A 144,179-nucleotide genomic window follows, 5' to 3' on the forward strand; every position below is an offset into this window, starting at 1 on the left:
AAACCAATGAGCAATTTAAACAGGTTCAGCAGAATATTAGCTAAAAGTATGGGTGATTAAATGATATAAGTGAGAAAAAAAAACAAATGTAAACAAAACAAGCAGCCTTGGCTTTGTCTTCCAACTCACACCACCAAGGCTGGACCCCACCTCAGTTCTGAGTCACTACAAATTGGACCTGGATTAGTCAGCTCCTACTGTTTGGATTTATTCTTAAAAGTAAAAGATGCCATGTCCTTCACTCTAGAAATTTATAAAGAGCCCTGAATAGGCAAAGACAGGTTAGAAAGAACAAAGTGGGAGATACCATGCTCCCAAATTTGAAAACAGTATGGTAGTGACATAAAAACACACATACAGATCAATGGAATAAAGTAAAGAGCCCAGAAATAAACCTTCACTTACATGGTCAATTAATTTATGACAAAGGAAGCAAGTTTATGCAATGGGGTAAAGACAATCTCTCCAATAAGTGTTGGGAAACTGAACATATAGACATGCAAGAAAATGTAATTTGACCACTTTATTACACAAAAATAAACTCAAAATGGATTAAAGACTTAAATGTAAGACCTGAAGCCATAGAACTCCTGAAAGGAAATATAGGCAGTAAATGCTTTGACATTGGCTTTAGCAATGTCTTTTTGGATATGTCTCCTCAGACAAGGGCAACAAAATGAACAAATGGGACTACATCAAACTAAAAAGTTTTTGCACAGCAAAGGAAACTATCAGAAAAACAAAAAGACAGCCAACTGAATAGGAGAAGATATTTGCAAACAATATATCCATTAAAGGTGAATATCCAAAATATACAAGAAATTCATACAACTTCATAATGAAAATAACAAACAATGCAATATGAAAAATTATGGTTGATGGACATATGAAAAGACACTCAAGGTCACTAATTATCAGAGAAATGCAAATAAAACCACAATTAAATATCACCTTACACCTGTCAGCATGACTACCATCAAAAAATCAACAGACAGAAAGAATTGGTGAGAATACAGAGAAAATGGAACACTGGTACACCATTGGCGGGACTGGAATTTGGTGCAGCCACTGTGGAAAACAGTGTAGATTCCTCAAAAAACTAAAAATAAATCTACTAAATGATCCAAAAATTCCACTTCTGGGTATTTACTCCCTCTCCCCCCCAAAAAAACACTAATTCAAAAAGATATATGCACCTGTAGCTCATTGCAGCATTATTCACAAAAGCTAAGACATGGAAGCAACCTCAGGATCCATGGATTGATGAGTGGATAAAGAAGATATGGTACATATTTACAATGGAACATTACTCAGCTCTAAAAAAGAATAAAATCTTACCACTTGCAACAAAATGGATGGACCTAGAGAGTATTATGCTAAGTGAAATGTTAGAGAAAAACAAATATCATACCTCACTTATGTGTGGAATTTTTTAAAAAATAAAACAAAACAAAAACATACCTACAGCTATGAAGAACAAGCTGATGGTCATTGGGGCTGACTGATGGGTGAAAAAATAAGTTAAAAAATGATTTAAAAAGAAAACAAAACAAAAAAAGAAATTCCACAGCTGAATGCGCCAGATGGGTGTTAGAGCCTGGGACCCAACACTCCTCTGGAAAGTCACAGCTTCAGTTCAAAGGACCCTGAAAAAAAGGGACTCTGTTATCCAGCCTGTGGTCAAGCACACAGTTTCCCCTTCACTAAGCTTAACTTGCTAAGTAATATCAAATTTATACATTATAAAACACAATAGGGTCCTGACCAGGTAGCTCACTTGGCTTGAGCATTGTCCTCATATACCAAGGTTGCAGGTTTGAACCCAGATAAGGGCACATACAAAACCACAAAAAGCAACGAATGAATGGTGAAAAACACATACATCAGTGAAAAACACAAATCAATGCTTCTTTCTCTCAATATCTCTACCCGCCTTCCTCTCTCTAAAATCAATAAATAAAAATTTAAAAAACACAATAGGAAATCACTGTCAGAGCACATATGTCTTTAAAAAAAAAAAAAGGAGTTGTCCAAGTGTGAACATCTCTTGCCACATTTTGGGTTTTTTCTAAATAGTCATTCATTAATTGCTTATTTTATAGTATTCACCAGAGTAAATAGTAGCAGGTAGCTAATGTCTAAGAAAAATGTATGGAGAGGAAATTGTCATTGAAAATTTTCTCCACTAGTTTATTTTTTTTAAAGGTTTTATTTATTTATTTGTAGAGAGGGGAAGGAAGGGAGAAAGAGAAACATCAATGTGTGTGATTGCCTCTCGTACACCCCACAACCAGGGACCCAGGCCACAACCCAGGAGTGTGACCTAGACTGGGGATTGAACTGGCAACCCCCTGATTCTCAGGCCCGCACCCAATCCACTGAACCACACCAGCCAGGCACTACTAGTTTAATTTTAATGTGTTATCCTCACACAAATCCACCCTGCACCCACCCCTCCCCCACTGGAATTCTGAGGATCAGGGTTTGAGACCTAAAATCTCATAAGTCTTTTTTAGCCTTGTGATTCCTACAAGATCCTAGAGGATGAGGATTATGCAATATTCATCTCCATACCCCATCTTCAGCCCCTCAATCAAATCAAGTATTTGTTGAATTGGACAAACCAACTGCCCAAGACCAATAGAAGGCTTCAAAACCTCCAAGGGATCCACTAGGGGGCAGAAATCCCTTAAAAATAGACATTCTCAAAGTCACCAAGTCTGCCCAAAAACCTCTGAAGGTTAAATGAATGTTATTTCCAATACCTTCTACCCAATCTTGAACAGTAATAGAAAAACAATCTCAAAACTATTCATCTCAATTGGCTATTTAAAAGCAAAAGACTGGTGAATGATTATAATGCATTGTGAAAACTTCAGAAGGAAATGAGAATGTTTTGTGGACCATTTGGGTCTTTGGCAGGGGGGGCAGTTTTAAAGTTATTAGTTATTTAAATCAGTATTTTTTTTAATTATTGATTTTAGAGAGGAAGGGAAAAACATTGATTTGTTGTTCCACTTATTTATGCACTCATTGGTTGATCCTTGTGTGTGCCTTGAACCCCCAAACTTGATGTATGGGGACAACACTCTAACCAACTGAACTACCCGGCCAGGCCAAAATCAATACTTCCTAATGGAAACAACTTAACCAAAAATCTGTCATAGAATTTTGAGACTCATTAAAACAAAGTTTAATGAGCAAAAAAATAACCCTATTCTGAACAAGCTGCACTTTTTTTTTAGCTAAAATGATTACTAAAGTTTATTAAAAGTAAAATAACAAGTATAATTTATTATACACTTACTCTACTCCTAGCACTATACTAACTGCTAGTGGTTCAGTGCTTAAGAACTCTTACTTACCAAAACATGCAACTAAACAAAAAATCACCACCACCCATAAAACAACCTAAATTTGAATTATTGTGAATTATTCTCTAAATGAACACTGAAGCCTCATTTTCTTGTTTTCTTTCTGGAAATGCCTCAAGAAGGCTTTTTCCTTGCCCTTCAACCTAAATTCATAGGATAGTCTTCTCTGTGAGTCAAGCAAAGAGCTATTTATCCATCTGTTTATTCATTTACTCACTCACTCACTCATTCATTCAAACACCCACTTAACAATCACTGCACTGTGTGCCAGACACTGTGAGGGATATGAAGGATACACAGACCCAGCTGGCTTAGGCCAGGCTTCTGTGTGAGTATTTTCATTCTAATATTGGTCATAATTGCAAAGCTATCATTTATTGTGAAGTTGGATCTCTAGACACCCTGCTCTCTGACTCTATTCATAAAGCATTTGTCTATTGGGAAGAACCCCCACTTAATCGTGAGAGTTTTTAGCTGGGTCAAAAGAGCCCACCCTGATGCCCCACCAGGAAGAATGATTGTCCAAGGAGCAGGGGCAGCCTCCCAGGCCAACACAAGTGCTTGGCAGAAAACTGTTTGGCCTGCAGAGTGTTTTCATTGTTGTTTGTTGTTGTTGTTGTTTGTTTTGCTAACTTGAACAAATCTTTAAAACCTGGTAAAGTTCACATAAAAAATCTGTATTTCCAGCTTCTCTAAAAAATCAAAGCTCTGGCCACACTATCCGCGTTCCTACACAGGGACCTTAGAGAGAGCCATGTCATTTATGTGCCCAAGTCCCCTTTCCACGCTCATTAAGATCCTGCCTGTCCTTCTAAGTGACTGACTCTGAGACCCTTGGCTAGAGATGTCCAAGACCTTTTGCAGGGAGCAGCCCTCTGGCTGACAACCTGTTAGGTAACTTGTCCCTGGTCCCACAGACAGAGAATGGCAGGGCCTGGACACTAACCCAGCCGTCCTAACTCCACCTGAGCTCGAGTTGAGTAACTGAAGAGTTTAACAAAGAGACTGTTTAAGAAGGTGGGGGCGGCTCCCAAGCACAGCAGGAGAGCTGTCCCCACCCTTCCCCACCACCCTTGGCTGAGCAAGTGGAAAGAGTGTCATTGTTCCCGAGAGGGTAGGGTGCAGTGAGGGCCAGCCAGCACAGCGGTGGGTGGCCGTTGGCAGAGGGGCACAGCCACTCTGCAAAATCCCCAAGGAGGAGAAGCCCAGCATCAACCCTCTCCCTTCCCCCATGACTCAGACTCCACCAGAGGCAGATGCAAGGGAGACCACTGATGCAGAACCTTCACGCCAGCCCCTCCTGACAGAAAGCAGAGTGAAAGCAGGTGAGGAGTGGGCCCCACTTTTGCCCCAGGACAAAGGGAAGAACCAGCACACCTTAATTAAGCCCACCCACACCTTAATTAGGCTCCACCACAGGGCTCTCTGACTCAGGCACCAAACCAAAAACAAAAACAAAAAAAATCAGAAATAAAACAAAAAACCATCACATTGCCAACAAAGACAATGAGGAAAAAGACTAACAAAAACAGTAATGGCCCAGACACTTTGTCCACATTACCTCTAATCCTGACAACAATCCTGTAAGGGCAGGGAAGGGGGTGGGGGCTGGGGTAAGGAGTGAGGGAAGAGAAAGAGGATTCCCTGTTTGTACCGGAAGACACTGAAGCACAGAAACTGAGGGACTTGCCGAATAATACCTACTTTATAAATTGTGGAGGCAAGACTCAAACCCATGTCAGTGGCTCTAAAATTATCCTAGAGTTATAGAAAATATTCATCAGTTGTTCCAGAAAGAGTTAATACAGCAGGCCTGAGACTGCTAGCTCTTAGAAAGCCCCCTGGCCAGCTGCCTTGATGAAGTTCACAGAGCCAACAGCTTTATACAGAGGCCCTGGTTAACCTCAGGCCTGGAGGAGAGCTCACTGGGCTCCCTCTTGCTTCCCAATGCACATGTGGCCTTGCTCACATCAAGGAGACTTTTGTTTCTACTCAAATTCACTGTGACAGATGCTTGTGGTGGCCTGTTCTTTTCTCTTATCACTGGTCACTCACTGGCATCAAACTGCCAGCACCTGCAGTCCTTTGGTTCAGATGATTCTCTGCTACTGACACCACTTTTTCTGCCCCAGTAGCCAAGCTGGAAGTGCAGAGGAATTGAAAGCTCTCAGGAATGTCCCGACTGGCCCCTCGCATTGGGGGGATCCCTCTGAATGCAGTTACTCCTGCACACCACCCCAGCACCATGGCCTCCGTGATAGCTACCTCCCTGTCCTGCCTCACTCCCCACTCCCCAACTGAGGCTTCCTTCTGAGTGAACAAGTTATATGCGAATCCTTGTCTCACGATCTCCTTCTGGGTTAACCCAGCAGAAGTGAGCCTCCATCAGCACTAGCCCACTCTGATTTTACTTACTCCAGAGTTCGGGAATATGAGGTTTGAATGGATGCCCTGTGCTCGTGAGCGCGTGCACACATAAGCACAGGCATTTCCCACTTCCCTCTGAACCAACCATCCCAAAGGCTTCCATATCCCTCAGCCACTTAGCTGGGCTTTACTGCCCCTCCACAAATAGCCCAGAAGTCCAATAAGTCAAAAGGAAATGAGAACAATGGGGAAATAGCGATAGAAAAGCCCATGGAGCTTGGTAGGTAGTCATTAAATATCTGTTAATCAGAGAAGCAGGCAGCCTCTGCGCCATTGCCCCCCACCCCCAGCCGTCTGCTGCGTTATCTTTCTGGGCACCAAAGATGACTCCCCCACCCCTACTCTCTCTATGCATAATGATCCAGAACTGTTGGTTTTCTCTAACTATTCTTCTGCATCTTCAGGAGAGTGTGCCAGGGAACACACTCTTGAAACAAACAGCCTGCTTGTTTCTAAGTACAGCTCCATTTAGCAAGCACAGCTGTCGCTCCTCCTGGTGGCCTGCTGGCTCATTAAGGGCAGCTGGTCTCACCCCTGCCACCTGCCCAATGGGAAAATTTAACTCACTGAAACTCCCTCCCAATTCAGGGATCATCTCAGGGGTCGCCCTGAGAGTTAGCGTCTCTTTCATGAACAAGTGACAGGGAACTCACTGCAACACGAGGTAGCCCATCCTATTGTTGGAAGGCTGTCGTCAGTAATATTTTTTTAATAGACATTTATTAAACACTTACTATCTTCCAGGCACTATTAATAGTCCTTTAGCTGTGTGAACTCAATTAATCCCCACATCAGCCCCAGGAAATAGCTGCTGTTATCATCCCCAGCACAGAGAAGTGGAGTAGCTTGCCCAAGATCACAGATCTGACACATGGGAGAACAAGTTTTCAAATAAAAGCAGTCTTGCTCCAGAGCCTCCTCGTATTGCCCTTTTCTTATTTAAGGCAGAAACCTCCTGCCACATAACTTAGTCTTCTTAGGTCCGTATTCTTGTGACATTGTGAAGAAAGCCAAGGACCCTCCCCTTGTCACTGAGCGAACAGGGGCCACCCATGTGGCACCTTGGTGAATGACCCAACAATTAATGCAGGGAGGAACAGGTCTTTATTTACAATATTCCAACCTTGGAGAGGCTCAGCACACTTAGGCTCGGAGCCCTTGTTCCCCATGAGACCCAGCACTTCTCCTGTTCCCCAGAAGTCTATAAGCCAAAAGCAAACCCAGGAGTTCCCCATTTCTTTTCTTAAGCTGACTACACAAACAGTCTAACAGCAGATCTCTCCCCTTCAGGGTCTGGGGTATATTGTCATCAGCCTCCACGTAATAGCCCAGAAATACATGTGCCGAGGAGCACTGGATCATAGCAAAATCCAGGAAAGGCACGAGTCTCAAGGGTCCACATAAAGCCTGGTTTTGCACGGCAGCAGATCAGCGTCTCCGGAGTGAGCTAGAGCAGGCACGATCCGAGCAGCGAGCCTGCTTTCTTACGACACCAGGCTGCTTGGTCAGATCCTGCCTACACACATAGTTCTCTCCCTCTCACATGGCTGCTACATCATCCCTGGCTCATGGCTCTTCTCCCTTCCCAGCAGCACGGCCAAATCTCCTCACGGCTGCCCTCCCCAGTCAGGGCAAGAGTGACTCAGTGATTCACCGGGCACCCACCTCCCTTGACTAGTCACAAGGTAGGATACACCCTTCAAGTCATGTACAAACCGTCTGAGCCTTTTGCAGCTTTTGCCCAGGGCAATAGCACAGCTTCCCTTCAGGGAAGACATTGCCATTGTTATGGAAAGTATCTTAAGCCATATCATCTGCTTCTCCCCTTCCCCCAACCCTGAGCTGTGGGGGAACACGCTCTGTACCCCATTTCACCCTTACCAATGTGCGCATGGACACGAAATTTTGCACATCGTTTCGGGGAGTCAGCCGACTCCAGCAGGTGACACCCAGGTTAAGAGCGCTGCCACCGCACCAACACAGGATACGTGGCTTTTGCATCTGTTCAGCGATCCCTTCTATATCCTCATGTTTCTCCAGGCTAACTTTTTACAGTTCCACATGAAAGGATGTTCAGCGTCACTAGTTACCCAAGAAAAAGAAAATTAAACAATAATGAGATTCAAACAATAATGAGTGCTATTTTGTACTTTTGAAGCTAGCAACCACAAAGACTCAAAAATCGCGTGCTGGAAGGGTTGTACTCATTTGTTGCTACTGACATTGGACCTGTATTCACTGACTTTAGAAAGAAGTTTGGCAGCACATAGGAAAAGAGTGATGAAAGTACCCACAGGCTTTTGACCTGATAATTCCATTCCCAGATTCCAAGTCAATGGATAGATGGAAATAAAAGCCATATGTGGAAAGATAGTATGGCAAACTTACCTCTAAGGGGAAAAAGGAAAAAACTTAAAGCCCAACAAAACAATTGGGAAATTAAAAGTAAATATAGTCATTAAGATAATGGAACATATCAAACAAAGGAAAATGTTATAATAATATTCAGAGAAAAAAGTGGAACAGAGAAAGCAACATCAGGACTGTTGCTAATTAAGGGGCGATAAAGTAGGAATGCCCAGGGAGCTTGAATTTGCTTTTTAGTGCAAGTGACCAAACAATCAGAATAAAAACAACTGAGAGGGGGGAGAGAAAGTCCATTAAGGGATCAGAGGAACACTTAAAAGGAAAAAAAAACCCATAAATAATTCCCCCCATGAAATATGAGAAGATATGTGCTATGGTCTGAATACTTGTACTTCTCCTCCAATTCCTATGTTGAAATTCTAACCACCACCCCCAAATGTGAGGTGGTCTTAGAACATGGAGTCCTGAGAAGTACTTCAGTTTTGAGAGTGGAGCCCTCATCAAAGAATAAAAATGGCTCCAGGGAGAGCCCCTGCCTCTCCTGCTGAGCCCGGACACAGACAGAAGGCACTGGCTGTGAACCAAGAGGAGTGGCCTCACCAGAAGGCACCTACGCAGGCGCCTTGATAAAAGCCACCCAGTCTATGGTATTTTGTTACAGAAGCCAGGAGAGTCTAAGACAATATGCACCTGGGAAACAAGAACAGAATGTTATATTTAAGGAGGGAAAGGAACCATCAGAAAGCAGAAAAGAGCTTATGGAGTTAGAATTATGATAGCTAACATAATAAATTCGCCAGGAACTCTGGAAGATAGAGGACCCAGACCAGTACAGGAAACAAACTAGACAGAAAATGGGAGGCCAAAAAATGACCAGCTAGAAGGCTTAATGTCTACCTGATAGGAATCCAGAAAAAGAGGTCCCAGACAATTCCCAGGGCAGAGTCTAACTGCCCGACCCACACTTGTGTAGGGAGGGGTGGGTGTGGCTCCTTTGGGATCTATAGGGCAAGGACACTACCTCCAACGTGACCACACCTAGGAGCGTGGCCCCCAATAGGGAAAGCAGCAGGTGCTTTAGGAAGTGAGGGTTAGATGAGGAACAGCCCAAAACCACAAATACTAATATACAGGAATACCCGTGACTCCTAATAAACAAACATTCTTCTCTACCTACGGATAGAACAAACACCTTCAATGTAAAATCTTGCCCTCTAGACCTTTTGTGCATCCTCATAGGGAAGATCTCTTAGGCACGTCCTACATGGCAATTGCTTCACATGGGTTATCTCCTTAAACCCTTACAACAACGCAAAAAATAAAATACTCATACTATCCCGATTTTACAAATGAGGAACCTACTGCCCAGAGAGGTTAAGAAGCAAGTTCACTCAGCTAATGAGGAGGAAAGCCAGGATTTGCACAAGTCCATCTGCCTGTGGAGCTTGCCTCCAACCAGTACATGCACCACAGGACTTCACATGCTTCTCCCTGGGGGCTTCCCAGGGCTCCCGGAGACCCAGGGGCCCCACCAGACCCAGCACCCAATCGGGCAGGAGCACGTAGCTCGGCACCTCGCCTCAGAGCCCCTGCCATCCCCGGTCACACACAGGAGGGCCTCCGCATCCCTGTCATAGTTTCTTGTAATGGACATATAAAATTATATTAATTTCAGGTGTAATCATGATTCAATATTTGTATATACTGTGAAACAACCACCATAAGAAGTCTAGTTTCCATCTGTCACTATATATAGTTTACAAGGGTTTTCATGGTGAGAAATTTTAAGAGTTATTACTCACTTAACAACTTTCAAACATGCGATACAGTGCTATAAACTATAGTCACCACACTGTACATCACGTCCCATGACCTACAGCATGGAAGTTTGTATCTTTTGACCCCCTTCACCGATTTTGTCTAACCCTACCCTCGCTAAGCCCCCACCTCTGGCAACCACCAGTCTCGCCCCTCCTCCTCTTCTCACCTGGCACTCGGGGCTGCCCGCAGGTTTGCTCAGGCTGTGGAGGAGGAACCCGCTCTTCCCCAGCTGAGAAGCCATACAAAGCGGAAGCTCAGGTAGTTTTGAGAGCACTATACAACGGATGCTTCATGGGCAGCAGCAAAACACAGGACGCCGGTGCGCCTCCACAATGAGAGCAGGTATATTGAGTTGGCCAAAAAATCCTTACTTTTCTTCCATACTATGGCTGTAGTACCGCTTAGTTGCCTTCATTCGAAACAATTTTGTTAGATTGTATTGTGACAGCTGTCGTATCAGTCTGCATTTTTAAAAACTTATCAAAATTGGTGAATTTTTGTGCAGCCATTTTAATATTGAAGAAGGAAGAAAATGCAACATTTTCAGTGTATTATGCTTTATTATTTCAAGAAAGGTAAAAATGCAACTGAAACGCAAAAACGAAATCTGCAGAGTGTGGAGAAGGTGCCATAACTGGTCAAACATGTCAAAAGTGTCTGTGAAGTTTCTTGTACTATTGACATTTTGGCAAATAATTCTTTGCTGTGGGGCTCTGTTAGGCATTGGAAGATGTTTAGCAGCACCCCTGGCCTCTACCCACTAGCAGCCAATAGCAGGAGATAGTCGACATACTCAAAATATCCAAATCAATGAAGATATTGGTGAAAATGAAAAATGTGTTTTTTATGTTATAGGAAAAATTTAACAGACTTTTTGACCAACCCAATACAAAGAGTGCCTGGGCTGCTGGGAGGTTCCGTGGCCTCAGGCTGAGGCTGGGCCCCGCCCTGACGTGCCCTCCTCTGTCTTTTCTGTCTCTTTCTCCCTTACTCCTTTTTTTAAAAAAATACTGACCTGGACAGAGAAGTTTTCAGCACTTATCAAACATTCATTCTTAATTCCATTGAATGCGAGATCTCTATAAAAGTCCTTGAAGTGGGTCCCAATTTCAGGTCCCAAATTCAGATGCTCAGAAAACAAACTTTTTCTGTCACAGAATTTCATTTGTTTTGATCCCTGTGCCACTGACAGCAGAAACATAATCTCAGTTTGGAATTTGCTCACCCCCTGAATGGTCCCCCAAACTTTGAGGGATGGGGTCTTCAATGTCTCCTTGTTGCCCATTTATCTGGAGGGCGTCACCATTGTCACTTACTTTGTGTCCTGCACAACCTCGGCGCACCATCCAAAAATTTGCTGTTGCTACTGTAACAAATTACCACAAACTTAGCTGCTTAAGACAACACAAATAAATTAGCTCCCGGTTTCTGTAGGTCATAAGTCCAACACGGGTTGCGCAGAACTAAAATCAGGGATTGTCCCAGCAGGGCTTCTATTGTCTTCCAAAAGCATTCAGGCTTTTCGTCCAATTCAGCTCAGTTCTTTGCAGCTCAGGGGCTGAGGTCCCCATTCCCTTGCTGGCTATCAGCCCAGGTTACCCTTTGCTGCTGGAGCTGTGTCTCTGAGCCTTGCACACAAAAGGGCCTCTCAGCACCAGCAACGAGGCAGCAAATCCTTTCCACACTTGGAAGACCTCTGGCTGCTCCTGCCGCTGCACCTCTGAGGGGCTCTTCTGCCTCCCTCTTCTGCTGGTTCCATTGGGCCCACCAGGATAGCCAGGCCGCTGTCCCTATTTTAGGTCAGCTGATTAGCAACCTTAATTCCACCTGCAAAGTTGCTGCCCAGCCATGCTAAATTGGTGTTTCACTGAATAACCGAGGGATGGGAGAATGATGCAGGGAAGGAAAGGGATTTTGAAATTCAGCCTGTCACATAGACCCTGCTATGTACACTCCCCCAAGGGGTGCAGCGCAGCTGCCCCGCACACCCAGTGAGGCATCAATCACCTTCAAGGTCATGGTCCTCTTAAGGGAGAAGCTCGGCTGCCACTACTGTGGCTGTCTCCAAGGAGCTCGCTCTGCTCTGGATCACAGCTGGATGAGAACCACTGGAGGCCCAAGGGTCACCTCTGCCTGAACACACAACACAAACCGTTTCCTCCTGGGGTCTCCTGGGCTCTTTCCCGTTGCAGAGCACAGTATATTTGCCCCTCTCACCCTAGGAACCAGCATTTCTGTGCTGCCTTGGCTTTTCCTTCTTCCTCCCTTCCCCCACCCCAGAGGAATCTTTTTTGTGTCCATAGGAAATCACTGTCTGATCAAGCCCCACAAGTCCCAAATACTTCGGCTCGATCCAGAGTCCTGTCCACTGGCTGTGGAGGGCAGAGATACTAGGCTTTCAGAGGCTGAGGCCAGGTCTGCTTTCCTCTCTGTCACATTCCTCACCTGAGGCAAAGGGCCTAGGAGTCAGCTGCTCTAAGGTTCAAGGGTGGGTATGGGAGGCAAAAGTGGGGAAATATTTCTAACATGTTTTCCTGCCACTCTCCTGACCTGGACTAGTCTTTAAAATGCCCTTGCTGTTTAATCTATCACTGGCTCCTGTCCTTGGTGACTAAGCTAGAGCTGGCATCTCCCTGCCCCAGGCTGTGCCCTCAAGGGCCGGACCCGGAGGGGCTGTGGGCAGCTTTGAAGCCTGCACCCAACCTCTGAGCCTCTTCTGTTCACTCTTCCAAGCCTAGTTCAGAGGTCATCTCTCTGTGTGGCTTCTCTTTCCCTTCACTCCCTACCAAGTCTGGCACTCTGTTATGGCAGCCCTAGAAAACTAATACAATGTTAAATTTCTATCCACATCGTATGTATTTTTAAACATTAATTTTTAATGCAGATATTTTACACAGACTACAACAGTTCAGCCTGTTTTAACATTTCTGCATTTTTAATGTATTGGAAACGACCACCACCCCTCAGAAAATGGCCGGGGTGTCTCTGTACCTGTGAGCAGCCGCAATGAAAGGCCTTGGCCATGAGAAAACCCAGCGGCCCAACTGGCAGCCCTCCGGAGAGCCGGAGCGACGGAGCCCGGACACAGCCTTTGGATCGGCCCGAGCGCCAGCTGGCACCATTAGACAAAGAAGGCTCTGAGTGTTCTCATTAGGCTGGCAGCATCCCAGCTTCCCTCCTCCCAACCCCCATAAAACCATCTGGAAAATGAAAATAATACCTTCTGCATCCTACCAAGCTCCAGGGACCGTGTGAGGAGCAGGGAGAGATTACCAACTAAGCCCCCCACATTCCTAGAGGAGGTTGCCCTGGAATAGGCTATTGTTGGGCCTCATTTGCCCGACACAGCAGAAGCAAGACATTGATCAATTAGGGCTCTCCGCAGCTGCCCTGACCCCGCCTCAGAAGCTACTTCTGCTTCTAGCCCACCTGATGGAAGGTGAACTGCCCACAATGTTCCACTGCAGCCTGAGGTTGAACCACCTGAGAGGAGAGTTAGCAGAGCTACGCAGACTCAGTGAGCCCGAGTCACCTGGGGTTTTGTCAGCATGCAGATTCTCATTCAGCCCATCGGGGACAAGGTCCTGGGCTTCTGTGTTCCCCCCAGCAATGCAAATATTACTGGTCAGGGTGGAAAGGCGCTAGACATACAGCAGGAGGGAACTTGGTCTCAAATGTGCTCTGACAGAAACCTGGACTCTCAAGCAAGCAGCTTGATGGTTGTTTGTAAGGAAGTGTGATGCTCTTCCTGGGGGCTCAGATGGGGATGCAGGTCCCCCGGGCTCTGTCCGGCCGGCCACATTTCCTCACATTTCAAAGCGGGCACAGAGCCCCAGAGTCAAGGCATGGGGTTAGCAGACTTCCAGTCCAGCACCAGCAATTAACCTTGATGTTACGGCTCTGGGAATCCAGAGGGGTGCACAGCTTAGTTTCGGAGTGTCCCTGAAAAACAACGCAGCCTCTGTCCAGATGGGCTTCTTTGCACCTTCCCTCTCTCCAGCCCTGGCTGGGCAGACCCCAGGGAATATTCATTCTGGTAATTGCACTTTTCCTGGCAGGGCTTTCAGGCTCATGAAATTCATTTCTTGCCAAAGGCAGAGGATCAGCAGGCAACAGAGAGCACCGCTAATCAGGTGCAATCACTTCTTAATGACATCCTTCCCCACCCCCTAGTTATCAAAGTCATGCAACTCACTTTAGAAAATGAAGAAAATATTGAAAAGTATAAAGAAGGAAATGATCCTGCAATTCTACAACTTAGAAATAATCTTTTTTTTAACATTTTGAAGAATATTCTTCCGATCTCTTTTGTGCTGAGTGCAATTGGTATACAGTTCCACACTGGGCTCCCCAAATTCTTTGAAAGTATGATTTTCAGTAGCTGCATAATAGCTTTCTCAAACCGACTTTGAGCAGTACTGGTTCCTTTTTATTCTTCTAGAATTTGACAAATAGTAGATGCTCAACAGAAGTTTGTTGAATAAAATGAAAATGTCCTAAGTTTACTGTTTCATTCATAGAAGACTACATTTTTGCTGTTGCACATTTACTTCTTTTAAGGTGTCAGTATGCTGAAATTTGATAAACATGATTTCAATCCCAGTTGAAGCTCTGAAGGTTTGGCCAGGGTATAACAAAAGCGTCAACAGAGGTCAGGTACAGTGACTCTCCGCAAGCAAGGCCATCTGGAATTCCTCAATGGCTCTTTAAAACTTTCAGTGGGATCCCTGTCCCTGCTGACAAATGGGGAAAATTCTTCTTAAAAAAAGGAAATTCTTGATTAGGGTGCTTAACAGGATGGTCACAATATTCATTCAACATCGGAAGGGATACAAGACATCAATTCCACACAAATGCAGTAGGACTCATCAGTCTGGCCTCACCTGGGAAATACTGGCGCTGGGGGGCCAGGGTGTGGGGCAGAGCCCCCACTTTATTGCAGCAGCACAGTGTCAGGCCCCTTGCCTTTGGCCCCCTGGGCACTTGGGCTGTGTCTCTCCTTGGACAAGGCAAATTCAATTCCATCGTCTTTATGAACTTTAAAGTCAGGCTTTCTTGTCAGTTAGGGCCAGAGATTTTCCATTCCCTCTTGTACCGAGGATATTTTCTCTGGGCCTTTCATCTATAACATTGATAGTTTCTGGGAAAGGTATAGAAATGAATTATCCAGCCCTGTGTATCCCTCCTCTAACTGGACGGAGGGTGAACAGGCCCAGTCAGCCCAGGTCACTAGAAATGTCATAGGAGACTCCAGTCCATTTTCCCCGTTTCTGTCTCTGGGATGAGCATGCCTATCTCCACGCCCTGTGGGTGAGGCAGGAAGTACAAGAGAGTACTCACCTGCTTTCTCCAATACAGTTGGGGAGAAGCTCAGCAACAGAACTCGGAAACTGGTGGCTTACCTCCAGGAGGATGTCATACACTCCTCTGGTGGCCCTGAAGTAGCCAGAGCTCAGTTGGCACCCCATCCCAGCTATTGACTCACTCATTAACAAGCATGGCAGAGCCAGGCTTCCTCTGGCCTGGCGTGGGGTACCATCTACTAGAGCAGTGATTTTCAACCTTTTTCATCTCGTGGCACACATAAGCTAATTAAAAAAATTCTGCAGCACACCAAAAAATATATTTTTTTGCTGATCTGACAAATTAGGTATGGTTTTGATTTATTTACACCCGACAGCTATTGTTTTGTTGGCTGTTGTCATTTTTTAAAATTTGACAATCTAAGTGAGGGAAAAGAGGGCAGTGCCCCTGAGTAGTCAGGTATTGCAGGTTTTAAAACTTCTCGTGAGCCCTGACTGGCATGGCTCAGTTGGTTGAACATCATCCTTCAAAGTGAAAGGTCACCAATTCGATTCCTGGTCAGAGAACATATCTGGGTATGGGCATGGTCCTTGGTTGTAGCATGTGCGAGAGGCAACCGATGTCTCTGTCACACATCGATGTTTCTCTTCTTCTCTTTCTCCTTCCCTTCCCCTCTCTCTCTAAAAATAAATAAATAAATACATTTAAAAAATCTTTTTAAAAATAAAAGTTCTTGCGGCACACCGGTTGAAAATTGCTGCACTAGAGAACTCGGGTTCATGGAGACCATTACTCATTCCCCTGACTCTGGCTCTGGCCACCTGAACCAGTGGAGCCCTTAACTACAACGGCTAAGCATGAGCGTGAGTACTAAGTGGGAAGGTGACATAGGGAACTGCTCAAGCTAAGACTCAGGTGTAAGACAGAGCTTGTTTCCAGACCACTTCCACTCCAAGGGCTGGCGCTGCCGCACATTTGGAGTGTCAGGCAAACATCCAGGTCCTTGACTCAGCCAGGAAATATTTCAAGGACAAATTGGAGTGAGAATACAGCAAGTTCTATTAGAGGAGAGAAAAAGATAGAGGCCAGGGTGCAGGCGCCACTGTGAAAGAAGTGAAAATAACGTGTCTGAGTGAACATGGGCCACATCAAGAGTGAGGTGGGTTTGTGGTCGGTTACTTCTTGGGATTTTATGTTTTTCCAAAGTGTGGAGATCAGCTCTCAGCAGTGGCCTGAAGCCTCCCTCAGCTAGACCCTTGAGGGTCGGGTACTCCACCCTTCTGGGTCTCTCGATAAATGTCTTGAGACCCTTGACAGGTTGTTGGGGAATTCCCAGTGGACCTCTCCTGGGTATTCCACTTCTACAGATGTGTCTGTTCAGGTCACATGTGCAGATGTCTTGAACACGCCACCCTGCCAGGCATGACTTCAGTCATTTCCTTCTTGAACCAAAGTAGCATGACTGACTGGCAGCTATCTTGGCTGACATGAGTGACTTTGTTTTAGATACTTTGTCCTATCGTGACCAGACCAACGCCATTTTATTGGTCCTGCTCTCCTCCACACAAGGGTTGGGGTGTTTTCTCCAAGCTTTGTGACACCAAATTCTGACTCTGCCATCTAGTTAGGAGGGGGCCTTGTTGTTGTGACTTCCAAGACCACTGAGGGGCTTCCCTGCCATTAATGGCTTCCCTTTCATCACGCTCAGAGGCGGAGGCTCTGGTGAGAGGACGTGGGCTCCTACTTCCTCATCCCACTTGTCAGGATTTCTCTCTGTCTTCCTTTTGTCCTGCCTCAACTTGAATTCCAGTTCTCTGTCACTTACTGGCTGTACAACCACAGGTGGGGAATCACCTCTGAGCCTCAGTTTCCTCAGTTGTAGAATAGGCTAGTAATACTAGCACAGTAGAACCTTGGCTCTCGAACTTAATTAGTTCTAGAAGGGCTGTTCGAGAACTGACTTGTTCAAGATGGGAGATGTTTGAGAACCGAGATTTGACCGTACCTACCTCAGAGAGCTGGTGGGAGGTTTAACTGAGGCAATGCAAGTAAAGCACTGAGCCTGGTACCTAGCACATATTAGGCGCTCGGCAATGTTAGCAATGATGAAGATGATGATGATGTAAGACTGACACAAACAAGAGAAAGGAAAAGTTACTCACTGATAATTGCACAGGACCAACTTATCCCCCTTCTTTAACCAGGCAAATTTAAGGTTTTTAAAATCTGACAGTAAAGGAGGTAGATACAGGTATCGTTATGAACTACGAAATATACAAAGGGACAATGGCCAGCTTTTACATAAAAATAGAACTTTGATCCACAGCCTGTAGAAACAAGTCCAGCAAGCCAAATAAGAACCTTCATAACAATCAACCCAAAATGCCTCTACTTCCAATTTAGGACTAACTGGATAAAGTTAAATATACATTCTAACCAATAATGTGGAATGCTCCACTACTATTTAACTCACCTATAGCTTCCCTGTGCCACCAACATCCAATCAGAACATAACTGAAGTCTTCCCTTTTTCCTACTATAAAGCTTTTCCACACCTCTGCCTGACTTTGAGTCTGCCAAGTGCAAGGGATGGTGGCTGATGCCAGGCTTTACAGAAAGCCCTGGATGGCCTTTATTGTTCTCATTTAGTCTTCATTTCCTTCCACCATACACATTTTTCAAAGAGGAAGAAACGATGGTTTAAGTTCATTATTGTGAAAATTCAGTTGAATACACTGAAAAGCCAAAATGGTGGAGGTGGGGAGAGAACTGAAAATCCGAGTTAATCTTGACCACCAAGTAGAATTGGGACAGAAAAACTAACTAGGCAGAGGTCCAGTTTGGATTATAAAAAGTTAGTTCATCAGCAAGATCAGTACTTACTATAAAATCAGAAGCAAATGAAGAGTCAATTAAGCACAAAAGTTTTGCTATAACAATATGCAATGCGATCCAAAATGTATTAAATATGAAGTTTCCTGCCAAGGAGAAATACAATCTTCCCTACTGGCAAAACTCAGAATTTCATGACATCAGCCAGATAACCACAAAAGAATGCATCTTGTAACACAGGCTGTCTCTAAGCTATCATGAGACTATGCTCTCCCCAGCCAACTAACAAACATTCACCATTTACTGATTTAACAACACATTCCATTTCATAGCCACACTTTTTTTAAGCAGACAGGTTGAATAGAGATACACCTAAAATACAAGCTCAGCTGTATTTGAGATATACCTAAAATAAAGGCTCAGTTGGAAGCAAAGCAAAATATCACTGGTTCAATTCCAGATCAGGGCACATGGCTAGGTTTCAGGTTCAATTCCCAGTCCAGGCCAGTCTGGGCAGGAGGCAACCAATTGATGCCTCTCTTACATGGATGTTTCTCACTCTCTCTTTTTCCCTCCCTCCCTCTCTCTGTAAAAATTTTTAAAAAATTAAAATAAAATAAAACACAAGCTCGCCAATGTATATTATTTTCCTTTGGTGTTGTGAGGTGTATCTTTCTAAAATACTGTTTTATAATTCTACCCTTCCTACATGAAAAACAACAAGTTAGTTGTCCATTGAATTTTTGTCCAAGTGAAATTTATAAATTTTAATCTAGCTACAAAATAAATATATACTCATTATAGAAATTTTCAAAGAATGAAGTTAAAATAATCATAATTCCAACATCCAAAAACAGTCACTTCTGTATGTTAGGACACATTGACAACGTATGTGACAGGGGAAAAATGCCTACTGTTAGAATTTTTAAAAATTTCAATTCCCATTATGGTAGAGTATTTTATTGTTCAAAATACTTGCTGCCTCCCCCTGAGGGAGGGTGACACTTCCCTGCCTCACTGCGTCAGCCTTGGGTAAGTGATTATGACAAACTCCTTGCGGGTACGTGTCTTCACCCCATTAACCTCAAGATTGTCCATGACATTTGCTATAATCAACACAATGATAACAGAAGAAGAAGCTTGAGGAGTCACCATATGGTTCTGCCATAATAACAGTATAGGAGACAAAAGTAATTTTCCTTCATCCTTCTAAGCTCTAGGCTGGGACCTGTCTAACAAAAAAGATTGAAAAGAGAAAAACAGAACAAAAATGTATTGACATGCTATGGGGGAGGAAAAATAATTTTCCTCTACTGTGATAGGCAGTTAAGCATGAAAGATGGGCCAGATACAGAAGGTCAACAGAGTGGAAATGCCCAGGTGCCTAGAATGGGCAAAACTGAGGAAGCAAAGACCTTGCCCCCCGGGTAGCCTTTCCTTCTCGGGCATATTGCTGGTCACGTGGTTTGGATTTTCTGACCTTTCATATCACTGATCATGTAGTTTAGACCTCTTGACCTTTTCTCCTTGGAGATCAGCTTTGTGTTTCAGCTTTGGGCCCAGAAAAGCAGCCAAACCAGACAAGTGACACCAAGGCTGCCTCAGGACCAGCTGCATTGACTAACAACACCCTTGTCTGGCACTAACCAATTAGTGGAGACAAAGATCCTGAGAGGACACACCTGGAATGCTGATGAATATTCTGTTCAAACCCTCCCCTGAAAACTTCCCTAAGATTCTCACCTGCAAGAGAGAGAGAAAACCTGAAGGACAAAGGACCCATGCACACTCTGCCTCTGGGGGACGTGCCCATGCCTCTGCTTTCCCCCTCTTCACCCTCACAGGCATGCATCTCCTAAACTCTAAGGGACCCCATGACACTTGCAACCAGGGGAGCAGCAGGCAGTGGCAGCTCATCCCAAGCTAACCCCCTGAACCTGTCTTGAAGGCCCCCCTTTTCTCTGATTTCCCAGTGAGCTAAAGCAGCCCAGCCCAGACTCTCCTGTTGTCTCTTCTCTGCTAAGCCCTTCCTTGCTTCTCTGCCCTGCAGCCAATAAATTCTTTCTTTACGGCACTTGACCCCTTGACTGAAATTCTTCCCTTAAAAAGACAAAAACCGAGGACTCGTCATCTTTCCAGTAGCACTACCTTTCTGAGTTCTTAGCTGAGACTCCTATAATAAAAGACTTTAACAAAAGAAAAACAAACAGCCCTGGCTGGTGTGGCTCAGTGGATTGAGCAATGGCCTTCGAACTGAAAGATCACTGGTTCGATTCCCAATCAGGGTACATGCCTGAGTTGTGGGCCAGGTTCCCAGTAGGGGGTGTGTGAGAAGCAACCAACTGATGTTTCTCTCCCTCTCTCTATCCCTTCACTTCTCTCTAAAAAATAAATTAAAAATGCAAACAAAAAGAAAGCAAACAAAAGTTTATCAACACGTGTACTTCATGTGTACATGGGAGATACCCAGGGAAAAAGAGTAACTCTTAGGAGTGGTTTAGGACTCAGGCTTATATCATCTTTAGCTAAAGACAAAAGTTGTGGGAAGGTCAGTTATGGGGAGGTAACCAGGGAAACTGAGGTAAACAAGAATAAGCTTTGTTATGCATATTTGAGGCAGTGCCTTCTCCATTGATAAGGGTTTAAAGCTGTCTCCAGCGATTAACTTTTGTCCTTCCCATAGAGAGGAGGGGCCACCTCTGTAAACTTATGTTCTTTTTGCTTTTAGACAAAATAGAGGAAAAGCAGAGAGCTTTTTTTGTAGCTGCTTCTTTTCAATTGCCTTCGGATCAGAATAATCCAGCTGTCAAAGTGGCCTATATTGTAACACTTTATCAGCACCACCATGGCTCCCAGAGTGAAGAAAACTCAGAGCAAAGCTACAGACAGACAATAGACATGTGACATGAGCAAGAACTGAATTTTATCACTGTAAGCCACCGAGGCTTCTGCAGTTGCTTGTAACATAGTGTAAAAATAACTTAGCTTACACTGACTAATACATCCAAGTGTCAACTGAATGTCCCTTATGTCTGAAGAACACTTTTAGGCCCTGAAATAAGTTGATTTTCAACTTATATTTTACATATGTAACTTTTATATTTTCAAACATAGTTTCTAAGACTTTAAATGTGTTATTTTGTTTACAAATTGAATAAATCTTATGTTAATAATTTATTCAATTTTGCTATTTTGATTGCCTACTTGGCTTATAAATTTGATAGACTATACCCAAATATTTATCAAATTTTTAAAATTAAATTTTGTAAATTTTACCATATGATCTTGTTACCAAACCGGGGCCTGGCCCTGAGCGGGTCTGCCTAGGGCCAGCTGTAGTGTGTGGGTTCTTGACTTCGAGTAGGAAAGAGTTCACAACACGAGTTCAGGCGACTATGAGAATACCTTTATTAAAGCTGGGGACAGTAAAGCCAGGAAGGGCTTAGCATAGAAGAAGCAACAGGAGAGCCTCAGCTGGGCTGCCTTAGCTCACTGGGAAGTCAGAGAAAAGGGGCCTCGGGGACAGGTCCAGGGGATTAGCCTGGGAGGAGCTGCCAGCTGCCCATTGCCTTGCAGGGGTGTCCTACCTGCAGCCTACCGGCCGCATGCAGTGAAGGGTGGCTATGAATGAGGCCCAACACAAAATCGCAAATTTACTTAAAACATTATGAGATTTTTGTGTGTGTGATTATGTATCGCAATGTATCTAATGGGTGGCCCAGAGACACCAAACAGTTGGACACCCCTGCTTAGAGATTAGGAGATGCGTGCCTGTGACGGAAAAAGTGGAGGGAAGAAGGAAAGGGAGAGCACGTGCACTGGATCCTTTCTCTTGAGGCTTCTCTCTCTCCCTTGCCGGCGGGAATCTTAGGGAGGTCTCAGGGGCCAGCTTCAGCAGACGATCCATCAGTTCTCCAGCGGTGCTCTTTCAGGGCCGGGATCTCCGTCGACTGGTCAGTGGCAGCGCAGGGGGTCTAGTGATTGCAGTTGGTTCCGGCTTCGCCCACCCGGTTTTGCTGCCTCTCTGGACCTGGAGCTGAAGCACGACTGGGGCCTAGATGTTCTCTCCAGGGAGGAAAGGCCAGGGGAGAAGACGTCACCCTGGGGTGAGGTTCTTGATTTCCCAGTTTCGCCTCCTGCCAGGCCTTGCGCCGCCCGGTGCCCATCTGCACCTGGCTGTAAATTGCTCAGCCACAGCGTCCAGCTGCCTCTCTCAGTTTCCCTATTCCATTTGCCAGGGAATCTTCCCAGCTTCTCACCATCCTGTCTCAATCTCACTTACTAGTATAATTTAACGAACAAAATAAACTAACAAGCAAAACTGAAACATGGAAATAGAGGCATAGAAACATGGAACAGGCTGACAGCTGTGAGAGAGGAGAGGGAAGTGGGTACCGGTTGAAAGAAGGCGAAGGGATTCGTCATAGAACACATATGCATGACTCAGGAGTTACAGAGACCCGTGAACGGTGCTCTGGGACTGCCATGGGGTTCAACTGCCTATCGCCGACAAGCATGACTCCCAAGGCCCAAGTTCGGTGAAAAAGGAAAGGGGTTGTTCATTTAAAGGTTATATGGGTTTAGAATACTGGCAGAAGTCTGCCCTTAAGTCCTACTCCCTTTAAAAATACCCCAAAACACATAGTCCTGCCTCCGTCTGCCAAACCAGGCCAGTTTCAAAATACACCGCTGAGAGGAACTGTCTTTCAGAAAAGCAGAATTCTGCAGCTCAGCACGCCCGACCACAGCTCAGCTCCAAGCACCCCTCGTGAGGCTGGGTGGCTAGGCGCGTCCCCACAGCACCAGCAGCTTGGCCACTGTCCTTTCCAGGCAGACTTCCAGCAGACCTCCCGACCTTGCGCCCGCCCTTGACCTTCGGCCCGCTCTAATTTAAATACTCAGCTTGGAACTTCCTGTGTGACCTCACCTTCCTATGATGCATTAGTGTCCACCTTTTTTGTCTGCTCCCCTGTGTCTTGGGCCCTCTTCCAGCTGCCATCTTTAGTCAGGGCAAACGTTCCCAGTGACGCACAGGCATTCAACGGTGAAGGCACCCGCCCCGCTGGCTACGGCACAGGTCACTGCGCAGTCTCACAGTCCTGTATACAATTCTGCAGCTTCCGACATCTTCCTTTCAGAAAGGCATGGCTACTAACTCGCCTTTGCTATGCAGTATCTTAAATGCAGTACCATCTACTGTCCTTGCCCCCAATCCTTTAGGCAGGATTGTGAGGGTGTTCTCCTGTTATCGGGGGACCCATGCTCCGTACCCCTTTTTACAGGGACATGGACAAACGGTGTGGGGGTTAACTGCGGGAAAGAGGGGTGCCTGAGTGAAGGTGGGCAAAGGGGGAAAGTTGAGACAACTGTAATAGCATAAACAATAAAATATTTTTTAAAATAACACATTTTGGAAATTTTAAAATGCAATCTAATTTTAATACATTTTATTTTCTCAAACCCTTCAAACACCTAACAAAGGACCCACATTTCTGTAGACAAAGTCTTTCTAAACAGTTAAAACACACTAAATCTAAAGTTTAAGCTTATAAATTTAATACATTATAACTTCAAACATTTAAACATTGATTTCAAATTTAATTACCTTATCTTCTGAATTTTTATTATATTAATCAGTCTCTTCACTCACCTTAAAAGGCAGAGCCACACACAAGTAATACTGTAACGATTACAAACCTTATTTCTAAATGAAAATTCATTACTAGACATAGCTTGTCATCAAAGGGTCTTTGAAAGTATTCTTATTTTCTGGCAATAACAAGATATTCCAGACCCTCACACTTCCTGCCTCAAAATAGGCAACATGCTTCTCTCCAGGGAGCACTCGGCCCCTCCTCGGTTTTCTGCCTGGAATGTGAATCAGATGGGTCTGCAAGAGCAGCTCCTGGAGGCCACAGAAGAAAAGCCAATAATTCACAGTAAACTTCGGTTCACATCCTTGAGACGTGAACAAAATCCCAGGTGTTTAAGTTACTGAGGTCCAGTCTCTGTTACTCAAATGCAATTCCTTACCAACATAAATCATTATCCAAATAGAAAAGCCAATAGAAAGCTCTACATAAGGAATTATTGACCTAAAGGGCATGGGTGGCTGGCGGGTAGGGAGTAGGGGGTGGTAAAGAAAGGAGAGGGGAAAGGGCTAGAGAGTGTGGTGGGATTTGGCAACCTCTGTGAAAACAATTGCATTTAAGTATTTTAAGAAGTTTACTTTTCTCTCTCATGTAAAAATGAGAATTAGAAAGAGCAATAACGTCTATAGCAGAGGTCCCAATGTTTTTGGCACCAGGGGCTGGTTTTGTGGAAGACAATTTTTCCATGCACCAGGATTCGGGGGGCGCTTTCAGGATGATTCAAGCACATTACATTCAAGTTCACTTCCTGCTGTGCGGCCCAGTCCCCAACCAGTCTGGACCAGTATGGTCCACAGCCCAGAGGTTGGGGACCCTTATCTACAGGATCATTGTGAGAATTATGCCAGATACACATCAAGTGCTCAATAAACGTTAATTACCATTGCTTAAGCTCGGGCCTGGGAAATGGAGTATGACTGGGGACTGGAACACCTTCAGAAATTCATTCTCTCTCTCTGCCCACCTTCTCTCTTTCACAGCTGCTCTACACAACAGCTTTAATCCTGTATCTTCCTGCAAATTGGCATTTCCCGCTTCCATACCTAAAATAGTCACTAACATCTTTTAAGTTTCCCAACTCCTTGGTTCAAGACAACAGCCAGTCTAAAGCTGTACTTTCAGACCCAAGTCTAAAGCTCCAGAGGTTGAATGCCCCACTTAGATGGAAAAGTCCACTCCTGGCTCAATTACTGTAGCTATGATGATTTTGGGGAAAGAACATAGCTGCTCCTGCTCTAACCATAGCAATTCCCAAAAGATGGAGGGGAAGGCACGGCGTCCATGCTGCTCTCCAGACCAAACGTAGGTGAACACTTGGGTACCTCTTCTCCAAGTGGGCAAGTGTGCGTGTTTTCTGACCAGGACCCTCACCTTGACCAAGCTTTAGTCTGGCTCCTCGGGGTACTCAACCAGGCCTTGACCTTGGCCTTTCCATGCCTATCCTGTCTTTACTGTTAGGGTGGCCAGTGATGAGGGCTGTGAAAGAATTCGCAGAGAAGAAAGTGTCAAGTTTTTATTCACTCTCCAAGAAAGGTGAGGGGCATGGTGTGGCAAGATAAACCAGCCCTGAGGGGTAGGGCCTTTGCGCTTTTATTGGATTATAGTTGGATTAGAAAAGGGTGGGGCGGCTGCTGTTGTGCGGAGTCTGGGCTGCTGGGAGCGTTGTAACACAAGGCTGCAGTTTGTTCCAACTTCTGCCTGTGGCCGTAGGAGGAGGTTAGTTCTGTTCTTGCTTTCCAGTCATTTCCAGTCCTGGGGACAAAAGCTCAGAAGAGTAAGATGGCAGTCATGTTCAACAAGCTCATAGGCCTGCTTGGCAAATGGTGCTAGCTTTTTCTTTTCACTTACCATGCACCTCCATAGCCCAGTCTTAGCGAGACTTTCCCCACACCTTCCACCCTTGAAGTCTGGTCAAGTTCTTCATCCCTCACCTTTGCAGTAAAAATTCTTGGCCTACCTTTAGCAAGACTCCCCTTACCCTGGTGTCTCCTCTGTTAATTTTCCACCCATTGGACCCTCTCTCTCTGCTCATTAGCTATAAACCCCCACTTGCCCTTGTATTCCAAGTTGAACCTGATCTCTCTGCCCCATTACAAAAGTCTTGAATAAAGTCTTACCATTATATAAGCTGTCTGAATAACAGTTCATATACGCAGGATTTGGATCACACCATAGTTTTCTAAGCTATTTAACAATACATCTGAAATATTCAATGAAGTATTTTTCAACACTTTTATTAACTACTTATCATTGCTAAGATGCCACAAGTAAAATGTGACTTTAGAGGTTAAAATAATTTGGGTATATTGGATTAAATTTTTTAAAAAATGTGACCTTGGGGGTCAAGATAAAGCCCCTTAAGATCTCAGAAAATTTTAAGGAAATGCTGTTCAAATACTCTTAGTTAGAAAAAAATGTTTCTAAGAATCTTCTTAAAAGTTTCCAAAAGTGTGCCTCCTAATCATCTCAGCTGGACAAAGGAGCTTGGGCAAAAACCAGGGTACTATCACATTCCGATCTGCAGTCCAAAGTAAGGGGGCAGTATCTGAAAAAGACTGGTGGAATGGTTATTATCTAACACAGCAAAGATTCACAGAAAACACAATGTTTTTAGAACTGAACTAACAAAAACACAATCAGCTCTCACTAAAATGGACAGTTCAAAATGAAGTCACTGGGCTGCCAACCATTTATGGCTGAGAAGCAGGCTGAACAAACTATTCAGCTGCAAATCAGGTCTTTTAATATGGAATAAGTTAGGATGACCTAGAAGGTGGAGCTAAGAACCAAGTCAGGTCCAGTCCCGGATGGCTGACGTTTCCAGGGACGGTGCCTTGGGTGTGGTTCTGTGGGTGCAGACTTGAAACGGACTAAAAAGACAAGTGACCTGTCTCTCATGATCTTAAGTGTGATGTGAACAGAAACAGAATAACTACAATAACTACTTTCAAAATGTGGGGATGACTGTATGTAGAAATCAGTTAAAGATGATTAAGATTTATTTATAATTTAGTTAACAGTGTCAGGTGCTCCCAATAGGTCAAATAAGATGAGGACAATGGATTCCGCAATATGGAGATTACCACTGACCCTGAAAAGCAGTTCGACAAAAGGGATGTATAAAAAGCCTTATTGCAGCTTAATTCAAGAGTGAATGGAAAAACGATGGCAATAGTAGAACATGGTTTGGATCGTCCTGAATTCCCATGTAAAAAGAAAGCAACTAGATAGCACAACCGAAAACCCATGGACAACATTTACAACAAAAAATGGTGACCCCTACAGCACACCTGGGAGAAAGGAAACATTAAAACCCAACAGTATCTACCTGGGAAGAAATACTGGGGGGCGGGGGGCGGGGGGCGGGGATGGAGCAAATGACAAATTCATAGAGACAGAAAGCACAATGGTAATTTCTGGGAGCTGGTGGGAGAGGAAAATGAGGGACTGCTGATTAACGGGTACAGAGTCTCAGTTCTCAAAGACAGAAACAGTTCTGGACACTGGCTGCACAAGGTGAATATACTTAATAATACAGACTAACTTAAAAACAGTTAAGATGATAAATTCTGGCTATCAGATACACAAAAACATTCAGGAAATTAATCTCATAAAAGTGATTATTAGAAGTACCAAGATTAAATTCTGAAAAGGTATTTTAATAAATATAGGAAAATTATTCACTACTACTAAGGAAAATTTCAAAGATCTATATACATGAAAGATAGACCTACTGTTGTTATGATGTCAATTTACAAACTGATCTTTACAAACCGATCTAAGGACTCAATGCTATTGCAATCAAGGGAATTGACAAATTAATTCTAAACTTGAAAGGGAAATGCAGAAGACCTAGAATACCCAAATACTGATTGAAAAAGAGCCACATTGGAAAGCTCAGATTACCTTCTTGAAAAAAAAAAAAACCTATTTTTAAACAGAGGAGAAAGGAGGGAGAGAGGGAGAGAAGCATCAACATCTGGTTGCCTCTCCTGTGCTCCCCACCACAGGGCCTGGCCCACCACCCAGGCATGGGAATCAAACCTGCAACCCTTTGATTGGCAGGCCAGTGCTCAGTCCACTCAGCAACAAGAGCCAGGGCTGCATAGTCTTCTTTAAAGACTTACTCTAACCTTGGCTGGTGTTTGTTGCTCAGTGGATTGAATACCACCTGTGTGTCAAAGTGTTGCCACTCCGATTCCCAGGAGGGGCACGTGCCTCGGTTGCGGGTCAGGTCCCCAACTAGTGGCGTTGAGAGCAACAGGTACACGAGTCTCTCCCACATCGATGTTTTTCTCCCTTTCTTCCTCCCTTCCCTCCTCTCTATAAATAAATAAAAATCTTCAAAAAACTCTTTAAATATAAAAAAGGACTTACTCTAATTCTCATATTTAAGACAGCTTGTCATTAGCATAAGAATATTAAAAAGGAAGGAGGACACAGGGACTTTCAGCCAGAGAGAAGCTTGGGTTTTCATGTTTGTATTTTTGTTCTCGGGAATCACAAGAAAACTCTAAGAAGCTTAAGAGAGAGTGGATTAACATTTGAAGGCAACATGTTGGAAAACACTACCTGGAGGACTTTAATTACAAATGCATCCGACAGAAAGAAGAAGAAAAACAACGCGGTTTTCATTTTAAAATTTTATTACAGTACAGAGTTAACAAGTTTTTAGCGTTCTACATAGGAAAAGACTGGTCAACTCGGACACTTCATAGATTAATTAGCATTCAAAAAACAAATATAAATCCACAGTTGCTTCTGTGACTACAGGGGGGAAAAAAGCTACTTAAAAAGTTACCAAAACTCTAACCATATCTGAGACTATTAAAAACTTCAAACAGTAGATTTTTACCACACATATTACATTTTCAAAATTCTAATATTGCAAAACATAACCACAAAATTTGGCTACAGTTGTTTCAGGAAAGTTTAAAAAATTAACAAAGTTATGGCTATAAAATTTTTGTAGACTTTTTTGTAAAGTAAAAAAACCCTTAAATCTTTAATTAAGGAAAACAAAACAATCCTCTTAAATTTCTTATAAATAGCTCTCAAGACATATATTACACATCTGCTACCAGCTTTCTTTATCTGAGAGAATTTTCCAGGATCCTTCATGCCAACGGATTACCTTTAAGAATTCTTTCATCATTTTACTCACATAAATATGATTAAACTCCTACAGAAGTGAATTTAGACATATGCATTCTTAATTTACCCTTCCCCAATTAAGTTTTTGCTGAAAGGATTTTATTTTTAAAAAAACAAACAAAAAAAAAACCCCTTTGGTAAAAATCACATATCTCCAATGAATACCTCTGCAAATGATTTCCTAAGAAAGTGAGAAAGATCTTGAGAATGTTTAGCCTTAGTTTGGAAGATCTGTGTAATAAATAGCTTTCTAGCCCTGTGAAGTAGGTCTAACATTATTGAGTCCATCTCTGCCTGAAATGCAACACTATATTAAAATGTTTGAGTCTTTACAATTATATTAAAGATGGCAGGGAACACTGTGGCCTTAAGAACAAAGCCTGAGGGAGTTAAGTGCTACCTGCAAAGTAAGAAGAGTGTCCTACGGAGAATTCCGTGAACCAAGTAGCTACTGTACTTTCCCTGGTTAAAGAAGGCCCAGTGTTCTCTCTGGGCACACAGGGTCTCGGCCCAGGGTCGCACCCCTCTTAGTTGTCAGATAACCCCTTTCCTTTCAAAGGAGGGTAGAACACAAATGCACACCAAAATGAGAGGCTATTTAGAAAGGCAGTCAACGGAGGAAAAAACCCAGGCATCTTAAATACAGGCTCTGCAATTCCCTTTTTTGCAGATAAATGAAGCACCAAATGGTAGTAAACTTCTGGCCAAGATTAAGCACATAATTTTAAGAGGCAGAGGGTGACAGCTGGGGTGGGTGGAATGAGCATGACACAGAGGTTTTCCATAATGAAGGGACCTCTGAAGAGCCAGAAATAAACAATTCGGTGTGGGAGACCCCGGCTGGCCATTCCTGACGAGCACCAGACCCCAAGTCCCAGGGACGCTACCCTCTCACCGCCCACAGGAACGCAGTTCATTACACTGCAGAAGAGCTCCAAATACTTCTGGCGACCAGTGCTTTCAAGCTATTTCCCAAGAAACTGAGGACAAAAGCAAAACCAACAAAGCAAGATCCAATAAGGACAAAGTACAGTGTCAGAGGCTTTGATAGCGAAGTCTCTGGTCTCCGGTCAGGTGACGCCTCTAGGTGTACAGCAACACTCCCAAAACACACCCCTTCCCCCACTTAGTCTTTTTACTTATGGAAATGAAAGGGGAATTTGTTTTCCCCACATCAGACAAACAGCAGAGGAAACATACACACAGAGTTTTAAAAATTTTTTCAGCTTTCATCACTAAAGGAATCTGACCAGCAGCCTCTAGGAATGCATTTTTTTTTTAAAAATCATGTACAAAATGTTGTAGTATGCTGAAGTCCATTATTTAAAAAAAAAAGCATTTACCGAATGAACAGCATCATTATAGCAACTCAAAGCAATTGGCACAATTTTTCCAGTTTCTTAAATCACAATAGCACAAAAATGTAGGTTCTTTAAATCTACATTTGAATGTTGACTCATCACCTGAGTATTGTTTATTACAATTGATAATCACTACAGTCAACTTATTTATATGCCCAGTTCTCAGAATATGTCAACTTATTTATATGCCCAGTTCTCAGAATATCTCTTTTGATCATTCAGATAAACTTGCATGAGAATAAAAACCAGGTGACTATAACTAGTCTTCCTGTGTTAGACCAAATTTTAGACAGGAACTTCAGGCCACAACCACGTCTTAAGCATCTGGAAACGGTGGGTTGGCTGGGCAGGCTAAGGAAGGAAGCTCCCAGGGCCGTGCCGCAGCAACGTCCTTTCTTTTACGTTTCCCTGAGCTTCTTTCTGCAGGGAAAGGGGGTCAGCAAAGACCAGCCAAAGAACACATGGTCTTGTCAGCTTGACCTTGACCTGCTGTAAGGACCAGTTCTAAAGTCACACAGCTGGCTACCAGACCCCTCTAACAGGAAGAAAACATAACAAAAGTAGTTGCTGATACAACACCAGCTCTTGATCCGCCTCTCCTTGTAGTCATTCCTAAAGCCAATCTCACTTCCTCAGAGCCCTTTGTCCCTGCACCTAGTGGCCACTGCAGGGCCCTCTGCCAGGGAGCTGCTGCTACACAGACAGCCCTGCTCCCTTAGCCTGTCTCCATCCACAAAGCTCACTCCCACTGGCTTGCTGCGTGGCCGCTGCAGCCATTCATTGTGCGACTCCAGATCATCCTTCAACTGCTCAGCACAAAGAACTCCTGGCCTAAAAAAAAAACCACTCTTTTTTCACAAGTGCTTTGAAAAACTGAATCTCAAGACACTGTCATTAAGGCAAGTGCCTAGAGGATTCAGCAATTGCATTGTTTTCCTTCCTTGTTTTCTTAGGAAGAGGGCAAAAAAAGTAGAAACAAAGAATGTGACTAATTTCGAAAGCCAGCATTTTGGCACACGGGAGCCCAGCTTATGGGGAACCCAATTCTGCCCAACTGGTACGTACAGCAGGGCACAGGGCAGTCTCAGCCGCAGGCCCTCTCTGCCAGGGAGGCTGAGGAGTCTTTCCATCCCACATGAAACACTCACAGGGGCGTCCCCACGGTGTCTCCACTGGACTTTCCACTGAGTCAACGCTTTCCTGGCTGAGAACATCAGCATTGAAAATGGACCTCTTCTCAGGCAGCTGCCCAAAGTCCAACACCTCATGAGCATTACTTTATAAGTATGTGGATGTTATTTATGAGTTAATTAAATACCCCCCCCCCCGACCCACCTTTCCTTCTAAGTATATCTGGTCACTTTTACAACTTGTATAACAAGGTCTTATCTTGTCAGCCCTGTTTGAGGTGCTGCCTGTGATCCTGTCCTCCTCACCTCAGCAAATCTACTCCAAAAAACCATAATGGGCATTAACAGTGCAGTCCCATTACAGATCTGGATATCAAAAGCTCTCCGCCTTTGCCAGTCCGAAGGCCTCGAGGTGGAAGAGCAACTGGGAGGCAGACCGTGACAACGGAAAGAGGGTGCAGTGGGCTTCAGCCAGGAAGCAACTTTCCAGGTAAGTTCCTGGAGTATTATTACTGTGAATACAAACAAGTAAGAACTACAGCTCTCCGTCATTTAGACAAAGAAAACAACATGAATATTGTTCTATAATCACATGAATAACTCCACACATACGGGGCATAATTATTGCAGTAACTTGGATCAGGTGTAGATAAGACGGTGGGAGATCACACAGGTGGTGGTAGTGAATTGTGCTTTTTCACATTAGAATGAAGAAGCTGAGCCCAGAAAGGATGGGAAGGGGTAGAGAAGGAAAATGGCAGATGTGATTCCCAGCATCACAGATTCAAAGGGGGCCAGGAGGAAGCAGCACACAGGGCGTTAAAAGCAGGTGCTTCCTCTTGTGCCCTCTACTGGCCAGGGGGCTGTGAGCAGGCCCATGCAGGCCGAAGTGTGGGGAGGGCCTGCGGGCTCAAGATTTGGGTATGTTTCCCATTCCAAGGATAAGAATGATAGGCCACACAAGGTCAATGTCTATCTCTGTGAGAAAATGCCATACTCCAAACTCCGTTTTGGTAAAAACATGCAGAAGAAAAATACTAGCCTAACTACTATCCCAGTTTTTAGGGTCAAGACACATACAAAAATATATTACCACTCAGGATCAGCCTAGTTGAAAATGTCCATTCTTCTGGGGGTAATCCAGTAGTTTCTTTTTGAATTTTAGAATTAAAAAGCTAATCAGGTGATTTTGTTTTGTTTGGAAAGCCTCTTCAAGCACACTCCAGCCAGGGGAGGCCAGCTTTTGGAAAAGCGCCAGCCACTGCTCAGACCCCTAGGACACTCGTTCAAAGGATGCCACTGTCAGCCTACAGGCCTGCCGACCCACGGGCGCTGCTCAGATCCTCACACGTAGAACTGACGAGAAGGACAGCAGAGGGGTGCAACCAGCGTCCACAGGTACAAGAGCACACACATCCAGCAGGAGGCCATCTTGACCCAGAAGATGGACCAGTTTCCGCTGAAGAAGGTTTCAATGTTGGCGCTTTCATAGCTGTGGAAATAGGAGAGCCACCCATGGTCAGAGCTAGAATACAGGTGGGGAGAAGGTCTTTCTACCAAGTGTATCCCTGCTTCTGCTCCCTCCAGACTTTCCTTTTTCGCCCAACTACTGAATTCATATATAATTCACACCCATTTAAAGTGTACAATTTGATGGTTTTTATTATGTGCATAGACTTGTGTAACCACCATCACAATCCATTTTAGAACATTCTCATTGCCCCCAAAAGAAACCCTGCACCCTTTTGCCTCCCTCCCATTTCCTCCCCTCTCCCCAGGCCCCAGCATTCACTCAGCTACTTTTGGTCCTTATGGAGTTGCCTACTGGGGACATTTTCATTTTTGTAGGGAATCATGGGGCTTCTTGGGACTGGCTCTTTTCACTCAGCATAATTTTTTCAATGTTTATCCATGCTGTAGCACTTGTCAATACTTTATTCCTTTTTATTGCTGAGTAATATTCTGTTGTCTGGATACAGCACAATTTGTTCATCCATCATCAGTTTGTGTTGTTTCCACTGCTTGGCTATTGTCAACGATGCTGCTGTGCACGTTGTGTACAAGTTTTCATGTTAGCACAAATGTGCTCTTTCTTCACTTGGGTATACACTTAGGAGTAGAATTGCCAGATCATACCATAACTCTGTGTTTAACATTTTCAGGAACTGTCAAACTGTTTTCCAAAGCAGCTGCACCATTTTACGTCTGCCTGATTAAGCATGGCTCCCTCCATTTTTTTCTCAAGCTTCTCAAGCCAAAAATTTCCAGGAATTCTCAAGGTATCACTGGGAAGCATCAGAAGTTCCCTCCCTTATTTTCTCCCTCAAAAGAACGGTTGGGAAGAACTCCCCGTCCCTCTATTTGAAACTGCCACGCCCACCATCCGCAGCCCCACGGGGTATTCCTCATTCCTCTTCCTCATTTCATTTCCCCCCCCAATACGCACCACTATCTGACACACTGTATCTCATTGGGATCAGGTCTGTCCTAATAGAATGGAAGCCTGCCACCTAGAACAGTGTGGCAGGTAGAAGCCACCCAAATATTCGTTGAATGAATGAATAAAGGCACAATGAGCCTAAATGTCTACCCTACGTATATCCTAATTTATGATAAACTATGACCCAACAGAAACTTTGGATCACTCAAAGAATAATCCAAATAGAATCTGCACGTTTCAAAAAGAATCTCTATGCTGTGACAGGGAAAGTCAGATGTATCATATACTGCCAAGTTAAAACAAAAAATAAAAAAACTCAAGGTGGTGTAGGAATATGTGTAACCATATTTATATTAAAAAAAATCACATAGGCTTGTAAATGCATAGAAAATAAAAGGATATGCACCATATTGTCAGCAGTGGTTATGCAGAAAGTCACTGTTACTTTTTATACCTGCATATTAGCTTTTTTTTAAAGTACTTTAAACTTTTGTAATGAAAGTGTACAGAAAAAAAAGACAAGATATAAAGTAGAAAAGGGATATTTTCTCTTTCTTAAAAGCAGATGGGGTGGTGAACACACAATCTAATATACATGATATATTATAGAATTGTACACTTGAAACCTATATAATCTTATTAACCAATGTCACCTCGATAAATTTAATAAAATTTTTAAAAAGCAGATGATTACTAAGAATTCCAAGTCTTCCTCCATTACTATTATTAATACTATGTTCTTTAAGACTGCTCATAGGGAGTTAACCTTCTTTTTTTTAACACTTGCAGTAAACTGTGGCAAGCTCCAGAGGTAAGGCGTGCTGCTAGTCTGTTAGGAACTTGACCTATTTCTGTAAAGGTGAGTACAGCTTGACTTGGAAAACAGTTTAGCTGACGCCAGATCTGATCTGTGTCTCATCACATTGAAGAATAGGATTTAGTCCTGGCCGTGTGGCTCAGTGGATTAAGCATTGCCCTGCGAACCAAAGGGTCACTGGTTTGATTCCCAGACAGGGTACATGCCCGGGTTGCAGGCTAGGTCCCCAGTAGGGGGCGTGTGAGAGGCAACCACACATTAATGTTTCTCTTCTCTTTTTCCCTCCCTTCTCCTCTCTCTAAAAAAATAAAATTAAATCTTAAAAAAAAAAGGAATAGGTCTTATATTGTTTTTTTTAGAGACTGTTCCTTCTGAAACATCTAAGAAAATGGAACACTCACTTGAACCAGTTGGTGACGGTCATCATCACATAGAGGGAAGCCAAAAAGAACACACAGTGGAAATAGGAATAGCTGTAGACGGTGCTTTTCTTTTCATCATAAATGACACCTGGTCCCTCTTTCATGTTCCGCTGCTCTTCAGTGTCTGTGAACCATAAAGCCAGCACAAGCTCAATGATTAGCAACCACACACTCATTTCATTTTATGGGCTGCTCAGTAGAAAAGATGTCAGAAGCCACGTGTACTCCTCAGACAATTTTCCTCTCTGCCCTAAGCAGAAATCCCCTGCCCATTCAAGAACCTTCCTGAACAGAATTAGTTACCTAACATCACACTTTTTTTTAATAAAGCAGAAGAGAGCCCTTAAAAACACAAAACTCATTATAAGCGCAGAAGAAAGTAAGAGAGAGCACATCAGGAATTCTCAAGCTCCTGGGATCCTTCAATCCAAGAAGAAAAGTTGAGGGAAAGAAATGGTCCAAACAAGGTGTCAGGACCTCTCAGTATTTTCCAAATTTTCATTCCTTTAAAAAATATATTTTCTGCTTCTCTAAATCTCACTGTACCACTTAAACACGAGCCAGAATATTAGACTGATTTCTCGCCTGCCAGAATATCAACACAAACACGCGGAACCCAGCAACCCTTAGAGAAGAATGTGAAAAGTATACACACAGTAAACTGGCTTTGAAATAAAAATTTCCCCTTACCATTCAGTTATTTGTACCTGAATCCAAAATGCCAACAGACTAGAGCTACAGGTGTGGAGGACCACACATATACACAGGGGAAGTTCTCTACTTACCTTCTCCATAGGGACTGAAGCAAAAGCAACACCGAGCTACCTGGGAGAGCAAAACCAATAGTCAGATGGCTTGCTTTCTGCTTTTCTCGCTCCACATCAGTAAAGCACTAAAGGCCACTGCATGCCATGCCTTCCTTGTCTGAATTGTATCCCCAGCCCTGAAATGCACACTTAACCCCTTCAGAAGCTTGTACCCAAGCATCTGTTCTTCCCCGATGCTCTGGGTGCTGGCCACAGGAAATACAATGGACATGGAGGTGAGCCACCAGCCCCCCATCAGAGGTGCGCACGCAGGTCCGACGACGGCTGTGAGCCGGCAGTCTCTAGGCGGCAGCTCATGGGCCTCGCCCAGTGGCAGAGTCACCCTGCCAGGGAGCAGCCACTGACCCCTGATCGTCCTCTTTACAGTGGAGGTCAGGCAGGGTCAATAATTGGCCTGAAGTCCTGCTCCTGGCTTAATGAGGGAGCCCAGACAGGAATGCAAGGTGGGAACGCTAAGGTCCATGATTCACAAGAGGCAGCAGGAAGCAGGTGTTATCCAGGAGATGGTGGGGCCGACAGCATCAGAAAGGATAAAGCTAAGGTATGTGGAGCAGGAGGCCCCCCCCCCCCCCCCACAGTTCCTGTAACAATCAGGCTGCTCCACTGGCTGCCTCTCTGCACAGGGGTGCAGGGGACAGGAATGTGTAGAATGCTTTCCCCTGAAGAGTCTTTTCTATCTTTCAAGTTTTGTACCATGTATCTAACCTGCTCAAAATAATACACATAACTTAACAAATATCAGGTTATAAAAAATAACTACATGATTCCAGAAGGACTCTAGTAAACGGATAAGAAACATTACATGTACGAAGACAGTCTGGAAAGGGCTGGGTCCTTGGCATTTTCTGGCTGATAATATTTTTACTACAAAAAACAGTGAGCCAGGGACAAGGACTTGGGAATTTGAGCCTTTGTCCTATTTATACACCCCAAGGCCACATCCTTGTTTCCTTTCCACATAAAAGGAACTTGTGATAGAGGGATTGGTCTTTACAGAATCTTGGATGAAGTGACAGAAAGACTCACTAATTCTTCAGGGGACCCAAGACATGATGTGCAGGGGTCCTAGTTCTTTTGAAGCTTAAGTTACCACAGGAAACTACCGGTAACTCTCTTTCAAAGCCATATCCTGTGAAACGTGATGCAAAAAGAGCAAACTAACTTCCATCCTGCACGCTCTCCATTTCCGAAGGAAACACTGGAGCTTTTTCCTCGGGATAAGAAAAACATCCTCTCTTAAATCTTACTTAGAGACTTGCTGTTCTTTGCACTCTATTTAACTCTGTGCACAATAGGGATATTGAAACCATAAGGTACCACCCCAGCAGGTGGTCACCCAGTCAGCGGTGAGAACAAACGCCTGCCTTCTAAAGGCCATTTTCTTCTGTATAATAGTCAGTAACTTATTCAGACTCAGCACAGTTTTCTTTCTTTCTTTCTTTCTTTTTTTTTTTTAAGTGACAGAAAGAGCTGGTGAATGATGCTGGCAGACTGACAACCCTTCACGACGGTTCACTCTCTCCAGGTTAGATGCGGGAAAGACCATCCCCAGAGACACGGCTGCAGAAGAAAGTGCCCATCAGATATACCAGGGCTCTTAAACCCAGGAAAAGCCATTAGGACGGAGCCAGCGCAGGACGCCAGGCCTCTAGGGTCACCAGCCCGGCCGGGCCAGGAGACAGCGGCCAAGCTCCTGGGTAGCAGAGGTGAGGAACACAGGCTCCGGAGCAGAGTGCATGGTTTACATGCGGGCAAGTCAGCCGTTTAAACGACTTTGCAAAATGGAGATAAAACCCTCATTGGGTTTTTATGAGGATTACATGAAATGATGTATGTAGTGCCTGGAGCAGTGCCTGGAACATCGCAAGTGCCACAGGTCTTAGCCATCACTGGAACTTCCCATTCTTTCCGTTGTTGGGGTCAGGGCGGAGCCTTCTCCTGGCTGCCTCCATCTGGTTAGACCTTTTTAGACTTTGATGGACATTCCAATTGTGGGCCCCAGAAAGACTTTTGCACAAATAATAAAATAAGACACTCTCTGAGTGACTGGCACCTGCCAACCACCATGATTCTTTGGACACCTGTTCACAATTCTTTACCCGATAAAATGCCCACCCGATGGAACTGATGCACTTAAATAAGCTAATGTACAGACAGCACTCTGCCGTGAGGCACACAGCAGATGCTGGTCCCTTCCCTCCTCCAGCGTCCTCTCCTCCCTCAGAAGTCCTATTACATTACCTCTCCATTGAGCTACATATGGAGGGCACAGACAGGTATAAAACAGAGGAATGGACTAGAAGTTACACACATACACACACATATTCCATTGATGGCAGAAGAAAAGAACAAAGTCCCCCAGGCCTCTGGTGGGAGGTGAGCAGCAGGAAGCCACACAGAGGCCCATTTTGTTGGAGGAAAATCAATGATTTGAATTCAATAGCCTATATAGGACATTTCTCTTTTGGTACAAAATCTGTATTCTTGGGATCATGGAATGCAGAGCAATAAAGATGCAAATAAACATAAAAAGCCTTCCTAGAAAAATAGGTCTTCTGAGATAAAGTAGGACAAGAAAAGGAAATGAACTTACTTCCAGTTCAGGGGCTGCATATCGCCCCTGCAGAGCATCAGAACTTGATCTCGTTGTCGAAGTCAAACTAGGAAACAAACAAAAGGTCAGCAGAGCACATTAATGCGCTATATCACATCAAAGGAAGGACAGGGCCGCCTGGCCAGTGCTCCGGTGAGGCTTAGGAAACCCCCAGTTCCTGCTGCTTAGATAAAGCATAGTCTACTTTAATAACCACTTTAGTTCCAAACTGGCTGACTGATTCTATGGCTGATGTCATTCCACACGAATTGCATTAGACCACTTTGTGCAAAGCGAAACTTGTAAAGAAATAAGATGTCTTTTGGCCCCACGATCTTGGTTTTCCCTCTTGGTTTTTGCCTCTCCTCCCTTAAATGCCAAACAATTTTCTGATTTCACTTTTATCGTTCCCTTCCCTTTAACTAGTCTCACTTAGAAGAGATCAAAAGTAATGAAAGAATGCTGAGATGACAATAAAAAGCAAGGCCATGAAAAGCATAGGTCACAGTTACTGTTATAATCTGACTACAGCAGAACAAAGTTTTCTGTTTAGAAATTTAATATAGGGTAGTTGTCAGTGTGATTTAAAAAAAAATTCCTCCAGCCACTTTTCTCACTGAGAGGTAAAATGTTACAAAATTTGATCTTCAGGGGTAAAAAGGGTATTTATTTTTCCTGGGAAAAAGGAGGGAACATTTTAAGCAAATAGAAATATATGCAATACTTAAGGGTGCCATTTAACTGTATAAATTGGTTTAGCTAATATTTATGGAAGGCCTGCCAGGTGTCAGGCCCTGTTCTAAGCACTGAGGACTCAGTGAAAAAGGCATCCTGGCCCTCACACAGCTTCTGTGCTAGCATGGGGGCTGGTGTGTGTGTGTTGCGGGGGGGGGGGGGGGGGGGGGGGGCGTTGGCTAGTGGAGACACAGGATGCAGGAATTAACAGTCTCTTTTCAACCAAATAAACCATATGAGGCAACACTGCCTTCTCTTTTCATTCTCAAACTCCCAAGGAGAGATCAATGAGATGTAAATTAACAATAAAAAGCCTTAGACATAAAGAGGTCCTCTGGGATCCAAGGACATTGCTTCTTTTGTGGTCCACTCAAGTCCAGTAGCATCATTTTTTGTTTTGCTTTCTTTTTAAAGATTTTATTTGTTTGCTTTTAGAGAGAGGGGAAGAAAATGAGGAAGACAGAAGGAGAAACATAAGAGAGACACATCGTTCAGTTGCCTCTCATAGGCTCCTAACTAGAGACCTGGCCCACAAGCCAGGCATGTGCCCTGACTCGCAAATGAACCAGTGACCTTTCGAATCATAGGCTGGCGCTCAATCCACTGAGCCACACCAGCCAGGGCCAATAGCATCACTTTAATTTCTGCTTTGAACAGATGGATGCTAATCGAATCCCACTCCATGCCCACTTCCTGACTCTGAGCTTGGTCAGAGAAATGAAAGAAACATTTCAATGGCTGTACAACCACAAAATACATACATCTTGTTCCTGCATCTAAGAGTGTGCTATATTTTGCCCTGACTGATGTGGCTCAGTTAGTTGGGTGTTGTCTTGCAAAGCAAAAGGTCACTAGTTCGATTCCACGTCAGGGTACATGCCTGGGTTACAGGTCCAGTGCTCAGTAGGGGTGTGTGCGAGGGGCAACTGATGTTTCTCCCCCTTTCTCCCTCCCTGCCTCCCTCTCTCTCTCAAAAGAAAAATGAAAAGAAAAGAGAAAAGAAAAGGAGAAACCCAACCTGTATATACTTGTAAGAGTGTGCTATATTTTGTGCGTATGAATTATGATGTAATACACTATAGATTTTCCATGGGGGGAAAATAAAACTTTCAATTTTAGAAAGAGATCATTATCTGAAATTTTCATCTAAAAGATGATATCCATGCTTTACAGGGGGTAGGATAAAAATTCATTTCATGAATTCCTCGTAATAAATATTTTCAGAAAAACAAAGCTTTCGATTCTGGCACTTGTACAGCTTCACTGCCAACATCAGAGAGTACTAAACAGGGAAACTTTTACCCTTACTTCTAAAAGGTCCTATGTTCAGTCCATTAGTGACACGTGACCTCTATGAGCAGATGTTACTGTTAAATAAGGTCTTTCGGTCATGGCCTTTCCCCGCAAAACACTCTTCTTGGAATTATCAAGAAAATATTGTTTTTTACAAGCTCCTAGAAAGCACAGTAAATTCTTACTGTCTGCATTCTGACTATAACTGACCACCAGCACAAGACAAGTTGTTGTACAGTAATTCCTGGACTATCCATAACCTCTTTGTCTCCGAGACCTAAGGTATGTAAGATGTTAATCAGGACTTCCCGTGGGGCTTGAAAGAGACTAACAACATTTGCTGGCACCATGCTTGACCATACAGAGAATGTCCAATACATTGTAGCAATGTTGCTATATCCAGTCCCCGGACACAAAAAGCCAGCAGTGGCTTACAATCAGTGTGACAACCAAAAAGATAAGACACCTCCTGTACTCCTGCCCAGGAACCACTGTCTCTTGCATATTGGCAGAGGGGTTCCAAACACAGGTGCCTTCTGCGCCTACTTCAGTTGCTTCTGGAACTGGTCGAACACCCCCAGATTACAGATAATCTCTAAAAACTATGTCCAGACTTTCCTATTGAAGACCATAGATTCTGCTTCCCTAACGAACTTACAGGGCAGGCCTTTGAGAGATCCCATGCTATTTCCCAGCCTTTGTGTGAAGTTGAATTACGTTCCTGCTGTACCGTATAACTGGTGACTCAGAGCTCGCAAAGGAGACCAGAGTCCTATGGAAACTGGGGGCAGGCTTCAACATGCCCCTGATGCACGACATGAAAATTTCTAGCTTGTAGGTTAGAAAGTGCCAGGATTCCCCAAATAAAGGTACAATAACCACACCCCCCCGCCCCCCGCGCCCACCACTTTTTCCCTTAACTTAGAGTATCAGGTCTAGAACACACCACCAGAATAGATACCCCTCCTTGATTTACCAACTTTTTTCTTTTTAAACCAACCTTTCTCTAATGTCAACCTACCAACCTTGTATGTACCTATTTTCACATAGTATACCACAGTGCTGTGAATGTGCCATTTTGAATTAGCAAGTTTGATATTTTATAAGATTCTTAACTTTTATAATTTTATATCCAGTTTTACTTATGCTTAAGGGAAAATATAATTAATTTTTATGTAAGCTGTCTAGGAACTTGAAGTAGCCAGGGTATGTTCCATAGCACAAGTGCCTCATGATAATATAATTACGCTAGTCATCTAGCTTGCCTTCCTACCTCAATGAACAGACCTATTATTCCAAGCCAACGCAGGGGAAAAAATTGACCTGTCTCTTCAATACCCCAGCAAGAGACTCAAGGAAAGGTGTCCCAAAACTGGCGGTGGAGAGCTACAGGAATAAGCTCAGTCTCCTTTTATGTACAATGAGGGGATTGAGCTTGACTGACTCCAGGACCTTGCCCAGTCTGACAGCTTGACCTTGAAACACACAGAACAATAATTTCAAAATCCAGAGACCAAGGAGGGAATTAATAGTTGGGAGAAGCCAGGGCCTGTCAGAGCAAGATCCAGGCCTAGGAAGGTGTGGGGGACCGACCTACAGAATGAGCCACTGGGGGCTCCTGCATGGGGTCCAAGTTGTGACACTTCTTCACCACAATACTGTTGGGGTGCAGCAGAAGAGGGTTCTGGAGAAAGAGCAGCCTCAGTCAAAAAGCTCAGTCAAAAACACTCAGTCAGAATGAGTTTTGGCTGAGCCCTCCTTCCAAGTTGAGACCAAAAAAAGTAAAAATATATTCCTGGTGAATGTGTCAGAAGCAGGACTTGGAACAGAAAGTGAGGATGGGGGTCATCATAAGCTCCCTTAAACGGGTTTGGGGGGAGGGAAATGTGTGTGTCTTGGGGCGGGGGACATGTCCGATAGATGCATAGGTGAGAAGACAGCACAGTGAGCCTTCTATGACCTTCCAGAAAAGTCTACCCCAGCAATCTTGGACTTTCACTGAAAATGGGTGATTTCTTCTCCCTTTAATTACACACCACCCAGTCTTTTGGTTTCCTATAATTTCTATCAAGAATTCTAGAAATTCTCACAATTGTATTCAAATGACAGTTTCTACCCAGTCTCTTTTTGCAACATCTTTCAAACTTTGATTCCTTGCGTCTGGGAGGAAAACAAACTCTAGAAGCCAAGATTTGAAAACCTCCTGATTGGACCACCTCCCACCCCTAGCAGAATTCCCTTTTTTCAAGGCCCTGCTTGGCCTGAACTCACTTCCCAATGCACTGACTCCCCGGGCTGCAGCCAGCGGATAATTACAGCAAACATCAATCACGCGGCCCCCGCCCCGGCGGCGTGGTGCTTCACACACAGCGTGCTACACAAACACCCAGCACCACCAGGTTACTCGGCTTCCCCACTTGGTGGGTGGCTGCTGTTTCCCACTTCCTCCTCCGTTGGACACTGTGGTTTTGCAGTTTAATTACTAGCATTCCGTAACGTTTACTACTGGCATTTATACAGATTTTAAGTAGCAGCTGTCAGCTTTGAATTGTTATCTTTTGGTGACTATCATCCTAGACCATAGCAACCTCAACTACGGTGCCTCTAAGGCCTGGGAGAAGAGACGTTTTATTTATCATCTCTCACACAAGGGTGGCAGTGGAAACCTGATAGGGTAAAAATTCTGTGCTGCAAAATAACACCATTTGCGGCAATTCTCTCAGCACACTAAGTAGAATTTTTGCCAACTTTCCATTGGTAGGTTTAAAGCAAATCCAAAACCTGTTTTATTTGAGGGGCAAACATTCTTTTTAGGCATCTAGCAACACACAAAAACACATGATTTTTCTCTTTCAAATTATCTTTATAATTTTTCTTTCCTTTTTATTTTTAAAAATTGATTTCAGAGAGAGAGAGATGAAGGGAGAGAAAGAGAGCCACATCAATTTTGTTATTCTACATAATTATGGTCTCATTGTTTGATTCTTGTATGTGCCCTGACCAGATATTGAACCGGGAACCCTAGTGTATTGGGACAAAGCCCTAACCAGCTGAACTACCCAGCCATGGCAGTTTTCTGATAACAATAACAATAATAATAATAATAATAAATTCTAGCTCACTGTAAAAATATGTATTTTTTAAAGAAAGCTGAAGAACAAGAAAAATAATACATCACCACCAAGTTAGGTTTATTTCCTTCCAAGATTTTTTCTATATATGTAAACACAACTATATTTTATTCTTTAAAATGGAATACTCTATATTTATAGTTTAGTAATCTACTTCATCCTCACTTGACTTACTAATATTTTTTGTATGCCAATTCAGAAAAAAAATGAGTGAGAAATGAAATTAGCCATGTTGCTGCCATATTTTCCTAAAGCCCCACAATAACAGACTTGGGAAGAAAACGCTTGCTCAAAAAAAGGAAGAGCTGAGACTCAGTATTCAAAACTTGGGTGCCTTTATGTTTCCCCTGAAAACATTCATGGAGTTGGGCCTGAATCCTATCTATTTCTTTTTATAGAGTAGGTACTCAGCGAGCAATTATGGAATCAATAAAAATCAAAGGCCAGAAAGTGGTCACCATGTGTGGAGGAGAAGCTGTTCCATGACGTGGCCACTGTCTGTTCTGCAAGCTGGACCCGGGCCAGAACAGAGTTTGCTTTGTGCAAACCCTGCTTAGAGATGGTCTGACTATAGTTACTCTTCATTCTGACATAAATCAGCAGCACTCCCTTGCCTCCTGCTATGCGCTGGTTCCTGGAACAGGTGGTTCTCCTGACCTGGTCAAGCATGTAAAATCATTTCCGTACCTGGTAGCATTCGCACACTATCCCCTCCCCTTCACCCGATACAGTTCTTTAGCACCTGCCAAGGAGCACAGAGATCCATTTTGTCTTATAGCCACCCAACACATGCCTTGCATGTAAGTTTCCCTTAATAAACTCTACTAAGTCCCAGCCTGGAGGGGCCAGCCTCTTTCTTTAGTCTTGCCCTACCCTCTATTTATGGAGGTAGATTTCCAGTCTTGGAGCTTTTCCCTGGGTCTTTGTGTACTAACACCATGGCCCCTTCTGGTGCAACAAGGAGAATCTGCCACTATGTCAAAAACAGAGTGAGCATCAATGTCATACATCCTTCACCGTAACAACCACAAGCAAGCATTGTAACAACACAAATGAGTGTTTTTTGGGTAGATGTGTGATTCTGAACAAGTACCTGGTCCCCTTCTAGCATTAGGGGTCCTTAGAAGCTATAAGAGAAAATGACAACTTGCTCAGAAAGACATTTTATCTATACAAGGTATCACGATCAGCATTATTTCATTTCAGCCAGAGGAAGATGATAGATAATGGGCTTAGGACAAGTTGAAATTTTTATACACTGAAACATAACAAATAAAACAGAAAACACAAAAGTAAAACCTAAACATGAAAAGGTTACCGTCAAAGGGATACTTAATTATCAGTGAAATATCTACCCAAAATAAGAAATGAACCATTTCTACCCTTTACTTTTATCTCTCTGGCAATCTTTGAAACATTTAAAAGGTGGAATAAACCCCACCATAAGCATTTCAAAGGCAACCTGCTTCTAAGTCACACCTACTTTTGGAGACTGACTGGCCTCCTTAACAGCTTTGGGGGTTTTAGCATAAAAACAAAAGGGGCATTTCCTGTCCTCCCTGGACCAGGAACAGAATGAAATGACTGTGTATGTAGTGCTCTGTATTTTGCATCAACAGAGGAACGAATATTATATCTCTTGGATTAGAAAGTTTCCCAAACATTCTGGCACAAACCACCTCTTCCTCACTTTGTGTTCCCTTGCCCTCCAATAATGCTTTAGCAAGTAATAGCATTTTAAAGGGTTGCAACACACCATATACTTATTTGCCTCATAGAAATACAAGGCAAATGAAATCCAAACACCTGTTACTTCTGTTTTCCTTCTTCATCAAAAGGTATTTGTTTTGCAGCCTCGCAGCTGCTAGAACTTATTTAAATTCTTCTCCTGCACATTTAAAGTCTGCAAAGATGGCCTGGGGCCTCCTAAAACTTACCATGAATATAAGATGCACCCAAACAAAAGAGTGGTACCCAGTCCAGTAACCAAGTTTTCGTCTCTGTACAGGTCCTGACCAAAGTCAGGCGCACAGATCGTAATGTTCTTCCCATGTTTATCCAGAACTAAAAAACAAAGTAACCACAGTTAAATTAGAAAAACCTGTTCTAACTCAGACTCATTTATTCTGGGAAAATTCAGGTAGCTTCGAAGAGCAAAGACTTATCCCTGAGAACTTCCGCCTTATACTCCTACACTGTAGTCCTACTGGATATAGTCCTAGACTAGCCTGTTTTTATTTCAAAACACCCCTCCCCCACCTCAGCACCCTCTGAGAACAAGACCCTCAAAATTCTAGTTCAGGACCTTATGAGTCTTGCTGTTTTTCAGTACTATTCAAATAGTCAAGAGTAAGCTTATATTCGTTTTTCAGCTGCTTTGGTAGCCTCTGAACAAAGATAGTGCGCAGGTACTGGAGAGCTCCCTCTCCGTCCATCCTCCCTGGAGAGTACTCAGCCCCCAACCATGTACCAGCAATAGAACAGCCACCTGCCCACAGCCGCCAGCCAGGTGAGAAGTCATTTTACTGCTGGTAATAGCATGGCCGTGACATCTTCTGGGCTGTAACCTGGGAACCTCCTGAGGTGGCTGGATTTTTAAAATATTTTGAGAGGCTACATAACAAAGTAGCCTCTGTAGTGTTATAACTGGTGATAGTTTTGATGTTATCATTGTCCTGGTTTAATTTATTGATTTGAGAGAGAGAGAGAAACACTGATTTGTGTTTGTCTTAATCATGCATTCATTGGCTGCTTCCTGTATGTGTCCTGACCAGAGATCGAACCTGCAACCTTGGCGTACCGAGATGATGCTCTAACCAACTGAGCTACCAGTCAGGGCCCAGAGTAGTTTATTTTTTGTCTAACACAGAGTTTTCAATTTTGAACACTGAAGCTAAGTGTGATTGTCAACTCTGCCCAAAAATAAGGGACACAAGGATAAGAAACCATTTTACAAAAATGCGCATTCCAAGTGTTTGAAGTTGGACTAAAATTATTATTGGTACTCGCACTTGAAACAGTAAACATAACTGTGTGCGGTGGTTAATGGAGTCTTTATTCTTAGGCCAATGAAAAATGTTTTTTAAAAAACCAACCAAATATGAACTTTGCTATTTAAGTAGTACCACCTAAAATTAAATATAAAAGTGTTTTTTGTTTTTAAGTGATGCCTGCCATTAAAAATTACTGTTAACCAAAACCCCATTAAGTTAAAACCAGAGATTAATACATAAAGCTTCAATTTCTTATTCTTACAAAAAGAGTTTATTTATTTAACTTGATTTATACGAGATCAAATGTACTCAAACATATATGCATTTATATACATTTTTATATAGCACAAAGTAATCTAGATAATAAATTATAACAAGTTTGGAAATTAAAATAAGAAAATCTGGTCTTTTACTGGCAATGCTCAGGGGTTCATAGAACACCTTATAATATAATATAGTGCTTTTATAGTTCTCAAATAATCATTGCAACCATTCTACAATAATAATAGCTCATCCTTATATAGCACCTACTATGCGCGAGGAACTGAATTCTTAAAAGCCACCTTATAAAATAATAATCTTATTTAATTATCTTGTTCAATTACAAATTAAAATTCTGATTTTAAAGTCAAAGTGCCTAGGCAGAGAAAGGTAACTAGCTTTGTGCAAGTTATTTAAGTGGCAAACCCAGGCTGCTCATGCAGTCCAAGTCTAAAGCTCATGCAGGTTGTGTTGTCTCTCTCAGTAAAGGTTATTTAAGATGAGCATTTCAAAGTCATATAGCCAGCAAAGGGTGCAGCTGGGCTCAAATCTCTTCTTGTTTCCCACTCCCATGTTTTTTCCACTCTCTCTGCTTCGGCCAGAGAAATGACCACCTGAAGAAAAGTAAGTTAATACTCAACTCCAAAAAACAAAGCAAAATAAAAATGCTCCTTGAAAACAGAGTGGGAAAATGCAGATTAGGCCTAAAAGCAAACCCAACAGTCCCCTTCTGATCATGTCTTTCCTACATAGCAGGAAGGCCAGAGAGAAGGAATGTTCACTTTCCTATCCCACCTTAAGGACTTCATTTAATGGAAAGTCTAAATCATTTCTCTAGCTTGATTTATTTCAAGCAAGGGGGTGTAGCTCAGTGGAAGAGCACGTGCCTGGCATGTAGGAGACCCTGGGTTCAACTCCCAGCACCTCCACCTGCAATCCAGCCTTCCACAGCACTCCTGAAGAAACACAGGCTCAGCTTGATTTATTGCATCCCTGATCCCTGATCCCTAAACAATAGCTCACAGAGACAGACTCCTTCCTCCACAAACAAAGATATTCATACCACAACCACATGTTCCCTAACAAGGCCAGCTTACCTACTTCTTCAGGTTTGCTGGACAGAGCTGAGAAAGTAAGATACGTGACATAGCAGCTTATGAGACCCGACTGCAGTAGCCCAGAGTGTGGCTGTCCTGGAAAATGACAAAAGGCAGATTTTAAGACAGTGTTTTAAATTTCAACAGTAATAAAGCACATGCTTAAAGAAACAGGACTCCCCATCCCCCCAAAAATACTCCTCAAACTTGGACTCCTACTTTTTAAGGAAAGAAGAGGTACATAATGTGTTTCTCAGATAACACTAAAAAGATTTGGTGGTAGGGGAGTTAGATACTTAGCCTAACTGCTATTTTTAGAGATGCCAAGTTCTGCCAAGTTCTCTACCAACACCTTATTTTGATAAGAACTACAGCTGTACTTAACGCGTACTGCCTGGTCCCCCTGAGGTTCATAACATTAGTTTTTAAATCATAAGATCTCAGAAGAACATTTACCATTCATTATTTGTGAGATCGCATGGCTTAGTGGAGTAAACAATAGATAGACCATGGATGGCCTCCTGATTGTACAAGGCCAGCATACACTTACAGTCTGTGACAGAGGAAAAAAAGCTCTCATCCATCACTGAATGGGCAAAAAATCCTTTGGCAACACCAGAGCTGGTCCAGACCCAAGTTGCAGACGATGGGGCCCAGCATTCACCGGAAGACGGGCTTTAATGTTGCAGTATTTATATTAAACTCAGTGTTTAGATCATTGAGAGTAACCAGGATATAATAAATGTGATTTGTATTTTCTTGGTGAAATTTTCAACTACCTGCTGGCATGAAAGGATATAGTTTCACCCATTTTTTTCTCTGGCCAAATTTGTTTCCAGAATTATATGTATTAAATTAAAATGACCAATAACGGTATAGAAATAGATCCTTTTATAATGTTGCTCTTTTGGTATAGGAATAAGATTTACCTTAACAACTAACAACATCAAACATTTCAAAATACTATAACTGTTTCAAAGATGTTTTAATCTGAATACTAGTAATGTTTTAGGAAATTCTTAATTGACCAATTAGAGAGGTTGGAAGAATAATACTCTCAATATCTCAATAATGGACTTGAAATTTTTAGTACAGAAAAACTTTTAAATGATTCAATACCAGCTCTTTTTTAAATCGCCATTTTAGAAAGGATTCAAGGGATTATAAATTGACTTGACATATTTTCCTTTTCCTATCTAGAAACCTGAATGTCATGTGCTTTTTTTAACCACCTGTAGAGTAAGACACCTACAAGAAACATGAAACCAGGGACAATTCTCTCTATAATCAAAGAGAGCATATTGGCTTAAGATATCAGAAGCCACTTAGAAAAGACGATTCATGCCTATACTTTCTAAAGCACTTTCAAATCCCCTATCTCTTTCTTCAGCTTTGAAACAACCACAAGGAAGGTCAGGCTCACAGGTTTCTGTTGGCTTTGCTGAGGAAGACTCGGGCCAGGGAAGGTAGCTCATGGGGCCAGCTGCTGGCTGAGCGGAGATCAGATTTCCTGCTTCCTAACTGCTAGACTACACAGTCCTTGATTTCTGGTCCAGAAGCCTTGAGTGAAAGATGAACCCAGAAATGGCTCCTTCCAGAGCCTTCCCTTCAAGTTTTACACAGAGAATACAGGTTAGAGCTCAATATACACTAAGGGCATTTCCATTTAAAGGCTCTTTGTGATACATTATTTAATAAGGCAAAATCTACCCCCTTATTTTATTGACCTCATCACGTTCAGATCTTTCTTGGCACAACACATGCCTGACCGTCACATTCAGCTCAAGTGTGGGATATGAAGCGGAGACTGGAGTCCCGCCTTTCCTATTGCTGACTCATCCCTGGTGAGTTAAGAAATGACCCTAATTTTTTAAAACTAGGTTTGCTTAAAGACACTTATACTATAAATAAGGCAAAACAACAACAACAAAAAACCCAAAAACAACAAAAAACAACTGTGCTTACGATTTTGGACACAGGGTGAGATGGCTACCACTGAAATAAGCAGACACAGGCCTCCGTTTACGCCCAGAAGGATTTTGTTTTCCATGCAACCATCTCTCTGTGTATAAAACAGTGCCATCAAAATCAAGCCTCCGGCGGCGACGGAGTACATGGTGAGGGTCACCAGGGCCAGGGCGGCGTACCACAGCTTGTTGTGAGCTGTGCCTGCAGTCCTGTTGTCCCAGGGGGTGGGAAGAGGGAAGGGAGAGAAGACACGTCAGTAACGGTCATGACGGATTCCGACATTTACCATCTCTGAGGCCTTAACTAATGCCATCAAGCCCCAGGCCCACCATAACCGCGTTGTCCAGGAGACATCCCTTTGCCAATGGTTATGCTCCATCAAAGCCAGAAGGTGCCGGTAAATGTGAAAAAAACTTATACAGGTTCAAGCTTAGAATTTTTTGAAAATACTAAAGAACTGTTTTTGACTTGCCTGTATCCATCCCCGATAGGGACTACCCGCAGACTTGAGGGCAGCCTCCCCACTCTGGATGTGAATTAGCCGGGGACAGGTTTTGGCAGTAATAAAAAGCAGCTCCTTGCTGGAGCTCACTTCCAGTTGTCCCTATACACACAGAGACTGGAGGTGCCACAGTTTCTACTCCATGTGCTGCCAGCAGCTCCTGCTGAAGCTCCTCTTGTCTTTAGGGAGAGAAGCAAATTAACTTCACTCAGAGAAAGACGGGTTGGCCTTAGCTCTTTTATCCCAGCCCTGAAAGGGAGCATCTGTAACAGTTCTGCTTCTCCAAAGCAATGCCAAGTATGATGAAGGGAAAATATGACATTAAATAAAAGCGGAGAATAAAATCAGCCAAGGAAAGAGTAAACATTTTAAGGGGATTTACAGTGAAGAATGTAAAAGAGGAGATTAATGTGCTTTCTAGTTTATATAACTACTAATAATGGGATGGGAGGCCTAAGTCGTGGTTTAACAATCTATAGAAATTGTTCAGAACAAAGAATAGAGTGCTTATAAATGCTAAATGAAGAGGACAGAACAACAGGAAGAATGGCTTGAATCACTGTCATCTGCCTTCTGATTACATTGCCCTTTGTAACCACATTCTCACAAACCTTCAAGAAAGCATCTTGCGTAATTTTTCACAGAAGTGGAAAGTGTTCAAGCCACCCAGCTAAAATGATTTTAATGATGAAAAACTTACTGCAACCAGAAACAAAGAAAATAGGGAGGGAAAGGCCAAAATGACAATGACCATTATATTCTTGAAATGGAGCCAGGCACTCCAATGACCAGAGAACTTTTCTACCATAAAAGGCACACAAAGGAAATGAAGAGAAAAATGAGACTGGAGAAAGGGGAAACAAACCTAAGAGCCAAACAGTAATTCATGATGCAAAATGAATTATGTAGAAAAAGGTAAACTTTGCTGACCAGTGTGTGGGTGGGGTCCAAGTATTTCTTCGCTGGTCTTTCGGATAATCTTATCAGTATGTAAAGGACTTTCTTACAGTTAATTTATGCTCATACTCCCAAAGTTAAATCTTCAGCCCTAACAGCTCCTCTGAACTCCAGACTCAAAATATCCAACTGTTCCGCATTCTCACTTGGAGGTCTGATCAGCATGTCCAACTAAACAAGTTCAGGGTAACTTCCCAACATTCAAACCTCCATCCCCCAAACATGTTCTTTGAGCTTCCCAACCTCAGAAAATGGCAATTCCATTCCAACCCTGGGAGGAAGGGCTGGGGGAACAAAGGAAAGAACTGCAGTGGCTCTTCATTATTGTCCTTCTCTCCCCTCCCCTACAGCCATGCCATCACCATGAGCAAAATCTACTAGTTCCAACTTTGGAATATATCTGAACCTGGCTGCTGCTAACATCCGGCTCTAAGCTACCTCACCTCTCACCTGGGTTACCTCGCACTGGCCTCCTTGCTTGTACCTCCAACTCCCTCTCATCTTTTCCCAACTTAAAAATATACATTAGATCAAGGGGTTCCCAACCTCAGGGCCACAGGTCTGCCTCCTGTCCTCCCACCATCCTCCCACAACAGGTGAGACAGCGAAGCTTGCCTAAGCTCTGCCTCCTGTCTCCCCCTCCCTACTCCATGAAACTGGTCCCTGGTGCCAAAAAAGTTCGGGACCGCTGCACTACATCATCCATCTAGTGCCCTTCTATTTCATACAATGGCCCCAGAAGCCTTACGTGATCTGGCCCAGTGCTGTCTCTTGACTTCACGTCTTGCACCCTGCCCTCACCACTGGGGTCCGGCCACACTGAACCCTCCTTTGCTCCTTAAGCAAGCACAGTGCGGGCCAGCAGTCCTGCCTCCGGCTCTCCCCCCTTCCTTCATCTCCCTCACACCTTATCAGGAAGCCTGTCCCTTCCCTGCACTCTCCAGCTCCCACACCCTGTGGGCATTTCCTCCAGAGCACCTTTCAGAGCACCACTGAACCTATTAACTTTCTTGCTTTATCAATCAAGTTGATTACCTCCCCCACCCTCCTGGAAGAAATGTAGCTCCACAGAGCAGGGCAAGGCGGTGTTCCTGGCTGTTCTGCTGTGGACAGGCTGGCAAATAATAGGCACTTCATGAATACCAGTGCGAGGACTCTCAGCTGCTAAATTAACAACTTTATGCAGCAATGTTAACAGAGTGACTGCTATTCCTGCTGCTCCCGATTCAGCTAGTCTTCCTGACGACATCTTGTTTTTATAGACATCCCAAGTTAAGTGCCATGACTTATCTTTATAGTCTTGATGCCTGCCACATGGTAATACTCCACTGCGAATAAATGCCTGGGTGAGAAGCACTTGAATGGAGATTAGAAAGGGACCAGGCAACAGAGCAGGGTGCACAGGCAGAGAAGCCAGCAGGGCCCAGGCTGGGGTGAGGGTTGGTTGCATCAGTAAGCAACACCCCAAAACAACATAAATTGAGAGTCCAGAGAAGGGGTGCTCATTAGAAATACCTGAATATACTATGTACTCTTTCTTTCAGTTTTGAAACAAAATTGACCCTTCCAATCACAAAATTTCAGCTAGAAAGTATTAAAAACAAGACCACAGGCTCCAAATGGAGTGCTTCATGCTAAGACACCAAACCAAGACAACCTAATTACAGTTTCAGCTCTCCCAGAAATAGGTTCTTAAACCAGGTAATCAGGAATCGTCTGATTAGCACTATCAGCGAACCCGCCTGGTAGACAGATCCCTACCACTCCCTTAAAGGAGAGTAACCTTACAATAACCAACCTGCTTTTTCACTAGTTGAACTTCCTTGTTCCCCGCTCCCTGCTCCCTATTAAAGTCTCATTTTGTACAAGTCCTTGGAGCTCCTTTCTATGTGCTAGATTGGATGCTGCCCAATTCAAACTGAATTTTGCTCAAATAAACTCTAAAAATTTTTAATATGCCTCAGTCTACGTTTAAAAAAAAAAAAACACCACCACATTAAACACCTAGTCCAAACACAGCATTTAACAGGTGTGAAAATGGAGGTCAGAGAGGCCAAGCGATGTGCCCAAAGTGAAGAGCAAGCTAGAGAGAGGCATTAAAACCTGCACCCTCCTGGCCCCTGATCTATCTTTCCCACTGCCTTTGGGCTCTTCTCCTTCTCAAGATCTTTACAAAAAGGAAAAAAGAAAGGAAAAGTGCTTTGGTTGTTCCATGAAGAGTGATATAAGTATTATATTTTCTAGACTAATTGTAAGCAAGAGACTGTTTAAAAACAGAGCAAAAACTCTAAATTAGGTGAATTTACATTAAAAACAACAGTATTAGTGTCCTGGTCAGCTGGCTCAGTTGGTTGGAGCATCACCCTGTACACCAAAAGGTTGTGGGTTCGATCCCTAGTCAGGGCACATGCCTGGATTGTGGGTTCAATCCCTGGTCTGGGCACGTATGGGAGGCAACTGATTGATATTTCTCTCTCACATCAGTGTTTCTCTCTCTCTGTCTCACTCTCCTTTCCTCTCTCTCTAAAATCAGTAAACATACTCTCAGGTGAGGATTTAAAAAAATAATAACAACAATATTAGTGAGCTTCCTAGCTTAATCCTAATTTTAGGCAAACCAACCAACCAACTATAAATATGTTGACAAAAGGGATTTTGTTGGGGTATTGGCCTCAAAGTCAGGACAATAGTAACATCATTTGTTGCAAAGCCCTTAAGCCATTCTTGTTGAGTGGTATCTGGAAAGTTTTTAAAGCAACCAAACTCTTCCAAACTGCCTGTTGAAAGTTGGCATCAATAATTAGTCCCAGAAAATGGCTTCAGAATCAATCAAAACATTAAAATCAGAGTGAAGAAGCACAAGTATTCTCAAGAGAACATACAATTTAATGGACAAATCAGACACTCAATATCAAAGATGTTAATATTTTACCAGGAAATATCTTAAGTATATTTGTGAAAATTTTAGGGAAAATTTAGGACGATGTATTTACTTTGTCTAATAAGAAATTCAGAGTAAAAGCACAGTAAGAATTATAATAGAAAGAGTGATGTATAATTAAAATTAAAATGCATCTCCAATTTATCGTGCACAACTGAGAAAACAGGGTCACATAAAACTACAGTCACCCATTTAATCTATTTTTAGGAAAACTTTGCTGCCTCAAGCTAAGATAGAGTGGAGACCCCCAACATAAATAACTAGGTTCCAGGGACGACTCAAAAAGGCAGGACGGCACACATGAGCCTGCATATGAGCACTTCTCAGGCCCAGAAACCTGCATTACTGTAGAGCTTATGACTTGAAATAATACCAAAACATATCTGTAGCACTGCCTATATGGTTATTCAATGTGCTGTAAACATTTTAGAAATTGGCCATAAGCATTTGGGTGCTTACTCCAGTTATTTATCACATAATAAAATGACTTAACACTATCTTTTCACTCATGATTTGATCTTTGAAAAACAATATCAAAGCAAAACAGCAACAACTACTACCAAGCTGAGAAATATAATCAGAATGAGAGTATTTTGAGAAAATTTGGACAGTATATTTTGTTTTGTTCAAAATAAAAAAATTCGCAGTCACATAAAATTTTCTAATAGCTCTCAAAAAAACAAACAAAACAAAACAAAAAAAGAACAACCCAATGTAAAATAACCTGAGGCTTACAAAATCTACGAAATAACAAAAGCCTTACTGGATACAAAAGGCAATACTTTTCATTCATATTTTATAGGTAAAGTAAGACAGCAGCTAAGTGCTTTGTCTAGAATCACAAAGAGAGTCAACTTGGCCTTAGGACTCAAGGGGCTAGACCCTTGTCTGGCTGTCATTCCCTCAATGTAGCTCAGCAAGAATAAAGACTAGCTATTAAGAGTCTGGCAGTTCCCACTCATTCTGTGATATGAATTCTACTTTCAAGGCACTTCGAACGACTCCGGTCAAGTCACACCATCAGTTGACTTAAAGACCAAATGAGAGAGTCCAGGGAAAAAAAGCCAGAAGGCAAAAAGAAACGCAGTGAGAAGAGGAAAGGTAGAAAGACTCAAAAAAGAGTACGGAGGAGAGATGAATGAAGAGGTCCCAAGAGCAAGAGAGAAGGGAGAATACCATCAAAAACCGCTGTTGTAAGCAGGCTGCTGATCCCGGCTGGCAGGCTAGAGCCTTTAGCAACACTGTACTGTGGGGCAGTGTCTCTGAGTCATTGAGTGAGTTTACTTGGAAGCTTTCCATAAAGGCACATACCAGTTCTTGTTCCATTTATGTGCAAACTCCACGAGCAGGATGAGCTGGATGCCAATAAAGAGGAAGGCTCCGACGGCTCCCACATAGCGCCAGGCTGCAGAAGACCACCCAAAAGGAGATGACATGGTTGTTCCAAGTGTTAGCTCCGAAGAGAGTAATGACTACTGTCCATTTTTACTGCATGCTCACTGTACCTGCAACACATTTCTTTCCCACACAACTGTACTACTATTAGAACCACTTCAGAGATGACAAAAACTGAGCGTCTACATAAGTGGACACAGTCCCTTAGCCAGTAATGGGCGTAGCCAGATAGTCCAACAGACGTACTAATTCATAAAGTCAACATGGCCCACAATTTAAAAATATATGTTGCCAGAAAAATCAAGGGCTCTAATTTTATTGGAGAGGGAGCCACCAGTGTATAGTAAGGAAATGAGGTTTAGACTTGGGGGCTGAGGACTCAGATTCTGCTTCTGGCTCAGTCACAAAGAAGCCCTAACATTGGACAAGCCACGTCACATCTCTGGGTTTCAGCTTGTTTATTAAAATGACTGAGTTAGACTAGGGGGTTGCAAGGTCCCTTCCCTTTCTAAAGATTTTCTTTTAATACATAAAAGTATGTCTGTGGGGACTTATTCTAATACATTCTAAAAGTATGTCTGCAAGGAAGAGAAAACCAGTTAATAGCATTTTAGGTAAAAATAAGACTTGGATATAACTTCCTTAAGGAGTACATAAAATGAGTGTGATCTTGAAAAACTAGCTGGACCTTTATACGTGACTATTTGAAGGTCTATGGCTGTTCCTTATGGACTGACACAATGTGAATACTTTTACTATCTTATTTAGGAAAGTGAATTCACTTGGGTTGAACAGTGTTTTGAACCATTGAAATTTGGACCTTTTTTCCTCCCTAGCTCATGTGAAGAAGGGCCCCCGGTTTCAGCTATCATGAAAGGCTTCATGTTAAATTAATTCTGGTAGGTTCTATCAATAAGGAACATAATTCAATGTTACGCAGTTTCATGTAGGGTAAGTGTAGAAATAGACTGGAGGATGCCTTTCTTGTCCCATTTTAGCTGCAGCAGATTCAAAGCTGCTGAGAAGCCCTGTGTTCCGAGCCGTACTCAGAACAAGGTCTCCAGGGCCTCTTCAAACGGGGCTGGTAGTGTCAAGCTGACATGCTAAACTGATTTTCAAACAAATTTTGAATGCTTCATTTTCCCTTCAGGCCAATAACCTTAAAATTATTTCACTTCTTCAGCCTATTGAGTAACTAAAGGTCTTCCCACAGCCGGCCAGGAAGGGAAGGAGCGGGGAAAGGGTAAGGAGGAGGGGAACAGAGGGGGAAGCACAGTAGGGAGAGTGGATAAAGTGTGGGAAGGGCAGGGATTTTTTTTTTTTAAAGCCACAAAAAAGTCAGTAATTCAAAACATCAAAGGCACTCTGGACTACACTTCTGAACAATTTTTCGAACAAAATAAATAAAAACAAAATACATGGGAACCCATAGGTACCATTCAGAAAGGTCTCCTGGTCTGGAATGAAGAAAGCTCCTGAGCACATGGCCCCCAACAGCAGCAACTTGAAGAACCAAAAGCTAGAAAGAAGAAGAAGACAAAAAAGGAAATGTATTTAAATGATATTCAAGGAAGGACAAAAGACCTCTTAGAAGGGAAGCATGTCACTCCATGATTCTGCCATTGGTACTGTTCTCCTCAAATCGAGGGGAAGTAATTAAGTGACTGGAGACTGCCTTTTCCCATAATTAGACAGACTCAGCATAGCCTCTGATTGTGCAAAACACCATTTTGTTGCAGGACTGGAAATGACCTGGGGAAAGGTCTTGGTACATGAAATTAACTCTCGTCTTCACTGCATTTCTCATTATGGTACCAGGGTTACAAATAGGATTCTTCTAGTTCTTCAGCCACTGTGTGACCAGTATTAAGGCCCACCTTCCCTAAAATTAGAGTCAGCAGTTTCAACTAGAGGGAGAGCAGTTAGAGGGTCTGATGATTAGATGGGATTAGGTATGATCCTAGCTTACTGTTCTGAATATAAGGCAAGGGGAAACGGAGACTGAAGACTCACCCGTTGTGAATATAAGCTCTGCAGCTTTTGCTGTTGTTGATATTCAAAGTCAGGAGGCAGAAGATGAAGAAGAAACAGGCCATTCCAAAACAGACTCTATACACCGCAGAATACCCCACCAGCTTCTCACAGGTGTCGCCAGCTTTAATGCCTTTACAAATATCTTCATAAAAAGGAATCTGAGGAAAAAGCAAAAAAATCATCTGTCAAAACTGGGTAAAGAGGGGGCTGTCGTGAAGTGCTCCTTCAGCCTATAAGTCAAAGTCCAATGTGGAAATGCTCCATGCACACAGAGAGACAAACACTGAGAAGAGAGGACCTCTTCCAAAGGCTTTTCCTTAACTTCCTCTGAATCTTTTGTAAAGAATCTTTTGTAAATCAGAATGTATCACTCAGCCTTTACTTAGCCCAAACGAATTCTGAAATCCAGCATCAGAATTTTTTTAAATTACACTTAAAATTCATGGATATATTTTTCTTGAAACGCACAAATGTACAGAACAAAAAGTGAGAGACTTTCCTCACTTCCACCTCAAAATGTCCACTAACCTCTCTTCAGGACAGTTAATTGTTTGGTGAATATTTTCATTAGTTTACATGTACCAATGTGTGTGTGTATGTATATATGTATATAGACACAGCCCCATACTTATATACAACACACATGTACATACACTTGTATAGGACCATATACATCACATGTATACACACAGCTTTATTAAGTAAAAGAGTATATATATTGTTCTGTAATACTTTTTTCTCCAATTAACAATAATCTGTGGAGATGTTTCCCTATTGATTCATAAAACCCCATCCCACCCCACCCTTTTTAACCACTATATATTTTATAGTAAGGCTAGATTAAGGTTGATAAGCATTCCCACACTGATCTTCCTGGGAAGGTTTTTTGTTTTGTGTATTTATTTTTTGCTATTACAAACACTGATGCAATACCACTGTTGTGCATGCCTCATTGCACATGTGCCATTATTTGTGTAGAATAGACTCCAGACCCAGAAATGGAATCACTGAGTCAAGTAATATCTACATTTTCAAATTTCAAGAGATAAAGTCAAATTACACTTTCACAGGCTGCACCAATTTATAGCTCACCAGAATTTCTGAGACTGCTCATGTTCCCAACCTGAACACCCAATTTTAAGATAAAAAACACTATCTTGTTTCAATGTCTATCTTCTTCGTTACTAGTAATATTTACTTCTTTTCTTAAATTTATAGCTATCTATATTTTTCTTTGTGAATTGGCTATTAAGTTTCTTCTTGATCCACTGGAGTTATTTATTTATGCATCTTAATCTTCTGATAAATGTTGACAATGGTTTATTCTAGTCCAATTAGAATGTTTCAATGTAAAACCTATTTATATTATCAGAATAATTAAAATTTTACATAATGAGAACAGGCAGTACATTTCTATGAACATAGAAAATAAGGATTTAGTCAGTGATTTAAAAACTTGCTTATCCACATCAAAGGTGCACATTCTTCAGAACAGAAAAAAAGTTGAAAATCACATCATAGCTATAATTCACAAAAGGAAAAAAGATAACACAGAGGGGGGGGAAATACACAAAGCTAGAGATAAAAATGAAGCATGATAATTTAGTATCTTCTCCAGAACAGATATTCAAGAGTAATAACTGAGACTATTAAGATTCCTATAAACAAAAGGAAGACTAAACTTAATTGGAGTTCATCTTCCTGAATGTGGGTTCCTTCTCCTCAGAAAAGGTCTGTAGTCATTATTACATGTGAATCTCAAACAGTCTTTCTAAACAAAACATGTTTTTCAAAATTACTTCCTCAGGCAAAAATACATTGTTATTACCAAGACCCTATTAACATAGCTCCATTTTCATAGACATGAAAGAGTTCACAAAGAAATGTCAACTATTTTGTAGTCAGCACATTCTGCAACTGCAGGGGGTTTTTTTGGTTTTTTTTAGATCAGGGCAAGACGTAAATACATAAAGAAAGACTACCGTGCTTTTGACTAGGCTACCAAAGTAACACACATGTAGAGTTGCCAGATAAAATAGTGTCTAATTAAATTTAAATTCCAGACAAACTAATTTTTTAGCATATTTCACACAATATCTGGAGCATACTTGAGGCTAAATATTACCTATAAATATTTAGTGTAAATATTACACTAAAAATGTATTCCTTCACAAGAGATGAAGCTCAGAAGATGGCAGGGTCTTCCTGGGAAGGGCCAGGCGTATGTCACGCCAAGAACTCTGGCCTGTCTCATGGGCAAGAGGAAACAACTACGTAAGCTGGAATGTCTTTGTTGTTTGATTTTTTTCTTTTCTTTTTTTTCTTCTTTCTTTTTATTTTTTGTTTTTTAAGCTGGAATGCCTTTGGCTACAAAGTACAGGACATTCCAAAGAGAACAGGTCTGAGGCAGGGAGTGAGTTAGAAGGCAACTGGTTCAACAGTCCAGGTAATGCATGAAGAAGGTAAACCAGTGGCAGAGATAATAAAAATTCTGTAGGTAGAAGTCACATTGGGTTGAACTGTATAGACAAGAATGACATCCGGGATTGGGGGAGGGTTCTCTTCTGGTTTAATTTGTTGCTGTTTGGGGTGGAGGGGAAAGGGGGTTAGCAGAGGGCAAAGAGTGGAACCGGAAGAATAGATCCGCAGTTTGTTTTTAACAAACAGTTCGGGGTATCCTGGATCTTCCCAGTGAGGATGCCTGGTCCGGAAACTGCTTCACAACAGCAATTAGGACTGAGCTCACGGATACGGGAAGTGACCCCAGGCAGGTATTGAGAGGAGTCAGCAAGTACTTTCTGAAGGAGTCTAAATTTCTTAGAGTTAAAAATCTTCAGACATTAAAGTATGCGGGACCCCACACAAAGTGAATGTTTCAGAGCCTCTAACTGGGGCGTGGGGGGGGGGGGGGGGGGCGGGGCGCCGAGCTGTACCCACGAGTGGTGCCGGTAACAAGGAGGTAATGCTGCTTTCGATCTCTAAGAGCTATATTCACTCCACCTCACTTAATAGACTGTTTTATTTATATGAAATTTACTGCTCTATAATATTCACATCTTTTCTTCCCTCCCTTCTCTTTTCTACTCATCAGCAAAGCTAATTTCTCACACATACACCCCAATCCCTGTAGCACTTTCATCTACTCCAGCCCGTCTTTAGCCTTCAGGCCCTTCTCCACCTCCTGTCCCAAACCCCCTTCTCTCCTAAAATCCATTTGAAGAAGGATGCTGATGTCAGTTAGGACTGAGCTCCTAGCCAGTCATCCCCGACAAATGCCCTCCCCGTTGTTGACTCCCAGAGGCCCTGAGACTCATCAAAGGGTGAGTATGTGGCATGGCATATTTCACCCAAAATAAAAGTAGGCAAACAACCCCCTGCTCCAAATACTGAGGCCTGCTTTATGCTCTGCGGGTGACTTAGTCATTTATCAATGGCTTTCAGTAAGTAGTTAGTATTTTTAGGCAAAGGACCTCGAGTTGAACAAGCTGGCAGGATTTAGCAAAGGGAATTTGCTCTGATTAAATATTTGCTGTTCCAAACTCCATCCCAGTTTTGGAAAAAGAAAACATACATCACACACAGATTCTACACTGTGGGGTGAAGGGGACTGGCCTGCTAAGGGTGTTGCCTCTAAAGCCTGGCTCTGGGCATCCAAGGACACTGCATCTGCATTGGCTCTGTACAGACCTGGGGGCCAGGGGCTTCCTCCCAACCCTCCAGGCAATCAAACTCAAAGCCACAAAATATCAGTAAGAATAAACAGCTCACTTCCAACCCTAACTCTACCACTAACCAGGCAAATTACACACCCTCCATGAGCCTCAATGTCCCTTCTCATACAATGAAATAATACTGCCACCCTGTACACCTGAAACTAATGTGAAATAATATTGAACATCAACTGTATTTGAAAGATAAAAAAATGTTTTAAATAATATGGCTACCCACCTCATGAAGCTGTCCTGAGAATTAAATAAATTAATCCTTGTAAAGTACTTGGCATCGCTCCTCATCCATGATATCCATTAAGTAAACTTCCTTAATTCTGAGGTACTATCTTTTTTATAAAAAGAACTTTTAGGGGAGGGAGTTAGGCACCTGACATGAACCACTGACTGGCTGATGCATTCTGATTTAAACATGGCGAGAAACGGGCATCTTAGAACGCAAGATGCTCTGTTCGTCTCACCAAAGGATTCATTGTGAAAGATACAGTATTTATTTACTAGTCTTTTGAAGACCTAGTCCCCATCCAAAAGAATATATCTGAACTCCCAAGTCATGGAAGAGATGTTTAAAACATCAACACAAGTATTAAATTCAAAAGGATGGGGATTAGGAGAAAATCCAGATAATTTTGTATACATAGGAGAAATGCTAGTTATGGCCCCCAAACAACTTCCATCTGAGGCGAATAAATATACAGAAACAATCAATATACAAAGCTACGGAAAGACCTACAGAACTAGTTGGCCAGGAGCCCAGATGCTATGAACTTAGAAATAAGGGAGAGACTTTGGGAGCGATTCTTATGGAAGTGGAGAGGAGGAAGATGAGTCCTGTTCTTGCAATATCGAAGTATTATTCGGGACAGATGAGAACAAAGCTTAACAAAGCTAATGATTTTACATTCCATTACATCAAATTTCCAGGGCAGTAAATGCAACTAAGATGCAAAGAAAGCTTCAGGCAGCTCAGCGTGAGTAATGTCATGAGAACCAGAACTAGATCTGCACGTTCTAATAACCCTTACTTGAAAATGAATTCCAGCACTGAGAGCCTTTCTTAGTCTGCCTCTCCCCTTTCTGATATTCTAATTTGTCCTCAAACTTTCTAAGAGAATTCATTTTTCTCTATGAGTCCATGACAGCAATGTCTCTCTGTTACCCGCCACTGGACAGAGGCTGAGAAATGCAGATTGCTGAACTCAGCTTCCATACTCCGTAGATAGCCTCTAGGCAACCAAGGCTCATTTTTCAGTAAGTTATTATCTTTGGGGCCCTTTGTGGGAAACAACCAATACTCGTTTCTCTTTTGTTTGGGTTTCTAAACATTTTTAAGAGAAAAGTCTACATTGTGTCATTATTAAAAGCCACAGGAGGGGCCTGGCTGCTGTGGCTCAGTGGATTGAGTGCTGGCCTGTGAACCAAAGTGTTGCTGGTTTGATTCCCAGTCAGGGAACATGCCTGGGTTGCAGGCCAGGTCTCCAGCAGGGGGCGTGTGAGAGGCAACCACACATTGATTTTTCTCTACCTCCCTTCCCCTCTCTCTCAAAAATAAATAAATAAAATCTTTAAAAGCCAAAAGAGGAACAAAAATTCCTCGTTCCTCAGGCTTCTTTCATTTGACCTTGCCACCTCTGAAATCAGGAACTTAATGCCCACAAACAGGCACAGTCTCAGAGGTATACTCACCTCCACCACGAGTATTTCATCAAGATCCAATAGCTACATCTATGGCAGCCAGAAGACAATTCTAATCAAACTTTAAACAACAAGCTTTCGTTCTGAAGACAACTCACAGGGGACAGACTCATTATGATGGTATGAAGGGCTCTTCCACAGAAGAGGAACAGGGATCAGCTAATGTCACTGTTTAGAGAATCAGGTAACATCAAGGGTGGCATGTACAAATAAGAACCACACCACTTACTGATCTTGAAGGAGATCTTGAAGAGTTAAGTTCCATGAATATTATAATGTTCAGTGAAAGTTAAGTTCAATGAGGCAAGAGCAGTAGTTGGGGTTGGGGGCCACGGAATGGATAGATCCTGCCTGCTCATCTGATGTGGCCTATGGAGGTATGGACTTTGTTTTAGCCAGAAAATATGGTTTTTTTCCACCCCACCCCCTCCCACAGAACCTAGTGTCTGATGAAGGACTTTGTACTGCCCTGAAAGGAAGAAGGCCGACTGAAAGATACCCTTCAACACAGAGATGTTGAGATTTCATAACAGCAGGACTAAAAGTCTACACAGGCAAAACTTTCTATTTGGACCACTTAATGAGGCGGAAGCCTGTGAGCCCAAATCAGCTTTCTTCCTCAGTGTCTAAACCTGGCATGCAGTGGTGACGTTCTATATGCAAATTCAACTATGTGCATGACTATCTTCTATAAACAATGTTTTAAAACCCAGTGAAATTAGTTTGCATGTGCACTCTTCTTCATCCTATACTGTACATTACATGGCACACACATATATTACAACACAGACTTTGATCACTCACTCACTCATTCTCATCTACTATCTACAGATATTGTTTTAGGTTATAGGGATACAAGCAGTGAATAAAACAGATTAAGAAAATCCATGCTAACAAGGAGCTAACTTTCTAGTAACATGCTATATCCACAAAACTATATGTGCTCTACTTCATGGATGTGTCAAACATTTTCATGGTTAATTTTGACTTTTCATAATTTTTATCTTAGGTGGGACATGAGAATCTAACATCCCCCAAAAGCCTGGCCGCTACCATACCTATAATCTCATGATTCTGAGGGCCCCTACTTACTTGTTCCACAATCCTAGTACTGAGGACCAGGACATTGCAGACATTTAGGTTTCTGGCCCAGCATCTTTCCCATTTTACCATTTATTGAAGCTGGAAGTGGAGATTCCCCAGCAGCAAGAAAACTAGGGTACACACACATTTATTTTCTCCAGTCCTACTTCTTTCCAATCACCAAAATGTTTGGTTTGGCTACATAAATAGAATACTAATTATCTTCACCTGAGAATGACCTCCAACGGCCACACAGAACAAGACATATATACTGTTAAACATATGCTCAATTTATTTTTCCCTAATGAACCAGTATGTGGTTCACACAGCCCAGTGATCTGCAACATAAGCAAGCACTCTGGTACCCTCAGCACAAAGTTTAGGCTATTGAAGTTTCTCCTTTAGAGAGAAGCGAAGAATTTAATGGCATGTGACATGCACAGAACCACGAAGATCTAACACAGGAATCAGCAAATGACAGCCTGTGGGTCACATCCAGCTAGCTCCTGCTTATGTAAATAAAGTTTTATTGGAACACAGCCATGCTCATTTGTTGGCGTATTGTTTTGGCTGTTTATGTGCTACAATGGCAGAGTGGAGCAGTTGCTAGAGACCACATGGTCCTCAAAGCCGAAAATGTTTTCTTAGCTGGCTCCTCACAGGACGAGTTTGCCCACCCCTGGACCACCAGGAAGAATAGCTCAGAAGCTGTGCAGAGCTGCTGAACTATAAATTAACATCTCAAAGGCAAATGACAACTGGTGATAACTTACTCTACAGATCAAAGGCCAAAGGACCAGCAGAGAGCACAGCAGCTCATTTGGAGGACTTCTGAGGGTCCCAGCACTTTGTCCCGCCTTCTTGCCTCTCCCAGACTCTTTCCCTTCCCCACAGGGCTCACTGTTTTCCCCAAATGGAATTTGGGCTTTAAATGAATCCAACTGTACATCTTCCATGTCACTGCGAGTGCGGCAAATTAGGTATTTTAATTTATCTGCCTGCACAGTAAGTTTTTTGGAGGGGGAACGGAGGGAACGGGGAAGGGCATGCCTGAGAGGGCCAAGGCGTTCTTCTGTGGGTCAGAGCCCTCCGTGGCTCTGACAGAAAAAAGTCCTCACATCTGTTATGCAAACAGCCTGTGGGACCAAAAATAAAACCCACACTGATGAAAGCCGGCATGTCAAAAGATAATTTTAGACTTATTTTAAGACTGTAGAAACAGCCTCACTGAATTTAAAAACCACACCCAGCAAATAACCAACGCCCTTGCGATTAAGCTCAGCCTTGCTTTAGAGGGGTTGCAACACGTCCAATTCCCTTATACAAACCTCCTACCTCACCTCAGCCCCCAGTCTGCAGACAAGGAAGGGGATGAGAGCATTCTTGAGGTCTAATATGAACCAATGGTCCCTAGATGTGACAGTGGAGCTGACACCACCATCTCCTATAGTTGCTAATGAAGGTCTCTTATTTGTAGCTTTCAAACACAGCTGTGTCCATACCCGGTCTAATGTTGAGAGGCTCTTTCCGCATATATAGGGTGGGGCAAAAGGAGTTATACAGCTGTGATTACGTAAAACACAGAGTTTATTCTTGTATTATTTATTAATTATTGTATTATTTTCCATATGAACAACTGTAACCTACTTTTGCCCCACCCTGTACTTACCATACGGTTCTCCTTTGCACCTACTGGAGGTCCAGTTCCCTAAGAACAAAGACCGTATGCTACACATACCACATCCCTGTTGTCCACCCAGAAGTGGGCTCCACTTGCCCAGCTCCTACACAGGCAAATAAACTGACATCAGGTTGTAGAAAAATGAGAGAGAGCCAGATACTTCAAAGGTACTGATGAAAGGAGAAAGGGCAGCTGATGCTCAAAGACCCAAACTCCCCAATAATTTGCAACAGGGTCTTTTACAGGTAAAAGTCACGAGTAAGGGATTTAGGGTCGTGGCCATGTTGATCGGTCAGTTATGATGTAAGGTTCCAGGGTTTCCCGAATCTGATTTATTTCTCCCTTGGCATCATCTTGTCATCCTGTTTGGGGTCTTCATTCTGGGGTCAAGAGGTCTTCCTGTTTCCAAACAAACCAGAGTTCTGCAACCCATCTTGAGACTGTAAGTCAGTTATGTTACCTTAAGAGCAGAAAAACACAGCTATCCCTCTTGGATTTAAAAGGCCACATCCTTTCCTTATGTCAAGCAATATATTGCCTGAAACCTGCTTCCCAGGCTAATCTCCAGGTTCCTGGACATGGCTGTATTCCTTCATAATCTTTAAACAGAAACCATGACAGCCAGCTGTGGGGGTAAAAGGCATTTTTCCTCTCATGTGTTCTGTTCTTCTAGCTGGGCTAATAATCCAATCAACAGAGGCAGATTAACAGGGAAAGTGTACAAAGGCTATTATATGAATATCTATTTGGGGGCCAGAAGAATAGTGACCCAAAGAAGTATTGGTAGCTGAGGTTTACAAGCCAATTCCAAGCTGAGAAGACAACAAGGTAATGATGAGACTTCAAAGTGCAGGGAAGGCATACCCATGGGGATGGAAAAGCAAATTTCTGGTAAACAAACATTTGCTAACCTGCAGCCCTCCTGAAGCAGATCCTCCATCCAGGTTCCTTCTAGGTACTTAAGTGGGGAGGTAAAAGGTTTTTCTTCTGAATCCTTTGTTTCCCAATAATCAGACAGCTTGAAATCAATATTCTAAGAGGCATATTTTGGGAGTGGGAAAAGCTGCTTCTCTCTTCACTGTGGAGCTACGACTTTTAAAAGAGCTAATTTAACATGTTTAAAATTTAAATTTAAGTAATTTTTATAATTTGCTATCAGTTCCATCCCCAGCACCTCGCAGGGTGCTTGGCACCTGCCAAGGAAGGAAAGAAGGAAGGGAAGGAGGGAAGGGAAGGAGGGAGGAATGAATTATGTGACTCAGAGGATTTTTTAAAGTATGAACTGATTAGTTTACCCCAGTAACATTATCGCCTACTTTCAAACTCTGTGTCAAGTATCAAGATTCAACTATTCACAATATTTATGTGTCCTGCTACCCAGCTTTCCGAGGCTACTGTCTCCCAGTTCATTCGGTGTTGTGCCATTTGTCTGCGCCCTTTGGCCCCGTGTTTATAACGACAGAACTGTTCATTTCTAACTGTGAGCTCCTGTCTGTCCTATTTATCTGCAGAGTGCTCCAAGGCCCTGTCTGTAGACAGTTGCTTAACAGATGCTTTTGATGATGACAGAAGAAAAAAAGGGTTAGGAAAATCTCAGTTCTCACATCTTATCTTTCTCCCCCTTCCACAGCCAGACTCATCCTGAAACAGAGATCCAGTTAATGCCTGATGTCCCACCCCCCACCCCCAAAAGCTTCTGGGTAATAGATCCTGCAGACCAAGGACAATAACAATTGTTTCTTGTTTTCTGGCTCCTGGAAAGCTCATTATTGCTGGACAAGGATCAAACCTCTTTGTCTTTGGTTGAAATTCAAAAAAAGACTCTCAGCGGGATATCCATTTGGTTCAAATCCTGCCTGTAGTACAAAACTATTTCCCACCATCATTTTCCAGCATTTGCTTGTGTGGAGGGTAAGGCAGTGAGAAAAGCCAGAGATGGGAGGGTTACAGGGACTCTTGTTTTCTCCCAACGGTGTTATTCACCGAAGATAAAATTGTTTGGAAACCTAGGAGGATTTACGAGGTGGAAGCTCCACACAGGCAAACTCTGATTAGTCCACAATGAGAACTTCCCTTCCTTCCCTGTTCTACAAAGGCCTTCAAGTTTGATGGCCTGGGCACACCTTTAACCTCAGAAATGTACTCACTGATAAACCTGACATACGTAAGGTACAACAGTGCAATGAACTCAGCTGCTGTTCAGAAAGAAAACTTTTAAAAAGCGGTCTATCTCAGCTGAATTTTAAAACAATGCTCCAGAGTCAAAGAACTGAGTCAGCAAGAACTGAGTTTGCTAATTCGACACATGCTGCAACACAAAAACATCAAACACCAGCTAAGAAGAGACAGTTCTACTAGAGAGTTTAGCGCTTTATTGCAACACCTGATGCCAGGTCTCAGGTACCTAGTTCTCTTAACATTCAACCAGTAAACACCAAAATCAAAACGAGAGCCCCACTCGCCAGCTTCAGCCTAAATACCTGCATTCTATGCTGCAACAAACTACACAGTGTCTTGGATCAAAGTGGAATATTTTTCACTGCTGATATTTGTTTACTTAAAAAATGTGGTTATACCGAACGCAACTTGAAGGCAGGTTCTATTTTACATGCAAAGTCACTGAATAAATACTCCTGATTTGTGGTGGCCCCTATTTTCTACCAGACTACCAGTAGTGGTCCCTTGAGCCCAGCTTTTGGCCCTTACAACAAGGAGAAGGCAGGTGGGAGAGATAAGCTAAGAAAGCTGCCAAAGGCGCCAGGTGGGGCTGTCTCCAGAAGAAATACTTCTGCCTCACCACAAACTCCAGAAGAAAGATTAGCAATCAGGAGGAAGGATAAGCTTGCTAAGCCTTTTCCTGTTACTTTTATAAATGTCTGTACAACCGAACCTAGTCAGAGGCAGAAGCAGCGCCTGCCAGGCAGCCAGCAGTCTTGGTTCTAGTGCCACCTCTACCCAGCGTCAGAGCCTTAGCCAAGTCACTTCCCCATACCTGTCAAATAAGAGGTTTGGTTCAGATTATGACTTAAGATTCTTCCACTTAAAAAAAATTTCTAATGTTCTATTCAAATTATACTCTAAAAGAGATCATTATTTTCTCTGCTTAACACTGCGTATTTGCTAACTTTTCACAGGGCAGAACACTTGGCATAAATGTGAGCTGCATCCTTCTTTCCATTTCTTATCTCTTAGATAGATCCTTTAACTAGTAACTCTGTTCCAAATTTGTTGTTGTTTTTTTAATCCTCCTTGACTAGCACAGGGAGGGCTTTCCCACAAACAATACTTACTCTAATGCAGAAATATGTACATGTAGAACAATCAAAGCCAGAAACAAAAAGAGCTGCCCTAGAGAAATCAGAAAAGGGAGAAGGGCGGGGGCAGGGGGTTGTCTAAGGCTCAGGCACAGAGGAGATGACCACTTTGTTCTCAGTGATGGATAACAAGATGTGGCCATGGCCTTGGCACTAGACTGGCTACAAATAATCTTTGACTGTTTCCCTTTCATTTACTTCTACATAATCCTACATTAGCACTGCTAATATGCATGACTTTCCCATCACTGCATCTCCTCCTTCCTCCTTCTGAAGAAGGCAATGAACACTGAAGATGACTGAGAAATACAGTCTAAAAGAAAGCTGATCTATCACCTCTAGGGAATCTGTTATGACAGACCGGATATTCTGAATAGACAGGAGAAAAATCCTTTCAGCCCATCTGCTACCTTTGTTCAAAGGGCCTAAATCCAGTCAGCAGTGCCTACAGCAACCCTTTTTCCACTTCCCTGGCAAACTTTAGCCGGCATGATAACTGTAGATTAGAATACGTACTTAAGATTTTAAAGGAAGAGGGGTAGGCGATGGGTTTAACTTGGGGAAGCAGGGGCCTGGTTTAGAGCCAAGTCGGCATCCCACCTCCACCCTACATTAGTCCTGAGACTGAGTGGTCCACAGAGCTTCATGGAGCCCAGCGGTCAGGACAATTCCTAAATAGTTACTTGGATAAAAATGCCAGATTCCAGGATGCCAGGGGATAGACTAGTTACAGCAGAGCACAGCCTCTGCGGTCTGGGCCGGGGCCCTGCGTGCAGACTTGCACAGCCCACGCCAGCGCACTCAGCAGCGCCCACACGGCCCACCAGAATGAGCGAAGCAAGAGAGCCCTCTGCCCATTTTGACATTTACAGCCCTTTCAGAAACTTGTGAACTCAAAGGATTTAAACTATTTCGAGAGTTGCAAATTCAAATGCCTTGGGGAAGGGTGGGAGGGGTCATGGGAAAGATGTGAGACAGGCTGTACACAAGCGCCCAGGACCGCGCCCAGGACTGCACCCAGAACGGCCGTTGGTGGACTAGATTTTTCTTTTTAAGATTGCCCAGACAAAAGCCTGTAGGCCAATTTACAACTCCTAGGCTAGGAGCCCTGGGGTGTGGCCCTGCCTGATGGATGGGGCTGGGGGCTGGGACTCTAAACACCAAACCACTTTCATCAAGTTCAGGGAGAGAATGGAATTCAGGAGCTGCTTTCAAGGCACAGAGGAAACTGCAGCCCTGAGGCAGCCCCCTCCTGCCTGGATCCTGTTCGGTCTTGTCCAGTGTTTCTTTGAAGCCCACTCTACCCTGCAACATTAGCACCCTGTGCTGAAAAGAACCAGAAAGCGCTTTCATCCAGGGGGAGAATAACCATCACAGGAGGGCATTACTACTCACTCAAAGGAAAACTGACCCAGACCCAGCAGAGCAGAAAACAGCGTCAAATGAAACGTTTCCTAAAGAGATCAAGCAAGCTTAGCAACAAAACATAATGCTTTCTAAAACAAATGGAACAAGAAGAAGACGGCTATTCAGATAAACATCTTAGTCGCCTCTTATCCTAATATGAGGAATCACTTTTCAAAATTTAAATTTAAAACAAATATACACTACACACAAAAAAACAATCTTCCACAATGTGGAAGATGTATTTTGGTTGTGAACATTCGACCATCTCAGACACCACCTACTCTACCCGTCTCGATGAACGAGAGCAGCCCAGGAACCAAATGGAACATGGACGATGAAACTGGATCCATGTGCTTCAGGTTAAGAACATGTAAGGCTCTTCCCACCTTGGCCTGGCATACTGAGCTCGCAGGGAAGAAGGCCTGAGGGCCACATAGGTCACGGTCACCTGCCCTCCGTTTTCCAAAGCAAGCTTGGTTTTAGAGGTCACTCTTCTACAGAAAACAAGAAGTCCTTTCAAATGCCCCTGTCGTTCCCCAGGGTGCCCAAACTCAAACTGTCACCTGCCTCCAAACCTGAAAGTTACATCTTGATTTAATGGTGCAGGTCAGGAGGCCTAAATCTCTCATCCATTTTTTTTTTTTTAAGCATTCTACATCTAAAATAGATTTTTAATCGTCCAGGCATCAAATATCTCAACTGTCCCCACTTGAATGAGTTGGTTACAGGCACAAATGACTTGCACTCAGATTGCTCCTATACATTTTGAGATGGGACAAAAACCATGCCCTATTCAAGCAGCACAGTAGAGCTTTCTCTGAGCCAAGCTCTCGTGGGAAAGAGGAGTGTCCATAGTGAAAAGAAGCAGGGCGCCGTTTGGCCCAGCTGATCGCGGCAGTTCTCTCTCATTCCAACTTAAACACAGGGCGCATTCTGAAACCAAGGCAAAAACTGAAAATAAGTGAAAGGACCGCTTCCCTCGTGCTCTTAACCCACATAGTAAAGCCCCTTGTGGCTCTGGACAGAGTCCCGGCCACTACACATGAATGCCGGGTGGGAGTCAGTTGCACACTCCCATCCAGGCTGTTACATGCATACGTGCTTTCTCCTCGTCCCATCACAACCTCAAACATTTCCACAGGCCAACAATGAGGGGGCGAGGACTGCAGCGAAGCCCAGTGTGCCTTCCCATAAGGGGACCTTTCAACACCCACCCTCAAGCGCGGCCTGAGGATGAGATCAGACTCTATTCCATAGGCCATGAAACAAGCTGACTTTGTAACTAGCTGGCCAGCCTACTGTGAGGCCTTAAAAATGGAAAAGGATTGATTTCACCCACAGGGACCTCATTCTCTATGCAGAAAGCTCAGCCAACCCATTTTTAAATAAGTATATTCAGGGGATAGGCAAAACAACATTTATAAGAGCCCCTATGAGGTTCCCATTTATAAGAACTCCTTCTCTCTCCCCGCCCTTCCTCCTCCTGCTCTGACCACAGATCACACTGTACACACACCACTGCTGGGCGCACCACCCCAAATCTCTCTACCTGTTTCTCTGTTGGCAGTCTCCTAACTCAAGAATCCATAATGGCTTCCTATTTGCCATAAGACCATGGTCAAATGACTCACCTTAGCACTCAAACTCCTGCATTACCCAACAGAAAGCTTCAGAGGGCCTACTTGAACTAATGGATAAGAATATACCAAGTATGTTGAAGAAAATAGTTGTTCTGACATACTTGATTATATTTAACATGGTCTTTAGTTTCAGAATAAGGCTGGGGAGAACAAACACTTCCAAGGAGTTGTTCCTGGGGATGCCATCTCCCTTCAGGGAGGGGTTCCAGGAGGCAAATGGCGCTTGCAAAGCTCGCCTTTCTTTCCTCTCCCTTTGGAAGTTTTGCTTCCTGTCCCTTAGAAGGGAGCCCCCAGGAAGCAAAACTGTTCCTCTTCCCAGCAAACTCTGTGCCTGCAGGCAAAGCCTGCCCTGACCCAGGTGCACTCACCGGGTGGGTAAGTCAGACTCATTTTGGGGATCAGTAGCAGGAAACCCACTTCCTTGCAGGGATAAGCCACATTGTCCCACATCAGCTCTATGAGGGACAGAGGTGATGTTTGGTGATATTTGGCATGTACCTGCTGACATTGTAGTTTTTTTGTTAATTTGTTTAGAATCTGGAAGGGGAAAGATGGTGTTATTTATTGGACTCCCTCAAAAACTCCAACACATGCCTACCCCCATAACCTGGTTGATTAAAAAGGCCTACTATGGAGAAATTCCAGAAAGGTCCTATATGTGTCTCCCAGCATCACATACCAGGCCTACCTCTATAGACATTTCCAGAGAAATGGCTGGAAATCCATCCTCACCTCTGGAGACACGCACCCCACAAGTAACATACCCAGAAAAGTAAAAATTGCCTTGATTATCTAAGGAATGATCACAGGCTTTATCATATAGGACAAATTAAGTGTTTCTAACAGCTGCTTCCTGAGACATTGGCAACCACCCTTACAACAAGGAAAAGGTACAAAAGGCTACAAGAAAAACTTATACATCTAATCAGAAACATCTATAAACAAAGCGAAGACAAAACACACAGCCCTCTCCACCAAAAACATTGATTGCTTTCATACTACGACTAGAGATCCAGACGTTGAATGGTTCGCCCGCTTGGCAGAAAAGCACTGAAGAGGCTTCCCTGAAGGTTCTGAGAGAGTGAGTGTAGCCAAAACCACACTGGGGTGGGTGTGCCTAACCACTAAACTGGATGTTTCCCACACACCCTCATCAACCACCAGAAATGAGGAGAGTTGAAATGGGGCAGACTTACATGCTCTTTCATCTTGTTAGCCACCGTTGGTGACATCATGATGCAGCAGAGGACAACGACGAGAATGAAGTAGAGTGCATACATGAAGCGCGTACTCCGGGACTGTCGGATCTTGGGGCAGAAGTCACAGCAGAGGGAGCAGCCAGCAGACCCACAGCAGCAGGCCAACTAGGGAAGGAACACACAACATCCTCATAAAGCCACTGCTTTGCAAACCTGCTAACCCAACCCCAGCCCTCTGCAGATCAATCTTTCAGGATACCATTTTTCTGAGCCATCCTGCCCGTAGAGCTTGCTGGCACAATTCAGTGTGTGAACAAAGCTTTCGGCTGAATTGGTCTAATATCATCTCTAACGATAAACATTAAGGCGTGGGACAGGCCCAATAATTAAACATAAAAGGCATAATTCACCTGAAGCATTATAATCACTACTCTTAGGCAAAATAAAGACGCCTGGGATCAGCTAAAAGCTAAAGAAGCCAAGAACTAGAAAAAGGCCAACGTGAGGTGAGAAGAACATGAAAAACAAGGAATCAGGCCCAAGAAAAGGACTTGTCAAAATCCATGAGCAAAAGAATAAACTGTGTGAACACCTGGAGACACGTGGGTAAGCTGGCATCCATCCTCCTCCACAGGAGATAATGGGAGCATCCAACTGAATTTCAAAAGGAGTAGATGCCTCTTACCCTGGCATTGTTTACTACAGCTTCGTGCCCCTAATGGTAGGCTTTTCAGCTCATGAGTGGGGCCTGGGTGCAGGGGAACGCAGAGTACCTGCGGTACCCTGATAACACACACACCCTTATTTGGAGGAAACCAGCTCTTTTCTTTCTTTCCTTTTCTTTTTTTTTTTTAATTTTTGACTGGTCTTTATTGGTCAATGCAACCAGACACAATTTGGGGATAATACATAAGTAGGGATTAGGTTTCCAGGTTTGGGTCTGGTGTTAATTTTTTCTCTTTCTAAACACTATTTTTTTAAAAAGATTTTATTTCTTTATTTTTAGACAGGGTGGAAGAGAGGGTGAAAGAGAGGGAAACATCAATGTGTGGTTGCCTCTCACGTGCCCCCTACTGAGGACCTGGCCCACAACCGAGCCATGTGCCCTGACTGGGAATCCAAAAGGTGACCCTTTGGTTCACAGGCCAGCGCTCAATTCACTGAGCCACACCCGCCAGGGCATAAAGACTATTTTTTTAATAGTAGTTTTAGGTTTACAAGAAAATTGAGAAGGCAGCAGAAGTTTCCCATATACTCTTACTCCCACACATGCGTAGCCTCCCCCATTTATCAATGTTACTCACAAGAATGGTACTTTTTTTTTTTTTAAACCATGGATGAACCTACATAGGTATATCACAATCGCCCAAAGACCATGGTTCACCTAAGGGTTCACTGTATATTTCATGGGTTTGGACAAATGTATAATGACATATATTCATCATTATAATATCATATAGTATATTTCCACTGTCCTATAAAGAAATTAAATCTTTATTAAAGCATAGAGCAATAGAGTATAGTGTTAAAAGCTCAAGCTCAAAGCCACCTTGCCTGAGTTTGGGGATTGGGTCTGCCACCTACCAGCTATGAAACATGATCAAGTAACTAACCCTTTTATGACTCCTCATTTATAAAGTGGGGATGGTAGCAGTATTTATGATTATGCTCTGGTCACTTGGACCTACTTAGACATACCTCATGTTAGGAGGGATTTCTACAAGAGATTACCCTAAACTGCAAATAACTAAACCTACATGTATTACACTGTTGTCCATATGAAACCTACAACCTAACAATTCAGTCCCTTGATGATGATTTGGAAGGAAGTCCAAGATCTTGCATAAGCCGCAAATCAAGCATTAATTACAATGCCACACTATAAACATCACTTAGAATGAGAAGAGATCATAAGTAAACAAGTACAAGACAGGCTGCAATCACAAGGATATTATGACAGATCTTAGGAATGTAGTCATTTTCCAAGCTATTCCATCTACTTCATGAAACTGCCATGGTTTGAGGCCTTGGTCATTTTGTGCTATTTCATTTCTTTACACCTTGGTCATTCTGTACTATTTCATTACTTTACACTTTTGCTAATGTACTCTCTCCTTCTTCACTCAGTTTTCCAAGCCATCTTCCCCAAAGCACTCCTCTTGCTTCATAAGTTTTGGACACTGCTTTGTAAGATTAGTTATTCTACTTGGGCTGAACTAACAGATCACACAAGTGGGACCCTAACGCTACTGCCTATGTGGTGTTCTCATGGAGCCACCTTCCTTTACAATTCACTCACTGGTATTTTCTGTCCCAGATTTTACTAACTGCTTCCCACTCACATTCCACTCCCTCTCCCAGCCCCGCCTCCCTCCCCCTTGCCTTCCAAATTCTTCCCTGACGGCCTCCTTCTCTGGCGGCCTCCTTCTCTGGGCCTCCTTCTCTGGTGGCTAACTCTTCAGTTCTATGGTGTTAGATAACAAGTCTTACTGTATTTCAAATTCAAATGTGATAAAGGAAATACCCTATTTGGGATATAATGCTTCCCATGATAGGACTTTCTTACAGTAGAATCAACATTTAAACTTATCATCGCCACAGAAGGGAAAAATGAGCAGACACATGCATAACGTGAGCCTAACTCATCATTTAAAGACATAAACAGTGACAGAGATGGTTACGGAAAATGAGGAAAAAAAAATCATACTGGTTTAATCGTACTCTATTATTAAAGTCATGTGGCAGTCTAAGGCTCTGACTTTTCAAAGTTTCCTCACTTTCACTGTCTGTGTAATTCTATGATATGAATGAAAGATAAGACAGAAAGATAGATAGATATACATATCTACACACGCCTAATTTTAAAATTCAATAGCCTTTTTCGAGTAGCCTAAAAGTTATTTATCAAAGTAAACTATGCCAACAACTAAGGGTACAGTGCATTATCTTTAGCTAAATAAACATTGATATAAACAAGTAGAAAATTGAAAACAGCATCCATAAAAGAAATTATTATATTAGCATCTGGAAAAACCTCACAGCCCTGCTGATTTACCACTTCTCTCTGGGAAAGCAAAAGTTAGAATGAAATAGGTTCACATCCAGCCCCTGCCACTCACAGCTTTATCATTCTTAGTATGTCACTGCCCTGATCCTCGCCTTCAAAACTGGAGTAATTCCCGGCTAGCCTGACTGCCAGGGCTGTTCCAAGCTTGAAGAGGAGTGCCAGGGCCTTGTAACCCCAGGCTCCAGAGGGCCAAAACCTTTCACTCAACACATCCGGGAATGGAGAACACCAGGAGTGAACCCTATTGTAAGAGATGGACTTTGGATAATAATATTGAGTCAGCGTAGGTTCATCAATTGTAACAAATGTCCCCCTCTGGTGAGGGGTGTGGCTGTGTATGTGTGGGGCAGAGGGTACAGGGGAAATCTCTGTACTGTCCTCTCAATTTTACTGTGAACCTAAACTGTTCTAAAAAGTAAAGTCTACTGCCCTGCCCAGTGTGGCTCAGTTGGTTGGACATTGTCCCACAAACCGAAAGGCCACAGTTTGAGGCACATGTCTGAGTTGTGGGTTCAGTTCCCGGCCGGGGCGTGTGTAAGGGTCAACCAATGATGTTTCTCTCTCACATCAATGTTTCTCTCCCTTTCTTCTTCCCTCCCTTTCCCTCTCTCTAAAGTCAATAAAGCATGTCCTCCGATGAGGATAAAAATAATAATTAAAAATAAAATAAAAAGTAAATTCTATTTAAAAAATAACAACAGAGAAATGAACAACATAGAGCCCATCAACAGCTCAATAAAGGGATGCTGAATGAATAACGCGTGATACAGTCATAACGGCGACACTCGTCAAAGGGACCGGCAGTGCCACCCCACGGGCCCTGTGCCCGGTCATGCGCCACACTCTGAATTTCTCCAGCAGCAGTATGTCACAAAGAATTAGGGCTTTCACTTGTATGTACTGCACACTCTCTTTTTCTAGAAGAAATTATTATATTTTGAGAGAGAGAGATATCTGTATCTTCATGTGCAGTGAATGTATAGATGCAATGACTACTAACATCAATTATCTGTAGAGTTGGCCTAGATGTGGGGAGGAGAAGAAGTCACCTATTTCTCACTGGTCTGCTCTCTGTTGGTGATTTTACCATGTGTATTACCGTTATAGTTTTTGTTAATAATAAAAAAAGGAAAAGTGACTAAGAAAAGCAACAAAGTTCGAGGATATTAATATAAAAGCATTTGCAAATGTGGCATTGACTTATGTGACTTTTATTTCCTTTCGGAAGAACCTTCCCTTCCCCAAACATAGTGAAAAAGAAAAATCTCAAAGAGCCCTTCACACCCTCCCTTTAGCCAACTTCCTTTGAAATAGCAAAGGCATGAGTAGCAAAGGCTTTTCTAAGTACAAGGTGCTTTGTTCTTGCCAGGCAGAGTCACAATGGAAAGGATACGCCAGCTGCTTGATGTTACCTGGAGCTGGGCCTCACTCCCAAGTGAGATTTCTTTTCCTACCTAAGGATTCCCCCAACACACTCACACACTCGCTCACACACCCCCAATAAATAAATAAATATCAGTCTCCCTCTCCGGCCTCCCCACTGGCCATGGACACAGACAGTTCTAAAGACTGATCCCAGGCATGTGAAGAAATAATCACAGAAACATGAGCTAGGGCTGGTAGTAACTTCCAGATTCCTTTTCTGTCAAATTAAAAAGCACAATTTCTTTATTACCTAGAATCCTCCGCTGGCAACAACACCAACGGGAAATAGCAAAGAATCAGGAAGAAAGCCAAATGTCATAATCAGTATGAGCACATAGGCACACACACCACATGTTATCTCACTCATAAAAGTCCCCCTCTGTCTCCACCGAGTCTTATTTTCACAGTGCCAAGAGGTTTGGATGCCAGGTTGTCAAGCCCACATGGACTAGGAGGGAGTAACTGGTGGGAAGAACAAAAGTCCGAGAACTCTAGGACCTGGATTCTAACTGTGTGGCTCTGGGCAAGTCACCTTCCCTCTCTGGGTCTTGGCTCTCCTCACTTGTAAACTGAGGGAGCCTGGGTGGCAGACAATAGATAAGTAAATCGGTTTCATCTCACATTCAACTCATTGTGGCAGTGGCCTCCTGGCATGCTGAGCTGAGGGGGGCTCTAAGGCTGAAGGTCTCAGCAGGGAAAACGCAATGGTGAGCGAGTACCATCTGCCAGAGGCACGGTGGCATCTATGCTTCATTCTTGCCATCGCCGCAGGAGGCGATCTGACATCCTGCCATCCGTGAAGTCTTAGATGCTAAAAACATACTGTGAGAGGCAAACACATTGAGTTAGCCCCAAAGCTAGAAAGAAGAAAGTCAGCCAAAAAAAGAAGTTAAGAACTGAACAGCGCAGCAGTCAAAAGCTCTCCAAGCCCCTCACAGGTAACATAAGCATCACTCTAACTGTTTCATGGTCTCTGTTTTGCAAGGCACAGCTTCCCCAGCAGTGAGAGAACTCCTCTGTGATGATGGCCCAGGCATCCGTGAAGTCACACCCCCTCGGTTCCATTTAGAGAGGCAGCAAAGAGCACAGGACACTTCTGTCACAAGAATCGGCCCAAATGTGGGTCACAATTTTTAGTTTCGATGCTTTCATTTTTTTGTGTGTAAATCCCTCAGCAATGTGGAAAACATTCACTCTGAAAGACTTATTCCTCCAGGGCTGTGGAGAGCCAACTTGGCTTTAGTGCATCTAAACCAACTCCAAACTGCAAAAGGAAAAAAATCTTCAAGTCTAGCACCGCCCTTCATTCAGTCCCTTTTCCTGACTTGGAAAAACTGGATCACCAGCAGAACTGAGGAAAGTCAGAAGATTTTTTTTTTTAACCACATGAATTTTAGTACTGTTCCTGACTAAGTAGCAAGGGGAGGCACTGCGGTAAGGAAGGTCCTCAAAACTAAAAACTGCCGAAGCTGTCAGAAGTGGAACCCAGGTGGTCTGGGCATGCCCGGCAGTTATAACATCAAGGAAATAGAATAAAAACATTAACGACATAAAATTGGATTCAAAAATTTTCATTAAATGGTGCTTTCTACACTTGAATGATATTTAGATTTCCGTATCTTTCAGTAACACACAATACTACTCATGCAACGTCATGGCCCACTTCTCTTCTTTCGCCTTTGAGGCTTTGGGATTGCCTATGAATCTCGTGGGGTGGGCAGAGAGGCAACGAAAAATCGAGTCTACTTCCATAGCAATGTTCATCTAAGTTCTAGATTCAACAGCCAACATTTTACAGCTCGTTCTCCTCACTCTATGCCCAGAAACAGCTTCCCATGGACTTACACGGACTTTTTCCCCACCACAACAGAAAGGCAGTAGTGTCGGTAAATAGCAACTCTTGCCACCCCTGCCCCCATGATCCCAGGTGCTGTCTGTTACTGGTGATTATGCAAGGTGCAAGGGACTGATAGGACTTGAAAGCCAGCAGAACGAGAACACGCAATTCCTCCGCTGGATAAAGGATTATCTTCCTGCCCTACCAGCAGAGTTGCAGGCAGTCCCTAATTCACAAGATGATTGTGTTTCATAAAACTCAGCACATTTTACATACTGTGTTAGTAATATGTGCTGGTTTGTATGAGTTTACAGTGGATTTCTCCCTACAAAAGAATATACAGCCACCTATTAAAGCTTACTTAATCCACAATATTAGCTAACAATTAACAGAGAAATTAATCTCTTACTCTTTGCAAGGCACAACAAGCATTATTATTAACTATTATATCACCTTCACTTTACAGAGCTGAAGCAGAGGCTCAGTGAGGTTAGGCAGCTTCAGGTCAGAGGAAAGCTGAAAGTGGCATAACGAGGGTGACCAGGGCAGATAACGCTCCCCTGAAACCTTGGTCTCCTGCAGACGGGGAACTACCTAGGTGAGGAGGAGGAGGAGGCAAGAGGAAAAGCAGTTTTTCTCTCCTGTCCTTGGGTGTACAGTGAGCAGCTCACCACTCTCTGGAGAAGGCGTCTCCCTTGCGGGGCCCCATCCTCCTCCCCAAGCAGCCTGTGGCCTCAGTAGACCCAGGTGACCTCTGTTGGAGCCCCGCCCCAAGCAGCTGAGCCTCCCCATCACCAAGCTCCCTACCTCACCATCAAGACCTATCCCATATTAAAAGCCCTATTCCTAATCCTGTGAAAATAACCAGACTATTCATTCACCCAACTATTATTACATCACATACTGCGTGCAGTGTTAATTCCTGGGAATGAAGCAATAAGAGATCTGTTTCTCCCTTGACTAAACAAGAATATATAAGAATGACCATCTGTGCGTTGTTTAGAAAACAGAAAGGAAACCTGGATGTTCAAGGAAAGAGTAATGATTAATGAACATAATAAACCTATTGAAATAATATAGATTATACAGAAAAATTTACTGCCATGGAAAGATGGCCACATTGTCTTAACTGAAAATAGTTAATAACACAAGTCTAGAGAAGGCTAGCATTTGGGGTAAAATTATAACAAGACAGAGATCAGCAGTAACAACCAAAAATAATCTAGAAGGGTACACCAGGATGTCAACGGTAGTTAACAGAGGTGCAGGATTATGAGTGACTACGCTTTTCTGTATTTCCTGAACAAGCACTTATCTTATAATTAGAAAAAAACATTAAAAGTTTCTGTTTTGTAACAAAACAAAGCCACATTTTTGTTCTATCTCCTATTTGGTAAGCATTCAAATATTTGTTAAATAAATCAACCAGTGAATAAATGAAATACACGTCAGCTGTGAATGGCAGCAAACAGCCAGAGTGAACTCCCACAGTGACTAAGGCATACAGCTAGAACATTTTTACTGTATATACCTTTTAAAAAGGTTAAAATGGGAAATTTTCTGTTTTTTTAATCACAATAAAAATTAAAATCCTTTAACCCTTGTAATATTTTTTGAGTTTTATTTACACAGATAAACTTTTACTTGGTAGAATCTGAAACAAAAATAAAATGAGAAAAATTAAACAACTATCTATAAGTTTAAGGAGTTAAACAAGCTATATTTTTACCCAGTCCAGAAATCAGCTCTCACACATATTTCCTTCATCTCGGTTTCTTACATTTTTTTCTTTTTTGAGTTTAAAGAATTCCTTAAAACTCCGAGGTTTTCACAGTCCTTCTCATTACTGTGAGAACAGGATTCTGAAGGTCTGTCAGAGAGTTTCTGACAGGTGGTTTCTCACACAGGTTTCAACACTAACATGTTAGTTCCCAACATCAACAGCATTACCATGAAAAGCCAAAAGGCAAGGGCCAATGTCCTTCCTTAAAAGCCACTCAGTATCCACAAGGTCCGAATCTGAAATAGGCAAAGACAGACTGTGAACACTCGCAGTGTTTGACAATGGAACTGGGACAAAAGTCTTCTCAAGGTGGGGAGTCCCTTTCTCAGGAGGTTAGGGTTACTTTCAGCACCAAAGAATGTTGATCACGTTCTTTATTTTCAGGCAGCAGTTGGATTCTTTGAATTATTCCACCACAACACCCTCCACATGTGATATATTTTAGTAGGTTTAAGGTTAAAAGGTAAACTAACTCGACTCTCTGGCAGTTCAACAGGAAACAAACATTCCTGGGAGGCAGATCACTTACAGCGGGTTGTCAATCTCAGCCCCACGACACTGGGGGCCCTAGAATTCTTTGTTGGGGGCTGTCCTGTGCACTGTAGGATGTCCAGCAGCACCCTTGGCCTCTGCCCTCAAGATGCCTCTACTCCACCCCACCCCCTTCTTCCTCACAAGTGGTAACAATCAGAAATGTCTCAGACCATTGCCCTTCCACTGCCTGTTGAGAACCACTGATTTAGGGGTTAAGAGCAAGAGCTATAGAGTCAAGCTGTCTGGATTCACACTGAAGCTCAAATATGGTCTGATGATGCAGCCTTGGTCCAATTCCTAGGTCTCAGTTACCTCATCTGTAAAATGGGAATAAAGATACTTCACAGGGTTGAGAGGAAGATTAAATGAGACAATTCAGGCAAAGTTTTAGCACAGAGCCTGACGCAGGGTACACCCCCTGCCACCCCCAAAAGCCAGCTGTTCTCATCTGCATCATCATAATCACCTCTGTCCCAGAGATGCCCATTCCCTTCAGTCCATCAGGTCAGCATGGAAAGAATATGGGAGGGGGAGGGAATCCAACTGTTAATACCTGACTTAAAACAATTTTTTCATTTTTCTGCCCTAACGTGGATGATAAATGAGTATGTTGAAGGAAAATACTTTTAGAAATAAAACTCCTAAGATCAGAACCCAAGCATCCTAGCCACTTGGGGAAAAGCTGTTCCGCATGTGAACACTTCCCACACACCTGAAGACTAAAGCCATCCTCACCGCCACCAAGGGAGAGAAACAAGGCAGTTGAACACTCATTTGCACCCACGAAAGCCACAAATACCTGCCGCAAAACGGGGCTAAGAAAGGGGGAGTTGAGCGAATTTTAGAGGAGGAAAAAAATGGTATAAGAAAATGAAGCCTTAAAATTCAAAATGGAAAAGTGTAGAATGTGGGAAGAAAAGTGCTTATGAGGTTTAAGTTATTTTTAAAAGTTACTTTTAAATCTCTTCATCAAAAAAAGAAAGAAAACAATCCTGCTTGTTTAACTTTATAAGAGCTTATCAACAAGCAGTTAATGAAATACAAAACCCAAAATTTGCCTGACTGTGTCATGGAGATTATGCGACAATGGAGAAATCTGCCAAGCCCCTTCCAGGAGATGCTTTATACCAGTCCAACGCCCAGACCCTGCCAAGCCACAGCATGCTTTACAGCCTGGTGACAGAGGCCACAGCGCCAACCCCTAGCCAGATCCAAGTATGCTCTGGGACGGGGATGTGGGGGAGGAAGAAACTGTCCTCTACCCTCCTTTCGGCTGGTCTAATAATTAAATACACAAGAGAAAGATTAGATCAACAAGAAAAAACAACCCAATTACAGTGCACACCCACATGAGAGGTTCAGGGACAGAAAGTTAAAACAAGGTGTGTATGGCACTCAGCTAAGGGTGAGGTAAGGTGCCTTGAGGCTTCAGGGGGGAGGAAGTCATTCACAGCGTAAGAGGGGCAGATTGATGTTCTGTACTTAGAAGTTTGCCCTGCCCCACAGAGAGGTCATAAAAAGTTATTTTCTGGTAATAACTGTTAATGGGTAAGCTCCCACCCCCCATTTTAAATCTTTAAGGGAGAGGTAGAAGTTGGTCTTGGGACCACAGGCCCTCAATTGCCTTCAGCTCAAAAGGATCCACATGCCAAAATAGCACATCTTGGGGAGGCCTGTTCTGAATCCCTTCAGAGAGTGGATGTGAGTTATTTTACCAGCTCAGACAGTCGAGCAGGGAGAACCTCAGAGCTCAGCTGGCCAGGAACTTCAAGGGTTTAGCGGTACACTAAGGTCAAATGAAATTCTATGTGCAGCTCCAATGCATAAAATGCACGGATGCACTACAATAATACAAATATACTTATATATTCATACAACCATTTATTGAATGTTTACTAGTGACCAGGCACTGTTCTAGGAGATGGTAGTACAATTCCTGTCCTTATAAAACTTACATTCTAGTGCATTTATATCATAAAACTCAGCACACCAAAATTCTACCCAAACTGAAACATGTCACAGCATCTGGGCTGAAAGTGTCTGATCCCGTCCAGTCCTCTCACTTTCCTAATGTGAAATCTGAAGCTCCAAATGGTCAGTTGATTTGGCTCAAGGACAAATCCAGAGATGGGCATGAGTGGGCCAGCAAGAAATACACCAGCTTATTTAAACAACTCAGCAATCTGGGGGAAGGATGAGCTAGCTAATAACTCAGCTCTGGGTCTCACACTTCTGTTATCTATAGTGCAATAAACTAACAGACAATCAAAACAAGTACATGAAGTCGCCATGAGAGGGTTTAAACAACAATCAGCTGCCCCTAGTAAGAAGGCAGTAAATGTCTAAGTGTCCAATGTCTTTTGAAAGGTTTCCCTCGCAACCCAATTAAAATGAAAGGCTGGTTGCTCCAGACGAGTTAACCCTGGGGTGGCCATAAAACTGAATGCCCTTGGACAGCAACAGGGTTCGTTGGTAAATGCCCAACTTCCTGATGTACCCTCCCCCCCTTCTGAAAAGGGAAGAGCAACCAAGTCCCGCCTCCCACCCCACATAAAAGGTCAGTTGCTGGCCACTCTCCCTCCCCACACCACAGAAGGGAGCCACTCCTGGAAAGCACTTCTGACCCACTACCTGGTGACGTGATGCCCTCTCTGAAGGGTAGTCTAGCTCCAGTGGTTCTATGCAAGGAACACTTGCACATACCACCTACCTTAGATTTTTCCAGCAGTCGGGATTTTGCATAATCCTATTCTTTATCATGTACAAAATGCCCGATAAAAGGTGACACGCCAAACTTGTTTTCATGTAAATGAATAAGCTGGAAACAAATATCAGACACTGGGCCTGGGTTGGTAAACCCACAGCCCTATGTGGATGTCATAGATGGAGGGAGCCCACATTGCACTCAGACTCCTGTCCCCCCTGGGGAACCACAGGACTCACGACATTCCCACAGGGTCGCCCTCAGCCCTCCCTCTACTGCTCTCTGTCCTTCTGGATGAAAGCCTGGTGGCCACATGAAAGGTCCTGGTTTAACAGCCTTCACCTGGAGCTGAAGTAACACCCGCACTGTTTTCCTACAGCCTGAGGAAACACTTTCTCACAGTTAATTCCACCATTCATCAGTCTGTCAAAACTGCAGGAAGCCTCTTCCCAGGCCTCTTCTCCTTTCATCCTTGAAGTGTATCCCCTCCCCCGACTGCTGGCCTGAAGAGGAAGGGATGGACAGGTGTGTGCCTTTCCCCAGCAAATGTCGGCCTATGATTGCCTTTTTCAGTTGAAGCGCTGCCAGGTGCCCAGTGGATTTTAGCAGCGCCCATTCGACCCCTCTCCGACCAGGTCCTCATGACAAGGTCGGCTGGCGCCGGTGAGGCCGCTCTGATTCAGGCACGGGCTGCCTCCACGGCAGGTACCTTCATGCACAGGCAACCCCCGGGCCCCCACAACTGTCCCCGCAACTTGACAAACTTTCTGTTAATGTTCCTAAAATACACTTGCAAAAGGAACCAGGGTCAAACGAAGAAGGCCATGAATCATATTTTTTCCTATCAAAATACCAACAGAAATGAAAATATTCTCGTATAGGGGCCCCCAACCCCAACTTTCACCTTTTTTATTCATCAGGACACCACCTCTGCCAGCGACATGGGTGGGCAGAGGGGAGTCTACAGAGAGATTTCCCTCAGGGCACTCTTTTTAAGGAAATAATTCACTCGGGTTGGGAGTGGCATTCCTTCTGCTTTTTAAAACTATAAACATAGAGAGCTCTTCTATCAGCCCTAGACTGTGACGACCAGCACCCCAGCATCAAAATCAAACACATGGACCACAAAGCCAGGCTGATGCAGATATTGAATGAACTACTATTGGTAAACAGGCTTAAGGGGCAGGCAGTTCAGGAAATGGACCTTAATTATAGTTATTTGTTCAGTCAAACCTAGCATTTCTCAGTCAGCTTGGTAGAGTGCATGTTGGACTGAGCAGAGGGCTCCTTTGATGACTCTGTATTTGTCTTGCCCCTCCTTCCTTCCCCCAGAGCCCCAAGGGGCAGGAAGCAGGTTGGGACCGGGGCAGAGCTGACAGGCAGATGAGGCCTCAGAAATGGGGGCCTCCACCCTCCACGGAGAGAAAAAAAAATCACAGCACCAGGTCTTATCTCCCAGACAGGAAGCTGGGGGTCGAGGGAAGGGCAAAACAGTAGTAAGTAACAACAAAAAAAATCTTTCTGGTCCCTGACTTGGACCTGGGGAAACTTTAGAGCTTGCTGGAGTGAGTGGAACAGGTTTGGCAAGAATGTGGGTGTGAGCCCAGAGAAAGCTGGAGTCTGGAGCAGCCTGGAGGAGGTGATGGAAAAAGGAGGTGGAACCAGGGCCCCCAAAAAGACCAGCCCAGAGCAGAACAAAAGCAGAAATTGCTCCACAGCAAAAGCAGAAGGTATTGGGCAAATTCTAAAAAACCTTCCCAAGTGTGATTCATCGGCCAGCCACTTGGACACCACGAGGAGCCTGTCAGGTGCCACCGCAGACCTACGGACTCGGAATTGGAAGGTGCACTTTAATACGCTCCCCAGGTGATCTATAGCTGGTACAAAGTTCTGCCCAAGCTCAGGTGCCATGGCTAGTGATTTCCTTACGCAGCACAGCGGCAGGGCCTTCTGTTCTGGGTATCCAGTACCAAACAAATCCAGGGAAGGTGCAGGTATGCATTCAGATTGCTCCTTTAAACCATCCTGTGTTTAAAGATGACATTTCATACACCTAACAGCAAGCTTCCCCAGCTCTTCATTCAGGACTCTTCAGGATGGCAAATAATAAGAGCCAGTTTCCAGTGGGATCAAACACTACTTCAATGCCACCAGATAAGGGAATGACAGAATGAAAAAGATGTCTTTAAATAATTTAATATAGAAAAATGCCAATAGAAACTAACTTGGGGAAAGATAAATACACTAAAATATCAACCAGAGCTGTGAAGTTATATGACCTCTTTATTTTCTTTATCATGTCTTGGGTTTTCCAAGTTTTCAACATCAGCATGAATTTCTTAAGTTTTCTAAATTAAGAGAAAATTTTAATAGGTGAAAAATCAAAGAGTAGAGATCTTCTGATCCAGAAAAAAGTAAAAAGCTCATTTAATTTGCTACCTTCCACATGTTTTATGACTTGCTATTTTATGTATAAAATTCACTTTATTGGGGTATGTTAAATAGCAAGGCAACCTTGGCAAATCAAAGAATATCAGAAGAGAAGAAACACTGTAAATTGAGTTTCAGGGATAGCTTCAATAAAAGTGGCCCCAGCCTCCCTCCTGGGGTAAGCTCCTCTGGGGAGCATCCTATTGTTCTGTCCTCTGGGAAGAAGCATCACCCAACCAAGCAACCATGGATGGGCCGGTTTTCAGGTGATTTTTCTGGGGCAGGGCAACGCTTTAGGGATCCACTATCACCATTACCTTTCATCAACACTAGCAAGTTCGGTGTCTACAGGGAGTCTTAATAATTTGCGATATGGTGGTCCCTGGACAGAGATTTTACTCTGTAAGAACAAAACTGGGCCACCTGGGAAGAAGACCCCAAACTGTGGCCTCTGCTCCAACCCAGGAGTTCTTACACCCTGCTATTTTATCACCCCTGTGTCACATGCTGGACCAAAGGGTCCATCACTGCAATTAAATCATGGGAAATTTCTCCTCATTTGCAGGAACAGAATCTAATATAGTTATTTTCCGTATTCTTGATGCTCTGGCATCTGGGCCTTGCTGACTCAGGAAGGACTGCCCCGCCCAGGGCTAGCCAGTTCCCAAAGACAGCAAATTGTTCCCCTGTGAGTGTACCTCTATGTACAAACCAACCATCCGAGGGCCCACAGTCTGGATTTCCTCTTCGGTCTGCCTCTTACACTCCAGGAGGTAATAGTTCTCAGGACCAGATACCAGACAACCAGAAACCATCCCTATACCCCAGGGCCCACTGAAATTATTCAAATAGCCACTTCTAAAGTGGCTTACCCTGCCTTGCCTTGCCTTTCCCAAGGAAACCACACTGAAGGCTCCCGCCCATGCTTTCCCCTTGAGGCTCTGCCCCCTGACTGGCCCTGGAGCTTCCTATGGCCGTGCATGGCCTGGGCCCTCCTCCTCCCTGGGAGCGGTAACAAGCTTTCTTTTCAATGGCAGCTGTCCCCTGATCTGTTGGCTTTGCCATACCTGGATAATAATAAAATCCATATTTTAAAACATGCTGCCAAAATGGCTCCATTTTCTCAATTTTCATTTTTTAATCCCATAAATTTTCCTTACACTTTCACCACCTGCTCTCAATTATGTACAGGCAGACGTCAAACAGAAAGAACACATCATGATATTAATGGAAAACTAGGAATCAGGAGATGATGTTTAGCTTGCTTTTTCATGAACAAACATGCCTGGGATTTTACAGGACATATATAAAATAATCATATTCTGCTATAAAGCCATATCTAGTTCTTATCACTGACTTTCTCAGGGAACTGAGTAAGCAACACCATGCTTTACAAAGAGAACGAGTTTGAAAGTCAACGTTCTAATCAAATTAAACTTACAGACTAAATTCCTCATACCCTTAGGCATGCAGAAAAACTGCAACTAAAGTTATTATTTAAAATTCTAGAGCAAAAAAACAAAATTTAAAACAACACTAAGACTGCATTGTCAAATGCAACATCCCACTCACAACTAGAAAGAAGGTCCTGACAGCAGGCATTTTGCCAATGTCCGGTCTTCCCAAAGAAGGCAAAGAAGAAATTGGGATAAATAGGGGAAAATGTAGAAAAATGGGCCAAAATTAGACAGCAGAAACAACAGTAACAAAAGCAACAACTACAAACAAGTTTGTAGAAAGTTTATTGAGCACCTATTTTTTGCAACAGGTACTTTACAAGATTCTTTACATACATTACAGTATTTAATGTTCATCATAACCCTACATTGTTACCACCAACCTCTATTATAGATTTTAAAATTTGACCAAATAACAAGGACACACCAAGTATGTGGAAGAACTGGGATTTCTGCCTCAGCTGGATGCCTCTTAAGTTTAATTTTCCCGTACTTTATAATGTTTACTTACCAGCGCAATACTTTTTTGGAGGTGGGGCAGGACAGAAACTAAACACTGCTCCTACCAGTCTACACATGCCTTTCTGCAAATTAGAAAAGGCATACAGCTTGAGTAAGCGACCAGGAGCTGGATTTCAGCTCTGTGCGCTCTCTACGCGGGTTCCTCTGCGCAGAGCACAAACTGTGCGACCTTACACTCCCCACGCAGACTCCTGACCTGCTTAATCCTCTTTCCTGGATTACGTTCCTCATATAAACTGTCTTAACTCTACCAAATTCATCACAATTGGAATTAGGTATTTTGGGAATGATTTATTTAAAATCTGCCCCCTGCACTAGACTCTATATTCTATCAAGGCAAGGACGATCCATCTTCTTTGAGGCTGCTTCCCCGGAGCCTAGCCTGGTGCCTGCAACAAAGCAGGTGCTCCATAAATATTTGTTAACCAGCTCAGGAGCTCACTGTCTACCAGAAAAGATAGAGCTTTTATTGAAATAACTGTGGCATGGGAGGGAGAGGCACAGAGCTACATGAATGGCGCATGGTGCAGCCCCAAGGAGGGAGATGTGACTTCTAGCTGAGGTCATCCGGCAATGCTCATGGAAGAAGTGGTGTTTTGTTTTTCCTTGTTTTTTTTTTGTTTTATTAGAGTCCAATGTCTGCACAGACCAGAGGCAAACATAAAACTATTTCTACCATCTGAGAGGAGGCATCTGCTTCTTGATCTTTCTCTTTGCATTTTAAAGATTATAATAGCAGGTATGCCCATTATGGGATTAGTGAAATTGTGTCAGTTCTTCACTCCAGAACCTGTAACCTAACATCACCCATGAGTTGAACTCTCTGCTGAGGCTTGCACTTCCCTCGGGAGACTACACTCCTCCATTCTCACTCCCATTAAAGTGCAACACTCTGATCATGCCGTCACAAACTTCCTGTCATTCTAGTTGATAACCACCCTACATGATAGGTAGAAGAGCAGAGTTATTCCCTCCATTACAGAGATGAATGTGAAACCTGGATAAGTCACTTTACTTTTGGAACTTATTCTTGTTCTTTCTAACACAGCACCCTGCAAGGGTAAGAGTGATGAGAGCAAAACCTTGACAGTGTAAAGAGAGAGAGGAGACTGGCAACACTAGAAAAGACAAAGAGAGCCCTGGCCAGTGTGGCTCAGTTGGTTGGAGCACAGTCCCGTGAACTGGAAGACTGTGGGTTCGATTCCCAGTCAGGACATATGCCTGGGTTGCAGGTTCAGCCCCGAGTTGGGGAGCCTGCAACTGATCATTGTTTCTCACATTGATGTTTCTCTCCCTCGCTCTCTCCCTTGCTTCCCCTCTCAATGAGCACGTCCTTAGGTGAGGATAAGAAATAATTTTTTTAAAAGAAAATGGCTGCAGGTTTGCTACCTTGATACTGCTTTGAAAACATGGTTGTGCTTTAAGCATTGTATGCACTTGCACATGCACATGTGTACCTGCATGCACATACATGCACACCCAACGAGAGCAAACAAAGTTCCCAGAGACAGAACAAAACCCCAGAGCCCCAGCCATACTTCAAAGTGTCAAGCTGTGCAGAGTTCCACAACTGAAGAAGGCAGGAAATTATATCCTGTACTGCCATCAAAACACCAAAAATTAAAGATGGGAGTGTCTCAGGCAACCAGGAAGGTCCTTCTACCCAGTAGTCATTATAAATAATAGCTACCTACCATTTCTCAAACACTTCCTCTGTATCAAAGCACTACACTAAGGTGCACCCTAAACACTTCCATTTAATCTTCTAAAACGCCCTACAATGTAAGTATCACAATCCCCATTTTACAGATGATGAAACCTGATTTTTCTGATTGTGAAGCTCGTCAGAATTCCAAAAACTGTTTTTACATGATCACATCTTGAGGAGACCTGGAATACACTGTTCTGAAGCCCCCTCGCTCAGCCCTCATATAGAAACATAAAACCAAGAGACCCCAAAGCTGGTATGTGCAGGGAAGGCCGGATGCAGTCAGAAGAGCTCGTTGGACCCATGTCTTCCTCATCTGCCCTCAGACACAAAGGCTTGCTGTGAGAATATCTAGAAAACACACTGTTTTCTAGGTATTAGGTAGGGTCCTAAGTTCTTGGCAAAGATTTATTTTTCTCCTCACAACTCCATGAGATAAATACTGATTTACCATTTTTATTGGTATTTTTATAATTTTTTCACAAAGGAAAAAGTATTTTTTTGGCATGAAAATGTACTACTTTTATAATCAGAAAAAATTTAATAAGCTATATGGACTTTCAAAAAGTGAAGAAAAGACGAAATAAGAAGCAGAGAAAAACACAGGAAGAGAAGAGAGAAAAACGAAAAAAGAACACCAATTCCATTTTTTTCACCAACAAGGAGGCTGAGGTGGAAAGAAGTGAAGTGACTCTCCTAAGGTCATGAGATGTAATCTCAGGCTACTGGGTCCTAAAACCCTCACTCAAACTCTATGATGCTTTCTCTAAAATGGAACAACTATCAAGAATTGCTGACATACACACACAATAAAATTATTTCGTACAGAAAGGGATGATGTTTAAAAGTTTCTAGCAATTATTTTGGACTCAAGTTAGTTTGGTACTGGTAGCAAGCGTAAAAACTGTCGCTTTCTAAAATGTCCCACAATTCACATTTTTCCCACTATTAATGTTAGAATACGTCCCTCTCATTCTAGATACATAAAACTCTTCAAAGTTAACTATTGATATTACGACAAGATACAAAACAAAAGCAGAAAACAAAAATTATACTTTAGACTTAAAGCAAATTTATTGATCAACCCAGAAAATGTCCTTTCCCCCAAAATATCACCTTAATAGTTTTTTATACATATCCCCCCCCTTTTTTTTTTGCTAATTTCACAACTTGGGATCATCTCTTTTCAGAAATTGTATAGAACAAAATGAATTTGCAACCATCCTTTGAAGTTACCAAATAACTGAAAAATGATCAATGGAAACAAACTAGAATTTGAACTCACCTATATTAAACATTCATAGTTTAAGCCAACACTAAGAAAGAGTAAAAGAAAACAAATAATAGAAACTTGCTCCCTAATATACGTAGAAATCTCTTGGCCTGTGAAGCAATACAAAACCAAAGACTAGTTTCTCCCCATCCCCCCACCATATCAAAGTTATCATGATGAACATCTGTAAGGATTACATGAGATCAGCCATGTAAAGTACTTGTAGTCCATGTGCCTGGCACATAACAGATGTTCTACAATAGCCTGTAGTATTACATGCTCATTCCATTCAATACAAGGTTAATATACTCTGCTCCTCAGTCACCTCATCTACAAAATACAGGTAACAGCAGTTCCTACATCAGAGGATCATTAGGATGGAAGGTATATTCAAAGTACTTAGAACAGCAATGCTAGTTACCAATGTTATTCTTAGGGCTCTCAAAAAGGAAGCTCGGAAGCTTGCAGGGCTAGTGTCTGCACCTAGTTGTTTCAAAGCAGCTATCACCTCATTTCCTCAAATTCAACCCAGGGCTGATGGCTGGGAGGACTTCCCTGGTGGCCAGTTCTCTTCCCACTGCTCAAGGCACTTCCCAGGGGACAAGGGGCCCAAGGGCTCCCTTCCTCTTGGCAGCTCAGGCTGCTCTAGGAATTGAAGCTTTAGCATCCTCAGGTCCATCACCTAAGCCTCACATCTAAACAAAAAGCTATTTATTCCCTTTTGTATTTCTGTTGGCCAACATTTTCCAAAGGGGGCTTGAGGGGAGAGGAGTTTTATAACTACCTAAACAAATAACAACAAAGGCGACTGCTCCCAAATACACAGCCCGCACTTCCACGTGCTGTGATGGACTCTTCCACGTGGGCAAGTTCTCCCAAGCTGTGAGGCAGTTACTTTTATTATTCTCTCCACTGTAGCAAGAAAATCTTGGGCACAAGGAAATTAAGTTGCCCAAGGTCATAGCTTATTAGGAATAAGGACAAGACCCACACTCAGGTGTGATTTCAAAGCCAGCATTCTTAACTCCCTCACCAAACTGAGCATAGAAAAGAAAACACAAAGGAATAACACTTTATAAAAACAGTAATTACTTTGGAAAACCAAATCAAAATTTATTTCCCAATTAAGTTATTGCTTAATAAGTGAAAATATTAAATAAAGAACCAGCTACCACTCCATACAACAAGAAGTGTACTTTAGCCCTGCTAACCCATTTACCAGGAACAGTTGTTTTGGGTTTTTTTTTTAAGATTTTATTTCTTTATTTTTAGACAGGGGGGAGGGAGAAAACATCAATGTGTGGTTGCCTTTCACGCGCCCCCTACTGGGGACCTGGTCCACAACCCAGGTTTGTGCCTGACCGGAAACTGAACTAGCAACCCTTTGGTTCACAGGCTGATGCTCAATCTACTGCGCCACACCAGCCAGGGCTACTCAGCGACAGTTTCCTACTGTCAGTGTTTATATTTTGTGATTTGTATAACCTAAATCAATTCTCATGCCTCTAACATCTACTACTTTGTGTAATTTACAATTAAACTCCAGTTTAATCTCATGATCACACAGAGATGAGTCAACTGTCTAAGAATGACTAAGGATGACCAATCCTCAATCCCCAAAATGTATTCTCTAGCCCACTGACTGACAATCCTGTTAGGTAGAATAAATAGTACACCAAGGCAGAGAGGAGGAGGGAGACATGTCTCACCCACTAACTCAGCAGTACTGGACCTGATCCAAGTGCCAGGTGTTCTGAATATCACAGGAAACACCATGCAAACACCTTGAAATTCTATGTATTGTTTCCACTCTTTGGGAAAGAAGGCCTTTGAAACTATGTATTCATCCCAAGGTTTAGGGAGTGGAAAAGGAGAGGGTCCACAGTGCCCAAAGAAAAAGCCCATAAATAACTTTGGGTAACAGCCTCAACTTTAATTAACTGCCTTCTGTCATGTGTTTATTTTACAACAAGATGAACAAATGTGGTCTGGAACATGGTAAGAATTGTGGGCTAACAGACCCCCCCCACACACATACCTATGTTTGTGTAGTCATCTCCCCCGGGGGGGAAGCTGGGACCATCTTTATGTAACTTCTTCACCCCATCCCTCTAGCTATAAGTCCCCAAAACAAGGGACCTAATGTTCTTGCCTTTCTCCTCTACCTCCACAAGGCCTATTCTCTTCCATGAGAACGTATCACTTAATGAACTCTGCTGGCACACTAATTAAGACTTGCTGATCTGTAATCCTTAACTGCGTCAGCAAGAAGAACCGAGTTTCTCCCTTATCAGTCTCACTGTTAAGGGACTAAATCCCAGATGAGTAATTCCTCTAATGTATAGTCAATTTTAAAAAAGTAACACAATTGAGAGCCCAGAAATAAACCTTAACATTTATGGTCAATTAATTTTTGACAAGTGGGCCAAGATAATTCAATGGAGAAAAACAGTATTTTCAAAATATGGTCCTGGAACTGAATATCCAAATGCAAAAGAATGAAGTTCAACTCCTTCCTTACACCCTACACAAAAATTAATTCAAAATGGGTCAGACCTAAATGTGTGAACTGAAACTATGAAACTTTTAGGAGAAAACTCAGGATTAAATCTTCATGACCTTAGGTTAGGCAAAGTGTTATTAAATATATGACCAAAAGCACATTTACACCTGAAACTAATAGAAAATTATATTGAATGTAAACTGTAAGAGGGGGAAAAAAAAGACCAAAAGCACAAGCAACAAAAGAAAAAAATAAATTGCACTACATCAAAATTTAAAACTTTTATGCTGTAAACAATACCATCAAAAAAGTAAAAAGATAACTCAGAATGAGATAAAATATTTGCACCTATTATATAAGGAGCTAGTATCTAGAATATATAAAGACTTCTTAAAATTAAATCATAAAAAAAACCCAATTTAAAAATGGGCAAAGGATCTGAATAGACATTTTCTCCAAGATATATGAAGAGACAATAAGTACCTGAAAAGATGTTTAACATCATTGCTCATGAGAAAAACGCAATCAAAACCAAAATGAGTTACTACTTCATACCCAATAGGATGGCTGTATTTAAAACAAACAAACAGGCAACTGTAAATGTTGCAGAAGATGTGGAGAAATTAGAACTTTCATACACTGGTGGTAGGAATGCAAGATGCGGCAGCCTCTTTTGAAAAATATCTGGCAGTTCCTCAAAGCTTAAATATAGTTACCATAAGAGCCAGCAATTTCACTCCCAAGAGAAATGAAAACATGGCCACATAAAAACTTGTAGCAAATGTTGATAACAGCATTATTTAAAACAGCCAAAGAGTGGCTACAATGCAACAACTATCAACTCATCGATGAGTAAAATGCGGTATATTCAAAAAAAGAAATGAAGTCCCGACGCATGCTTCGACATGAATGAACTTGAAAAGCATGAAGAAAAAAAAAAAGAAGCGAAAGAAGCCAGGCATAAGAGACCACACACTGTATGGTTCCATTCGTATGAAATTTCCAGAATAGGCCAATCCTTACAGTCAGCACGTAGATTACCAGTTGGTTGCCAGGGCTCTGAGGGTGTCTGGGAGGAAAATAACTGCTAATGGCCATGGAGGTGACAAAAATGCCCTAAAATTAGACTGCTGTGAGAGCCGCACAACTTTGTGACTATACTAAAAACCACCGAACTGTATACTTTACATGTGTGAGCTATCAGGGCATGTAAACTGTATCAATAAAACTAATGTTATAAATTTGACAAAGAATTTCTTCAATTAAAAAACAACCTAATATAGTCCCTTTCAGACAAATAAGCAAGTGTCTAAATAAAAAAATAAATAAATAAAAGCAAGTGTCAAAAACCGTAAAACCTCAAATAATAACTTTAAAAGGTTGGACACTTCTGCTCAAGAGAGAAGTAAAAGGTTGGGCATTTCTCCAGTTCTACCTTAAGAACAGAAATAAAACTATGAGGTTTTTTGAGGTTTTGTGAACACCTGTTAATTTAAACAGGAATAAAGTGTCCCCAAGGGCAAATTCCCAGCATTTAGGAGTTGAAATTGTTTCATGTGTTTCTTAAATTATTGGTCAGCTATAAAATGCTTTGTAAAGTCTGCATAAAGTATTTCATGGATCTTTCAACGTTTAGTTTTAAGACACTGCACATTGAAATGGCTGAATCTTGTACTAGACAGGCCATTTCTCTAACAATTTTCTTGTCTTGTACCCAAGCAGCCCTTTCAATACCTCCTAATAATCTACAGCCAGTTGGAGTCCTCTGACAAAGACTGAGCCTCTTGACCCTCACTTTTACAGGTGCCGTACTCTTTTTTTTCTAGTTCTATTCAGCTCATATACTTGAGTTTAAAAAAATTTATTTACATATGTAAATTGTGGGTAACAAAGAAAAAAATAAATTACACCACACAGCCATATCAGCTTGCAAACAAATTGATAACTTCAGTTTCCTATCTTAATGCAAACATGGGCTAAATCTGTTATCTTTAAACCCGCTTCCTAAATACAAAACACAACTACACCACCAGCACCAGCCCCACCACTTCCTCCTCCTCCTCCTCCTCGAGGGTCAAGAGTAATATCAAAATGAAAACAATGCCAGAAAATGCAATTATAAATGTTAGAGGTCATGCACATAGTTTACGTTAAAACCTAAAGCTTACTAAAACAAGCCTGAAAAGTTTAAAAGCAGCAGCCAACACACGCTCACGCGAAATTCAAACAGAGCAAGGTATCAAATGAAAAGCAAATGCCACCACCATTATCCCCCAATATCCCCTCTTACTCCAGCAACCTCTGTTGACAGTTTCTAGTGTATCTTAAAAACTCTCAGATATCTATGCACATACGGGCATCTTCATACATCACATTTGGCTATTCCTTTTGAAAGTTATACAGAGGGTCATCATGCACAAACGGCTCTTTAATCCCTAGTCAACACTGTTCAGTATATTGGAATCTCTCCTCTGCACGCACAGATTTTCTTCATTCTTTTTAAGGATGACATAGTATTCTATTGTATAGAAGGCTAGTAATTTATTTAAAATTAGTCTCCACTACCTATGATTAATGAAGATGTTTTGCCTTTACTTCTAATACAAAAAAGAGTAAAATTGCCAGATCCAAGAACATAGACATGCTTGACTCAAAGAGATTACGCTAAGTTAAATATTCCTCCCAAGGTGAAAAAACATGAATCCACAAAGGTAGATTTTCCTATCATCTTGTCAACTCTGGGTATGATACTTTTTAACTCTGTCAATCTGATTAATGAAAAATATCTCACTTTGAATTGTATTTTTAAATTAGGAATAAAACTAAATAAGCATCTTCTCACGTTTATAGGCCATTTGCACTTTCCCCTCCTAAACTATCTATCCCTGACTTTTGTCCATTTTTCCATTGTGTGTCTTTTCTGTTGATTTATAAGAACACTTCTTGTAAATTAAGGAAAACAGTTCTATCCTATGAATCACTGTGTATCCTTTGTGTTTTGACTTTCTTTACATAGTCAACTTCATTAACTTGGCTTGTGTATCTTCCATCACAATTAGGAAAACCTTGGCCATTGCAAAATTATTATTTAAAAATTTCACTCACACCTTCTCTTATGTTTGTTACATTTTTTCCATGATGGTTCTAGTATGCTTAATTGTCTTTAACTTCATTTGAACAATTTTGTTAGATTATATTGTGACAGCTATCATATCATGTTTCAACATGCACTTTCAAAAAACTTAACAAAATTGGTGAATTTTTGTGCAGCCTTTTTAATATTGAAGACAGGAGAAAACATGCAACATTTTCAGCATATCATGCATAATTATTTCAAAAAAGGTAAAAACAACAGAAATGCAAAGAAGATTTATGCTGTATATGGAGAAGGTGCTGTGACTGACTGAACATGTCAAAAGTGGTTTGCGAAGTTTCTCGGTACATTTTGGCCAAATAATTCTTTTCTGTGGGGCTGCCTTATGCATTAGAAAGATGATTAGCAGCACCTTCTAGCGTCTTCTACCCACTAGAAGCCAATGGCAGGAGACAGCTGACATACTCAAAATACCCAAATCAATACAGTTATTGGTAAAAATGAAAAATGTGTATTTTATGGAAAAAACTAAATGAACTTTTTGGCCAACCCAATGATCCTTTTTATGGACTCACCCTTTAACCCATTTTAATACTGTGAAATATCAGAGCTACACATTATTTTAATGCAAAGCATGGATCAAACCTCAAAAGAAGTTTATTCACAACGTAGAGTTCGGGCACTGCTATCCCAAGGGAGACTGCCAGCCCTCCCCCTAACAAGTAACATTAATGAACCCACATTCTGGGCCAGCTACTGTTCCAAGTGCAACATTCTATGAAGATACTAGTAATTACCCCATTTTACAAGTGAGAACACTAACAGAGAGACCAAAGGCACACCGCTGGTAAAGGGCAGGGGCTGCCCTGGCTGCCCATCACCAGAATCAGCTCTTACCTGCTCAACGACATTGCCTCTAAACTCCTGTGGGCGGAAAAAGGGGGTCTATGGAAAGTGACCTCACCAGGTGATTGGACCATAAATCCCTAACTGGGCAGGTCATGGGGGGGTAGTCACCCCTCAAGCCTGTAACTTCTTAATAAAAAGTTTTAAGCCAGCCCTGTCCATTGTTCTTGTGCGTCTAGGTAAATACACCTTTGAGATACCAGAAGTAATACCCCTGGAAGAGGGTATTAACCTTCAAGAGGGCACCGTGTCTTGTTAAATAGCCTGTAATCCAATCCCCACCTTGCTTTCTCCCGCCTCCATTTAATCTTTCTTGTTGCCTCCTTAATTTCAAATGCATAAAAGCTGCGAAACTGTAATTCTCTGAGGATTTGAGATCTTGCTCTCCAGCGTAAGTCATCCGTTTGCCTCAGATAAACTCTCATAATAATTCTCTACAGGTTTGGATATTTCTTACATCAACACTATCAACAATTTTATTAAAAAAAGCCTGAAAATGCACATCAGAACTACGTCTAAACGAATTCTCTATAAAGCATGCTTTCCCCCTTCCTTTCAAACACACAGCTTTAGCTTAGCTCAAGCACTAAAATCTTAATGATATTTGTGAACATGTAAAGTAAGCTACATGCAAAGTACAGCCTACATCTTCATGTCAAGTTTTGAAAGCATGTTATACCTGTCAAGGTGGTGCTGTAGTAGAATCATCTACCTTGCTTATTTGTGTCCTTTTTCATCTCTCCAGCTATGCACTACTAGAAGTAACGTTCAGGCCATTTTGCAGGATCTAAACTGTATGAAAACATTAGCAATCCCACAGCACTCAGTGGTTCTAATCTGGGTTGCAGTATCCCATTCCCCTGGAACCTTGTGGATGGTTGGTCACAAAGGTGCGGGCAGTGTTGGTACAAATCCCAGTGAGTGCTACTGACATCTGGGGATTATCAAGCATGCTAAGTATCTGCTCTCCAGGACCCCCTCAAGAGAAGGGGATGCCCCACTCAAAACACCAAGCGCTACCCCCGGGACCCATTCCTGCCAAATGCCACAGCTGAACAGGCTTGCAGCTTTCTCTTTCTCTCTTCCAATAACAGCCTCACAGAATAGATAATTTTTGATCAGAAGCTCTGGGCTTTGTTTACACTAACTGATTTTCATTACTCTCAAAGGCTTACAAACACCTGGAAAGACAATGCTGAGTACAAGACAGGAGGGAGCGTCTCCCTAAAAATCTGGGAATATCCTCAGGCTCCCCATAATGAGGGACAAATGGAATGAAGGCATCAGCCTTCTCCAGCACTCCAGGCCCTGCTTTCTTTCTGCCACACCAGAGCAGGAAAAAGTCAGACTCAGTTCTACTGAACCTCGTTTCCAAGAAAATGCAATCCCATGACAACCCTCATCCCTCCTCTCCCAGCATCATAAGGAAATAATTTACTGCTTCATGCTTCCCGAAGCCTGCAGCCAGAAGCCAATGCTGGGCATAACAATTTGCATACAACAGCTCATTGGTTAACCAGCTTTTTCTAAAAGGCCTAATACCCCTTACTCAGCAACCGGCAACTTTCACAAACTACTTCACTTGGTAAGAAAGCACATTCTTTGAAACAGCTTTCTGTTAAATCATATGATCCACTGGCAGAGTAAAACTTTCTGGAAAAAACATTTTAAACAATTGCTTGGAAGTCTATGAGAAGGAGACAAAAGGTTTAAATTGATTTTATCGCAGCAAAATACAGTGTAAAAAAAAAAAAAAGATTTCAACCTTAAGATGAGGTTTAATATCTGTAGCCATGAGCTCTTTATTGTACTCTGCAAAGACAGCAGGTTTCTTCAGAAAAAAAAGCGCACTATCTACCCATTCACTCTCTTGACATTTATCAAGAGTCAACAGCGTAGTGGGCACTGGGGCACATGGCAAAGGCCAGGGGAGCAGAGTGGCAACCCTGCTGGAGGCTGATTAGTGGTTATCAAGCATGGCCTTGGAAGAGGCCGTCTCTGTGGGCCTGTCTCCTCCCCCATAATAAACAGAAGGTGGGTATCCTGCTCCCCTGAGGATCCTTCTAGCTCCAGAAGACCACTGTGTGACTGACTCCTCAGACTCTCGCATAAGCCATCTGAGAATGGTAACCAGGGACTGGGAGTGAGGTATCACTCCGGTCAGAAACCTCACAGTCAGCAGTGAGACTTTCCCTGGCTTGCTCCCAACCAAGAACTTCCTGAGAAGGTTTCATTTCAAACAGCCTGACCATTTGGATGTGCTAACAGTTCCAAGATTCGGGCTTCCAACTGACCTTTCTCACCCTGGAGGCACAATTTTCCTCTGTCAGCACATCTCAATGTTCAGTTTATGGTTTGGGTAGACACTAGCGATCCCCATAACCAGGGGCAGCAGCGTCACCCCAACTGTGGTCCTCGAAGGCCCAGAAGCCACGGCCCCCACCCAGGAGGCTTGCCTGCCTCTTCTAACTACCACACAAAACTACTGCATCCCTCTCCAAGACCTGGGCAGGAAAGTCTAAGTAGACCTTAGAGCTGCTTTTGAAGATAAGAAGTTCCTGTCTCTGGAGTTGTTCGCTTATTATGGTACAAGAAATCTGAGCACAACTGAATAGGCAGAAGACCCTTCCAGCCATTCCTAGCACCAACTTCCTGGGAGCTGGTCCAAAGGAGGGGGGAACAGCGCCTCCTTCACAGCTAACAGGAGTGCGTGATGGTCAGCCCCCCTGAAGGAGGTCTGCAACATCCAAGGCTTCTGAGCTAGTCATTCTATAGCTGGTTCTGCTCTACAGGACTTGCCCTGAAAACATAAGCGTAAATTTGTTCCAACAAGATTGACACTGAAGGAGTTCAGAGCACCTCAGCTCAAAATATGTGACTTTGGCATATTGATTATTTTGACTTAAAGGCACTTGAGAAACAGCAGGGGCAAGAAGGGCACTCTGACCTCCCTTTTTCTTTCTGGAAGCAGGAGATAAAACTCCGCCGTGAAAGCAGCCCTCCCTGTACCAGAAAGAAAGACATTATCAAGGACAGAAAGTTGACATTGAGAGAATTCTATACAAACAGACGTTGTTAACGTACTTATATTCCTTTTTCATCTTCCCACATAGTTTAGTCACTTTTCCACAACTGCTTCTTTGTTCAACCTAATATAAAAGCAACTAGGTTTCACCATTTCTTTTGGATCTTCCTTTCCTTATGATGGTGCCCAAGTCACATAAAACTCATACATTAAATATGTATGCTTTTGTCTTGTTGATCTGCCTTTGTCAGTTTAATTTTCAAACCCAACCAGACACCCTAAGAGAGTCAATGAAAACTTTTTCCTCTCCCTACCATGTTAGAGGACAATTCAAGCAAAACAGGATGTGCAGTTTTGTCTGTGAGAAACAGTAAGTAAAGGCAGAAAACTGTGCCCAGCTGAACTGAGCTGCATAGGAGTATATGAATGTATAAACCTCAGTTCAACACGTGCATTCTGTATGAGTCACACTGACGTACACCTGCTGTTACAAGTGTCCATCCAATTTTAGATAACCATCCTTTCACTGCTTCACAATTCACAAGCTGCAACTCTCCCAGCACCCACTTCCACAAACAAATTTCAGGCCTTTTTCAAGGTCAGGTGCCAATCTTTTATGCAAAACCGTAATACTATTTTTACTAGGTTCCTTTAAAAAAAAAAAAAGTCACTGACAAAGTTTTGAAAAGCTGTGTTCCAACCCCATGTTTCCCATAATGCCTTTGGTTTTATTGTGTGATTTTGCATAGTTCAATTTTTAGGACATGTATTAATGCTGTTATATAGCAGGACTATTTCCAAGATTCTAGCCTAAAATAAGAGGCATGTACATAGAGAAAGATTACATAAGAGTTATTTATAATTTTTAAAAAAGGAAATACACTAGATTTCTAATAAGAAAAATAGTGAAATGAATGTTGATATGATCAATTAAATGTAATATGGCCACTAAAATGTTTGCTTTTAAGAATTCTTATATGTAAAACTGTTCATGTTATATGAAATTAAGTTAGGACATAAAACAGTACATAGAGTATGGTCTAATTTACTTTTAACATGAATGAAATGCAATAAAACAGAATAGGGTTTGTCCTCTCTGGGATTACAAATGATATTTGTTTTTTTCTTTATATTTTTCTGTATTATCCAAATTTTCTGTAACTATAAATTATTTTTATAAAGCAAAAAACATTTTTAAAATTGGTTTTCATGTACTGTTACTTAATTCATCATAGGCTTCCATCACTAATAGTGAAATTCTGATGCTTATCCCTTCTTTCAGATGCTGCATACTATAATCCTTATGACATTTTAGGAAATAAAAAGGCAATAGAGAAGATAGAATACTGAAAAATATTCAGTGAGTGCCTCACCCAAAAAATAAAAAAGAACAGAAGGGGAAATGGAAATGACTGACAATATATATATAACCTTAAGTGTATTCATGAATAACTACATTAAGTGTTAATGACCTAAACATCCAATTAAAACGGAGAGACTGTCAGCCTGGATCAAAAAACAAGGTCTAACTACCTGTTGTTGATAAAGGATACGTTTTTAAATGTAAGACACAGATGGATTGAAAGTTAAAAAAGTGGTAAGGTCATCAGACAAACACCTGAAGACAAAGTAAATTACCAGGGACAAAAAGGATCATTTTAGAAGAGTAACAATTTATTACAAGACGTAACAGACTTGTCTTGGGGTGGTGAATATACAATTTGATATACAGATGATGTACTAAAGAACTGTACACCTGACAGCTGTATAATTTTAGTAATTTTAGTAACCAATGTCACCTCAATAAAGTTAATAAAAAAGATAAGACATAACAATCCTAAATATGTATACCTAATAGAGCTTCAAAATACAGTAAACAAAAATTGACTAATAGAGCTAATGGGACAAAAAGACAAAAACAATCATATTTGGAAAATTTAACACCCTTCTCCCAGTACTTGATAAAATTAGATACCATCACCCCCACAAAAATCAGTAAAGATAAATATTTGAGCAATACCGCAACCAACGTGAACATTATACCCAATAATCATAGAATACAAGCTCTGTCCAGAAAAGTCCAGCCATTGTTAATATAACAAGAACGGTTTACAGAACATCAATGTAAACTGACAGCCAAGGACAGTGGATGGAATGCGCGTGTAGACATGAACAATGATGACTTCACTGTACTAGCACAAATAAAAGTATGGCACAAACGCTTCAAAGATGGTGGAGAATCTGTTGAAAGAGATCCATGTTCCAGAAGGCCTGCAGCAAGCAGAACACCTGAGAATACTGAACATGTATGGGCTGCAATCAATAAAGATCAGCAACTGACAGTGTGAGAACTAGAAGCTGATCTGGGGATTCCAAAAACAACTGTGTCTGAGATTCTGATGCAGGATATCTTGGCATGAAACATGTCATGGCAAAATTCGTTCTACAGTTTCTGCTACCAGAGAAGAAGGAACATCGTGCTGCAGTTGCTAATAACTTGATTCACACCACTACCGATAAATCATATTTCCTCAAGAAAATCATAACTGGAGATGAACCGTGGGTCTACGGCAATGAGTATGGTCTGGAAATGAAGGCCTAGTCAGCCCAATTGGAAGTCACCCAGTTCTCCACACCTGAAGGTAGAGGAAAGTCACAGCAAGATCAAGACCATGTTAACTGTGTTTTTTGATTTGGAAGGTGTTGTCCATCACGAGTACACCCCTCCAGGCCAAACAATTAATAAAGAGTATTACCTCAAAGTTCTTCATCAGTTGAGAGATGCAATAAGATGTAAACAGCCACAGCTATAGGCAACTGGTGAGTGGCAGCTTCATAACAACAATGCGCCCACTCATGCATCAGGTCTTGTGCAGAGTTTTTTGGCAAAACATCACATCACCCAGGTGACTCATTTCCCCTACAGCCCAGATCTGGCACCCTGTGACTTCTGGCTTTTCAGACTGTCAATGGGATTCAGGAAAATATGATGAGGCAGCTGATGGCAATTCCAACAAAGGATTTTGCAGAGTGTTTTGAACAGTGGAAGAAGTGCTGTGAGAACTGTGTGAGGTCCCCAGGTACCTACTTAAGGGGACTGAGGCATCATTGTTCTATTTACAATGGTTCCTGTATTTTCTTCAGTAAATGAATCTGTTTTGCATAGTACATGGCTGGATACCTTATGGAGAGAGCTCATATATGTTATATTCAAGGGCACAGAATACTCACCAAGAAATATCATATTCGGGGCCACAAAACAATAGATTTTTAGCCCTAGCTTGTGTGGCTCAGTGGATTGAGCGCCAGCCTACAAACCAAAAGGTTGCCAGGGTTTGATTCCAAGTCACGGCATATGCCTGGGCTGCAGGCCAGGTCCCCAGTTTGGGGCATTCAAAAGACAACCAATCAATATTTTTCTCCCTCTCTTCCTCCCTTACCCTCTCTCTAAAAATAAATAAATAAAATTGTTTTAAAAAATAGATTTTAAAGAAATGAATTTATACAGAATATGTTCCCTGATCACCACGAAAGTAAATTAGAAATCAAGAGCAAAAATACTTGTGGAAAATCCTCAAATTTTTGGAAAATAACAACACACTTCTAAATAAGCCATAAGTCAAAGAACCCACAAGGAAAATTAGAAAATATTTTGAACTAAATAAAACACAACATATCAAAATATGTGGGATGTAAAAATGGCTTTAAATACTTATTTAAAAAAGAAAGATTTAAAATAATGGTCTCAACTTCTGCCTTAAAAAATCAATAAAAGGACTGATTAAACTCAAAGAAAGTAAAAAAGAGGGACATGAAGAGTAGAAAACAAACTGACAATTAAAAATTGTTTCTTTCACAAAATTAATAAAATTGATAAACTCCTAGCTACAGTTAATTTAAAAAAAGAACACAGATTACAAATATCAGGTATGATTGAGGGGACATGTATCACATACATTGTTATTTAGAATATGTTATCTTGATACAAACACCTAACAGATTCCCACAAAGGACTTACATTTAGAAAATCCATTAGATTAATCCCAATCGGGGTTAAAAAAAATCAGGCAGAGGATGCCATGATGAAACTATCCTCTAGCAAAAAGATCAGCCTTCTAGTGGTGTGGAAAAACGATTACGGAGTGAAGGGACTAGAGGGAGGAAAATCAGTGTATGAGATGCACGTCTCCATCTTCCTGCCTCTACGTCAACCCTCAACACTCTAGCCTTACTTCTGAGGCTGTCATCTCCCCTGTGGCCAAACCACGGTGGACGAAGTACAGTATTCACGAGGATAGAGTTTCTCATGCTAGTTCTCACAGCTTGTGGTCCACATAGATGATTGTCTCACTCTGCCGCCATTCCCACCTTCTTCTATGAGTCTTCCAATACCGAAGAATCTGGAAAGTGAAACCACATTTCCTAGACTTTGCTGTTAGGGTCCCGACAATTAGCAACACTCAATATTTTGCAGGCTGGGTCCCCGGTAGGGGATGTGCAAGAGTCAACCATACACTGATGTTTCTCTCTCTCCCTTTCTCCCTCCCTTCCCCTCTAGATAGATAGATGATAGATAGATAGATAGATAGATAGATAGATAGATAGATAGATAGATAGATAGATAGATAGAAGTGTCCAAGCCCATTCTCCAAAACCCAGCAAGGGCCAGCTCCAAACTTGCTCAGGCTGTAACATGCTCCCCCTTCACTTTGGCAACCTTTTCAACTCACTCCCTAAAATCAACCCCAAACCACGTTCCACAAAAACCCTACATCTGCTAGTTAATGATCTTCCCCTCCATTGCCACAGTCTTAAAAGATAATAACCTGCCCTCCCTGGCCTCAGTTTTCTCAGCTCCCCAGTACCCTCCAACCCACAACATTGTAGCTTCTGTTCCCTGGAAACCAAGGCTGCCAAACCACCCCCACCCCCACTCAACCCCCCAGAATTCTTAGTCTCCCTCTTACTAACTTTGGTCATCGACAAAGCCAGCAGCTCTCCCCGACCTCCCACACCCCAGGCTCTTTCTCTCCAGGCAAGCTGCACCCTCCCTCAATGTTTTTTTTTCTCTTTGCAAGGGGGACTGTCTGCCTATATCATATGGTCTCCATTGCTCCCTTCTCATTTTATATTGGGGTTTGTTTTGTTTTTATACCAGGTTTGTTTCTGTGGTCATAAGGTTTCTTTGAAAAGCTGAGAAATGGTTAAGGACCTTCTTCCAGAGAATGGTGTTCAGAATATACCCGGACACAGCTGTGTGTGTAGGGCTGCACGGGACTCCTGGAGCCCATTCCTGGGAGCTCAGCTTTCCACGTGCTCCTCTGAGTAGGCTCATTTACTCCCAGGAGAATGTCTCTCCCAGGAGACACTCTGCTTCCATCCCTTTCCCAGGCATAAAAGGTTCAAAGCTGAGGTACACAAACTTCAATGGAGCCTGCCAAGAAGTTCTGCCCCAGGAGAAACCTTATACTAAGGAAATCCAGCATCAATTCACCAGTTGCTCTCAAGCATCAAAGTCAGCCTAGTTACTGCCTTTGGGTTGTATTATACTAGGTACCCAATGAATATTTATCAATTGCCCTATCGCTTTAAAGGTGGTTCGATTTTTTCCAAACAGCAAATGATGTAAGTCAACAATGTCTTAGGATCCTTATGAACAGTGTTACCAAACCAAAGAAAATTCATAGTTAGAGAAGGCCATTGCAGAAAACATTTTCATTACTATGGTTACAAAACACTGCCACTGTTTCTGAGACCGTTACCGGAGGAGTTCAATGAGCAGAACGTCAAGGACAAAAGACCGAATTCTTCCCCCATTTTGGTGAACCACAGACACTAAGGATCAGAGCATTAGGAGACTCAGCCCTCCATAAAATTACTGAAATACAATGAGAACAGAAAAATGAAAAATAAATCCCATAAAAACCTTGTGGAATTTGTTTCAAAGTGAAGTCGGCCAGTTTATTAAAAAGTGATAAACAGAAGTCTGATTTTCCATCTCTCCTGGTTATCTTTGCACTAATAAGATTTGTGTATGTATTTTTCCTCCTTTTGTTTTGACTACACAGCTTGCACGGAAGGGGAGGGGAGGCTGTTTAATCACTATATACTGTAAACCTACTTGAAACCCACAAATTGTTTTAAAATTTATTCTGTGATAAAAACCTACTCTAAGTTTTTCCATAACAGCTGCTTGCCTTAAACATTAGCTCAACTTTAATCTCACATGGCAAACTATATAAGAAAAACCAAAAGTAAAATCCTGTTTCCTTTAAAATTCAAACAGATGTTTTATGTAATCAAACCAATCCAGTATTTGAATTTTTTATACATAAACTACACTGATTCTTAGAATATGTTCTACATTTTTTTCAAATATCATTAATACACAAGCTAGAAGATAAGGAGATATCCCCTCTGGAAACATTTTAAAATACATTTTAACTAGGGTCACAAAGGTTTACTCCGGACCACTTGGAAAAACTGATTGCGAGGAACAATCTGTGGTTTAGATTAGTAACTCGATCGATACTGCTCTCAGCATCTAATCTCAACCCTAAATATAACTGACAACAGCAATATGTAATAAAAATTTACTAACAATGCTGCTCAGGACACTAAGAGAACACAGGATCTTTATTTATAATTTCAATTTAAAATACTGAAAATAGCTTAGTCAAAGGATAAAATGGAATTGCATCCAATGGTTAGTTCTGCTTATATAAAGGCTTCCTTTTTAACGCCAAATTATCATAGATGAATTGGCTATGTACTGCTCTGAAATAGAGGTAGACGATGCTATCACTACAGCTCTACACAATCTGAGGCTTCTAAATGGGATTTACATGAAAACACCTGGGAAACTGAAACGCTTCCAGGTCTCACAATCCACTCACTCCTAGATATCCAGTATCTGTGGGAAATCTACAGGTGATATTTACACAGAAAATGAATGGAAGCAAACAGCAGGGAAGAGGGTGTTGCCTTCTATCTCATCAGCAGAGATAAGTCAGGGGCTGCCTTCCTCTCCCTACAGGGTGACCCTACTGGGCCCTCCCAGCAAAGTCATCCCACTCAGACTGGCTGTAGCCCAAAGTTATTTGTCAGCTTCCCCAGGTCAGCTATACAGCAAGCAGCCCAAGAAAACAATCTGAAAGAGCAACCTTCATGGAAACCCTCTACCTAACAATGCAACTTTTACTCTCTCTACTGGTTCAAGGTAAGGGAGAGATTCACCTTTCCAACAACCTGAACTTGACTATGCAAAAACATCTGCAAACCACTCTGCATTATCTCCCCAGTTCAACAGCACAACACCAGCTGAATCAGCCCCTTCATAAGTGTGGGAAAGCAATTATGTGCACGTTTTACTGCATTTTGCCTGTTTTATAGAAATGCATGGAAAAATAGAAGTGCCAATACTGGTGTTTCAAAGCACAGAACTCAAACTTAATGTAACTGAAACAGAGATGAGAACCTTATTGAAGGAAAACAGTGATTCAAGCACCATCTAGACAGATGCTATCTGTATAAGTAACCATAAACAAAAAGATCAGCCCTGACTGGTGTGGCCCAGTGGGTTGAGCATCGTCCTGCAAACTGAAGGGCGGCCAGTGCGATTCCCAGTCAGGGCACACGCGTGGGTTGTGGGGAGGTCCCCAGTTGGGGGCATGCAAGAGGAAACCAAGTGATGTGTCTCTCACACATCAGTGTTTCTTTCCCTCTCTTTCTCTCTCCCCTCCCCTCTCTCTAAAAGATATATAAATCTTTTTTTTTAAAGAAAAGATTAAAGGTAAAAAATATTTTGAAAATGGTTGAAATATATTGTCAATCTTTATAAAAGGGCTGAAATAAATTACATAAATGTCTAACCACTATGCTGTACACCTGAACTAATGAAAAATAATACTGAATGTCAACTGTGACCAAAAAAATTAAAATTAAAAAGAGTACCCCTAATGTAAATTATGGGCCTTATAGAGTTAATAAAAATATGTCAATATTGCTTTATCAATTTTAACAAATACACCACACTGAAGCAAGAGAATAAGAGAAACTGTGTGTTAGGGGACAGGGACAGGAAGTATATGGGAACTCTGTAGTATTTCTGTTCTCAATTTTTCTGTAAACCTAAAACTGCTATAAAGAGTCATTTAATTTTTTAAAAGGGAGATAAAATTAGGGATTTTTCTTCATTACTTTTAGCCTTTTGGGAAACAAAACACAAACCTACTAACACATAAACCTATAAACTGACTTTCACACATTCGACTTTATTTAACACCTGTGGAGAAATTGGTCATGGTCAAAGAGAAAGGGACTACCTGAGTGTAATCCCAGAAAACATTAAAGAGTGCAAAGGACTGGCTAGTGCATGTTAAAAACTTCCTTGATCACCACATAAAAATTCAGCAAAAAGAGTAGGATTAAATATACCACCTACAACATAATTCCAATTTTGCAGAGTAGGACCTTATATAGTAATACGATTGCCCTGGCTAGGGAGCTCAGTTAGCTAGAGCGTGGTCCTTATACACTAAGGTTGTGGGTTCATTTCCCAGCCAGGGCACATATGAGAAGCCACCAATGAATGCATAAATAAACAACAAATTGATGTCCTTCTCTCTCTGTCCCTCTAAATCAATCAATAACACAAATATTCATCTTTGAGAAAAAAACTTAAAAAAATATGATTATGTTATAAAATATCAAAATATGGTTCTCTGGATGATGTGTGATTTTTTTCCCCCATGTGCTTCAGAAATACCCTCAATTGTTCAAAAAAGCATCATTCATGGAAAGAGTGAACTTTTTGTGGTGTCCACCCTGGACTCCTTCCAAGAATGGAAGCAACACATGATACAATGAGGACCTCATATTACCCATCACTAGAAACAAGGATCTATAGGGAAAAGGAGTTTTGTAAACAAATACACTTGACAGGGGCTTCAACGAGGCCCCAGTATGTACTGTGGCTAAGAGAGAGGAAACACATGAATGCAGTAACCACGAAACAACTCCAGTGCTTCAGATGACCCAGTACTCGGCGGTGCAGACAGGTCTAAGTGCAAGTTCTGGGAGAACTTTCAAAGCCAAGGGAAGATCACTACTGAGGAAATGCTTCTTGAGGTTGACCTTAAAACCAGAGATTTGGGTTTTGAGAAGGAAAGACATTTCAGGGAAATCATCGTTTTTACATGGTGCATAATTTTTAATCTTTAAAGCAGTCTTACGGACTCCGTGTGTACGCTGGCATGTGCACGTGTCTATTTTAGGCCACAGTCTAGAGGTGGTCGGTTGCCCTAATGAGAAAACCCTTTCCAGCTAACATTTAACATTAACTCAGAGGCCACACTCAAAGTCGTCTCCCATATGGGCTTCAGGTACCTCTAACTTTGATGACCCCAGATTTTGTTAACCCATTTGAACTGCAAGAATTCTTGGCACAGAGCAACTCTGCCCAAACCCCTGCATAAAGAGACTTGACCAGATTTTCACATGGCCTCTAGCAGCCCAAAGCTGCATTCTTGGGATGATAACCCAGCCATCTTTTTTGTCTTCGGGTTCTTGTCTGGAAAAATTCAGGATTGTCAAAAGAAATTTACTGTCTGTTCTAGTCAACACATGAGATAGGCCTCCATTTCTTAGAGCATTTATCCAAAGGGTCCTACAACTGTGAATCCGTCCCTATCTTTTTGACAGGTACTAAATGTATTTCCTACAAAGCAGGAGTGTCTTTCTCCAGGACCCAAAAGCCATTCCTTTGAAATGTAATCAAGAGCCCTGTCTCCCAGTCTGTGTGGAAGGGGAGAACCCTAACTTGCCAGCTAGCAGACGCAGCTGGCCTAATGAAATGTCCACTGACCAACCCTCTGCAACTTCACACTTCCCTCACGCTAGTTGGGCCCCCACAGCTTGTCCTCCATACTCCCTCGTTCTCTCTTTAAAACTCTCAGTCACCATCGTGTAGATCAAAATAAAGCAAGGCTTTTCCCCCTACTATCAGTGGTTGCTGAGTAAAATCTGTTTTCAGTGCTTTAACTAATGCCTGGCTTTATTTATCTTTGACAATGGATAGTCCCAAGTGGCATTCATAGCTTTGTAAATTAACATAACAGACATTAGAAGTGGGCTTTCACTGGGGATAATCTTGGTGATCAAGTAATATGATCCAGCTGGAAATACCTTGGCCTGGGCATTCCTGCCCTTACATGAACTGGCTATAAGGGCAGGGTGAGCCTTCACTTCAAGAATGGCACCATGGACTCAATCCATCCATGTAGTCCTGCTGGTTTGGCGGTCTCAGTCAGGTTCTACCAACTAATAGAATGTTGATCCAAACTGCGTCAGGTGAACATGCAAGTTGTGGGTCCATGCACCAAGAAGGGCAAAGAGCTGGAGCTTAATGAAGTCTCAGGTCAGGCTGCTTCCTGCCAATCATGTTTGCATGTGTGGCAGAATTTGGCCTGAGACTTGCTTTCTTTATAACCTGGAGCAGGTGATGAGGAAAAAGCTAAACTTCATTCACCCATAACTACTGGCAACCACCAATATCTAACAGAACAGCCTAATAACATGTATTCAAAACTGACTTAGGTCCAGCCCTGGCTGGGCAGTTCAGCTGGTTGGAACATGGTCTTATATACCCAAAGGTTGTGGGTTCAATCCCTAGTCATGGCACATACCTAGGTTGTGGGTTTGATCCCTGGTCAGGGCATGTAGGGGAGGCAATGGATTGATGTTTCTCTCCCTCCTCCCCCTCCACTCCCTCCCTCCCTCTCTCTAAAATTAGTAAGCATATTCTCAGATGAGGATTTTAAAAAATCTTTAAAAAAATAACTGACTTAGGTCCACTATAAGCAACAATGAACAACTCTTACGCATTATCATTTACTCATACTGTAAATAATAATCAGAATAGTCAAGTACCCCAACTCAAGTCAGGTGGACAAGTGGTCAAGGCTTGGCTCCACCACCAAAAATCAGTCAAGTTAATTTACCTACTTGTACTTCAGTTGCCTCACCTACAAAAGGAGGCCAATCAGAATATTACCCAACCCAGAGTCCTGGCTAGGTTGGTTAGAGCCTCATCCCAATAAACTAAGGTTGCAGTTTCGATCCCCAAAGGCACATACAAGAATCAGCCAATGAATGCTTAACTAAGTGGAACAACAAATTGGATGTTTCTCTCTTTCTCCCTAAAAGCAATTTTTAAAAAAAGTCAATTTAAAAAAAGAAAAAGAAAAGAACGTTACCCACCCCATAGCTTTGTAGTGAAGAAAGGATGATACAATGATATAATGTAGATAAACACAGACAGCACAATGAAGGCATGAAATAAACTTAAGCTATTGTTTCTATTATCATTACTGCTTACATTTACCTGGAGTACACTCTGCCAAGCTTTATTATACCTCTCATTTCCTCTGACAGTATGTACTGTCATTTTTTTTTTTTTTTTTTGTAGCTAGCTTCCCCCACTCTTCCATCCCCTAATTACCCCTATATTCTAAGAGAGCAAGGAAGGCCTTGGCTCAACATCCAGTTCCCAGAGGCCTCCCACAGTGCTGGGTACCCACAAGGTGTTAACTGACCTCTCTCCTCTATGTTCTGCTTCCATTAGCATCCACCAGCCAAAAGCCTAATCAAAACCTAAGTGTATATCGCAGTGAGTGCAAAATAAAATAAGATGAAAATGTAAAATAAGATGACCTCAAGACTGTCCAGGTACAGATGGTTAATGGCCACTGACACACTAAGATGTGGGGAGTTCCTTACTCTGTGCCAAACCCTGCACTAGATATTTCTGCTATCACATGTGATCTTCATAACCATAGGAAGTATTATCACACCCATTCTACAGTTGGGAAAAACTGAGGTTAACAGAGAGTAAGTACTATGTGCAGCCACATCAGCCCTCATTGTCCAAACTTCCCAAATCAAACCCAGACCTGAGTCCAAAGCCCAGGCTCTTTTCTGAGTTATATACTGTTCCTGATAATCCTCAAAGTCCCCAAAATTTCTAAGTCCAAACTCAAACTTCTCCCAAGTTAAATAGCCAACTGGTGACTTGGATATTTAATTTTTAATAGACATCTCAAATATAGCAAAGCCAAAAGTAAACTAAGGATTTTCCTTGCCAAGTGTCCTCTCTCCTACCAGCCTCCTACCTCACCTCAATAAACAGCACCATCACCTATGCAGCTGCTTGGGCCAAAAACAGAATCTCTGGTACCCACACCTCCCAACCCCCAGGAACTGGAATGACCCCTGGGGGCACAGATGATGTTCACCTAGCTCACTGCTGTATCTCCAGCTCCTGGCACATAGTTGGTGCTGTCATACTGTGATATAAAAGAAAGTATAGTTGATCTTCATCCCCCATATGAGAGGACCAGGACTTGTGAATGGTGGCTAAATGGGAGTAGGGGAGTGGAAGGGTCCAGTCCTGTGGCACTAAGCCCTTCAGCTGTGGAATACTAACTCCTAACTCCAGGAGGTTAGTGTTAGAATTGAACTGAATAGCTGGACATTCAGTTGGTGTCCCAAGTTGCATAACTGGTTGGCTGGGGTTGGGGGTGGTACCCCATACATTCGATGTCAGAAGTGCTGTGAGTAAAGAGCAGTTCATAGGTGCTCAAGCAAACAAAAAAGGCTTAGAGAGCTTCTGCTGGTCTCTGAGTTGTTTTAATGCGAGCTTAACAGCCCCTCCATGTGAAGTCATAGCGTCATCACCCACTCACTGCGTTGAGACCCACTGCAATGATGTCTCAAGCAGTTCCAAAAAGCAGAAGTTAAATTTTCTGTGACGAATGGCCAGGATTGGGTTCTTTCCAAAGTTCTAAGAGGGGCGTTTTAGAAACAAGTCATTAAATTCTACCAAAATATCAGCTATACCAATAATTCTTTTACAAGACCCACTTGAGTACTGGTGATAATTTCAGAGTCCTAAATTAGTTATTTGGAGTGACAGAAAGCTTCAAGGGACTTTCAAAGAACTGGAGGAGATGCCCTGAAATATCTGTATTGTAATTACTATTAATAAAAAGTGCTGCATCAAATTAAAAAGTATCTCAAAACAACAACAATAAAAGATTTGTGAAACTGTGAGATTTAGAACATTCAGAAAATAGCTCTTCCGGGCCCAAATCGGTCTCCAAAGCCCTGGAAATGTGGTAAGCATCCTCCCTCTTTTTGCCTTGCTCCAAGCAAGTTACTACACCTCAAGTTAAAAACCTCAATTTCCTCATCTCTGAAAAGGCCAGACTGAAAGCATGCCAAGTACAGTATGAGACGTCAAACATGAAGCAATAACTGCAAATAGCCACTCCAAGAGGGTCGGATTATCTCTGTCGATTATCAGCCAGTATAATCCTAAAGTTTCAGGAGCCTCTAACAATTTAACCTCTACATCATTTAGGAGCTGGCCTCGGGTGTCAAAGGCTGAATGTATAAGGAAGCAAGAACACCTCCGATCCTGAATGCCCCCGTTGTTAGATTCATTTGTGAGAACACACCATGCTGATAATTAGTATAACAGGAAGGAGGGAGGTGGACGTCTGGAAGGCTTTACCTACAGTATCTCGTTTTTTTCCTAAATTTGCAGGAAGGAGAAACTAGCATTAAAGGGTTAAAACCTAATTCTGCCTTGATGCACTACTCACCGGTAGGAGACGCTTATTCCTAATGCACGTATATGTTTTAAGACACCATGAGTTTTAACAGGCAAGGGTTGCAAAACAGGTTCGGGCAAGTTGTTTAAACCGGGGATACGGAGGCTCCCTCACTACCCAGGCAGCCGTGTTTCTGCCCTGCCAGTGTTGGGTCGGGAAACGCAGGAAGTAGGGCTGTCTTCCCTACGCCCAGACCTGAGCACTGTAATTTGGAAGCCAGGCTTCGACACGTTCCGGAAGATTCAGAGCCAATGCTCTAGCCTTGCAAGATGCCAAGCGCAACCTGCTTGGGCCACATGACCCGAGTTTTGTTCAGGGCACGGGAGAGTAGATGTTGCCTAAACCCACGTCTCTTCCTGGGTTCATTCGGTGGGCAGAGCCTGACGGGCTACAGAGCTCAGCACCACCTATTCGTGCCCTGGGAGATGACAGGATCCAGGAGTAATCGGGATCTTCCGCCCAAGTCCTGCCCACCCTGCCCCAGCGAAGTCCTTAAGGCCGGACGGGAAAACCTCGGGGTAGCCTCTCGGGCTTCCCCATGTCCCTTCCCGCTCCCCTGCGGCATTGGAGTTCCCCAACTGCCCAGCGCTGCGTTCAGGCCCGAGGCAGTAACGCAGACCGCGCGGGATCTGCCCCAAGCGACCCACCCACCCGCACCACTTTGGACTGGGGAGCTGGAGAGCACACCCGGGGAAGCCCGCACGGTGCCTGGGCTCGCAGACGCGTCGCTCAATCCGTCGCTCCCCGCGTGGCACCCAGCCTCGCTCACCTGGCCCGCACAGCACTGTGCTGACATCGCGGCAGCCGAGGACCACTGGCGCGCTCGCTTGCTCCCAGCTCCCCTCCGACTCGCCTTGCTCCCTACCGCCTCGAGCGCCTCTCCCTGCACCAGCTCCAACCACCACTACAGGCAGCCGCAGCTGAGCGCCAGGTACTACAGCCGGGGCGAAAACAACCCTAGCCAAACCCACCCCGCCGCCCCAGGCCCCGCCCCGCCCTCCATTCGTGCCCGCCCTCAGCCCCACCCCGCGCACGCCCCTTTCCTGGGCGCCAGGCGGCGGAGCAGGCTCGCCCTAAGCTAGTACTTCCGCTGGCGTCAGGCAGCTGCGAGCTGCGATCACTTCCCGGTGCGGCACCGGGCTTCGAAGGCCGCCCAGTGAAGGGCCGGCCCGACTCTCCCAGGCTCCTGCGCAGGCTTGGCTGTGCGCCCCTGTTCCCTGGCTCCGGCGAAAATGCGGGTTGCCGAATCCAATAAAGCTTGGAGCCTCTAGTGGAGTGATTCTCGAGTGTCCTGTACTCAGCCGGCGCAGTGGGGACCGTCGGGTGCTGGTCTGCGCTCTGCCTCGTTCTGCAGGGATATCTACGGGATCCCTGTCTAATCTCTTTCCCTTCCACATCTGCCAGGAAAGCTTACCAGCTTTTGGGAAAGTCCCCTCTGTCCAAGCTTCCTTGGATCCCTGTGCACCAGGCTGTTCTGCCCTGATTTCCGAGGCATTTTGGGGAATCTGGTGACAGCCCTTTGCTCCTGTCCCTCGATTAATCTATTTTCCAGCCTCTCCTCCCCTATGAGCCCGAGAGCGCATCCCGGCCCAGGCACTCAGTTTGCACTTCTTTTTCTCATCCTACCTCACTAAAAAACAGGGTCGCTACTAATTCCCTTACACTCAGCGGAGAGCGTGCCGGTAGTTTTTCTCCCTATGCAAATATGCTCTCCTTACAGCCACTTCCCCCAAGAAGAAGAATTTCTGTTAGAAGGAACTTTACCCCAATCCTTTTTGTTGCCAAACCCCTTGAGTTGGCTACTTGAGGTGTTCAAGAACTAGACATGGTTGTGGTTAGGTAGTTTTATTTACTTGAGCAAGTAGAGGAGACAGGGAATTAACATCCAAAGCTCTATCTGCTTTGTCTCCCCAAAGGGAGGCTTAGCCTTTGCTTATTTACACTATTTGGTTAATCACATGTTGATTTCTTCATTGCAGTTGGTTGCACTTCTGGGGTTGGGTTCCTGTCTAGCTCATCCTGTTACAGCTGCCTCCTGAAAACACTGTGCTATGTTTTAACATTTAACAAGAAGAGCATTCAGTAAAGAACCACCCAAACCATGAGACCCTTATCCTTTCCAACGCTTTTAAAATCAGCATCCCTGTACCCATTTTAGAATTAAGGCAACTGAAGCCCAGATAGGTCGAATAAGTTGCCCATAGCTTCACAGCAAAGCTGAAGGAGCAAAACTGAGACTGGAATCCACCTGTTTGATTCCTTGGCACATGGCTCAAGGCTTGACCTTGAGTGGCTTTCAGACAAAGGCTTTGGCAAGGCAGTGACTGGTTGGGCAGTTTAGGAGGTAGAGGCTAAGGAAAGGCGATTAGAAGAAGAGAGATAGTGGAGCAAGCCCTAGTCAGAGCCATAGGCAGTAATGAAGAGTTGGTTCTAAAAAAATTTTTTAATACTAATTCCATTTAAAAAAAATTTTAAACAGAATAAATAGTATCAAGCCAGTGTAGCAACCTGCGGTTGTGGCAGCCTGTGACATGAAAAGTCAAAGATCCCACCAGGACTTCGGTGAGCTCCATTGTTGGCTGCAGCAGCCACTTTGGCCTAACTCCTACCTGGGGACTAACTGGACAGGAAAGTTTCCACCCTGTGAAAAGGGCCAGGCAGCTTCCTGGAAAGGGAAGTTATGAAATCTACAAATGTTTAAGCAGGCTGGGACTGGGAAGCTTTTTAGCCTTTGACTAAGGAACTGGGGTTCAGGAAGGTAGAGAACACTGAGCTAGAGGCAGAGCTGGTGGCAGGATTCAGGCCTGCTGCCCTGAATCCTGGGCTCTGTTGGCCAAATCAATCCCAATGTGGGAGAATTCTGTGCCTATATCAATGTCAGCCTTGCAGAGAAACAGAACACAAGTCTTAAAAACCTGGGGATTTGTAGACTGTGCCCTAAGTTATAAAAAAAAAAAAAAGCAGTAATGGAAGCCTGAGCTTTTAGAGCCAGGAACTTGCAAATTTTAACTCTACTAAGGACTGGCTGGGTGACCTCTGAGCCTCTATTTTATCATCTGCAAAAGGGAGCTGATAATACATTCTCCAAAGATTACATTAACTCACCCCTACAAGCCACGCAGTACAAGGCCTGCCTTGTTAAGCATGACTAAATTACTAGCCCAGGCTGGTATTAATAAGCAAGTTCAAAAGATGTTAAATAATCTAAAGGTTGATTCCCTCCTCCCTGCTGCAAGATTTCAAAGGAATGTGGCCTTGTCTGGAGGTTCAACCACCTTCCTGGCTCATCCGTTGCATCTTTGGTAGGTTAACAAGAATTGTCAACAAATGTAACATAAAACGATTGCACCTTAATCTTAAGTACTCTGCAGACTTTTTCAAGTAAGACTATTGCACGCATATAGGTAGTTTCTCAATCCATCTCTTTTGATATGGATTTTTCAAGAACAAGCAGTAATAGACCTATTTTAATAGGACTGTAGCTCTTGGCAGATCCTGTGAAATATTTCCCCCACAAAAATTTTCCTAAATTAACTGAATTAGCTCCTTTTATACAATATAATTATATACATATATATGACATACTAGAAATAACTATCTTATAATTTGCTATTTCCCCTCCTGAATTTGAAGACATTTTTGGTTTTTCCTTTTTTGGGAAGGAGAGTTCAATGTTGAATTTATTTATTTATTTTGAAGATTTTAGTTATTCAGTTTTAGAGAGGGGGAGGGAGGGAGAAAGAGAGAGAGTGAAACATCAATGTGTGGTTGCTTCTCATGCACCGCCTACTGGGGACCTGGCCTGCAACCCAGGCACGTGCTCTGACTGGGAATCAAACCGGCGACCCTCTGGTTTACAGGCCAGCACTCTCAGTCCACTGAGCCACACCAGCCAGGGATCAATGTTGAATTTAAAAACACCACACCCTAAACGAAAAACAACAATGGTATACATATGTTGTTAAAGAAAAGAACATAACCATAGATACCCACTTTATTTTTACCTTTAATGAATTTAGAAAACTTCATTACAAATTTAATTTCCAGTTCAAGAATGGCTTAAAAGCAAATAAAATTAATTATTCTACTTTCCTAAAACCTCAACCTTGAAAAAAGCCTAGTGGTGTGTTCTGTTGGTTTTTAAATATAAAAGAAGAAATTTCTCTAGTATTCACTTATGAGGTCTCCAGAGACCTCAATCTAGTAGTGAAAGTTTAATTTCAATTACAAATAAATAACAAAGTATTCATTTAGAAACAAATAGCTATAAATTTGGGCCCAGGCAAAAAATAATCAGAGCCGTATAGTGCCCCCACTCCACTCCTGCTGATACCTGAATTCTCCTTTATTTCTATCAAATTAACACATACACAATGTTTTTTCAGTATTAAAAACTTTGCAAAATATTAAGTGAAAAATAGCATACCCCTTCTCCACAACCTACCTTACAGCGCCTCCCCAGAAGCAACATTATCAATTATTTTTTCAGTTTTTCTTTCATATTTTCAAATTGTATTCTTCTACTGTTCTTTCCTAATCTTATGACTATATATTTACTGTGTATTATCTTTTATGTTATGTTCCATGTGGGCTGAAAGCTTATCCCACTGAGCACTCCCGTCTGCCATCTTGCCAATCTATATCACAGTTTTCATAAAACAGCCAACGTTTATGTAATTATGGCTAGTAAATTATTTATTGCATGACCACGTAGTGTATAACTGAAACTGGAAAAGTCGGCCTTCGAGCCGCATGTCTCCACCAGACCCAATAAATAGAGATGGGTTGAATCTTTCTGGATGTTTTATTCAGATGACTGGCGGCAGTCTGAGAAGTCGGAGGGTTTTGTACCCTAAAAGACAGTTTTGTACCATCTTACATTTCCTTTCAAGCCAGCCTTTTTTATATAAAAGCAAAAAGTGTGTAGGTAAGCAGTTTGGATTTCAGGGGGAAAGTAGGTTTAGGTAAGGGATTTGGAACTCAGGAAAAAATGTTAATCAGATAAAAGCTGCAGTCCGGCAAATTACCTAGCGTCCTTTCATCTCTTGACCAGTGATTCTTTATCTGTGTCCTCTGTTCTGTGATGTCTCTCCCTGGGTCACAGTGGCTCAGACATCCATCATGATTGCTTGCTGTCCTCCTGGGGCACAAAGGTGGAATTGCTTGTGGTCTCCTGGCGTCAGGGTGGGTTATATCATCAGTTCCTGGTACAATAGTTTTTTACATACATTCATTACTAAGCTTATTAACTATAACTTAAAACTAAAATTTTCCAACTCTTGAGTTCCCCCATCATAATGATAGCATTTCTTTCTTAACAATTTTTTATTCTTCAATCCCATCCCTTTCTCCTGGAGAGGCAGTATATTCTAGTGGTTAGGGGTAGGGACTCTGGAGTCAGACCCTGGGATCAGATCTTTGCTTTGCCACTTTTTAGGTCTGTGATTTTTGAGGATGTGACTTCATCTCTCTGCACTTCTATTTCCTCTTTTATAAAATGACAGAGATTAATAAATGATATACATATGAAAGCACTTAGAACAGCACCTAACATGTATTGAGTCTTAGATGTTATGTTCTATTTACATGGTTAGCTGTGTATCTAATCTTCAATTTTCTCCATTTGCCCTTCTGCCTGTCATAATTCTTTTCCCGCATAATCAGCCTTGTCACATAATCTATCAATTCGGTTTTCCCAGGAGCCCTGTCTGCCGGCCAGAGCTCTCCACACTGCTCCAGGCTGGATCCCTGCAGGCTGTGCACCACCACTGCCACCCGGACAGACCTCCTTGCCGGCTCTTCTGTTGAATATCTGGCTGTCTGTAGTCCTCTTTCTCTCTTTATTCCCGACTTTAGATTAGCACATCAGCAGCTTCCAGCCTCTAGGACCCATGCTTTTAACCCTATATTGACCTTCCTCGAGATGCCCAACTCAAAAATTATTCATCTTCCTTTTTAACACTAATCCTTCCATTGTGCTTCATCCTACTATCGCCTTGATTTTCTGTCTCCCAAACATTTTCAATCTCTACCTCTAGAAGGGGAGGGGAAAATTTTTTCTCTTTGTTCTTCTGGCTGATCTAATAATCAAATTGACATGAGACAGATTAACAGGAGAATTTATTATGTACATGTGGGAGTTCCTTCCATAAGAACATGGGACCCAAAAGCAAATGGGGCAGTTGAGGCTTATTACACCACCTTCAGCTAAGAAGAAAGGAGGGTAGTAGTTGGACTTCAAAGGGAAAGTAACCCTGGCTGGTGTGGTTCAGTAGGGTGAGTGTTGGATTATAAACTGAAGGGTCCCCAGTTCGATTCCTGGTCTGGGCACATGCCTGAGTTGCAGACCAGGTCCCCGGTTGGGAGCCTGTGAAAGGCAATAGATTGATATTTCTCTCCTTATCCTTCTCTGTCTCTTCCCCTCTCAATAAATAAATAAATAAATAAATAAATAAACAAACAAACAACATCTTTTAAAAAGGTAGGAAGTAGACAATTCACAGGTACCTGAAAAGGTGTAAACATTTGGTAAACAAATTCTTGCTGGGCCACCCAGGAATAATGGGACATAGAGGGAAGTCTAACAAAATGAATTTGTTTGGTTTCTCCCTGTCTGTCACATATTAGTTCATATTGTAATAAAGTGACAGCTCCCTTCTTGAAGCAGTGTTATATTTTGCTTTTTTAAAATATATGAATTCCTTTAGACAGGTAAGGGAGAAGTAAAAGGCTTCTTGAGTCTCTTGTTTCTTAAAAATAACCAGCTTAAAATAACATCCTTAAAAAACATATTTTGGGGTGGCAAACAGCTACCCCTTACTTTCCAATACAATTTTTAAAAATTATTATTATTAGAAAGAGAGAGACAGGAAGAGAAAGAGCAACTTATTTGTTGTTCCACTTATTTACATATTCATTGGTTGATTCTTGTATGTGCCCTGACTGGCGCCTGAACCCACAACCTTGGGGTGTTCGGACTAGACTCTAACCAACTGAACTACCTGGCCAGGGCTGCTCGCTTTCTATTAAATCGTTCTCAAGCTACAAACATGGTCAAATATCTTCTCAATTAAACAACGAGCGAAAGCTTCTTTAAGCTACCACCTTTTCCCCCTTTCTTTCCCTTAATACTTCTAGAAAACAAAGGTTGGCGCTTCACTTTCCGGAACCCTCCCTGGCTGGTCTCTGTCCCTCCAGGTCACTGGAGCTGCTGCATATGCCCGTCTGCTTCTCTTACTTTGGACTAGAGGGATAACTCCTCCTTAAAATAATTTTCTTTTTATCTTTTTGTCCAAAGGAAAAAAAATTGAATGTAATTCTACCAATTCCTATTGAGAGGAATTGTTTTAAAAATGTACTTTTATTTTTCCAAATTCATGTAATGACTGCAAATAAGCTAATAATGTATTACCTGGTTAAGCTTTTTTCTAGGAAATATTCTTTAAGAAGCCAGAGAAATGTTTCGTAATGATCATCAGTTGTTTTGTTAGTACAAAAAGCTAATGATTCTTCAGAATTCAAATGGTGCTTTAAGAGTATGGCCTCAGTATTTTAAAGATTCTCCTTTTAATCCATTTCGCATTATTAATTTTCTTGTCAAGTCCTTTGAGTATAGATCATACTGAAGGGACCAAAGTTTTGCCGCCATCAAACTGCCTTTTTGTGATACTGACTTTAAGCTGTTTATTAAGCAACAAGACTCAGAAAGAATCTTTGACTCTTCCCCCTTTCCTGCCTTAGAGGTTCAGACAGAGAAACCTGCTTCAGGGAGATCTTAGGATGCTGCTTTAGCCTAATTTGAATTAGGAATGGTAAACAAGAAGGCTTCCGAGAGGTAGGTGCCTGTTAGCTAGATACCCACTGTGTCCCATCGCTTCTGAGTTGCCGAGCAAGTAGTTTCCTGCCTGTATGTTCTGCTCTTCCTCAGCTACCTGTCAATCGCCCATTCTCACTTCTGAAATCTAATGCCTTGTTCCCCACCTTTCTTATATACCCAAGGTTGCCTCACTGACTTTGGAATTTCCATGGAACTTATCATTCCTATGTGAATTCCCCATGGGCAGTATTAAACTTTGTTTTTCTCCTGTTAATCTGTCTTTATTAATTTGTTTATTAGTCCAACTAGAAGAATTAAGAAGGTTGAAGGAAAAGTATTAATAGTTTTTTTAGCTCCTACAATACAAAAGGAAATACTCCTTTATAACACACCAGGGAACACAAATTCCAAATTAATGAAGAGGCTAGAGGGTTGTTTCACAGAGTTTTCATCGTTAGTCAACCCTTCTGGGAACAAATTAATTTTTTTAAGTCACCTTTGATTAGGGGCCTAGTCCTAGAAGCAATGGACAGAAATATATATACATATATTCCATAAAAATATATAAAGTTGATATCAGGGTATCTATTCCGCCCCGCCCCCTGCATCCCGAGTTGTATCATATGGACACGCACATTTTGAGTTAACCTTTCCCTTAAGAAAACTTAGTGGAAATGTTTAGAAAGGTTCTGCCTCTCTCAGTTAGTTAAAATATGCAATAGTCTTTGGGGAGATATTTGAAAGTCTTCATTTTCTTCTCTTAGAAATAAATATTTGGGTAAATCAGGCAAATAATCATTACAGTCACTATTCAACTTTATTATAAACTTTAAAAAACATTTCTGAAAACAGCTCATGTCTGTTCTTCTGCATACCAAAAAAAAGTATTCTGACTTTGGTTTTAAAATTTGATCCAAAAAACTTTTCAACTACTGATTTCAAGTAAACACATTCAGAAAGGCTTGAGGTTCAGAAGGCAAGAAAGGAATACAAAAGAGAACAGGTACCCTTTTCAGTTTTCCTGGTTAATCCATTTTAATTAACTTCCTGAGGGGAAATACAAGAGGTGAGCTCATTTCTTCAAATAAGAGCACTTTGTGTTGTCTTATATTTTTTATATGTATGTAAAGAGACTACTCTTGTAGGTTTCTTTTATTTCTTACTGACTTTAGTTATTGATTGATCAATTGATTGGCTTACTGATTTTATTGATTTTATGGAGAGCTAATAAGGGAGAGGGCAGAGGGAGAGAGAAACACCAATTTGTTGTTCCACTTATTCATGCATTCATTGGTTGATATGTGCTCTGACCAGGGATTGAACCCTGTATGTTCCTTTTAAATTCATTTTATATGACGCATCCTTTGAACTAGGCTCTCTTTTAAAGTGATTGGTTTTAAAAGAACCACTGCCAGTTAACTGCCTGTGAAACCATATGGGTTCATGAAAATCAATAAAGAGCTTTCATTGAGGGTTTCACTTGAAAGATGTTTACATTGTTCTGTGAAGAATCAAAAAGCGGAAGGGCTTCCTGAGGTTTCACAGGAAGACAGTCCAGTTTATTTATTCATAATAAGATTTTTGGCTACGGAAGTATGTTTTAAATTCAACAGTAGAATTTTAAATGCCTGAGAAAAGAGGGAAAGAAAATGTTCAATGAACGTTTTATTTTTCTTTCCCTCCCAAGTGCAAAAAAGGAGAGGAATATACCCAATGAAAAAAGTTAATGACTGAAACCCAAAGGTTTCTAACCCCAAGGAGGTTAGAAAGCAGCTGCTTTTTTTAAGTGTGCATTTATTGTACCAACATCACTAAATCAATAATTTTTCATATTTTTTTTGTTTTTTTTTTCCGTGTTGATTATACTATAGTTGAAAGTAAGATAAAAACACTACTGTTCAATTGTTTTGTTTAAAAGCAGGTACCTTTTCTTCCATAACTGGACTACATTTTCTGAAGAAACAAATAGACTGACCCATCAAAGTATGAAATCCAAAATGGGATGTGTGACTTGAGCCACCGAGGCAGGGACCAGGCACCAATTTTTTTTAATGGAACATGGGATCAATTAGTGGTAAATGCAGATTTAAAGCTGTTACTGGCGATATCAGCACTTGATTTTTGAGCTTGGAAAAGAAAGAATTCAGAGCCAAGAATTCTAGAGCAGGAGGAAGTTTATTTAGCCTTGGCTGGGCAGCTCAGAGCGCATCATCCAATATGTCAAGGTTGTGGGTTCAATCCCCAGGCAGGGCATATACAAGAAGCAACCAATGAATCTTTCTTCAACAAATTGATCTTTCTTCTCTCTCTCTCTCTCTCTCTCTCCTTCTTCCCCCAAAATCAATAAATAAAAACAAAGTTTTTTAAAAAGAGGAAATTTATTCAGCATGCAAAGCAAAAGTATACTTGAAGAAAAGAAACAAGCAGGCTCCTCAGAGAGCTGCCTTGGCCTTTAGAAAATCACAGAAGCAGAAGAAGTGAGGGCTGTCTGGACTCAGGAAACAAGTTACAGAGGCAAAAGAAGAGCCCTTGGAGAGAAGTTCAGTGGTTTAGCCTGGGACAAGCTGCTCCTGCCTGCTGCTCCCCTGGTTGCAAGCCTTGTGGGGACTCCTAGAGCTTAGGAGAAAGAAAGCATAGATGCTCACTTGAAGAAAGAAGGCATGGACAAATTGGATCCTTTGTCTTAAGGGTTTTTATCTGTTTTCTAAAGGCAGAAATTTTAGGGGAAATCTCAGGGGAAGATCGCAGTAGAATGTTGATCAGCTTTCCGTGTGTTTCCTTTAATATGTTAATTCATCAGAATGAGCATATAGGGTCAGGGTCATGGTCTCTATTGATTGGCCAGCACTAGAATGGGGGATTGTTGGTCATTGCATCTGGTCCTGGTGTCAGCGATGTAGTCTCTGTCTAGTTCTGCTGCTTTTCTGGGCCTGGGGCTGAAACACAACTGTTATCTCTCATTTGACCAAAACCCGCTCTCTGGGGTCAGTAGACCCAAGGCTTTGTTCCTAAGAATATCTGATGCTGATCAGAACCTCATTGTCCTGAGGGCTTAATGCCTAAGGGAGTAGTCATGCAAGGGAGAAGGAGGTAGATAAGTCAGTATTTGTGCATTAGCTTCCCCTCTCCTGGGTGGCACCACTCATAATAGATTAGCCAGGTTCTTTCCACTGCAATTCTCAGTGTTTAGTGTTTGGCTATGAATATTCGTCCCACCCCTATTCTCAAAAATAAAATCAGACTGGCATCAAACATCTTATTTGCAACACTGGATGTTAGTAAACAATGGAGCAACAACTTCAAAATTCTGAAGGGAAATCATCCGCAACCTAGAATTACATGGTACAGTGAAGTAAACCATATTTACTGACTTTCCAGCTTTTAGAATGGATCAATAAACACAGCACAATTTAATTATGGTATATAAATGACAGAAAGTTTGGCAATGTCAAAATGTAGATGAGCCCTGGCCAGGTAGCTCAGTTGGTTGGAGTGCCGTCCCAATACGCCGAGGTCATGGGTTTGATCCCCAGCTGGCATATACAATAATCAAACAATGAGTACATACATAATTGAAATACCACATTGACATTTCTTTCTCCTTAATCCTCTCTCTCTAAAACCAATCAATCAATCAAAATAATGTAGATAAGATAAATCAGGCTGGGAGGTTTCAGGTGGAACGGTTAAAAAAAAGGTAGAACCGTTAATATGTTTGTCTTATAAAATCAGGTGTTACACTAGGCAGGCTAATGGCCCTTCAAAGATGCCCATGTCCTAGTCCCAGGAATCTCTAAAGATGTTAGGTTACATGCAAAGGGGAATTAAGTTGCAGATGGAATTAAGGTTACTAATCAACTGACTTTGAGATGGGGAGATTATCTTGGGTTATTCAAGTAAAACCAGTGTAATAATAAGCCTCCTTATACATAGGAGGGGAGGGCAAAAGAGGGAGAACCAGCGAGACGGCAGCATGAGAAGAGCTCAGCCGGGTGTTGCTGACTCTGAAGCTGGAGGAGGGGGCCCTGGGTGAAGGAATAGAGGAATCCTCTATAACCTAGAAAAGCCAAGGAAACGGATTCTTCTCTAGAGCTTCCAGAAATGAACACAGCCCTGCCAATACCTTGATTTAAGCCCAGTGAGACCAATTTCAGACTGACCCCCCAAATTTTAAGTTAATAAGTTTGTGTTAAGTCAGTAAATTTGTGGTAACTTGTCAAGAAATATCTCTATAGTTGAAGAAACAAGAAAGAAAAGTTTAGGTACATTAGCTAAAGTTATACAAGTAAATGCCTATAGGAATTAGACAGGTGATAGGAATGGGTGAAGAAGGCAGGGTATAGAACAATGTGGGCAGGGAGCACCATAGCAAACTGGCCAGCGAGCGCACACTGCTGTCTCACCTGAAGGCATTCAATTCAATGTTAAGAAATGGTAGAGGCCAAATAAAGATAGCTGTGGATAAAATATGGCTGAAAGACATTCCCGCTGCAAATAAAGAAAATAAAAATAGTAATTATTGGGAGGAAAGAGATAGAAGGAAGAGGCAGAGAGCTAGGGAAATTATATACTTTCTCACGTACCGAAGCAGGAGTAAAAGGATAATATAAAACATTTAATAAATTGCCCTAGCTTGGTAGTTCAGCTGGTTAGAGTGTTGTCCCAATATGCCACATTTATGGGTTCAATCCCTTGTCAGAGCACACACTAGTCAATTTAGGAATGCATAAATAAGTCAAACAACAAAGCGATATATATTTTCTCTTTCTCCCTTTATTCAATAAGAAAAGCCCATTTAATAAATCAATAAATATCTGCATGGGACTATTATTCAGGGATAACAAAGTTACCATTCAAAGAGCTAAAAACAGAAGCACTTTGAGAGTCAAGGAAATTGTTCCTGAGGAGACCTTTTGCACTGCTGATGGGAATGTAAATTGGCGCAGCCACTATGAAAAACAGTATCAAGTTTCCTGAAAAAAAAAAAAAAAAATAGACCTACCATATGATCTAGCAATTCCAGTCCTGGAAATACATTTAAAAAAAAATGAAATCACTATCTGTTTTAGTTCTTGATAGAGTGAATAGATATAACCCACATAAACAAATGCTATTTGGTGTCCTCCACAATCTTTAAGAGTGCAAAAGGGTCCTGAATTTGAGAATTGTTCTAAAGAGGGCATGGTCTTCAAACTGGGTGCACTATCCAAGGTGTACAAAAGGCACAGATAGTTTTAGAGTCTATTTCCAGATCCCTAATGTCCATTTGTGCTCTGTGCTGGCTTCATGAAGTTCAGCGTGCTCTACTTCATCGAGCCTAAGATGCTATTCTCCCCACACTTCAATCTCTCACATGTTCCTTCTTCTGAAATCCAATGCAGGTTACCATCTTGTTTCAACCAGGTGACAGTTGATAGGTGACAGTTGTCTTTGCCTGACACCTTCTGGTAAAAACAAGAAAGCTCCAGCTTCATGATGGAGAACAGATGTCAGTGACTTGGACTAAACCCCCTGAGATCAGAGTGGAGCAGTTTTTAAAGAAATGCTGCTTCAGCAATGCTCTTGAGGCCCTGAGACACGTTGTCCAGGAAACAAAAGACATTGACTCTGAGCAAAAGAGTGACTGGTATGAGCCACCTAGACTGAAGACAGCTTGTTTAAAAATATTTATTTTATAGGTTAAAAATAAATCTATGTCAATAATTTTGAAAGGTTTTTTAAAAGTATAACATTTCAATGTTGTGTTACTAATAATTATAAGTTATAATACTTCATAGGACATTAAAGGAAATTTAACTTTTTGTTGTAGAGAGTTATGAGAATTATTACTTTCAAGCATAAATTACATGTTACATTAGGGTAAAAATCTGGGGATGAAGGAAGTGGGTTGGAAATAGAATTTAAGGAGAAGAAGGAATGATAGTATTTCTCATTGTTGAAGAGGAGTGTATTTTTGTATTTTTCTAAATGGATGGTTGTCCATATCAAAGCCACCCCAGTATTTGGAATTAATGGATACATTGAAAAGAATGATGTTGACAGTTAAATTTATGTCAAAATTTCAATATGCAGGAATTATATCCTATGTACCTAAATAAAATTTGGTGAGAAATTCTAGTTGTCAAAATAGAAATGCATGAGGGAGTACATACTTTGAAAAAACTTTTATGTGGCAAATATGAGCAAAATGATTTGAAGATTGCTAATCTAGAACTTTGACAAACATGATGATTGTTCATAAGATTTGACCTATTGATAGGAACAAGGGAAGTATACCTGGAACTGTGGAATTCATGGGATTGGAAGGGTTTCAAGAGTATTTTGTCTTTTACTTTTTGTTGAGACTGCAATCGTTCTAAGGCAGCAGTTCCATCCCAGATAAAAGAACTCCCTAACCCACTCCAACTTTGACTCAGACCTGCACGTTGTGTGTGGCCTTGAGCCCAATGCTGTGCAAACATAAATAGGGTGGATGCTTGGCCAAAGGCAAGGTACTGATTTGCAGGTTATTTGTGACTGCTTTGAGGAGCACAGAGAGGCCGCTTAGGACAGTGCAGAAGAGTAACTGAGGGATGCAGAAGACTGAATTTAGGTTTAGTTCTGGCCTATTTGAAATAAGAGCTCTGACAAGCACATTCGGGAAAAGAGATCATGCAAGAAATATTCAAATTGTATTGGACCTCTCTCAAATACACACACACATACACACACACACTCTCTCACTCTCACACACACAGACACATTTTTTCCCCCCTTTCTGAATAACTCAACCACAAACTCCCTCCACTGCTAGCCTGCAAAATGCTCCAGATTGCTTTGGAATGACGACAAAAATAATTCACTTCATCTCCCTTCACATTCCATCACTAATTACTGTGGCTATCCTTTCTCAAGGCAGCTTTAGTGGCTGAAACTTAGAAGAGAATAAGATCCCTCTCCCTGGCTGGTGTGGCTCAGCTGGTTGGGCATCATCTGGCAAACCAAAAGGGCGAGGGTTCGAGTCCTGGTTAGGGCACATGCAAGGGGCAACTGAATGATGTTTCTCTCCTTCTTTTTCTCCCTCCTTTCCCCTCTCTCTGGAATCAATAAAATTTTTAAAAATCTGAAAAAGAGAATAAGGACCCCTCTTGCTGATGGGAACATTCTGTTTCCGTGACACCCCTTTCCCTGTTTCATTCACCTCTTGATTTTTCACTTTCTTGGATCCACCCAATACTTTTCTCTCTAGTTTCTAAGAATTCTGAAACCAGACAAGGTCAGCACAAGAAAAGAACATTAAAAATCAATCTCACAAACATATATGGAAAAGTCCTGGAGGAAATGCAAACATCACTACCAATGACATTCCATTGAGGGGAACATACAGGCACATTACCTCGTCTAGTTACATAGAAATATAATCTGTACTCCAGGCAGCCTGTGCCCAGATAAAAATTGGTTTTTAACCTCTCAAGGAACTCATTTGCCATTCTCTCCCCTCAGCAACAATGTCAAGATAAGCAACTTTCCTTATCGTCCACTTCTGTGATATGCATTTATTTCTAATTTACCCTGTACAAAGGGCTTCTGATTTTGCAGACCCAGCTTTTCAGAGAAGCCTTCTATTGGACTCAGAGATGGGTTTTGTCACCTATCCTCCTGTATTAGACTCAACCTTCAAAACTTAAATTCAAGTGTAAGAGGATTTGGAGATGCCCTGAGGGGAGAATCTGGTTTCTTAATTCCCCTGAATTCCTACTTTCCTTTCTCTTCCAATTTTTTTTTAAAGCCAGTTCAGCAGTACAGTTACATAATTTAAAAAATATTTACTCCAACATGCATAATTGTTTTACTGGGAAGTTCATCCAATGTATGCATGCACCACTCTGCCCAAGTAGACGTTCACTCTGATATTTTTAGAGGTTTGTTTAATAAAACTTCAAGGGACAGCTAATCTTCATTTTACACAAACTATTTAAGAGAAGAGAAGAGAAAGTTACACAATTCATTTTAAAAAGACTTGTTTAACCCTGACACCCAAACCAGACAATGTCAACACAAAAAGAAAAATTTAAAATCTCTCTCACTTATAAACATAGTTGGAATTACCTCTGGGATTTTCAGTTAAATAAGCTAATAAGCTCTCTTCTGTGCTTAAAACACCGTTTATAAACATAGATGGAAAACTCCTAAAAAAAGTACAAGCAAATCCATTTCAACAGTATAAAAAGAGCAAGCTTCCAGAATAATCCAGGAGCAGTTTATTATTAGAAAACTACCATTGTAATTCATCAGATAAAACAGATTTAAGAAGAAAGCCACATGATTCTTTTCATTGATGCAGAAAACACATTTGATAAGTCAGTGCTCATTCATGACAGACTAGAAATACTACACTTCCTTTACTGATGAACGGACTTTAACTAAGGCCTTCAACACTCATTCATACTGTGGTCAAAATCTGCCTAAGTAGAAGCTAAAAGTGGTCCCGACTTTGATATGAAAGAAACACCAGTAGAGTGTCAAGATGCTTTTCCAGGTCTAGGTAGCATGACATGATTCGTTCCTCCCAGGTAAGCAATTTCTCCCACGTCATGTCATTCCTGAAAAGAAATGAACCCATTTCCAGGTTTCTCACTGTTCCTTCAGCCTGGTCATTAACCCCTGACTACCGGACAGCCTTAGATTGCCAGACGGAGAAGCAGCACTCATGATCAGCTAGCTCAATCCACTTATCTTACAGTGACGTTGCTAAAGCCCTAGTAAAATGCCAGAGATCACCTGGCTTAGCAACTGGCACACCTGGAATTAGGACCCAGACCAGTACTCTCCTGCGCAAAAACATTCTTCTCAATTTCTTATGAAGTTTAATTCTCTCCTTTAAATATTTTGGGCTTCTTTGGATTCTCATGACCCTAGGGGCTTATCTCCTATCTTGAAATAGTTGGAGAGGCTGGAGAAAGGGGGAGGGCAGGTGGGATTAAATGAACTGGAGACCTTCCCCAAAGACAGACAATGTTTATTTTTAGAATCATTCTAGGGTACAGAGTTAGGGAAACTGGAGGAGATCTGGGGAAGGGGGTCATGCTGCAGAGACCAGGAGGGGCAGGCCACTGTGCCTGGCTATGCAGGTTGTGCATGGCATGCCTTTAGCGGGCACCAGTCACATCATACTCATTATAGATTTGTGCATTTAGCATGACCATCTCGGGGTGAGTGGCAGGAAAACATCCTGGAAGCTGGAAGGACTGTCTGTTTCTAATCTGCTGAGGACAGGGTCTGACTGCAGCAGGCTTGGAATAAAATCTGGGGATGGATCAGCCCTAGTTGGTTCTGGAGTTAAGATCTGGGTGCCAGGGCCAAGCGCTATATAGCAGGAATTACTGGAGGACCAGTGGATCCTGAGTTCTGGCTCCTCCTTCTCCTGGACTTTTCACATGGCTCTGCCAGGAATCAACTGGTGCACCCAGTGTCTGTTCCTGGCCTAAGCTCCTATCTCTGGTGTCTGCTGGCCTCAGCCCTCTGCTTTTGACCACGGACATTCCCCACTGCGGTCTCCACAGACTGATTTTCAGTAAGTGCCTTGCAAGTCTCTAAGTACAACTGTCTTACTAGAAAGTGATTACTTTGACATTTTCTTTAGGGAGAATGCTTCTGTCCATAGCGAGAAAAAGATATGAGGTGACTAGCAGCCCATGGTGCAGAAATTTAAAAACTTACTGGGGACCCTGGCTGGGTTGCAGTTTCAATTCCTGGTCACAGCATGCACTTAGGCTTTGGGTTCAATCCCCAGTTGTGGCGCGTAGGGGAGACAACTGATTAATGTTTCTCACATCCATGTTTCTCTCTCTCCCTACCTCCCTAAAATCAATAAACATATCCTAGGGTGAGGATTAAAAAAAAATCTCTTGGGGAAAAAAGAAATTCCCAAAGAGTTGTCAGGTTATCAACAGATCATGAAAGCTACAAAGAAGTTTTCTGAGGAATCCAAGATACAAATGAGAATAAGAATCTCTTTGAGGAAGCATGTTTAGAGAGTCAATCAAAAGGCTCAAATGCAAGAACGCAGTGGAAATATTACTGGTTTTTACAAGGTCTTTGGCCTTTCAGAGGTGAAAAGAGACTTTAATGAAATTCAGCTAAATAAAGGGACAAAACCTGAATTCAGAAGGATTAAAAAAGAATGCACTGGACTTAAGAGAGCTGGACACTTACAACTGGAAGGAGAAGACTGAAATAAGCTCAGTGATCTAATCAAACATTGTCAGAAATTTCCCAAAGACATAGCTAGTTCTTTTGCTTTAAAAAAAAAAAAAACAAAAAAACAAAAAAACAAAACGAAGTTCAAGTTTTGAGTAATGGCATTGTGCAGCTGAAATAGCTGGCAGGTGACCAGACTGAGAAGTTAAAAAACAGATGATAGATGACTCACAAAAGGAACCTTTGTTAATAAGAGTTGAAAAAGATAGAGGTCATTTCCAGTCTGAACTGAGTGTTCAGTTGCTAGCACAGCAAGAACAGAGAAGCTGCAACATTGCTCGTGCTCACTGCTTTAGGCCAAAGCTCTACTGGAAAATGAATACAAAACTTTGCATCAGAAAGTCGATATCTTTAATGAACTCTTAGGCAGGAAGGCAGCATTCTTCCAAAGGAGCTGTTTCAGGAAGAGTAAGAATGAGAAGAGAGAGAGCAAAAACATCAGCTATAGAGTAGGTAATATTCCACAAGCAGAAAATTCAAGAATGGACAGATGAAGTATAGGAAATAAAGATCTTATGAACCCAGGTCTCTCTTCCGGGTATGAAAGCATGACAGCTGGCTAATCTCATGCACTGCAAGTGAGTTGTAAGGAGAAGGTACAAGTACTAGACTAAGACAAACATTATTATGTGTGTGTCAAAGGATAATACCTTTTCAAAAGTCAGGGATGTCACCAACTTTAGGAAGACCCTAACAACAGAAACTTTTCAGAGGGATTTACTAATCCAAGATCCATATTTTGGTCCACTTTTTGAAACTAGTGAAAGGCTACCATGTTTTTAATATTAAAAAAATTATTTATTGATTTGAAAGAGAGAGAGTGAGAGATATCAATTTATTTTTCCACTTATTTATGCATTCATTGGTTGATTCTTGTATGTGCCCTGGCCAGGGATCGAACCCGCAATCTTGGCATATTGGGTCAATGATGCTCTAACTGACCGAGCATACAGTCAGGGCTGTAGCTGTTACTGATATTGTATCTACCTGGAATCTCTTACTCTTATCTTTTTTCCCCCCAGATGTTTTTTATTGGGTTAATATTGGGATGGGAAGTATTTTTTTTTTTATTTTTTTAAATTTATTTATTTTTTTATTGTTCAAATACATTTGTCTCCTTTTTCCCACCACCACTTTCCCCTGCACCACCCACCACCAGCTCCCACCCTCAATCCTTCCCTACTTTGGCTTTGTCCATGAGTCCTGTCTTACTCTTGTCTTAACGGAATAGATCTGTTAAAGTGAACTGTGTCAATGGTCCTATATCTGGTCCTAGGAGGTCATTTCAGGTACCTAAAATAATATCTATTCCTTATCTGCATTCTGGTATAGTTTTATATGGTGAATCTGACCAGGAAAACTAATCAAGATTTCACATTTATTCCATATACACTTTTAAGTGTCTTTTGTGAGTCAGGAATTATGTAAGTGTTAGAGATAGGACAATGAACAAGACAAAACCCTTGCCTTGGAAAAGCTTACATTCTGACAGAGAAAGCAGGTGCGTAATCAAAAATTGACAGTGCCAGGCAGGGATAGGTGCTATAAAGGACAACTAAGTAGAGTGACAGGGAGTCTCAGGAGTGCACTCTCCACATGTGTTCAGGGGAGGCTGCACTAGGAGGATAACGTTTGTGCAGAGACATGAGTGGAGGGGGGTTAGCTGTGTGCACATCTGGGAAAGACTCTGCCAGGCAAAAGGAATAGCCCGTGCAGAGGTCCGGAGCCAGAAGCACATTTGGCATGTTGGAGAAACGGCAGATGTTTCAGGCAGAGAGAAGAACACATTTGAAAGCTGAGAACTGAGAGGTGAGAACTGAGAAATAACATCCTATGTCCTCACATATACAAAGAAATGAAATTTCTAATGGCTCAAAGACAGGGCGGGTGGGAAAGTGATGAGAGAAGACGTTGGAAGGGTAAACCCCTGCCAAATGCTATTGTGCACTACAAGTCAGGTTGTCGTTGGAATTTTAGTCCAATAATATGTTTCTATCATATGTTGAGTCCTTAAATGTTAGCAATGTAATAAATCCTTTACTAGGATATTCTAATTTGATCCTCATAAATATCTTATGAACTAAGAACTAATGTTACTTCAGTTTTATAGGGGAGGAAACTGAGTCACAGAGTGGATAAGTAATTTGCCCAAAGGCACAGGGCTAGTAATAGCAAAGTTGCCATAGGGCCCCATGTCAACTTGAGTCCCAAGTATGAACTCTTATCTTCACTTATGACTGCAGTGTAATGAAACACATAGAGGGGAAGGAAGGAAACCCATTGGCGGGGGCAGGGGAGCAGGGGGTGGTTAAAGGGAAAGACACTGGTAGTGGGACTTTGGTAATGAGAATGGAGCTGGGAAGAAAGAGATTAGCTAGAAAGAGGCTTAGGAGGTGGAATGGTTGGGATTTGGTGTTTGATTGGACCCAAGGAAGCAGGGAAGGAATGAGGTAGGAAGAGAGAGAGAGGAGTCAAAGGTGATTTCCAGATTTCTGGGTAATTAAATTCTGCAGTACCATTTAAGGAGGTAAGAAACTAAGTAAGGGTGGCAGTTTGGGACTTAGGGGGAAGGTGGTGAATGGTTTCAGGTTAAGGATAATGGAATAAGGACCTCTGAAAATCCGCTCCTCCATGTAACCAATAAGATCACCAGTGGAAAAAAGTCAAAATCAACTTTTTTAGAACTCTAGAAATTAACCAAAGACTTGCAAAAATCCAAAGAGCATTTATTAAAGAAAAATGACTGAATTTCTGAAAAATGACTGAGTTTTGTGGTCTTTTAACTTGCCCTACTCTCCTGCTTCCTTCCCTAGTTCTACAGGTCTCACAGTTCTAGAAGCTGTGAAAACCAGCGACCTCGCAGCCACCATAGTGGGTAGAATAGGTTTGGAGCTCCCCAAAAGTGCCATCTCAGGGAGCTGTCACTGTTTGACCTATCTGGAAGCTCCCTGAGAATCTCCATTCTCAAGTCTGGTCTGCACTTAACCAGACTACGAGCTCACAGTGTGAGAACAGCCTATCATCAAGGCATTTGTCAAAACCTATGAGCAACAGTTCAACGTTGCAGCTGCTGAGGTGGCTACACCAGTAGGGCTAATGAAAGACTAACTAAAACACTTAAAGGGAATAACTGGGGAAGGGGAGGGGACTTTCAAAGGGGTCTTTGAAAAGCTAAGGCATGTTCCCAGGAACCTAGAGAGCATGCACACAGAAAGGACTGAGTGAGTGATGAGCGAGGCACAAAATTAGGGAAGTTGGTGCTATGGAAGGAAAAATAAATCACTTCATTGAAAGTTCACTAAGAGTCAGATGTTATACTCAGTACTTACAATATCCTGTCTCATGGATAAACATAACCACAATCCCCATGTAACAGTTTCGGAAACTGAGGCTCTGTGAGATTAGGCAACTAACTGGCCAAGCTGGTAAGTGGTCATGCTGGGATTTGAGCTCAGGCTGCCTGACTTCGAAGTTTGTTCTGGGTCTGGATGTGTGCAATGGCCAAGAGTGTAAAATGCAGCTGAGGCGACTAGTCAGTAAAGATGCAAAGCTGTTCGTTGGATTTCTCAGCAAGGGGGTCTTTGAGGAACTTCTTGAAATTGTTGGGGCAAGAAGGCAGATTCTAGTGGTTTGAGAAGAGAGTAGGAGTGAGGAAATGGAAACAGTGTGCAGCTGTTCGCTAAAAAGAGACGAGAGGCAGGACCTTAGCTGGAGCAGCGTGAGGGTGGTGAGTTCTTTTGTATTTTTAGAGATTTCAGCATGTGTGGGTAGTGCAGTGCAGTGAGTAAGCACCTTGGTCTTTCAGATGTGAAAGGCTGGGCCCAGAGGAGATAAAGAAGAAGGAAAAAAAGGAGGTGGTACTGATTTTCATAGGCAAGAGAACTGAAATCTGGCCCCTAGAGATGAGCTACTTGGCTTCTTCTCTTATTCTCTTGCCCCACTCTCCGGCTTCCTTCCCCAGTTCTGCAGGTCTCACGGTCCTAGAAGCTGTGAAAGCGTTTCACAGCTCAGAAGTGTTTGGTTTATAGGATGTTATCTTGACACTATGTCTTCAGAGCACCCTAGGGATCCTCAGACACTTTGTGCAGGAGGTAGAAAGCGCTTCGTCTACGTGGGCGAGCAATGAATTCTAACTGAAAACCAGGGTGAATAAGTTCAGAGACCTCATATGCAAGCATGATGACTTGATAATACTGTATGGGACTCTGAAAATATGCTGAGAGAGTAGACTTCAGGTGCACTCATCGCACACACAAAATGATCACTGTGTGAAGAGATGATATGTGGCTTGTCATTTCACTCACCTCAGAGTCTTTCACTGATGAAAGGTTTTAATTTTGTAAAATTCCAATTTATCAAATTTTTCTTTAATAGATTATGTTTGTAGTGTTGTATCAAAAAGCTCATCACCAAACCCAGAGTCACACAGATTTTTTCCTATGTTTTCCTCTAGAAATTTTACTTTTATATTTTACTTTTAAGTATGTGATCTATCTGGAGTTAAATTTTTTTTGTAAGGTGTGAAATGTGTCAATCTTTATTGTTTTTTGCATATGGATATCCAGTTTATCCAGCATCATTTGTTGATTTGCCTTTGTACTTTTGATAAAAATCAGCTGACTATTTTTGTGTGGGTCTGTTGTTGAGCTCTCTACTTTGTTCCATTGATCTATGTGTCTGCCCTTTCACCAATACCACACTGTCTTTTTCTTTTTTAAGATTCTATTTATTTATTTATTTTTAGAGAGAGGGAAAAGGAAGGAGAAAAACATAGATGTGAGAAATACTGATCAGGAACCAAATCAATGACCTGTTGCTTTGAGGGATGACACACAATCAACTGAATCACATCAGCCAGGGCACCACACTGTTTTGATCATTATTTATTTATTTATTTATTTATATGCGCCCCAGTCAGGATTCGAACCAGCAACCCTTCAGTTTGCAAGCCAGCACCCCAGTCTACTGAGCCATACCAGCCAGAGTTGATCACTATATCTTTGGATTAAGACTTGAAAGAAGATCATGTGAGGGTTCCTACTTTGTTTTTCTTTTTTAAGATTGTTTTGGCCATTTTGGATCCTTTGAATTTTCATACGAATTTTAGGATCATCTTGTCAATTTTTGCAAAAGAGGTAGCTAGGATTTTTATAGAGATTGTGTTGAGCCTGTAGATCAATTTGGGGAATTTTGCCCTTTGAACAATATCAAGTCTTGTGCTGGCTGGTGTGGCTCAATGGATTGAGTGACAGCCAGCAAAGCGAGAATGTCGCGGATTGTATTCCCAGTTAGGGTACACACATGGGTTGCACGCCAGATCCCCAGTAGGGGGTGCGTGAGAGGCAATACCACACATTGCTATTTCTGTTCCTCTCTCCCTTCTTCCTTCCCCTCTCTAAAAATAAATAAATATTTTCTTTTTAAAAAAGCAACAATATCAAGTCTTCAAATGCATCAACATGAGATGTTTTTCCATTTTTAAGATCTCTAATTTCTTTCAATAGTACTTTGTAGTTTGCAGAGTACAGTTTTGTTGAGGTTTGTTAATTTTTTCCTACGTACAGCTGATTTTGGTTATTTGCAGTACTTATGTTATAAAGTTGCTGCCAACATTGAATTAGGGAAGACAGAACTATGGCTTCTAAGGGAAATACAAAGTTAAATTCTTGCGAGTCTCTGGTCACACGTTTGTCAGTCAAAATGCCATTTGTGTATATAGGTTTGTTTGCTAGCGTCCTTGTAAAACAAGCCGGTCTCAGCACCTTTGAAAACCTGCTCTTCCACATAACCTTTTCCTGTACAATACTTAACAGACATTTAGAAATTCTTCCACAGCCTCCTGATCTGAAGAGCCTACTCTCCCTGCAGGTTTAACAAGTTAAGGCAGGAGGCTCAGACTTTTAACTTCAGCTTTCCTCATGACTAGCTGTAACTTTGGGCAAGCCACTTAGAAGCTCCACTCTCAAATTCTGAAGAAAATAAGACTGTGGATAGGACTATCTCCATGGTTCCACCCATTCTAGAGTTCAATATAAAAAAAAAAAAAAAAAAAAAGTTTGTATACTAATTTTAAAGGCCACAGCATCACCTGGTGGTCAAAGAGAAAAGGACATGCTGAGGAAAAGGGTTCACAGACTGGTCAGCTACATTATTATTTTGCTCATTTGAATAAAAATTCGTATTATCAGATAATTTCTCCCTAAAATGTCTATACACAAGTACAATGACATATAAAAGCAACCACATAGGTCATTATGTTTAAAATCACACCCACCCTGCATGGAATCCGTTGTGTACATAAAAACTCTAACCCTTGAATAGTCATCATTAATCAGCTATCATGTTTTGGTAAAAACAAAAAAAAAACCCTGTTTGACAAAACAATTACATAAAATAAAAATATACCTTATTATACAAAAGATTTTTATTGTATTAAAATTATTCATTACTCATACATCCTTGGGAAAGAAAATAAATGATAGTATTCAATTATAACTCCCAAAATATAATAAATATCTGTGAGTCCACACTTATGTAAACACAGAGTTCAATAAATGAATAAATGAATCAGTAAGTAAATACAAGGAAAGAGACAGCTCTTCTTTACAAAACAATTCCAGTAAATAATTATTTTTAAAATGAGAGAAATTAAAAAATCACCATTAAATCATCACTGTAATAATTGTTACAGGCAAGACCCATCTCTGTATACTGAAATTATACTGTGTAGATAAAATTTTGAGGAGAAACGGGATAATTTCATAAACTCAATATCTCCCCCATGATGTTTGTTAATTATAAAGGGAAAGATAGTAACTTCATAGGGGATGAAGTTAGCAGACATCACTTAATAAAATAATCAAAGTTAGCATCACTAGACGTAAGATATATTGACACTATGTACTTTTTAATATGACATATTTTTATTAAGGTAAACTTTTTGAAGAGAGAAAATTCTATACAACTTTTCTCTGTAATAATTTTAGAAACAGCTTTTTGCTCTTTTTGAATTTCTTTTTAAAAAGTTATTGAGCTATGGGAAACAATACTATAGATAATAAATGTAAGACCATCCAAATGTATTTAACTTTCATGGTTATTCACCAGGAATATAAGTCAATATTGAAAAGAGGACCACTGAATATCTTTTACCATCTACAATGAACTCATATTTCAGTCAAATTAACAGAAATATTATTTGAAATTCATTATATTTGAAAGGAGGAAGAAAATATTTAATTCCCTTTTGATGAAAGGAAAGTTTTTTTTGTTTTTGTTGGGGTTTTTTTTTTGGTATCTTCACTAAGCTACCTTCAAACCAGTTTCCATGAAAATCAAAGCAAGGGATAGAATGAGATGTATGTCCAAAAAGCATCAAAAAGCTGTGAGCAAAAGAAGAAAATAGAGAATACACTTTTTTTCAAGTATATATGAAATACCTATGAATATTAATACTTTAATAGGCCAAAGAGAAAATACCAATTTCAAGAGGCAGAAGTATTCTATTTCCTGATTACAATGCAATAAAGCTAGAAATTAATTACCAACACAGAAAAAATAAAAAGTTTCCTTGTCCTGGAGATTTAAAAATGATCTTAAGTGATGGCTTGAGTCAAAATCAAACCTTATGAGATATAATTAAAGCATGAGAGCAGTTGCTAGCCTCTGTGGTATCATTATGCACAGTAGAAGGGGTGCCCCTTTAAGTAAAAAACAGACCAACCCTGCTGCCTCTGTGGACAGTCAGAGGGCGATGGCTCGGAGCCCAGCTGGCTGGGAGATGAGCATGAGGCTCAGGGAAACGGCAGCAAAAGTAAGTTGGGAACTGTGAAAGAAAAAAGAATATTTCTTTCCCTAAATAAATAAAAGAAAAAAAAAACTACTAGAGTATAAGTTTTTCCCCAAGATTGAAAGCAAATGTCTAGTTACCGAAGTGCTTACTAGCAAGATTTTGAAGGCCAAGAAAAAGTCTCGCGTAAGGAATGTGTTCTTTGAACTTAATATTCTCAAGGTAACCTCAGTTACTTTTCTATAACCCACTATAGGATTTTAGCTTTGTGAAATGCTTTAGATAAATGATGCCATTTTAACAAGTTCTTGGGAAAAGTAATGATTAAAAAGTTGTACATCACCTGATGTAAGTGACTCAGGAGCAAGCTCAGTAAGACTATCTTAAAGGTTGCTTGTATTTGAAGCCAAGAAAAGTTCCACTTGTAATTGTGTTGTTAAGCACCATTCAAAGACCCTCTTCTTACTGCAGTAGAATGTTTTTGAATGGAACGATTTCTGACATTATTTTCCTAAAATCACAAAAAGATGAGGCACTTTTGGGGTTCTATTTTGTAAGGATAACTTTCTTTTATAGTAGCATCTCTCCTTGAAGGGAAGCAGCAAGGTCTCCAGATGTTATGAAAGAACAGGAAAACTCACCAGGCAGCACTTCTTCCAGCCGTGTACCTGGCTGGTAGGAAAACATACTGCAGTTAAGGTTGTGGTTGCGGGTGTTGAGAATGAGGTGGGAAAGTCACTAAATACAGTTAGAATGAGTTTAATAAAAACCTAGAGATTCTTCTGGGGTGAGGAGCAGGAGTAGTTCAAAGCTGATGCCGATGCATGAGTCACTGGGTAGGGGTTAAGAGGCTTCAGCTGTGACACAAAGGAAGCAGAAGCTGGGGACAGGCCACAATGGAGCAGTGACAGAATAAAGACCTGGTTGCTAGGGCCAGGGAATAAATACCAGAAGCCTGGAGGAGGGGAGATGGGGCCCTATCTCCTGGTCCCCTTTCCCACCTTCCTTCCCCACTAAGTTGTCTGAGATGTCACTTTCCACCTAAATATCATCTACCTGGTTTCAGACTTCAACTCTGGTCTCTGACTTCTGCTTATTTCCATATTCCCTACCCATTTGCATGGAGGACCATCACCATCCTGGGATTTCTAAGGTGTTCTGCTTTTTTTGTGCCCTGTACCAGCTCTACTAACTCAGTGAGATGGAAGTGCCCACCCTCTGAAATACTTAAACCTATTCCTGATCTCGGTCAAGAGTCTTCAGACCCTAAGATTGTCATTGCCTTATTTGAAAGTGGATCATTTCCCCGTCTCCTGGAGTTTTCTCCCTTCCTTAAATAATAGTTGCCATCAAGAAATTGAACAACAGACTGCAAAGAAGTTTGAAAATCTCTTCAAAGAAATGAAAGATACTCTTAACTCTATGACAAGGTATGAAAAGGAGATTGAAGAAATGAGAGAATCATCTGAGGAAACAGATATCTCTGAGAATGTGTCAGAACTTAAAGAAAAAATCAGAGGACTTGATAAAATAAATAAAATGCTATTGAAAAGCCTGCTTGGTTGTCCAGACCTAGATGAAGACCAGAATGCGGAGAAACAGGAGATGATATTGGAAAACCAGAACTCAAAGGACGCAGTACAAGGTTTGGCAAGAGATTTGGTAAGTCATTCAGAAGGAAGAAGAACTGTTAATGAGACTCAATTAAGTAAGGAAAAAGCAGAATACAGATTCTGTCATTTTCAAGAAGAAAATATCAAACTTAGGAACAACATGGAGCAGTTACTGCAGGAAGCAGAACACTGGAGCGTGCAACATGCTGAGCTTAGTGAACTAATAAAATTGTATCAGAAATCTCAGAATGACATAAGAGTAACTCTTGGAAGTCATGGAGTCCATTTCCAAACTCAACTGAATAACAAAGTATCAGCTAATTATGAACTGGAGGCACAGATAAGGAAACTGAACCATGACAGGTACTCATTACATTTGATTACAGCTTTGCTGGAGAATGAATGCCAAATCTTACAGCAGAGAGTAGAGCTTCTCAAGGAACTCTATTATCAGAAAGATGCAACTCTGCAAGAGAAGCCAATCTGCATAAACTATGAACAGGACAAGAAAGAACAGAAGCTACTAGAAGCAGAGAAGGTAGAAAGGTATAAGCAGAAAGAGCAAGACATGGAAGGGACATTTCAGAACAGAGGCAAGTTCCATAGGACCCTGGATTCTTGTCGTAATAAGAAAGCTCGTAATAACAGATTTAATACTCGTCTTGCAAGAACGCTTTTGGGAAAAAAGAGATTCAACAGCCTAAGATAGAAAATACCAAAAGTACAAGAAAAGGAAATTCTTCAAAAGGCTCTAATATATCCAACTGCAGGCATCATCAATCTTCAAATCTAGGGTAGATCTTTTGGTTCAACCAAGAGTGAGCATAGAACAAGACGAGTAACATACTTACTACCTCAGTAGTTACAGAAGTTTGGTCTTTAATGACCATTAGTGTCAACATCAAGTTAATAATCTGTCATCATTACATTCTGCTTGTTTTTGTAGTTATTAGATAGAGATCCTATAACTTTAACCAGAAGTGTAAAGTTACAAATCTAATGAAGTAAAGATTTAAATAAAAACTGGAACAAACCAAAGAAAGTTTTATTTCTTTTGTTTAAATCATTATCTGTGGGGAGGAGGAGGGATGGGATTCCGGGGGGGAAAGTATGTAGCACTTTAATAATGAATCTTTAAAGCTCACTTTCTAAGCACATTTCCCTTTTTCCTATAATCCACTGAAGCATGGAAAGTACTGGAGTAAAA

General features: G+C 42.0%; 2 protein-coding genes and 1 non-coding gene across 3 annotated transcripts; 2 read left to right on the forward strand and 1 right to left on the reverse strand.

Moving 5' to 3' along the window:
* Nucleotides 1–28,456: 28,456 nt before the first annotated feature.
* On the reverse strand, nucleotides 28,457–116,478 carry SERINC5 (serine incorporator 5). Its single transcript, XM_054578540.1, has 12 exons — nucleotides 116,285–116,478; nucleotides 73,572–73,739; nucleotides 57,807–57,985; nucleotides 57,230–57,312; nucleotides 55,710–55,803; nucleotides 49,996–50,207; nucleotides 48,031–48,126; nucleotides 45,617–45,743; nucleotides 38,521–38,587; nucleotides 35,886–35,925; nucleotides 35,080–35,224; nucleotides 28,457–32,913 (listed from the first exon to the last, which is right to left on the reverse strand). Exons 1-12 carry the CDS (start codon nucleotides 116,309–116,311, stop codon nucleotides 32,766–32,768), a joined length of 1,386 nt encoding a protein of 461 aa, XP_054434515.1. The 5' UTR covers nucleotides 116,312–116,478; the 3' UTR covers nucleotides 28,457–32,765.
* TRNAA-GGC (transfer RNA alanine (anticodon GGC)) lies at nucleotides 47,791–47,862 on the forward strand. Its single transcript has one exon. It is a non-coding gene; the product is annotated as a tRNA-Ala (tRNA).
* Nucleotides 116,479–142,560: 26,082 nt separating the features above from the next.
* Nucleotides 142,561–143,681, forward strand: SPZ1 (spermatogenic leucine zipper 1). Its single transcript, XM_054578295.1, is given in 3 exon segments — nucleotides 142,561–142,574; nucleotides 142,576–142,660; nucleotides 142,662–143,681. Coding segments are annotated over 3 exon segments (1,119 nt in total).
* The last annotated feature ends 498 nt before the right edge of the window (nucleotides 143,682–144,179 follow it).

The sequence above is a fragment of the Pteronotus mesoamericanus genome, unplaced genomic scaffold (genome assembly GCF_021234165.1).
Source record: "Pteronotus mesoamericanus isolate MK-2021 breed Mesoamerican mustached bat unplaced genomic scaffold, CSHL_Meso_final contig_50, whole genome shotgun sequence".
In the NCBI taxonomy this organism is placed as follows: domain Eukaryota; kingdom Metazoa; phylum Chordata; class Mammalia; order Chiroptera; family Mormoopidae; genus Pteronotus; species Pteronotus mesoamericanus.

Excerpts from the sequence above, each read along its gene's own strand:
- SERINC5 (XM_054578540.1), bottom strand. The coding sequence starts at position 116,311 with ATGTCAGCACAGTGCTGTGCGGGCCAG. Across the intron at positions 50,208-55,709 it reads CATAAATGGAACAAGAACTG|GACTGCAGGCACAGCTCACA; the intron begins GTATGTGCCTTT and ends CTGGGACAACAG. Across the intron at positions 45,744-48,030 it reads CAGCAAACCTGAAGAAGTAG|TTCTGGATAAACATGGGAAG; the intron begins GTAAGCTGGCCT and ends TTTGTTTTTTAG.